At 40.9% G+C, this 144,179-nt stretch overlaps 1 protein-coding gene across 2 annotated transcripts; it reads right to left on the bottom strand.

The window, feature by feature from the left end:
• Positions 1 to 46,617: 46,617 nt before the first annotated feature.
• Positions 46,618 to 118,895, bottom strand: GALNT1 (polypeptide N-acetylgalactosaminyltransferase 1). 2 transcript variants are annotated; one of them, XM_015854314.2, is made up of 13 exons: positions 118,769 to 118,895; positions 98,825 to 98,996; positions 83,457 to 83,686; positions 80,684 to 80,858; positions 68,888 to 69,054; positions 63,898 to 64,105; positions 61,874 to 62,044; positions 59,517 to 59,634; positions 58,463 to 58,643; positions 51,612 to 51,751; positions 50,422 to 50,520; positions 49,532 to 49,666; positions 46,618 to 48,292 (listed from the first exon to the last, which is right to left on the bottom strand). In XM_015854314.2, exons 3-13 carry the CDS (start codon positions 83,593 to 83,595, stop codon positions 48,146 to 48,148), a joined length of 1,680 nt encoding a protein of 559 aa, XP_015709800.1. In that variant the 5' UTR covers positions 83,596 to 83,686; positions 98,825 to 98,996; positions 118,769 to 118,895; the 3' UTR covers positions 46,618 to 48,145. The 2 variants fall into 2 exon arrangements, with proteins under 2 accessions (XP_015709800.1, XP_015709801.1); XM_015854315.2 differs by having other exon boundaries at positions 98,825 to 98,991.
• Between the last annotated feature and the right edge of the window lie 25,284 nt (positions 118,896 to 144,179).

Here is a 144,179-nt window from a genome sequence, read left to right as displayed (position 1 = left end):
GGCTCTAGACTCCCTGAACACAGCAAAAGCTCCCTCTGAATGTGCAGCCAGTTTTCCCAGTGACCTTCTTTGCTCCTACGTTAACACTTGTTTCTCGTCTTCTTTCTTTTTGTCTGTAATGCTGCTCCAAAAGCCATCAAGTCAGAAAGAAGAGGATGCTAGGAAGCTGTACCTCCTGATTTCTTTAAATCCCAGTGAAATGAAGTCTTTTAAAGTGCCAGAATTTTTAGGGAAAAAAAAAAAAAAAAAAAAAGTCCAAATTAATGCAGCACTTTCCATTCAAGCTCAGGTCAAGGGTCATCTCAGTGAAGGCAAGACTGGAGCTCTTACTGCCACCACTGACTGTGTCACCCCACAGCTCACGTGAGCAACATGGCCACGTAGGTCAGGCAACAGAGTGCACTGGCTGAGCAGGCACTGGTCCAGCTGGTGCTCCCACAGAATTCAGCACATGCAGACAACAACTGAACTCAAAACACCTGTCCAGCATCACCTCTGGGCACATAGGCCAAATGCCAGCCATGAGTGGCCAGGGCCTGCTTGCCAGTGCATGACCAGCTTGGGGCCTGCCCCAGCCCTCCCTGCCCTGTCTTTTGCACCCTACAACAAGGGCAGCTGGGAGGCCTCATTACAAGGCTTTTCTCTGTCTCTGACTTCAGCTCCACTCCCTTCCCTCCCTGCTCCTTGAAAATAATGAGCTACACACCTCCTAGGGCCAGCAGAATTCACTTAACCCCTTAACAGCAGGACCAATGCCTGCTAACAGCAAGGAGTGCTTCTCACAGCTACAGCCAGCCAGCTCCTTGCTGCTTTAAATGAAACACTTCCATTAATGCTGTCAATGGGCTCCAGCTACAACATCAGCCTCTGGATCTGACTGTGATTGCAGTTCAGGAGCAGCTTCTCACAAAGATGGGTGCAAGCTAATGTGCCTTTCACTTAACTGAACATAACTCCCTACTTTCTATTTTAAGGCGTGGAAAGGCATTTGGACCAAGGAAGTAAAGTTCAGGTTCACCACAGCATAATAACACTGCACTCAGACCCAGAAACCAAGCAAGTTTCGTATTGCTAAAGCCCTTAATATTCATTAATGGTCCCTGACAAATGCAGGCAGACCCTCCCTTTGGTGTAACCGAAGCAGCAGCTAGCCTCAGGCAGCACCCAGAAGAAGACTACAAAACCACTGCCTTAAGCACAGTCAGTGCCAGATCTTTGCTTTCCCAGATTCTTGAGGACAGTAAAAATTCAGTTCTGCTAGAGTGGATGATCTGCGTGGGCTCCACCTTGTTGCTCAGCCCCAGCAATCATGTGTCATGGTGCTTAGCAGGTGTCTGCCGACCTGCAGCACAACTGGTCAGGCACAGCAGAGGCCAGCTGCAGAACACAGCACCATTTTGCATGATTCTGGTACAAAGAGTGCAAAGAGGAAATCATGACAAAAATAAGGAAGCAAACAAAAAAGCTTCTTAGTCAGGAGCTTAAACAAGTAACTTTGCATAATGCTTCAATTTTACCTCATGCGGGTGTTAATTTGACTACCCATTCACTTCTAAAGTCAGAGATAGATGACTGTCATCTCACCACTGATTCTGTCCAAATAACTAACTGAATTTATCCAGTGGGCTTCCTGTGAAAGGTTTGGAGATATAAACTCCCTGAGGTAAGGAACACATCTAAGTTTGCAAAGAGGCATGTAAATCCACAGAGCTCTATAAGCTTTTATTAATGCAGACAAATCATTTGCCCCTCTGCTCCCAGATCTCGTATTACATGTTCTAAAAAATGGCATCAGACAAGGCAAGTCACCTCCTTGGAGCTTTATCAGTGTGCGCCAAGCACTGCCAACTGGTAACTTCAGCTGTAGCTCCTGGTGCTAGTCATTAACCATGAGATTTGTTACAGCAAGCAGCTCTCCCTTGGTGCACTCACCATGGCTGCGTGTCCCCAAGCTGCAGCTCTGTTCTGTGCTTTCTTTTTCATGATGTGAAATGAGATCTGCTGGGATCTTAAATCAGCATCTCCCTGTTTCCCTCCCTGACACCAAATCCTGCGCTACAGACCTCTGCATCATGTTACTTAATGTGACTGCAGAGGTTGACTCATCTGAGTATTAGCCAGTGCAAAAACAGGGAAAGAGACAAAGACCAGGGGACAGCACTGAGAGTTTCAGTCAGTCTGCCTCCAAGGGTAGGAGAAACTGCTGGGGATTGCATGTAGAGCAAACATTTGCTAGTATTACAAATACATTTTAAATCTGCTGCTTCTTCCTTGAACGCACTGGGGACCCCTTTGCCATCCTTCTCTCTATTCCTCTGCGAGCACAAAAAAGATATCAAAGATGCCTGGATGACATTAAACCTGGTGTCAGGCCTGGCAAACTAGAGGAGAGTACTGTAACCAGGACTTTTTGGGCAGTGATATTACCAGCTCAGTTCTGGGCACTCAGAGGTAAATTTTCCTCATTTTCTCCTGCTGGAATTGATATAATTTCCACAAAGACTAAAACATTTGATAAGCCAGTTCAGTTGTCATCTGGTGAGGGTACTGGGCTCAGAGGAGAAACCCTTATGTTGCAGCCTTTGTTCCAATAAACACTGGAGTGCTTTATAGCTACTGGAAACCATCAATGTGAGAGATGGCATTTTTCCATCCCAGGATACTGCCCAATTCATGGCATTAGGAAAGTCTCCAGGGGCACGTGGATGTAAATGCTGCCCAATGAAATTCAAGGTTAAACTGGGTTCTCCAAGGGCTCCCAGCAGTGAGTGCTGCAGGTACCAAAGAAGGTGTCTTAATGTTCATCTATATGCGCTAAATAGCTACCACAATTCACAGAAACCTGTGAGATGTGCCTAAACCAGGCAGTTGCAGCAATAGTCTCACTTTGGCCAAGAGATACTCAGAACAGAAATAAAATTAAATGATTTGGGTAGAGCAATTTTTTTTTTTTTTTTTTTTTTTTTTTTTTTTTTGCTTCCAATTTATAACATTTTTCATTTCAACAGGTGGACAACAGGATGTTGGATCAAAGCAGTTTTTTCCTCCCAACCCCACTATTGAGCAAAAGCCCTACTGTTCATTTGGGGATTGTCTCCTGTAGAGGCAGTATCCTCATCAGCTTTTGGAAAAATATGATGTAGAACATGATGTGTAACAGATGCAAAAGTAAAAACAGACAAAATCTCTGATGGATTATTATTATATTTTTTTTTAAGCTTTTTTGGTCAAAATGAAAATATGTTCGTAGGAACATGTTAGCTCCAAATAAGTTTGACAGAGAGGAAACTGGGCAGGGATCCAGGGACACTGTGGATGCCCCATCCCTGGAGGTGTTCAAGGCCAGGTTGGATGGGGCCCTGGGCAACCTGACCTAGTAAACATGGAAGTGTGGTGGCCCTGCCAGGCAGGGGGGTTGGAGCTTCACGATCTTTGAGTTCCCTTCCAACCCAGGTCATTCTGTGATTCTGTGATTCAGGGAGGTTCTAACTACTTCACTTCATTTGGATAGTATTTAAATGCATCATTTTATCTTTATCATACTATTGGCCTGAATTTCTGCTTGCTGCCATGTTTTAAAATTTTATATAACTATTTTATAAAGCTTCATGATATTTAATATTCTGATGTGCCAGGAAAGACAAAGATAAATAAAGGGGAGAGAAAAAAAAAAAAAGAAAAAAGAAAAAAAAAAAAAAAAAAAAAGAAAAAAAGATGAATTTGAACCACGAGAAATGTCAAGCTGATTTCTCAGGGGACAGTGTAGTCACACTCCTGAGTGCTCTCACAGTAACGTGGCACTGATGATCTTTGTCTCATGGGTTACAATGCCCAGTGACAGGGCATGCTCTTGGGAGCAGCCAATGGCCAGGGACACTGCCTGTGGCCAAGACAGAGTGCTGTACCAATACAAACCTCTGCCCTCTGACAAGAATGTGCCTCCAGGATGACTGGAAACAACTTCTGCAAGATCCCATGCTAGCTGCCAACCTTTCACAAAGCAGAGCTCATGCATCATGGGATCTCCAAACAGTTCTTGCAAGTGGTGACTCTTCTGAAAGCTTGTGCCACTCGTGGTTAAACGGAAGTCTCATTAGATGGCTTATTTTTAAAGAGAGCCATACACTGGATTTGTTACTTTTACCTTCCTCAATAATATCAAAACCCAACAGGTTTCAATGGATTCATCTGCAGCTCCAGACACTTCTACCAAGTTTGCTGTGCAATAATACTTTCCCCTCCCCAAAACACTAGGACCTCACACTGTCAGAATCACTGAATGTAGCCTTAAAAGTCACTCAAAGACTTAAAACACATTAACCCCTTACCAACCTTACAGGAGAGGTTCCTCATGGAGATGAGCCTGAGATCTTTTGGGTCTATCTAAAGTCACCAGGAGATCCCTTCTCCCATATGTAGGAAAAAAACCCACAAAGTAAATCCACTGCTGTGTACATACCATTTGTGGTAGGAGCACCCCTAATTTGACATGATGTTAACATAATGGTCAAGAACAGGTGCTCAGCAGCTTCCTCATCCCAGAAAAGCAATAGGTAGAGTATTCATGCAGATGAGGAAAACCCATCCCCCAGCATCACCTCTGGAGGGGACCCACAACTTGCAGGGAGAGAACCCATGCTCCATCTTCTCCTTGATGCACCCAGTACCCAGCTGCTCCTTGTTTGCAAGGCAGATGCTGTTTTGATATGAAATCTAACATCATCAACACTATGCAGGACTGGCAGCTGAGCAGTAGGGTGGATTGTTCTGCTTCTCTTTTTGTTTTTTCCTCTCAAGAACAGAATGAGTCTCTAAAATTATCTGCAGATGGCAATGATAATGAAGATGTACATAGAGAATAGTAATACACACCATCTTGTATGATAAGTGATGAGACCCAGACTGAGAATACAACAGTAGTTTCCATGAATTTCTAATATTTTCAGCATCCCTCCTGACAGCTACTCTGACGCTGCTTCTGAAAACTCATAACCGAGCACAAGAGGTGATGCCCAAAGGCTGCAATAGGATCTGAGGAAGGCGTCAGTGTTCAGCTGAGAGATCCTGCAGTATACAAAACAGTCTGAACAGGAGAGAAGAAAAAGAAAAATAGTTAGACATGGAAAATGGGAATGGATGATAACAAGAATTCTTCATCATTTTAAGAAGTAAGCAAGCACAACACTGAAAAGAATACAAAAGGAAGGAAGGAAGGGAGGGAGGAAGAGAGGAAGGGAGAGTAGAACGGGATCAGGTAAGCACATGAGAGTTTTTAGATATTCACCAAGAAGAAAATCTCTCAACTTTTATAAGGTGAAACAGGAAGGACTCTCCACCAAAACTTGAGAAGTGGCACATGAAGTGCCTCCAGCTTCTAAAAATGAATTTTATGCCCCATTTACATTTTCATTGTTTATGGAGTTGTGCTGATAATCCCTCCTGCTGGGAAGGAGATGACCACAGTCCCGCATCTGCTTACCTTTGTTTACAGCTGGGAACACAGCCATGGATTTGTTCTGCTTCAGCAAAAGGCCAGAGTGATTTTATTATTGCCTTCTAACACACAAAGAGGTTGTTGCTAAGAGTTTTGCCTAAGAAAGAAATTACGAAAAGCTGCTTTTAGCTGTGTTTTCAAGTTGCAACAACAGTGGATTTGAAGGAAGCTAAAAGCCAGATATCATCTGCTGGTCCTCAGGGTGACCCCACTGAGTTCAGTCAGTGAGGTGGGCCTCAGAGCTGGCCCAGGGATTCCAAGACAGTCTCTGGATCTCAACAGGAAACATTTGCAGTGAATTTGGCAAAGATGGGATCTGCACACATTACTTGGCAAGGAGCTGCAAGTGGGGATGCTCTGGTGTGTGCCAGAAGTACAGAGGATGGTAAGGCTTTTGCTGGATGTAGTTGAAAAGCTGACCAAGGGCAAGATGCCCTGGTGCAGAGTCCCTTTTGGGGCTGGCATGGGCAAGTGCAGACAACCTCTGATGGGAGGCTTTTCAGTTCATCTTTGTCCTTAAATTTATGCCCCTACATTATTTAGCCAATTTTGTATTGTCTTTGTTTGCTCTGGCCTGTTTCTGCCATTGCAATTAATGTAGGGTGGTTTCTGTGAGGAAAGCCACTGGTGCACCAGGGAGTGATCCCCACTGGAGCCAAGAAATTACACTGGAATTTCTTTAGCTTTAACAAAAGCATACGGTCCTTCCTACGACACTTGGACGTGAAGGCTGTCTTGAATAGTCAGGAGGCAGAGGTGAGAAATTATCTTGAGCTCCTAAACCCTAAGATGTCCAGGACAAGCAGAAGGTCAAAGACCATTAAGAGGACACTTGACAAACTTACAGGAAGTTTAGTAAAATCTGTTTGCACTGAGAAGTGGAGATGATGATCCTCATCCCACTGCTGGGGGGGACTGATTCTCCTTTGCTCACCTTCTCCTTTCCCTACCCATCTCCCAGCCAGTGGTATTTACCCTGCAGACCCCACATAATAGAAAAAAAGTGAAAGAAATACTGAACCAGGAATGGGCAAGTGCCATTAGATTAGAGCAACTCAGAAGCATCATCAACACAAGTGAGGAAGCCCATGCAAGCACTGGAAATCAGTTTTGCCAATGCTAGGAACAAGCCACGAGCTTTGTACCAAGCTTGCAAGGCCTCAGCAAAGGCTCTCCAGGCTGGCTCTGCCTGATGACTCACCTGCAGCTTAATTTACTTGATTCATCTGTAATAGCAGTTTTTCAGATGACAAGGTGGCTACAGAGAGCTTACTATACTTTTATTTATCTTTACAGGATGCAACCATGATTTTATATAGATTGCAGTAACAATCAGCGATTGTATAAAGAATGGGATATTTATTAATCTTACTTAATGATACATTGTAAGGTATTGTAAATACCTTGTGAGGCAGAGCCACAGGACATGGTGAAGAGAAGCACAGGTCTAGTATGGTAACAGAAGATCCCATGGCTATAAACAACCCACCAGTGTTCATTTCAAAAAATGCAATGCTGGACAAAACCAGTTTTATAGATAAAGAAGAGAACAGAGACATAGTAGCTAGCACAAACAAAAGGCAATATTGACAGTACATTTTAATGTTACATGGGCCCACTGGAAGTATAAGTATTGCACAAGAAAAAGGTGTTGAAACCAGGATGTTAAACACATAACAACTTGAACCACGTTATTACCAAGACTTTTCTTTAAAGTATTTCTCCTCTTTCTGTAACCAGATCTGCACCAATAATAATTATTGGATTAGACTTCAAATTTCTATTATGTTACTAAAAAATTATTGACTTTATGTACAAGGTGTGTTTCCTATTCACCTGCAACAACACATAGAAAAAAGCAAGAGGGAGCAGGAGTCGCATCCTAGACTTGTTTCTTTCAGATAGTAAAAGGTAGCTGTGAAAGACAGTCTCACCCAGACAACATTTCAAAGCCATCCTGTGCAGCACATCATCAGCAACTTGAGCTTTATAAAACTACAATGCATGAAGAGGAAGAGAAACAAGCAAGGAAAAGTATTCAGTTCAGAATAACAGCTGCAGCAATTACAGTACAAGCATACCTGCGGGCATGCCTCAGCACCACGTTACTAGAGCTGAGCAAACAAACGTTTTACTTCTCTTTCTGTGCTGTAGTTTATGTTTTACCAGCAGAAAAACATGGTTTCCAAATGCTGCTCTGAGCTAAAAGCAGTGAAACATTTTCTGGAAGAAAATATATAAGAAACAGCTTTAGACTTTTGAATAATCCTCATTTTTTTCCAAATTTGACCCAAATTCACAGAGCTTTGCATGAATGAAGTCTCATTTTTCAGCTAATGAATCGACTGAAGGAAAATGACATGAAAGTTGCATGGACTGAGTTGTCTAACTGCAAATAGAACATAACGTATCTAATGTAAGCTTAAAGATTGTACTAGAAGAAGTCATATTAATTATGACTCTTTTTCTCTTGATTTTCTATTAGTGATTTAAACTATGAGTGTGACAAAGCAATGTAAAAGGAATCCTGGCATTTTTCTGACTGATAGTAATACTAAAGAGCAAATACTATAGCACAACGAAACTAGTTTGTGTTCCGGGAAGTCCCGGTGGGGTACTATGAGTCTTCTCAGTTCCATGAACAGAAAAAAAGTCGGTTCATTTTCTCCAAGCAACAGCTCCCAAGACATGTGTTTTGTGCCACTCAGTGGGTTTCAATACAGGTAATCTTTTTCTATATCCCAAGTTGCACTTACCCAAGTCAGAAAGCTGTTGCCACCACAATGGAGTCATCCCAGAGGCAGAGGAATAATAAAGTTTAATGGGAGCTTTCTTGACAACTAATAACTACTTGAAAGTAAAACTGGCTGATGTACTAATAATGATTAATAAGCATTACAGGTAAGACAATATTAGGCAATAGGAAGTACAAAGAGTAAAAGAAAAAGATAGAAAATGGGGTAAGAGAGAGAGACAGACAGATATACAAACACAGCAAAGCAAAGAGGTTCACCACTCCTAGATCCAGCAATGTCTTGGTGTCAGGTGCTGATCTTCGGTAATGATAGATCATCAGAGGTTGTGTTCAGTTGACAACAGCTAGTGACAACAGTACAAACTGCTTCTTAGTGGCTGAGACAGCTCTTCTGGTGCAACAGCTGCTGGCTTTGGAATCTCAGTAAGAATTCTGTTGTTCCTATCCTCCAGGTGTTGCAAATTTAAGTCAGCAGATAAGAGGAAGCAGGGAGGTGCCAGCTTCTTGGTATCTTGCTTTCACAGGATACAATTCACAGGATACATCTCCCAATCTCCTGTATCAAGCTGGTTTCATTTGCTCCCAGGCCAAGTCTTCAGCCAATAAACACTCCTGGGCCCTCCCTTTTGAAGGCAAACAACTCCAAAGAGATGCTTTCAAATGTAAAATTGTCCACACGGTGATGTTGATTGCCTCATATCGATTTGAGATACTCAGACACCATGCCATGCAGGTTGAGAATACGCATGGCCAGAGACCCTGTCTCCATGCAATCACAGCAGATAGGTGCCATTCTAACACACAGCAGCTTCTTGTCATAGCAAGGCTGAGGACCATCTACAAGACTCACAGCGTTGTTTTCCTTGTGACTGACATCATGCAGTCACCCAGGCAGTTTGGTGCAAGTACCCTTCATACCTCATGTAGATATTCCCAGCAGAGTAGTACTTCAGTATATTTATTGGCAGTTGCTACAGACACGGCTCTCGATTCTTTCAAGAGCTGCATAACATCCACTTTCTATGCTCCCCCAGGACTCAAATTCATTCCCTCACTCAGATGAAATAGAATCATGGCTATTTCATAGGTATCATAGCACCTGGCTCATCCTGCCACAGAATTTGCTCCACATTATAAGCCAGTCCTCATGGCTGCTGCACATCATGTTTCTGCAGACTTGAGGGAATCACTGCCAGCTTTCTATGCTTGTTCAGACACTTTCAGGAACTCACACTAAATCTTGTGCTGACAATCAGGAACAAGACTACCTTTTAGCTGGAGCCAGCTCCACCTCAGGATGGACTGAATCCACTTCTTAGAGTGCAGTGCTTGTGTCATATCCTCATGTCTTTAATGCAGACTTTGTTGCCTATCATGGTGTCATGACACAATGAGGGGGAAAGATCTGCTCCAGATGGGAGGTGTGAGCTTCAGAGGAACAACAACACATCAAATAATTGTTATTCCTTCTGAGAAAGAGTCTCCTTAAAGTCTTTCTCTTTCAGCAAGAGAGAGCAAGGGAGATGGGGAACACCGAATATTCCAGTTGTGTTCTGAAATGATGGCAATAGGTCCTTTTCTCTATTAGTAGGATGTATGAAGTCATTACTTAATTTGAAAATATGAGGTGTTTGCTGAAAAAGCCTCAGATTTTAGTCAAAGCCAAGGATAAAACAATTGGAGGGACATTAGCCCAGATTTTGAATGTTTATAGGTTTTCATTTGGGGATTTGGGATTGGGAGGAGTGTGGTTGTTAGAACCTTTTGTTATTGTTTAGGGAAACAAACATCCCTTTCTTTTAATTGGAGAAATAAAAGAGTTAACCAGGTGAAAAGCTCATAGGTTCCTCTAGAATACTTACTGTCCTACACAGTCTATTCCAAATGCTTAAATTCACGGCAAGAAAAAAAACTGTTTTTAAATATACAGAATTAAATACATAGTGCTAAAGTATGCTATTATGTTATTAATGACAAAGAAAATGCACCTGGCCCTACAACAAAAAATGTCTGGAGAGTACCTGGGGGAGCTGTCACATGCTTGCCTTTTACTGATCCTTAGTTGCCCACCTGAGCCCATTCCCAGATGTCCCTGCAGACTACAGTGCCACTAACACTTTTATCCTGAGACAGGATGTCCCTCTAAGTACTATATGAATAACTTCAGGAGAAACTGAGGTTCCCAGTGTGAGTGAGCTAAGCATCACTCTTGGAGCAATCCCACAGCAGTCTGTTGTCTCAAAGGTGTTTACCACCAACCCCATGTCTTTGCACACCACTTGGTGCTGCTCCTCCATTCAGTAAGCCACTTCTCTACCCTCCAAACACTACTTCTCACTGATTTGTTCTCAACACAATACAATTAAGGGGAGTCAGAGAAGCAGCCACATTCATCACAAGGCAGTAAAGAATTTCTTTTGTGGTACAGTTTGCCATGTGTTCTTTCCTCCTGTATGTAACAGAAATAATAGGATGCAGTAAACTGCATCAGGCAATAAACATCTGTTATAATTATTTAAATGTCTTTGATCGGCTTCCTTGTTTAATTGCCTGCAAAGAAAGTCATTTAATACCCTTATATATTCTTTCCCTGCCAGAAACACTATCCCTTAAACGGAAGATAAAGCATTTCAAAGTGCAAACATTTCTTACGATCCTGTGTTACAGCTGTCATGCTGTGAAATATACCCTGTCATCAGGTTTCTTCCATTCAGCATCACTGCCTCCTGCAACCACACACCAGTGTTGCCACAGACAGTATGGCAGTGGGGCTGAGTGGGGTGGCTGGCACAGCTTCCTCATCACACTGTACTTCCCGCAAGGTATTTATGTCACAGCCCACTCCAGGAGCTATGAGATACAGAGATGAGGCAGGGAGCCTCCAATGCCTGGTCACAGGTGTCAGAAGGACCTGTGGCCAACCAAAGCTGCTGGCCTCTTCGTGGTGTCCCATGGAGGTGGCAACAGGAGAATCATAGAACCATGGAATGGCCTGAGTTTCAAAGGACCCCAGTGATGATGTAGTTTCAACCCCCCTGCTATGTGCAGGGTTGCCAACATGGAGTGAATAGAATACAGAAACGCTGAGCTGAAGGAGAAGATTTTGTCCAGTGAAATGCACCTGTTTCAAAACAAGATGTTTGCTTTCAGTGCACTGTTAAGATTGTGTTGTGAAAGTCATTACCATGCCGTTACATAGCCAACAACATCTGAAAAGCTACTTGTTAAAGCAGAAATTTGGTGACAAAGACATCAGAGCCAAAGCCACCCACACAGCTCCTTCAACTTCTTCAAGTTACAAGGCAGGCTTTAATTACATGATTGTAGACTATATTTTTATACAATGTCCTTGTCTTCCTCGGTGAATGGCTAAATATTTCTGTTTATTTTTAGCCTGCTGCTATAATACACATTGCTTACTGTTTATTAACCTCATGCCTTCCAAATCCTGCCTCCTCAAGCATAAAATTCATGTTTTCCTTACAGATATTTCCACTGCATCATCTTATACCCCCAAAATATTTAGGATTCCTCTACAGTTTGGCTAAGACACTTAGGAATTACTGCCCTCATGCTGCACACAAAGAACCACCACAGCGGAAATTTCAGTATAGACCTATGAAAAATATCTAATAATTTTTAATACCCAGGCTTAGATCCTGGTTCATTTCCATTTCTCACTGCATAGGCAAAGCTGTGGTCACTTCATCTACAGACAACACCTCTGTAAAAAATAATAGTCCCATCTGCCTTACCTTGGACATACAAGAAATGAGAAGCTGAGAAGCATGCACGTTGTGGTCAGCTTTTCCATTCAAGGGATAGGAACCAAGTCTGTGGCTGAGCAAGATGCAGAATCTAGCTCTCCACAGAGGCGTCAAACATGCCCCCTGAGACTATTTTATGGCTTTCTGGAGTATCCTGTCTTATTCATTATGTATTTCTAGCCCTCTCCAGCAAGTGAAGCCAGAGTCCTCCAGACAACAAACACTTTCACTATACAGCCCTGCTCCATTTTGTTAGTTTATCCTGCCTTTCTCCTGGGCATCCACAGAAGCAGCCATCTGCAGAAAAAAAAATAACAGAACGTGAAATCTTTAATTAAATTCTACATTGCTATGCACGCAAAAGACAAAGCTTCTGTTATACTGTATTGCTCTGCTCTAACTCTGGGAGATGGGGCTTGAGGCCAAAGCAGACTTCTCATCCTAAGGTAAAGGATTTTCAGGTTTCTAAAAAGACAGAAAGTGAGGAGTTAGGTTGTACAGGAGCGTATTAGAACGTGCATGGCCCTTCAGCCTGCGAGAAGCTGATCTATACAGAGAGGATTTTGTACTCTGGAGCTGTGAAGTAGCTCTGCCCTTGCACCAGATGTAGTTTACATGGTGTCCTTCTAGAAGGAAATCACCCATGTGCAGAAGCTGGAAGTGGATTCCAGATGCATTTGCTGTCAATAACATGATACCAAGCAACAACCTTCCTGTTCATGAAGCAAGGCATAAACCTATGTATATGTGTAAATATATGCAAATACATGCAATGATCATTTTCAAGAATACTAAAAAACTGCAATGGTGGAAAGCAAGGTAGCGATTTAAATTACTAAATTCAGCAACTACATAGTCCAGGGTCTGCTGTGATCTTCTATGCCAGTTCTTCACTGTTCTAACTGTCATCACCTTCACATGGCCCCATAACCTGCAGAAAACCTATTCCTCAGCCATCAGTGTGTTGGCTTACTTTCTCTATCATTAACACTTTACAGCAGAGGGGAGCTAGTTGAAATATGCAGGGGGAAGAAATGGTGGAATAAAGAAGCGATACAGTTCAAACTTTTTCTGAGGGGGAAAAAAAACAACCAAACAAACAAATGAAAACCAGACCAGCTAAGTATCCGAGCAGTTTCCTGGGCAGCAAAAATGAACTCCTACTGCCTACTCTCATTTGTCTTCGACGACACCAGAAAGGAGAAATATGTGTGGTGGCCAGTCTGGAAATATTTGTAAGCAGGTTGGCAAGCCAACATACACCCCAAGGCTCTGCCAGTTGCTGACAAGGAGATTCAGTGAGACCTGATGCCTTGTTCTCTTTTTCTCATTGGTTCCCTCTAGGGTTTCGGTGGGGAATTTTCTTTTCCAGGACTTATGTCCCTTTCAGTTGAGGTGGAAACTAGCCAGCAGAAAGGGCAGTTGATCAGAGACTGATGTCATATAACCTTGGGAAGGCAGACTGAAAAACTGGGCAGCTCTCAATTCCCAGATGGCATTCCTTCAGTTCAACACTGTGTGTGGTACCCGCATGGCTAAATTAAGGAAATGCTGATGCTGCAACTATTAATGTCTACATAAAATTAATAAACCAAGGTTAATTCCCTTGTCTTCTTGACAATAAGCTTAGCTCAGCACAACACACTTGAAAACAAAAAACTCCTAATGCTGGATTTGTGCTATAATTGGAACTTACATTTAGGATCTCAGACTTTTTCAGGGAGACAGTCTCCAAACATTTTGGGTCAATGTGGCATCTGCCACATGCAAATATGCACAAAGGACTTTGCACCACTCTTTAGTCCGACTGCCTTTGGAATCCCTCCTAGACATCAGGATTGGCTTCTTTGCTTAATGGGTCTCATGCTTTTCATCCTAGCCCTAAGAAGCGTTAGGCTTTCAGGAAGAAGAAACTCAAAGAGACTTCTGCACACTGCAGGACCTTGGCAGCCATGCAACAGCCATAATCAGAGCCTGTCTGCTGGTGCAATCAATATCCCAAAAACACACATTAGAGGCAGACTCAAATCAGAAGGAAAATAACTTGTCAACCAAAGCAAACTCTGTGAAAGACACTGCTTGTGGAAACACAGAGGAACCACTGCTGTGATCCCCATCTGGTAGAAACGATAAATCAATAGATATTCAATTTGCCCTGAAAAAGGAAAGAGAAAGGTTTCCAGCATAAGCATGTCTATTATTTCATCAGCTATTTTGTTTGCACATTTCAGACGGAAACTTGGCGGGAGCAGTCTGGAGCTCTGAGTACTGTCAGTTTTGCTAGAGTGCATTTATCCACACACAAAAAAGGAACACTGATGAAGCAGGATCCTAGTCAGCTAATTAAATCAGGTTGCCATGCTTAGAATAGCTGCAGCCCCCCAAATGAGCAAAACCTCATTCAGACAGACAGAGGCTCTAGACCAAATGTTGTTTTTCTTTCCCATCTGTTAAAAATAAAACCTACAAAATGACATGCCAGTTCATAAAAGTCCATCCTGCTGGAATATTAATCAGTGCATTACACTTGATATTTATCTGCCTATAAACATTGCCTGCCTTTGTGCATTTTCTGCTGCTGGAAGAACTCTAACTTTGCAGGTTCATCACCTTCGTACAAAAATAATCTTTGTTCTTTCTAAATAAACACAAAAATGTATAGGTTTGCAATGGTTTCAGGCAATATGGTCTCTGCTCCTAAATGGAATGCAGTGGAGGTTTCACATCTGTGGTTAAACTGACTGTGAAGAGAGGGAAAGAAGCATAAAAGAAGAATAAAGCAAGCCACATCTGACTGTGCAGAGAGGAAAACAGCTCTGCCTAGATATTCACTAGGGTTTGAACTAAAGGGATCAAAAACAGGACAGATTGCACCCCATTGGAAGATAAAAGGAATGGGAAATAAGGAGGGATGCAGAGAAACATGGAGCATTTAAGGAAAGGGTTTTGATTACTCATTAAGGAGCAGCAGAATAAAACTAAGGAAGTGCAGTGGCAGCACACAGAGGCAAGAGTTTGAATTTTTGGTAGCAGCACGGGTCTTTGATGCCCCTCAAGTGGCCAAAGCACCAAGCAGAGACAAGGACCATGGGCAGGAAAAATCAGCAGAGCAAAAAGCACAGAGGTTGTCTCAGTCCAAGTTGGAATATGTGGTGATGTGAGCAGCAGAGGGGAGAGAAAGAGACACTGCAGAAACTGAGTATAAAAAATCAGAATGTCTCAGTGAGGTTCAGTGGTGGATATAAAATGGGGAGCTGTTTATTAAGTTAATCATAATGAAACCTCAGCAGTAGGGAGAACAATAGGTTTGTCAGAGATGTTAGAGAAATGGGGGGCCAGCACATTATCTATCTCATTGCTCAGCCTACCCTACAAAGCCTTGCTGCAGATAAAAGGAAATGCTGGCAGAGGGCAGAGTGGGGAGAGGTGCCAGTGCCTCAGTGGTACAGCAGACATGATGCAGGAACCCACCAGATGAGTGCTTACCTACTTAAAGCTGCTTTGCCCAGAACTCAGCACCCTCCACCTGTTTTCCTACACCATGATCGTGTTTCCTAGAGTAATTTTAATTAACATGCTAATAGTTTAATCAAGAGAGACAGCTACAGTGACGTTAAGGCCCCAATTGCCCATTTGTCTGTTTTGCACATCCTCAGAAAACGCATACTAGAATTCTACATTTATGCTATTATACCACATTGGGCAATATGTCACCCAGGGAAAATTCACAAAGTAAGAGCAAACTAATGACCTTCGCTAAATTTTAATGAGAGTAGGTCATCTTACCTGAGTGCTTATTTCCTCGGTCAGGCATGGGCTGCCAAACACTTAGAGCTGGCTTGAAGCCTGTATTATGCCTGTAAATATTCAATCACAAGCCTAAGATTATCCATACTTCCTCATCACAGTCCTAAAACATTCATCATATAAATTAGTTTAAAGAGAAGGCTCGGTCAGAATTTTGATTAGAAGGAACAGAAATACATAAAAAGCCAATTTTAAAAATGAAAAAAGAATAAGCACCTTGGTACCTAAACAGTGTGAAAGGAAAAGGAAAGATGGGGAATAAGACTTCCAGAAGTGCCTGTGATTTTTGAGTATTTGACACACATAAGACACTTTCATTCTAAATCCATGGGACCTGGTCCCACCAGACCAGAGACTTCTTCAGTGACACCATTCACCTCATTCAGTGGTACCCACACATTGAAATGCTCAGTGGATGGGGAAGGTTTTCTTCCTCACCCATAGAAGGAAGAATGGGGAAAGGAGGTCCAACCCCCTCTGGCAATCCCTTGGCACTCAGCTGGGGCAGTGCTGACCCCCAGCTGCCAGTGGGGCTCACAGCCTGCCCTGCCAGGCTGTGAGATGCTCAGCCCTGGCAGGGCAGGCTGTGAGTCACTGGTGTTTTAACAGTTTATACATCCTGAGCAGACATCACCAGGTTAGAGACAAGATAGCATTTTTCCAGCCCTATGTGAGACTCAGAGCACCAGCAGTTTTAATAAAGAAGCACTAGATGGGAGTAAAACATCAAGCTAAGTCTGCCTGAAGAGCAGCAGGAAGGCTTTCCCAGCCAGGGGAAGCGAGCAGAAGATGCTGCTGGGAAGGAGCATCTTATTCTGATGCAGCTCCAGAATCGTCGCAGTTAACTTAAAATAACTGTGTCTGGAAGAGCTGTAATTAAAGCTGGGTGCACAGAAAACTAAGCAGAACTCCCCTGACGTGATGCTGGGGGCTGGCCAACACACAATTGCTGCAATTACAGGCAAATGCAGGGGTTACTTTGTGCACTGAACATATTCCTTCCTTAGGTAAGTCTAGGTGATGGTTGATGGTGCTGGTCCCCAGCTGCAGGTGGTACCTGTCATTTAGCCAGCATAAGAAATCACTAAGCAGAAGTCATGCAGGGAAGGCCAGGAGGCTGGAATGTCAGCTGTGTGGGAATTTTGCAGGTTCTGTCTTAAATGAAGCATTTTCAAAGCAGGAAGCACTTAAGGAAGGATTTACATAGAAACCTGCACCTCCTGGGCAGCATGTTGGGGGCTGCAAACAGCCCCTGACTAGCAGCGCTGCTGCCTCCTCCACCAAGCCCATTACCAAGAGAGAGCAGTGCTTTTCCACCTTCCTGAAATGACTAAACAGTTTTTTTAATGAACCCTCCCAGCTCCCAGGTGCACAGGAGAGGATGATCTCATCCCCAAGCTATGTTAATGCTGTTTGTAACACTCCCCCTCTCTTTTTCCCCTTCTTTCTTGCTGTGTTCAGAAGGAAACTGCATTTCTCCAGTGAACACAGCTGTCCTAAGGATATGAGAATGTGTCACATACCATTACACATCACTACTATTCAAAATAATTCACCAAGGCCAAATGCAGCAGGGGACATTGTATCTGCTTTAATTTGTTGGGATTTTTCCCCTAACAAACCCAATCCTAGCAACTTTAGCACTATTGATGTGACCCTGGAGTTGATGAGAAGTACCCAGGACAGACTTTTGGCCCCAACACCCAGCAGCTTAACCTTTATCTGTGTGGAGGTGCTCTCCTCCAAGGACTGATGTTAATCGAGTACAAAACCCCAAAGTTTGCCCAAACTCTGAACAGTTCATTACCCATGAGATAAAGCAGAAGGTCCTGTGGGTATTTCAGCACCCTCACCTTTTCAGCACAGCAGGTCTCTTCCCTTGGATGCATGGCAACACAAACCATCCCATTAACTCTCCAGGTGGACTCATAGGAGAGTATGAAAGACCTCCCCTATCTGTGACCTTCCCTTCTGGATATCTCTCTCTCCCTCAGCACATTTCTAACTCTTCTTCCACTCCTCTTCGCTGTCAACTCCCTCTTGCACCAAGTCTCCTTCCCCACAGGTTATTCTCCACATTAGCCTGGGGGGTGCCTGGTTGTGCCGTGACAAGGGAGAGCCACCCAGCTGCAGCAAATGACTGGGTCAGTGCTTGCCCACAGCTGGCAATGATACAAGTCCCTTCCCCTCCCCTGAAGAAAATATAAAAAATAAGCCCTTCTTTGCATGAAAGTCAGCTGCTGCTTAACCACCAGCTCCTGTAGTATTTGATAACTGGGACCCCCCTCAACACCAGCTGATGAAGAGCACTGAGAGGTAGTATTGGATGAAGGGTGGGGAGGGGACAGAAAGCAGTAACCCATCAAAAGCAGCATCCCACACGATACAGAACCCAACATGCTAATTAAACAAGCTTCCAACACCAGAAACAATCATTGTGTCTTTATGAACCCTGGGCCAGTAAGTATTTTGTTCTGTTTACTTGAAGTTCAGTTGTCTTCCACCAGTGATAAATACCTATTTAGTTTCTCAGGGCATAAATGATGGTGCATACTGGCACAAAGCAGTGACACTAAAAGCTAGATCCATTAACTGATGCTTTGTGGGGAGGCAGAGGATGCTACCATGTATCTCACATTATCTTATAATGTAGGAAGTAGAAAGGAAATGGCCTCTTCAGTTCTCCAAAGCATGCAATTTGACAATTCTCAGCAGTCTTATCTTGCACAGAGATTAGAGCCAGGCAAATAAATCAAAGCAGTGAAATCAATGAATGCATTCCGTTTTCCTGTTTGCAGAGAGGGGAGGGAGGCTGGGGTAGCACCAGGAGGCCAGGTTAATGCATGCATTCACAGACCAGAATAACTAAATGAGTATTTGTGCACGCACATGCACCAAGCTATTGATTATTGATTATACATAAGCCTATTTGCAAAGATGGTTCCTTGGAATAGTTGGTGCTTCTGATCAGACACTGGACCTGTGAAGCTAACTGTATGAGCCTGGATTAAAAATATTTGCAGCGGCCTTTCCCACTGAGTTTATTGGTTTGACTGCATGAAAATTCCTCCACTACAGAATACTGAATGTGCTTCACAGGTCACCTTACTACTCCAGGGCAGCTGAACGCAGGCAGCACTGTTCTGCCATCTCCAGCTCCATGAGCATGTGAGATCCTACCTGAAATCCTGACAGATTGCTCTCAGCAACAAGGATCAAGCACTGTAATTAAAAGAAAAAAGTCATAAAAACACAGGAAAAATCTAATGGGTGGGAAAATGGGCACTACCCAGGCAAAGATTCTGGCTGAAGTTCTGCTTGGTGTGTATGTTAGTGAGTCATACCATGAAGATATAGCACCACTGCTATTCATCCCTTGATAAACAAGGCATGACGTAAGCAAAGGAAGAAACCATCAGTCTTGCTGCTCCTTACTGGTTGCAGATTCCTCAAGTTGCCTCCTTGTCTGAAGTAATGGTTCTGCTCATGCCTTGGGTAAGTACATCTTCAGCAGGAGTATATGGCAACTGAGTCCTTTTTGGGGGGATAGTGAGGAACAAACAAATAAAAACTCCAGACTTGCGCAGTGGGCTCAGGAGAATCTCATGAGGTTCAACAGATCCAAGTGCAAGGTCTTTCACATGGATCGTGGCTCAAAAGGATTGAGTGCAGCCCTGCCAAAAAAAGCCTTGGGAGTACTGATGGATGGCAAGCTGGACATGAGCCAGCAATGAGCCCTTGCAGCCCAGAAAGCCAACCATATCCTGGGCTGCATCAAAAGCAGCATGGACAGCAGGGTGAGGGAAGTGATCCTGCCCCTCTGCTCTGCACTGGTGAGACCTCACCTGGAGTACTGCATCCAGATGTGGAGTACAGGAGAGACATAGACATGATGGAGTGTGTCCAGAGGATGGCCACAAAATGATCCATGGAATGCAGCACCTCCCCTATAAGGATAGGCTAAGAAAGCTGGGGCTGTTCAGCCTGGAGAAGAGAAAGCTCTGGGGAGACCTGAGAGAGGCTGTTCAGTATCTGAAAGGGGGCTGTAAGAAGGAACAGACTCTTTAGCATAGTCCATTGTGGTTGGACAAGGGGAATTGGTTTCAAACTAAAAGGGGAGGTTTAGATTGGACATAAGGAGGAAGTTTTTCACAATAAGGGTAGTGCAGCACTGGAACGGGTTGCCCGGAGAGTTGGTGGATGCTCTGTCTCTGAAGACACTCAAGGTCAGGCTGGATGGAGCTCTGAGCAACCTGATCTGCTGTAGGCATCTCTGTTCATCACAGGGGAGTTGGACTAGATGGCCTTTAATGATCCCTTCCAACTCAAATGATTCTATGATTCTCTGAACATAAAAAGGAAATCAAAAGCATACCTCAATGCAATCACACCATGGCATCAAGAACAGCTCATATTTGTCAGTTGTAAAATAAAGTCTGTCAAACCCTTTGCAAGGAAATCATTTCAGGGAAAGCTGACAAACACCAAACTGTTCAACTTGAACTCAGCGTAGATGTTTTGCCCATTGCATCTCAGATCAGCCAACAAGCAGCCATCCCTGCCATGGCTGCACACTGGAGCATGCAGGGATAACCTCAGTTGGCTGTTCACAGACACAGCTCTTGAGGAAGAAGAGTTTCACAGTGCCTTTGGACCCTTACTGGAGCAGGCAGCCTCTGATTAATAAGTCCTCATCCAAAAGAATGTTAACTACTGAAAGCATTAATAATTTAACCTAGTGATAAAAGCTCTAACGAACACAAGGTCTGCATCTGCAAGCTCCTGAAGCCATGGGTGAAACACAGTAAGGCTGTGTGACAAGGAGGATGCCTGAGACAAAGTGGCACTCATTCACTGCTGAGCAATTAGAGTGGGACCAAAGGTTACCTTCCTCGTTTCCTTCTGAATAGAAGAGAGGTCTGGGAGAAACACATAGATGCCAAAATGTGCTGAGGAGATGCATGAGGCTGTCTGCTAGTGCTAACAAGCAACACATACCCCATTTATTTACTTCCCATAGCTACTCCATCTCCTTCTGACCACCTCCCCTCTGACACCGCAGCTGGGAATTGCAGCCTGGGCTTAACCATGCAGAATGCTCCTCCACACTTGCTTTGAGGTTGTACATGTACCCTTGTTGCTACAATTAACCACCAGCAGCAGCTAAGTACAGATCCAGGTCCACCTGTGGTCCTGTGCTTGTGCACATGTTTTGTGGTAACTGTGTCCCTGTTCAGAAACAACACTTCTCTGACAAGAAATAGCAACAAAATATTAAATATAGATACAAAACAAACAGAAAAACACATTCAAAGACAGCTGAGGAGATAGCAGTCAGAAATCTTAAAATCTTATTATGGGACATCGGGCTCTACAAGTGCAAAATAGTGGTTTTCTTTACTTTTTCCTTCTTTTAAAACTAGCAAGTGTCTCCCAGGCTGACATGGGAAGACATGCAAGTGAGGCAAAAATGCAAGAGGGCTTTGAGTGATTTGTTCTTTAACTGTGATGATCCAAAGTGGGATTTTCCTTATATTTACTGCATATGAAGCATTATCTTAAGAAATAGATTGGTAAATATTCAAAGTCATTGTGGTTTATAGAAGTAGACAGGAATGTCTATTCCAACTCTTAAAAACATTTGCCAGAAGAGTTTTCTATAAAATTACCTAAACATGATGGATGTGTAACAATGTTTGGATTGTCACTATGATTTTATATATATCTGATAACTCACTTTTCTACATCACTGTCTTGAGATACCTTTTCCCCGAGAGAGCCCCAGCAACAAAGCCAAGGGAAAGCCATATTACCTTCTAAGATCCTGGTGATTGCAGATATGAGAGAGAGACCACTGAGAAAGCCTAACTAAAATCAGAGCCTTTTTCATGACTTCTCAGTCGCAGACCTCGTGACTTCCTCCACAGAGCTCTCACCTTCTCCCTTCTCCCCCACCTTTTCACCCTCTTCTCTTTTCACTTGGGTAAAGCTCAGAGCAAATCTGGCCAGTGCCTTCCCTCTTTCCAAACTCAGAATGCTCAATGACTGCTCTGGTCCCCATGTGACAGGACAAGAGGTGATGGCCTTAAATTGCACAATGGGTGGTTCAAATCAGATATTTGGAAAATTTTCTTCTCAGAAAGAGTGATGAGGCACTGGAACAGGCTGCCCAGGGAGGTGGTAGAGTCACCATCCCCAGGTGTTCAAGAAATTCTAGATGTGGTGCATAGGGACATGGTTTAGTGGGCAATAATGGTGCTAGGAAGGTGGTTGGTCCTTCCCAGCCTTAATGATTCCATTTCTATGTATAGTGGGATGTTTCTCAGCATTTCTGCACAAAGGCTTGCACTAAATCAAAGAGACCAAGAACCCACAGGTCATCCAAATGGAAACACTCCTGTAAATGCCAAGGAGAAGGCCATGGGGACCTCATGGTACAATCCAGCCATGATAGTGTTTCCAGAAGGACATGTTTCTAAAGGACAGGCAGGGAATTTGGAGAAAAAGCAGAAATCAATAAACAAAATCAGGAAATACTGGTGGCAAATTTTCCCTGTATTTAGAAATGCACTTCAAGTGTTAAGAAATTAAAACAGAAAATCAGCATTTGGACTGGAAGATCATTATGGACAGCCAGAGAGGTCTGTGATGTGGACATCAAGTCTGCAGCAAACAGCAGAAACTCGGTTCTGTCATGAGCCCTGCCAGTGCTTCCCCATACTGGCACAATTGTTACTTTCCAGGTGAGGGGACAGAGTTTCTGCAATCATTTTTTTCAGCCACTATTTTCCTGGAACTCAGCAGAATATTTCTTTCTATTTTTCTCCCCAACAGAAAAGCATGTGATGTTATTTAATGTGACAAGCCAGCTTTCCCGTCATTTTAATTTCTTCTGCTGAGAACCACCCCACTCAGAAGTACACAAAGCCACACAATAGCATGTCAAAGGGTCTAAGTGGGGAGCAGGGAACTCTTTCAGAGCGTGCCTGAGAGGGTGACATGTAATGCAGCATTTTCATCATTTTATTTCCCCCTCGTTCTGAGGCTTCCAGCAAGTGACATTTTGTTTGATATTCACATCATTTCCCAATTACAGTTCTTCTAAAATTCTTGTGAACAGCTGAATAATTTCTGGCATGGCTTTGTTACAGCTCATTTCACTGCATTAGCTTCCACTACCCCTCCTCTTTAGATACTGAAACTGGAGATTTTGTTCAAATCTTCTCTCTTGCAACCGTTCCTCTACCCTTTTCCTTTTACTGAATAAGCTTCCATTTTGCAGTGTTTCTATCACTATCCAGTTCACTGTAATTCTTACAGCACACAATAGCTAAAAGAAAGGTTAAAACACAGCCTCATAATTTAATTCGCACAACTTTTCAGCATTGCTTACCTGAGGCGCACCTGAATAGGCAGAGTCCTTGTGAATGAGAAGGATTGAGAGGAGTAAAATGATTCTAAACTCGAGCATACATCCAAAGCTGAAGAGCAGTACCCTTGCAGTAGGATATTCAAAAGCAATAAAAAAGGAGAAATGCACTTTGTATGCCTTCAAAAAGACAGATACTTGCTAAAAATTGCTTCTGAAAACATTGATACTCATCAGTGACTTCATACATGCACTGTATCTGATTGAACTCCACAGAACCACTCTTGCAGGTAAGGTTTTCACACAGGGAATTCTTGTCCTCAGGCAGAGAAACATAGAGTTGTTTCTCTAAGCCTAAGCTGGAGTCCTGGCTCTACAGACAAAGCGCTTATCAACAGGACTTCTCTCCCCTACCTCCCTACAAATTAAGAAAGCACAAGGTGGGCAAAAGAAAAGGGAAAAATAACAAGCTCATGAATAAATCTGTTGTCAGAAATGAATTCATTATCATTATATCCACCAAACACAAGATTTTGCACAATCATGAGAACTGTGCTGCCATTCAGCGAGACCTGGACAGGCTGGAGAGCTGGGCAGTAAGAAACCGGATGAGGTTTAACAAAAGCAAGTGTAGAGTCTTGCACCTGGGTAGAAATAATTGCATGCACCAGTACAGGCTAGGGGAAGATCTGCTGGAGAGGAGCTCTGCAGAGAGGGACCTGGGTGTCCTGGTGGACGACAGATTGACCGTGAGCCAGCAGTGTGCCCTTGTAGCCAAAAAAGCCAATGGCATACTGGGGTGTATTAAAAAGAGCGTGTCCAGCAGGTCGAAGGAGGTGATCCTCCCCCTCTACTCTGCCCTGGTGAGGCCTCATCTGGAATATTGTGTCCAGTTCTGAGCTCTCCAGTACAAAAAAGATAGGGATCTCTTGGAAAGAGTCCAGCGGAGGGCCACTAAGATGGTGAAGGGCCTGGAGCATCTCCCCTATGAGGAGAGACTTAGGGAACTGGGTCTGTTTAGCCTTGAGAAGAGAAGGCTGAGAGGGGACTTGATCCAGGTTTATAAATACCTGAGGTGTGGGAGCCATAGTGGTGAGGCTGGTCTCTTTTCAGTAGTGTGTGGGGATAGGACTAGGGGTAATGGGATGAAAGTACAGCATAGGAAGTTCCACACAAATGTGTGGAAGAACTTCTTTACAGTGAGGGTGACGGAGCACTGGAACAGGCTGCCCAGGGAGGTGGTGGAGTCTCCTTCTCTGGAGATATTCAAGACCCACCTGGACACCTACCTGTGTGATGTGGTGTAGGGAACCTGCTTTGGCAGGGGGGTTGGACTCGATGATCTCTAGAGGTCCCTTCCAACCACTACAATTCTGTGATTCTGTGAACTGCAAGCGAAGACCAGCTTTGCATGCCAGGATATCGTTGTTGCTCAGTGGAGCTTGAGTAGAGCTTCTTGGATCACCTGCAGTTTATTTAACATAGCTTATGGCACTAAAGCAAACCAAGGAAGCTGAGATGGGTGCTACCTCCACACATAGTCCCTCTATCTCATCTCACCAGAAAGGGATGCCAGGCAGGAGATCTCAGGGTGTAGTACCTGGAGATCTCACCTCCCTATAGAACTCTGAAGACAAGTTGCAGTTATGCCTCTCTGGCACCTGCTAATATCTAAAAAGCAATAATGCATGCAACAAAGAATAGAAATGAGTCTATATGCAGAGTTTATGTGTTTTTACCTGGACCCAAGTGGAAACAGCACCAGGTTTATGAGTCAGGGGCCCTCAGCTGCTCCCTTGGCTATGCCATTGCTGCTCTGCAGTGATGAGCAAACAGAATCCTGTATCTGCAAGCTGGACTCAGTTCTAAAGCTCCAGTGCCAGTACTACCAGCTCTTTCACTCTTCTCTCCCTCACTACCCTCACAAAATCCTTCTAGAGGCCACAGCTCAGCTGCCACCTGAGCTAAGAAGTGGGGAGCTCCTTCCTTCCCCTGACCAAAAGCTAAGCAAAGTTTATCCTGAGGTCACCTTTGCAGTAGGAGGCACATTTCTGAGAATGCTCTTGACCACAGAGTCCCCACCGTGCTTTGCTTCTGCTAAGCTGAGCCAAGAGCCTATAGATTTCCTGCTCTTAAAATACATTAACGTAATAAAAGTCAGAATTACGCAGGCTGGTGTTTGTGATTTACAACCCCAGGCTAAACACAGAAAGAAATAAGAACATCCTGTGGCAACTCAAACAATCTAAGTCTATTATGCAGGGGTTGAACTTTTTACCTTCAGTGGAAGAGAAGAGCTATTGAGTCTATTAGAACCTAAACAAAGTTGACAGGGAAACATCTGCAATACTTTTTTTCTTTTTTAGAGCAAATAGATCAACATTACTAATGGCTGGTCTCAGCAGTTGTCCTGTCTAATTACCAGCTGCTCTTGGGCATTATTATCTAATATTAATGCCAATGAAATCCTTATTGCCTTCAATGTATCATGATGTCATGTCTGGCTTCTAGTCTGCCCTCTTTAGGTCTGCACAGTTAACCTAGAGCAATATCAGACCCTGCTTCCAGATTGAGCTGAGGATGTTTTTAAGAAAAGTGCCCTAGGGCAAGCAAAGCACTGTAGTTTTTGCTCTATGATAAACTTTATTCTGTCCAGATCCTCTATTTTATTATTCCCCCCCATACACACACACAACAGTATTTAATATTTATACCCAAGCAGTTCCCCTGTGACCAGCTAATGAAGCTGAATTTTAATTTTAATGGGTTTTGGCCTGCAGATTGCTGTCATTCACACTTACTGAAAGATTTAGGTGAACAGCCAGTTCTAGAACCCAGGCACTGTACCCTGGCGAACACCATGAGAACTCAAAGAGAATTGCAACCACTGTCATCAAACCAGATACTGACACATTTGTTTCATAAAAACAAGGTCAAATATCCCACTAGTTTCATGATTTTGTTGCTCTGTTTTTATGTTTTAATAAAAAAATACATTAAAAAATGTTTTGTTACTTATATACATTAATTATATTATGCGTTTTATATGCTGCCCAAGACACTTCCTGTTCACTCAGTGTGGCCTAGGCAAGCCAAAAGGTTTGTACACCCACAAGTAACAGGAAGATCTTTTGCTAACTGTTCTCCTGCTGTACCTTTTGCTCTTTTCACTAGCACAGAATCATAGAATTAATCATAAAGTCATAGAACAAGAGAGAAGATGAAAGGGACCTCAAAGATCATCTAGTTATAACTCCTCTGCGGTTGGCAGGGTTGCAAACCACTAGATCAGACTGTCCAGGATCCCCTCCTTTCGCAGGAGGGAAAGGAAGAAAGAATTTACTTTTTCAGTTAAAGCAAGTGTATTTGTTTTTCCCTTTCCTCTTCGGTGCAAGTGGCAAGAAGTAGGGTAGTTACAGTTTCTAACACAATTATATTATTTGTATTTTTAAGTAGATGAAGGAGGAATAAGCAACAAATTCTGACTAGGACTGATCAAAGAGTATATATGCATCTGGTTTTCCTTCCTGTAGCTGTGTTTTGTGCTTACACAAAAAGCACTAAATTCCCATCTACAACATAAATAACAGGCATTATGGAAACAAAAAATGAGGAAGAGAAATAGGAGAACATTTGGTATCAATTCTCATATTTTATCTTCCTTTGTAAACATAATCCCTTAGAAAACAGAAGATAAGGATTTTCATAGTATTCAGATCTATTTTCTGAAGTATGGTATCCAGACAAAAACCACTAAACAATAACGAAAGAAAATGAAAACTTGAAGCTGGACGCAGCTGTAAAGTTCAACAAACCAGGCTAGGTTTTGAGTTGGGTAAAATTCAAATGGATCTAAATCATAAAAATCTGGAGGCTGCTGCGTCTTCAGCCAGTAAACAGCAACAGCATGGATCTCCACATTCTCCCTGGTCCTGCATTTCTGATGCCAAAACTGTGGCACCCTGCCTTGCTTCACTCATGTTCTCTCATCGGCTTGTAGTTTTCCACACTTCTCTGAGAGAATGTGGTTGTTTTTTTTAAATGTTTACAGCCATGGAAATAACTTCAGGAGTAATAAATGAATATTTATCTTGCTTTTGCCAGTGAGATAGGATTTTATCTCAATTTCCGAGTTCAGGAGAGCAGTTGTGGTGAAAATTATTTTTGTTCTTGAAGAGCAGAGTATCAAACATCTCTGCAATTACTTCAGATCCCACCACTTAAATTTTGCACTGATTCCAGTACATCAGTGTTCTTCAGGTGGATGATCTTGCTGTTTTCTTATGACCTGCACACTCACGCCCTTGTAAGAAGGCTCACAACACTGCAGCACTCCTCAGCTGGCCAACTTGTTTTCTTGGGATACAAACATCAGCAGACCTATTCTCAGTCAACCTGTGAGGAAGAACTTATTTTCTCATTGGAATGCTGAAGCAACATCATATAAGATACCAAAATAAGCCAGACGGGGAGGTCAAGAGGTCCTCAATTAGAGAACTCCAGACCACATCAGTTTTGTTGTCTCCTTTCAGCATGAGCCCCAGCTGTGCCTCATTTGTTGGTGACAGAGTATGCCAGCAGTGAGGAGCCAGATGGCAAGGTGGGATCTGTCCCTTCATCCCCTCAAGTCCAGCCAACTCTGACCAAGGCCTTACGGCCAGCAGATCTCAGATGGTGAAGCCTGAAGAGCAATGCTGCTTTTCTTCCCCAGGACCAGCAATCCCCCCCCCTACAAACTTCTGCATTTTCTCCTGATACCCATGAGGGAAATCTGTGCAGGTGGGGCTAGTTATGGCAGGCAGTGGAGCTAGGGCATCATCAGTTTTCTGTCTTTGTGGATCAGGAAACCTCCCAAGGTCAACCCAGCAAATAGGCCATGAACACAGCTTATCTCAGCCATGTGGTAACAGACCACATGGTAGTTGAGTTTGCTGTCTTCATCACAGCTACCAGATCTGGAAAGTCATCCATCTGGACCAGAAGCATACGGCTTAAGTCCCATCAGCCTGGGGAAGGAGAGCAGACCCTTCTCTCCTTGATCTAAGTTTCTAGCTGATATTCCTTCTACCTCAAAAAACCCACCACTATGGCATGAAAGAAGCATCCTTTCCCCCACACAGTACTGCAGGTGTCTCTTCTGCTGTTATTCTCAGTATTAGTTCCCCATATTAAGCCGCCACATGAAAGACCAAATGAGATCATAAAAAGCAGCCATGTGTGTGCAGCACAGTTAAAGGTCACTACCGCATGCGAATTTAGTTTTAAAAATAATTAATTGAACAACAGCCTGACATTTACCCTGGAAGGGGATTTTTGAGAGTTTGCTTGCTGAAGCCTGATGTTCACAGTCTGCAATGTTTACTGCTGGGGGAGTGGAATATCATTGTTATTCTAGAACAAATAAAATGAAAATTGATCAAATTCAACTCTGAGTAAAGGAAAAATACCCTATAGGCAAACCTTTCATCGGATTCATTCAGCTTTGCCCTTTCTCCCCTCTGTTCCATAGGACTGGTGATTACCATTAAGGCTGAGCAAACATTTCCAACGCAAAAAGTAATTTCCATTTGCATATAACATCTTTCCCCAGGGCTGAAGTTTCACACACCATTTCTTACCTTAAAATATTTTCATTAATGTCATTTGCAGGAATATGAGCCTAGATAACGGTCAGGTGGTTTTTTCAAGGGTAGAGAGAAAGGAGGAATAGAAGAAAGGAAATTGCATTCTCCTTCTTACTTCTTTTTAATTGGTATCTCAGTTTTAAGTGCTTAATTCCCCTGTTTCACAGATGGGCTGAACAGAGTGACCTGACACTGACAACTTAAATTTATTCCTTTTACACACGTGGCTGCTGTACACACATGGGCCTCCAACCTCCTGCTGACTATGTGCGCCATTTCAGACCATGTGAGGAAAGTACACACTATTGATGACAGAACATAGCAACCGCTCAGTCAAGACTGTACTCAAGACTACGTTCATTAAGTATTTTGTCACAAAGGGAACTAAAAACATGAATTTTCATTCTGGACTTGAACCAGCCTCCACTCCATTTTCAAAGCATCTGAAATTTGAAAGGCAAGTGTATATCAGAGTATTTCATCCTGTGGCCAGCTTTCTGTACATCAGAAAAAATAAAATAAAATTTTCTCCACAGTAATTTAGTTTCTTTAGTAACCTCTGGTGTGGAACCTTGAACAATGCTGTTTGGAAACCCCCACATCCTCTCTACCAGCCCCTCCTTATCCACATACTTACTGGAACCTCATGAGATTTCAGAAGTCAGCCAAGCTGACTGTTTCCCACAAGCTGTGTTTTTATCTACATGCCCAATGCTCTCATTATTTACTGTCAGACCTACCATCTTACCACTGCTGGGAATTAGATGTGCTGCTCTGTAGTTCACACAATGCCCTCTAGAACCTCTTTCATAAAGGGAGTTTACAATAGGGATTTCAACATGCCTTTAAAGAAACAAGTTCTTCATGTGCAGTTACACTGGGCCACTGGGTGGACCCTGCAATCATGTAAGACTGACTGGGAAATTGACCTCACGAGTTCTTAGCAAGTTCTGAAATTAATGGTGCAGTTCTTACTACAGCCTTACAGGATGTCCTTAAGAAGCAGATGGATTGAAGAAAAAAAATAAAAATCATTCTTGTTTCCAAAAGATGTACAATGAAGCCAGTTCAACTAATGACTAGGAGGCCAGATGTTGGCCTGGGATCACCAGCACATCCTGATTTTGGATCCTCTGTCTGCTTGCTGGCCACGGCCATTTGTTAGCCTCTGCGCAGGTGACAGTCTGGATATGGAACCCAGCCATCAGGACTGAGGTCCTTCACCAACTTTTCAAGTGTGGCTGATGCAGAGACATAGTTTCTCAGCTTCCAGAACTAAGATTTTGCAGATTTACATATTTCATTGACAGAGCTCCTCCTGTTTACAGACTATGATCAATCAAGTCAAGACAAGTTTAATTCTGCACATTTCTTACCCTTGGTTGTTCTGATGGTGCTGTTTTGAACACCATCTGGCTGCTTTGACTGTGCTCAGCAGAACAAAATGCAGCATTGACATTCTGGTACTGGAAAGTGCTGCACAGACCTCATGTACAAGGTAGCCTCCAGACTCCTTACAGAAGAGCAGTGCTGACCATGGTGGTCCATAACAGCATGGGAAGTGGCACATCCCTGTCTCTCTCAGCAAGGCATTGGAGAACATAATCAGCGTGGATTTCCAAACGCAATGATGCATATCAAAGCTTTTTAAAGAAAGACTGTTCACCTGCAACTGGAAAGAAGTCTCTCATCTTTAAAATAGAGGAAGACAACAGGTGGGAAGAAAAATGTGGGCTTTAGCAGACACTCTTAAAGACAGAGCAGAATCAACATAGAGGTCTCCAATAAATTAGTGCTGAAAATGATCATAGCTAACATCTTTCTCAAAACTGGGAGTGAATAGTTAAATAGTCACATTTTTGCACTATATCGAGCTCTTCTTTTTTTTGCCTGTCTATGGCAAAAATTTCAGAAGGATCTAAATGGAACCAGGCAGGCAGAAAGGTCCCAGACAAGCTATATTATCAAGCTAAGGAAAGAAATACACCTTGGGAAAAATTAGCCTACCTATGCCTACATATGTGATGCTTGAATGGAACAGTTATAACTTAGGAAAGAGATCTTTGAAGTCATCACTGACAACTCTCAGAAATTACCAGCTTAGCATACAGGAGCAGTCCTCCTTAGGTCAGAAAACCCTATCATGAGTTGGGCATTGTCATGAAGGGTAGTGAAAGCAAGACAAAAATGTCCATTTTGCCATCATGTAAGAAGTTGACTGCCTGCATCCAGAAAATGGCATGTAACTTGCATCTCTACTCTTCAAGAAGGACATATTGAAATTAAAGAAAGCTACAGAGAACAGCTAAAGTGATCAAGAGGATGGTGCAGTTGATCCTTGGGAAGAGATGGAAAGAGAGAGGAACTTGGGCTTTCAGAGGACAATGTTGAAGAGTATACAGTGCAGTACTGCTACCACAACATAAGATCATTAAGGGGGTGGCTAAGCTGAATGCCAAATTCTTGTTTACCAGACCCCACACAGTAGGAACTAGGAAATTCTCAAGCAAATTGGCTGGAAATTAGCTTAAAAACAATGTAAATGAAGGAAATTCCCTACATAAATAGGTAGTGAACTTCTGGAGACTATGGTCATGGCAGATTGTGGATGTTGGAAGTATCTGTAGATTCAAAAAGGAATTAAGCTCAAAGATAATCCACAAATGAATTCTAAAAGGACTAGGTGAGTATATATTTCGTATAGTTTTTATGAATGTGACTGTGGATGCTAGAGAATTACAAAGGGTATGGACCAAAACGGATAGTAGGGCTTGCTTAATCTTGAACAGCACCTGCACTGATGGACACAGACTGACACATCATTGGCTCTGATCATTTAGGACATTTCTTTTGTTCCTTACTCATATCCCAGCTACAATCTATGAGAGTTTTGTAGTCATCTTCAGTGAGTCTACTGTACCACAGAACAAATGTGAGGTCCTGTATGGTGAACCGGACTTGTTAGCAATCCAGTATCTAAAGATTGCGATAGATTAAGCTCTACTTGCTAAGAAAGGCCACCTTCAGGCTCAGAAACTTCAGGGTGCTTCTACAGTTCTGACTGGATAGCTCAGCTTCATCACACACAGCACAGAGGGGATCATATCGGGTCACCTTCAGCAAAATTTGAATGCGAACTATAATACATACTGTTTACCAAAAATGCAAGACACTCCACAGTGTATATCCCTGTAATAGAATACTGCACAGCAGCACATTTTTCTGTCAGCATGTTGAGGATACAGTGTCTTGACCTTCACATTTTAAGTCTGAGACAGAGACAACTCATCATTTGGGAAGGAGCCATGAACAAATTGGGATTCCTTCAGCTGCATCAAGGTTTATCTGAGCTTTTCATTTTCTTGATTTAGAGTACCACTTGAGCATGTACCATAAGGACACTGTCAAGATCAATGTTCTCATTCATAAGAATCTGTAATATAAGCCCTAACCTCCCCACCTTTAATATAACACATTTTTAAAGAGGGAGAAATGTAGACTGAAACAAAAAGGCTTGAATTCTCAGTTCATCCACCAAAATCCAAGATCATGTTATAGCTTATTCATCTGCTTCAAGTTCAGTCTGTCACAAAGAATAACAAAACTGAAGGATGGGGCCATTCATGATGGTTTACTAAATCTTTCCTAGGCCAACTTTTATTTGGAAGGGGTTGTGGTTTTATGCAGTACCACTCATAGCGAACAGCCTAAATTGTACACTGTGTGTCAGCTGGTGATTTCAGAGATAACACAGAAGGGAAACACTGATGCTTGCAGCAACTGGTGTATCCGAAGTTACTGATCAGAAAAAGAGATGTCTGGTAGTAAAATGCCACCAGTAAAACCTCACAGAGCATTGTGGTAACCCAAAATGACAGTAGCATGGTAAATTATACTCATATCACTAAGATGTCTCACTCTCTACGACCTGGTAAGCCACTGAGTCTTCTATAATTTGGACTGGCTAACTGAAAACTACTGGCTTCAGTTTTATCATTGCAAAGCCTGTAACGGTTGCAGGAATTCTGCAGGTACAACTTATATGTGTCAGCCTATAATTTGCCATCAACATATGTTGATGAGGAGGTCTTGAAGGAATGCACATGAGAATCGTACCTCAAGAATCAGAGCTAAAATTATATACTTCCTCCACTTAAAAAGCCTGTTTCTCCTTGCAACACACACAAGCACTCCCATAACCCTGCTATATTGACTGGTGCCCCAGTTAACATCTTGCACCACCAAATCTATTTAGATCCCTACCTATTATTTTAGACTGGAAGAGATAGCAATAGTCACTTCTCAGTTATCTGACGCAGTAATCACAGGTACTGAATACACACAAAAGGGTACTGATGTTTAGTTCCAGAAGCAGTAACCTTTTACCAGGTCACACAGACACCTTTAACTCCACATGAACTTATGATTTAAACTGTTTGCTTCATTCCAACAATTTTCTTTGCATAAGTTCATTAGTGTTAATGATTGGCTAACAAAATACCTCACCTCCATATAATAATGATGCATTTGTGTGGGAGCATTATGGTGATTCCTCCCTAAGGCTCACATTACTCAGACTCCCCCTTTACTCAGCAGCCAAGACACTTTCTGTGGAACTCTTGGGAGGCAAATGAAGGAGCAGATCAAAACAGGCTGCTGTCTAATGCCATCCTAGATAAACCCTTTTGCACATATTTACCTAGAAACCTAGACAGAACAAATCTGTTCATATCATCATGGCTTTTTGATGTGGTCATGCGCTACAGCAACCTGAATATTCTCTTTCTATTTCAAAGACTCAAAGCAGTGAGGTTGAGCTTCAATTTTCTACTCCTTTGATGGAAACCCTATGGGTTTCAGTGGGAGCAAGAGACTGTGAAATGTTAAATTAAAAAAATAAATACAAATTAAAATTACACCTACGTCACCATTTTCCATCCACAAGCCAAGAGACTTTTCATCACTTTGCTTTCTAGAAGAGATGAACTCTGATTAACAAACCCTTTTTAGCAGTCTGCATTAGAATACCAGCCTCTCTCACCTTTTTGATTATCCTTCTCCAGTTCATTTACAAAAACATGAGCATTTGCTGGGTGCTAGCTTCTAACCTCTGCTCCCTTCATGTTCGGATGAGAGATCCCATGCCTTCATGACCTTGGAGGTGGCTAGCTGAAGGTAAGTTCAGATTTCCCCCATGAAGTTGAGCAAACAGCAACCTGTGAAGTGTCTCTCCATCACACTGTACCAGAACAATTAAGGGTTAGATACTCCCTCACTGCAATTTTGTCCACACCTCTCCTTCTGATGACTGTATTTCCACAGACAGAATCTGCTCCTTCAGGCACTGGATACCAGACCAGGAGAGAGAATGGAGAAATGTAGCAGAACAGCCCCTAAGGTCTAAAGGCAGGAGGAAGGGAAGCTGCAGAAGCCAATAATGCTCTCAACTTTATCTGCTCCCCAAAACATCTGTCCTTTTTACTATTTTCTCAGTTTGTTAAGCTTCCTTTCCCCTTTTATGCCCCTTTCCCTCTGAAGAATTTGCCCAAGCATCTCAACAGCTACATCAGTATGTCCTTGTTGTCAACCAAAGGGGCCCCAAGGCAAGATGAAGAACTTGCAAATGGCAGGAAAAGGCCTTAAGTTAAAAAACAGCAACGTAGTCATCAACAACAATGAGGACCAGACAAAAAAAAAAGGAGTGCTTTTTCCCCTATAACTTACTGTTGCCAGCAACATCCAAAGAACAAAACTGAGATTTATGGAGGCTGCCCATGGAAGAAGGAAGGAAAAATGTGGGGTTGGACATTAACTAAACAAATGCACACTGTCAGTCACAGACATTCATAAACAGTCTGCACAAAGCAGTTGATGTGTATTTGAGACAACCACATGCTTTGCCTTCTGGCATGCATTGGCATGCACATACCCAGGGATCTTGCCTCTGTGGAGGTAATGTAATCTGAACTGCATTTTAATAATACAATTCCACTTTCAAAAAGCTATTGATAACTTTCTGGAGATGCTCATTTAATGGGAAACCAGAGCTGATTTTCAACTGACCACATTCTCTTCATGTCATGCCAAGATGCCTTATCTAGTTAAAAGATGATATACCTCTGAAATTAGCCATCTGATTTCATTAAGATTTCTGAAAGCATTTAATTAAGGATTCTTCCAATTCTTCCTCTTTCCATGTGCCTGTGATCACACAATGTTGATGACACCAGGTAATGTTCTCATTTTAATTCTGCCCTCAGTTGCTCCTATAGCTGGAAAACTTTCCTCTGGGTCCTACCAACAATACCCTAACAACTGTAATGTTAAATATGGCATGTGTTCTTGTCTCTAGTATTTAATCAGAAGAAGCAACCAACATCAAATTGCAGCTCCAGGGCTTTGAGACAACACTGAAAACTAATATGTAGATGATGTCTAATTTAATCTAGTATTTCACTTTTCCAGTTCGTATTATTTACTATTTAGATAAAGCTAACATCATTCCTGACTTGGCATGAGTTCCACAGAAACATAGAAAATAAAGTACTACAGGGTCCAGGACAAACATAAGATTAAGCTTTCAGGCCATCTCTCTGCCTTCAATCCAGGATGCTCTTGCCTCCTAATTCCTTGTATTCTACCAATAAATTCACAGAATCATTGAATTTGGAAAAGATCACAAAGATCACCTAGTCCAACTGCTAAGCCATCCCCACTATGCCCACTGACCATGTCCCTCAGTGACACATCCATACCCTACAGGGATGGTGATTCCACCACCTCCCTGGACAGCCTGTGCCATTGTCTCATCAATCTTGTGGAGAAGTTTTTCATAATATACAACCTGAACCTCTCCTGGTCCAACTTGAGACTATTACATCTTGTATTGCTGTTACATGAGAAAAGAAGCTGAACCTCACCTCTCTACAAGCTCCTTTCAGGCAGTTGCAGAGAGCGATAATGTCTCCCCTGAGTCTCCTGTTCTCTAGACTGAACAGTCCCAATTGCCTTGACCACTCCCCATAAGATTTGTGCTCCAGATCACTCACAGCTTTACTGACCTTCTTTCTTGTAGTGAGGGGCCCAAAACAGAACCCAGCAGTCAAGCTGTGGCCTCACCAATGCTAGGTACAGAGGGATCATCACCTCCCTGCTCCTGCTGACCTAAACTCTGAGAAATGAAGTTCCTATTCCTCAAGGTACAACAGACCAAAACGTATCAATCCGACATCTTCTTGAGAAAGTTGTAATGTATCCAAACAAACAAAAAAAAAGTGCATGCAACTTGGGAGATAAATACCATTCTGGAGATGAGTGAGTCTCAGATGCCTGGAGGTCCATGCTGATTAGCAAAGCAGCATGGCCACAGAGGGCTGGCTGCCTGCTTCGCAGTTGGCTCTACAGTACCTAGCCCCTGGCTATGGCAGGCAGTTGGCATTGCAAAACAGCACACCTCACTTTGCCAGACTAATAAAAAGTCACTACTAAAACCAACAGCTGAACCAACTAGACGCACAGCATTGATTATCATGGGAAATTAGCAAAGTAAACAGCAAAAAGATTATGCTCAATCTGTTTGCATGCATGTTCACTTGCATGTGTGTGAACAGTAACCAAAAAAAGTGCCCATTCAATCAGAGCGACATATACAAGTGGATTTAAAAGGTTTAGAACAAACACGCCAAATGCATTCAGTGAATACAGCTGTTTGCCTGTTTGGTTATACTTCATTTTACAGACCATTTGTTTACACCTTTAAAGTAGCCATATGCACAGAGAAAAAGCTGATAGTAAAAAATGTTCTCCAGCTATTTGCCACCACAATTATCCTTTTAAGGCTTTACTACACACAAAATAACTGTTTTGAAGGTTGCTCAAGAACACAAGGCAGTTTTCTAAGAACCTTCCACTCCATGCAGCTCTCAAACATCACCTATGTGATATGCACCTACGGCGTAGAGTCCCCCTGGAATGGAAATATTTAAGCAGGATTTCTCTTCAGATGAGATGAAAAGCAGCACTAAGTGAGGACTTCATCTGAAAAAGTGTTACACACTGGTGTATGTGGTACATTTTGGCCCTGCCTGGCAGGGGGGTTGGAACTACATGATCCTTGAGGTCCCTTCCAACCCGGGTCATTCTGTGTGTGATTCTGTGATTCTGTGTACATTTGATTCCTATCAGATGACACAGAAGAAGGCAGAAGAATCATAGAAGCACAGACTGGTTTGGTTTGGAAGGGTCCTCAAAGACCACCCAGTTTCAATCCCCTGACATGGGCAGGGCAACCCCCCACCAGCTTAGACTGGCCAGGGCCCCATCCAGCCTGGCCTTGAGTGCTTCAATGGATGGGGCACCACAGCTTCCCTGGGCAAAGAGATGATAGGAAGAGAAGAAGATGAAAGCAGGTCTCCATGGTGAGCAAAACAATGTTTGGAAACATGTGTTAGGCTAAACTGTGTGAGTGTGGCTGACTTCAGGTTGGATCTACAAAACAGTGTTGCCTTCTGATGAACAAAGTGTTTCAGAAGAAGAACTGGAACAGCTGTGACAGGTCATCAGAGGGAATGAGATTTTATGGATAGGTAAAAGATGAAGAGCACTTCCTAAAAAGCTCTGATTTTGGGCTCTAGGTCCTGCCATCACTTTCCATAATATAGGCCTGCTTCTGCTAGAGACATCGGTGGTTTCAGATGTCAGTCATTACATGAGCAATGCATTTGGGCAATAAGCAGCAGCACCATCCCAGTGTCAGGGCAGGAAGAAGGTGAGAGAAGATGCAGCTCCCAGTCTCCAGAGGGCCTCAGGCAACAAGCAGTACAGGTTCAACAAGTAAGTGCACCAGGGTAAGCAGATAAAGGCATTACAGTTGCAAGCACAGACAGTCATGCAAAGCAGCTCAGAGCTTATCTGATGTCCAGCGCTAAATTTAGGTTCAAGCTTGGGAACTTGTACCATAACACAGCAGCCTATGAGGTCAGGTTTAGCTGAGAAGAGATGGGTGTTCTATGGGGACCACTATCTTTTGAAGCTTTTCTTTCAGAGCCCTGAGATAACAGTTCTGCTCGTACTTTACCTTTGCATTGTAGGGCAAATTCTTCCCTATAAGAAAACACAGGAAATAGGGCAAAGAAGGAGAAAGGGTGAACAAGTGCATCTTGCCTATTAGGAAAAGACAGTTCTGAAAGATTCCATTATTCCTTCACCAAATCCCACATGCAAAACCATCCATAGACTGAAAACACTGCCTGACAGAGCTCAGAAGGTGCACAGGGAGCAAACTGCTGATCAGCATAAAGCAAACAGATGAGGGAGAAGTGAAGCAAAAGCACTGCCTGTAAACAGAGGAACAAGGATATAAGCTCAGATTTCAGCTGTGAAGTTAGCTACTAGCAGTAGCTCAGGACCAAAATACCCTCAGATAATCCCATGATCCCACTGTGGTTCTGGTTGGTTTGTTGCTGTTTTGTATAACATTAACAAAGAAACAAACAAAAACCCAAACCAGCAACAATTAATCCTGTTTAAAAAACAACACATCCAATAAGAACACAGCCATTGCACTCTCAATTTTTTCCATATATAAAGTCTTAATTTCAAACAGATGATAGTGGCTATGTGAAGCAAACACGAGTAAAAACCCAGAGTAATGGACTCTGAAATCTAATTAATTTAAATGGCCCACTTAAGTTACAGCTAGCATGCTAAATCCACACACGGACACTTAAGAAAGGGAAGGATGGTAGCTGAACACTTCCCAGTGTGATAGTTGTACTGCCCCACCCGATGTGATGGAGTGTGTGTCCATGGCACGGACACAAGTTCTGCTCCTTCCTCACCTCTCCTGTTTGGTCTCAGATCATCCAAGCACGGTACAGGATCTTCCTGCAACAAAACAGCAACCAAAGCCAGATGACACATAGCAAGACAAAGTCATGGCTTACAATAGTTTCCCATCTCAGCACCTCTGCACAAGCACTGCCAAAGGAAGGCATTAATAGTGATTTAGTTTTAGCTTACAGGTTCACAGTAGTATTACGATTTCCAGGTTAGAAGTGGACCATGCTATTTCATTCACATCCTTCTACCTCTTTCACAGCATATATACAGCATTCTTATTTTACTGGAAATAACTGGAAGCTTACTTGCCTTCTTCAGCTCTGATATCAAAGTTCAAGACAATAGGCTGGTTTTGCATGGCTACCTGCAAGTGGCTGCACTGTCACCTGCACAGTTGTTTGATAGAGCTCTATAGGTTTACTTCTTCACTCTTTGTATTCCTCTGCTCTTTGGTCAGAGAATGCAGGAGTGCTCTGGAGGTCAGCGCCTCTGACAGGACCAATGGTAATTGCTTTTAACCTGACAAGATCCTATCATTTCAGAGCACAGAACTTACAGCATTACTAGGAACAGAAAATAGCTTAGAATTTCTTGTGTGTGTTTTTACAGCTGCACTTCGCCTTGGACAGTTGTACTCACAGTAACTTACACACCCGGATGGAACGATGGAAAAAGGGGAAGACCAAAAGTCTGTCCAAAACAAACACTTCCAACCTGCTGTAAACTATAGTAAAATAGTTTTCTGTAAGATTAGATCACTTGCTGCTGTGCAGGTTTTAAACAGGATTAAACACAGTCTTTGGCTCTCTCCTTCCGTGCCTCTGCACCCTCCCTTCATTTTCCTTTGACTGTTAAGCAAAGTTACTAACCTGCTCTATGTGTGAGAGGAAAGGGGATTTTACATTAGTAAATTCCATCAACCAGTGACAGAAGGAAGAGCACTGGCCTTTCAAACAAAAGAGAAAGATGGCTTTGGGGGGCTTTTTCCCTTCAGTCAATGAGAATTGACAGGGAGAGAGACACAACGATGGCCATTTTGGATCAAATGCCTTTAGGAATCAAAGGAAATATCTCTACCTAGTTCCTGGGGATCATGATGCTTTGGCCTTACCAGTAGCACCCATCAGCCTTGGAGCCCCCACCTCCATGAGGACGTTGCATGGACAGAAGTGATGCTACAGGAGTGAAAAGGAGTTGCAAGAAACAGTGGGATGCCTCTTCAGTTGAGTGTTTCCCACTCATTTCTAGTTGTCACCGTGCCCTAAAAGTCTGTTGCTCTGTTCTCACAACACCCTGCCTTGGTGTCTGTAAGAGCACCCCAGGGCCCAGACACCTGGGCAATGCTCAGCAGCAGCCAATGCAGTGTGACTATGGCAATGACAACAGAGAGCTGGTCTTTCTCACTGAGCTGATCCCTCCTCACAGGAGTGAGGGTTTCCATCTGCCTGGAGGCAGCGTGTGAGCTCAGTACCTTGTTTCATAGGAAGGATTTGAAAATAATAGGCTTGAGTTCAGATGAAATCTGTAAAGATGCATCTTTTTCTAGTATACGTTCAGGTACCTTTTTTGGCTCTCCTCCCTTAAAGAGAAATAATTTGTCTTTCCTGGGACTCGGCTATATGTAAAATTGTGTTGATTTGAATCAACAGAATGAATCCTAGGACAGCGTTGCCCCTGTGCTGACCCTTAATATAGCTGAACTAGAGCAGTAGCACATAGAGCAAGAACTGGGCAAGAAGATAAGCTGACTCATATTTTAACAGGATTCTGTTTTCAGTAAGTACTAACTGATTAGTCTTTGAGAAATTCAATGCAGCAACATAACTGGTTGTTTAGTGAGTATTTTACCATCCTCCTAACTGCGAGAAGTTACTCTAATACGGTCACTAGCAAGGCTGACTTTTTTTGGAAGGTCTTTTTTGATGCGGTTCTGAGTTCCCAACTCTTCTATTACCAAAAGAGAGATATGGAATTGTCCAATGGTTGTGTTAACAGACAAAACTATCTGTGGTGATACCATGAAGCACAGCTTTCAAGATAAGAAGTTTAATGAGAAGGCCAGGTACCTTTATCTCAATTAAATTAATCAGATTGTTACAGGCAGAAGTTTAAGTTGTGATTTTATCTTCTCTACCTTCCTGGCAGAATTTGTCATCCTGACAAGCACCTTCACAGACAAATCAGGTAAGGTTCATGTAAATTCCCTATGAAGTTCTGACACCATTGAATGAAACACAGCAAAGGATAGCAAACAAAAAACAAACAACCACCCTTAAACAGCGTCCACAAAACTGAAGTGTCCCCAAGCACAGGGGAAGTGCTCTGCATAGTGCTCCAGTATTCCACCAGAGGGTGTGAAAGAAGGGATATCACCAATAGCTTCAAGAGAGAGATAATGACCATCAGTACAGGCTCTACCAAACCATACTGATTATCACCACTATTACTATGAGTCCAGTTCTGTCACCTCTTTGACAGATGAAGAAAAGCTGTGTGTCACTGTCTGGTGTAACCAAAATCACATCTAATAGACATCTTGTCCCACATGACACTGACATGATGAAAACTAACACATTCTGTTGATGTCCAAATCAAACACAATTAACAGATGGACTCAAATGACCCTGTTTCTTGAAGAGTTAATTCCTCTGGTATTTCTTATGCACTATGTAAGAACTTGAAGGAAGTCAGCCCATATACTAGGATGCTCAGAGCATGAAGTAAATGAGCCACAAGGAAATCTGAGGCTTAGTGCACCAGTATCATTGGTCAACTACTTCTGTGGTTTACTTTGCTGCAGATATTACATCAGCCTGTAGGACTGCGTTGTCAGCTGCAGGTAACAGTGCCAGCAGCACTTTGCAGGAGGCATTACTTGTTCAGAATATGTGGCCTCCTCTCCTTCATCAACCAGCAAACTCCTCTAAGCAAATGCTTCACATGGAAGCCCGTCTAACCATATACCAGACAAAAATTGGAACAGAAACTCCCACTTTACTATTAAACCTGTTCAATCAAAGGAAACATTTTGGACAGCAGTTTGTGATCTTCCAAATGAGACCAGCCATCCAAGCCATTGCAGTCCAGGTGTCTGCCTTGGGATGAAGCAAATTTCAGCACTGTCATGTGCCCATGGTTTGCTGCATGGTGGTGGAAGGAGGGGCACTTGTGGGCAGGTCATTTCCAACACAGCACAGAGAAGATGAGGGTGCTGAATTGGAGTGAACTGTCACAACTGTACAGACCTCTCTAGCTACAGCTCCTGACAGAGTAAAAAATAGTCTATATATATATCCTTCTCTATGTACAAAAGGGTCAAGTGGGGCCTTCCAGGAACCTGAGGAAAACAATGGATTAAGTGATGTCAGTGTTTAAGATCATCACTGACATTTATCACAAATCTGACTGGACTGCACTCAAACAGCCTCTTCAGTTTCCACAGGAATGGAGTTCAGAGATCCAGTTGGAATGTAGCTTCAGAGAACTGCCACATACCTTAAGGGACTGGTCTTGATGCATTTATCTTATATTCTACGAAGACAGGCTGAGGGAGCTGGGTTTGTTCAGCCTGGAGAAAAGAAGGCTGAAGGGTGACCTCATTGCAGCCTTTCAGTACCTGAAGGGAGCCTATAAACAGGAGGGGAGTAAACTCTGTGAAAGGGTTAATAGCAGGACAGGTGAAATGGTTTTAAGTTGAAGGAAGATTTAGGTTGGATATTAGGGGGAAGTTCTTCAATATGAGAGTGGTGAGGTGCTGGCACAGGCTGCCCAGAGAGGTTGTGGATGCCCCATCCCTGGAGGTGTTCAAGGCCAGGTTGGATGGGGCCCTGGGCAGCCTGGTCTAGTAAATGGGGAGGTTGGTGGCCCTGCCTGGCATGGAAGTCAGAGATTCATGATCCTTGAGGTCCCTTCCAACCTGGCCCATTCTGTGACTCAAGACATTCAGTAGGCAAGTCATGAGCTGGAAACAAATGAGGCTTTGGGGCTCTGGCGTTTTGCAAAAGCCCTGAATCACTCAAAGATGTTACAACTTCCTTCAAGAGGTGTTTCAGCACTGCGGCACAGGGCTGAAATGAACTTGTGCAAGGCAAGGAAACCACACAGAAAAGTAGAAATGGTATACAATGCCTTCTAGCAGCTCACAACCATGAAAAGGTGCCAGAACAATGAAGCATTTCATCCCACCAGGGTCTTGGCACTGAGTGCATCCTATGTGCAGAGGTAGACAGGCAGGGCTAAGCATGCCTGCAAGAGGTAACACAGAGGTAAACTTGCTTTGAGCAACAGAGAGCCTGCACTCCTGCTGTGGGATGAACCCCAGTATTAAGTGGCTGAGCTGGTTTAGTGTTTTTGTCCAATCTGTTTCACAGAAATACATACGCATGCACAATCCACAATTAAATAATTCTTTGCTTTTTCTTTTAGGGATTCACATTTAAGATCACACACACACAAATACCTAGGCCAGATCAGAAGAATGACTGGCTTTGACTACAAAGGGCAATTTTGAGAACCAATACATTCAAAGCAGGCCATAAATATAACTGGTACAGAATCGGCTCCTGTGGTTTTCAGCATCTGGAAAAGAGAAAATCTTTGGTTTTTAGATCCGTCTCTGGTTCGTTCACCATATTAGTACAGCCACATCTGAATAGAATTACATGTGCAACTTGATCTCACTGTCTCAAGGATACATTTTTTTAATACCTAATTTTATTCCACGTGGGGGGAGATTCTCTACCCTGGTAATGGAAATGACACTTTTCATTCCCATCATCTCCCTGACTGAGAAGACTACAGGAGACGCTGCAAGGAGTTCATCAGCATTCAACAGGCCATTAGTTACCACGTCACAGCAATTACCTGCAGTGACAGCTGCTACATCTGAGATCCTGGCATATTTGCCATCAGAAGTGCTCATTTGCACCGTGTCCGTTCAATGGGCACAGGTCTGATTACCACTTTGCTAATCTATTACGTGGTTAGCTACTTGAAAACATTTTCAGACCAGAAAGATCCATTAGAGTCTCACATGCTCCCATTAATCAATTCATGAACATCGAAACCATGACAGAAAACAGCAGCCAGAAAATTCCTCCTGTTTTCACAGAATCTGAAATGAGATCTCAGCTGTGAAACAACCCAGATCTCCTCATTATGAAGCCAAGGCAACTACAAAACTTGTTCTCAAATTATTTGGTCTGAACACTCCCAGTTCTGAAGTCGCCACACCAATGAAGGCTGGGCTTCTTTCCCACTTCCTATGGGCTGGACACAAACCCAACAGTTTTCCTTGGACCACTTCACAGTGTAGGTGCTTTCCTTTGCCAAAACTGAGACTGTAGGAAAGGCTTATTTCTAGATTTAGAGGAAGTAGTGGTGAAGTCTCTTAAAAGAAAAACAGCGGTTAGTCTTCTTTCTATCAGCAGTTCACCTCCGGTAATGCAAGCTATCCACAGCCAAATGGTTCCAATCCCAGCAACAGCACAGTGACATAGCAGAGAATATCCGAACAGTAAAGATTCATAAATTACTGAAGCAAGAATTCAGGCTAGATTTGAAATTAAAGCTGGATTCTTACAATCAAAGAGACAAGGATACCAGTAAAAAAGCTTTCAAAGGCAGGTTACTGTCTATACCCTGAACAGATGATATGGCAATTACTTGGTTTATTGTCAGAAATAGCAGCTTGCTTTCATCTCAGAGGCTGGTTTTGATATGGACTAGCATCACCCGGCTGAATGGCTCGGCATGAGCTCAGCATGGTAGGGATCAGTTGACATGGCATGAAATGGAAGCAGAATGCTACAACTGTGTTCTCCAAGATAAAAAAAAATAAGCGAGTTGTGCAGTGAGTTTGTTTTCATCTCAACATCTTCAGTCTCAAGGTAATTTTATAACTGTTTACGCTGCTTCAATTTCCTACATTTAAACTCTTTTTTTAAAACAAAGGAAACACGATTTTGCTATTCAAAGCACTGTACGCCATGCGTTATCACCTTCACTGAACGTCACAGCCGAGTCTGGTCAAACAGTTCTCAATTATCAGTGTTTAAAGGTTCAGACACACAACTGGCAACAATTTGCTTGAAGATGCTTGTATAGAATTCTAATACAGACCTGAAAGTAAACAGCATTCTGACGCTGACCATTTTAACATGACCCTAAATCTCTATAATTACAATAGAGCTCAAACAAGATGTAAAGTGCTAAAGCTATTAAAATCCATTCTATGACCAATGACCATTTACTGCATTTTTTTCACTACATTAACAATTCTTCCATGCTCTCAAATTATGGAAATTTTAATAAAGATTTCCCAGTCTTTTGATGGATTTTCTCTCCTTAATTAGAATGGGACATAAGAAATCTGCCCTGCCAAGGGTTTGCTCATCTCTCTGAATGCGTTACATTACTTGAACAAACAGAGCACTGCAGAGAGGGAATTAGAACCATCACCTTACCTTAGCAGCTAACTTGGAACATAGAGATTCTCCCTTCCGTTAGCAGTACCGTCTCCAATTATATCCAATGCAGTCACGATACGGAAAGTTAAGCTCTTTTGTACGTTACCACCATAAAAATAAAGCCACTAAAATACAACTTAATTTCATATCGAAAAAAAGCCAGAAGAGTAGTTATCCAAAGGTCATACCGTAATGTGTAATACACTTCAATTCAGTTAAAAGGCACTGGTGTTTCTCAATAAATGTCTTCATACAGCCAAACAAGGAAAAGATGAAGAACAGAACACTATATTTAGAGCAGGCATAGGAAATCTATGCTAAACACACTGAAGGTGGTACAAAAGAATTTACCGATTTTCTCCAAAATACGGCTACTGATTTTTTCACTTACTCTACACACTTTTATTGCCAATGTCAAACAGGACATCCGTGTTCTGTTCTACCTCCTACATCCGATCTGAACAAAGCAGCTCTAAGTGCAGATCTGCCGAATACAGGTAAAAATCCATCAGAGTTATGGATTAAAAAATTACAAACCATGGCAATTACATTTTTTTTTAACAGGGTATCACAGAAGTGACCATAAGAACTAGAACTGTAAACTGAAAGCGTGTTGGTTTTTATGTGTTCAGTGATGAGTTGTATAAGGTCTGAAGCACTAAATTAAGAACTTTTAAAACTGTACAGAACTTATACACGGCTCTTCTGATTTTTCTATTTCTCACTCCATGAAAGCTTAAGACAGTATGAATTAAAACCTCTTTTTCTCACAACGTTTTCAAAGGGTTGTAATTCTGAGCTTGGGAAAATGTTTCTGAATTACCACCTAATCTCATTCTTAATCCCTTGCACGGTCCCCGGCCCTGCTCTGCTCAGCGCTTCTTTGCTAAGATAAATGGCAACTAAAATCCCAAACATGATCCAAAACATTACACGCTGATACAGGCTGCAAACAGTCAGTATGATGGTGGGCTAATATCCAGTCTCAGGTGAGCATTCACTGTACTTCACAAACAGTATAAAGACATGAGGGACCGCAGACAATGTAAGGAGCATTAAAGTGTGCCAACTGTAACTGATGACACTGTCAGCATCCCATCCTCTTCACCAACAATACCAAAGGGAAAGAAGTTTCCATATGACCACAAAGACATATTTTGTTTTAGTCCTGCGGGCACACATCAATAACTTCTTAATAACTGACTGTGCAATTACTTTCATTAATCCACTTCTACCTCATGAGATTTGTAGAGCTTTTCAAAAAAGAGGGCTATGAAAGATACCTGTATCCAGATAAATATAACTCCACATCATCTCAACCTATGGATTTTAAAGAGCAGTATAACATAGCAGTTTTTTTCTTTAAAATTTCCCCGTTGTGCAGATGAGAACTCTTGTGTACTACAGCAGAAATAATGGAGATAACACTGCCTAAAGCAATTGGGAGCAGCAAATACGGAATGGCGGTAACAGTCAAATATAATTCCACACAACTTTTGCAGGAGTCTAGATTTAATTCGCTTTACAGGACAGTTGGCCAAACAATGACATTTATCATAAAAATATCCTCTCCATTAAGTAAATCTCATTTTTCTTTCCAAAAGAAAATTCAACATACAGCCTGAGCATTCAGTAGCTCATTTTCATCATCGGCCCACACAGATTTTTTTTAACAGGAAAAACAATTCAGTTTAAAAAAACAAAATGCAGACCCATGTAATGACAGTCATATTGCTTTTGGCTATGTTAACTTAAAACCATACCAATTTAGCTATCTTTCTTTAGGTTTTATTAGAAAAAAGCAGCAGATCAACATTACAAATCAGAATCTAATCTAAGTATGCACTTGACAATGAAGCACATCTGAATACGGAGTGAAAAAGGATTCCAGAAAACCTTCAGTTTTGCCAATCTCCCGCTACCCACATTATGCATCTTCTCTTCTGGCTTTCTGATGACCGAAATCAAAACAGGGAACAAAAGATTTACGGTTATGAAAACAAAACCATAGTACAGCAGTATGAGTTCTGGGTGCTAAGCGTATTCCATCAAGTTAACTTAAGGACTTCAAATCGTACTTAAATCTTCTGTTTGGCCATGAAAGTCCATGAAAGCTGACTGACCCAAATACAAACTGAAATGGCAGGTCTGGACAAAAAAAAAAAAAGTTAAGACAGCATGTTAACCTCCAGTTTTCAGACAGTAATAAAAAGATACAATTCCAACAGCCAAGAAATGAAAATTAAAACGTTGATCTGACATTCAAGAGCTAAGTTTATTCTTATCTTCCTTTTGTTTGCGCCCAAAATTATTTTAGACCCACCAGGGAAAAAAACCAAACAAACAAAAAAAGAAGTATTTATGGACTATCACACAATTGAAAAAAAAGAGAATTGTGTTTTGACTTGGTTATCATCCCCCCACTGAGGTATAAAATCTACATATAAATTTGATACTTCACTATAACAAATTGTACTTTCCATAGTTCTGATTTAGTTTCCATTCAACCCTGTTTACTTATTATTTTTTTTTTCCTTAAACCACAGAATTCTTATTTCATGTTATTGAGTCCATATCCCAGCTCTCTGCTCATTTGTAGATCTCTATTTAGTAGTCTGGTTACCACCGCTAACCAGAAAGAAAAAGTCTCTGAACTTTCTTCATTACAACAGCACTTTCAGCAGAGGTTACTGATGTGCAAGCAAACTACGACGATATGCAGCTCCTCAGAAAGAATATTTCGTTGATTATGTTTCCACTGTCCAAATGTTCTCTACGTGATTTGCTGGAAGAAACTCTTTCAATCTTGTAAACATCAGTGGGCGCAGTCTCACTAGTATGTGTGGTAGTTTCACATCCTTTTACAGGAAGGCTGGTTCACAGCTACAGAAAGGCTGCAGGAGTTCTAACAGGTGGCAAACTGTGGATTCTGCAGAGAAGTTTCCTTCTGTTGCTACTTAACAGTGTAGCCAAAATATTAGCCGAGGTAGCCCAGTCAATCTTCTATTTTCTTTAGAACCTCTCAGAATATTTCTGGAAGGGTGACGTTGCGAAGTAGCCACTGCTGAGAGCGGCTGCCGTTGCAGTCTCTGATGCTGGGTACCTGGCTGTCTTCTTCGGTGGCTTTGTCCAGGCACTGATTACTGTTCACATGCAGCAGGGTTAATTTCTGGAAGACAAAAAGAAATGAGTTGTACAAAATCATCAGGCAGAATAAAGAAGTTTTAACATCTGTTACAATCCTTCTTTACAAGTAAGGTGGAGCTAGACAAGACCTACCTTGCTTACTAACTCCAGAACTCACTTCCCTTCTGGTGTGATTCTATAAAACCCAACTCTTTAAAAAACACCTAAGTATTTCATTCTATGTTGTAGGTAAAAGGGATTGACCTTATATTATGCCCTTCTCAAAAACATTCACATGTACAAATGTATATATATGTACAAAATACATATATGTCCTGAAAAATGCTAGTGATTGCTTATCTGGATACAATCTTCTACTTCAAAACTTGGTTACTTCAAAATAAATTAACAGATAATCATCTTTAAGCTATTTGATACTCTCTGTAAGTAGGCATTTAAAAATCCAACAGCAACAACAAAAAAAGCAAGAAAAGAAAAACAAGCAGCACTTACTCTTTCATGAATCACTGATTATCACATAAACATATTACTGCATAATATTATTCAATGTATTTACTTCAGTCAGGTAAACTAACTAACTTAAAAAAAAAAAGAACAAATGACTTCCAAACTCTGAATTTAGGCATTTAAACCAACATTTATATTCAATCACGGTATTGTTTTCAGAGCTTGCGCATCATATAAATGACCAATGGACAAATGCACAATGATTTCTAGATCTGTCAGTTTAACTTATGAATTTTAAAATGCGTTTGCACAGTACAGAAGAGATGATTAAAATAAAGCTGTCTGAAGCATCTCTTAAACACGCAAAATGTAAATGTAAAATCTCTCTTATAATTTTGGATGCTGATTTTTTAATTACAACAGCATTTCCTTTTAACCTTGTGAGACCCAAGACACCAGAAGCCGGAATTGATGACAGGAAACAATTTCCACTATCTACGTGATCAGCAATAGATAATATTAAGGCAACCTCACCTTCACAGAATATTGCACTAACAGTTTTTCTTCAGAGGGACTGGAAGCACACTGAAAATATTCTTTTTTTTTTTTTTTTTAAGATGTCCTTAAAAACTCATTAGGTAATTAATCAATGCAGATATCACTTGATGAATTAACAGCAAGGGAAACGTAATCCTCCTAACTTTGTTTCCTGTTTTGACTGTCAAATAGCAGTCCCACAAAGGAGTCTGTTGATGTGTAGGCTCACATAAAAACAGAAGTTATCTAATTCTAACATCACAAATTGAAGACTTACCACTGGATCATATTCCCAAAGCTGATTTCCTTTTAGATGGTGGCACTTGAGCATTGTTACTGGACCATTAAGTTTGGAGACATCTAAACACAAATCATCTGTTCGAATTTCTTTGTTGGCTGTATATGAAAAAACCTAGACAGAAAAATAATGAGAAAAACTGAAAAAAAACAACCCAACACAACTAAAGAATTCATGGGTACAGGACAGAAAAGGGGTGGTAGAAAGGAGCAAAAGAGGCAGGTGTGAGTGAAGTGGAACATTTGTGCTCTACTAATACCCGCTGAACTTTACTTTTCTTCATCACGTACAGAAATAATTTTACTTTTTTTAGGGGACAAATACAAACACTATGTGAATAAGTTCTTCAAAATGACATTTTCAAGTTGCAGGCTGTTCTCCACATAGGAACAGCACAGTCCCCAAGTCAGGCAATCTTTATATACTGGAAAAGACTTGATCAAAAATTACTCATGAAATAAATGAAAAAATAAGAAAGAACTTAAGAAAGTTTCCAAAATGGCACTCAAGCACACTGAAAATTACAGTTCAGGTGGAAGATTGTTTTGTTTTTGTTTAACTAACAATGCCAATCAACAAGTCTAACCAGGAGATGGTTTCTGAGAAGCTACAGGAGGGGAAGTGTGGCTTACAGCAGTCTCCTCCCCTTGTCTCATTTTTTACTTTGAAGTTTATCTAAATCATGCTGCAATCAGTCCTCAAAAAAATAACAAGTGAGGAATCATAAATGTATCTTCTCATGCTTTCCCTCTTAAGGGCAGCATCTTCAAGGTTTCACACAATGCACAGCTTAAACTAATGACTGCTACTGAAAAGTTATCCTGCTGAGTAGAGTGTAAAATAATTTATTTCTGTCATTAAAAAGTTACCTGATTTCCACCCATTCCGTGACAGTTAAAGATTCCAACTTTCTCATTTTCTTTTCTTGCCATGTTATCCAGACACTGATTTGTTTCCACGTTTCTTATCTGGGAGTAAGAAAGAGCACATCACAAAAGGCTGTTACTTTCAAGAAACAGCTAGGCCTGTACGAAACCACACTGACATCAGCTCTCTCCGCTATACACCTACGGGTTATCTCTGCAGGAACTGTAAAATATATGAACGGTACTACAGTGAGAAAACACTAACCATGACTCAAACTCCCAAGCAAATGATCAAGCTGCTTTGTTACAGAGTCAGGTTTCTTTGCTTTCTCTTGGGGATCTTCCCACCCTGCAGACCCTTTTTTCTCAAAGGCTCAGCTACAATGGAATGGACTCAGTTCCACCTCCAGACCAAAACTACCAAAAGTTTCAAAGCACTCTCCTACGCACAGTGAGTTTAATTCCATTTGAAGTCACAGGAGACATGGTTCAATTTCTTCAGTTCTTGAGATACAGGGATTAAGACTGTATTACTGTATAATAAACACAACGGATAGCAGTCTGCCGATATCCAGATAATAGCATGAACATCTGTTCTTTTTCATTAAATATGCTTTTTCTTGCACAAATGCAGTACAAATTACAAGAGGTACAACGTTTGACTCAAAATGGCTTGTAGGTGAAAGTGCATGCCTGCTTATTTAGGACATCATCTGTGTTACCTCTACTGTCCTTTAAATTAAAGAGAAACAGAGAAATGCCCTGCAAAGAGTTATTAGGATTTGCCGGTCACTGAAGAGGATTCCAATGGCAACGTTCAGAGTATTTATTTATTTATGTCTACGGCAAAGTTTTTGTTTGACTTACTCTAGTTCTTTAAGCAAAACCCAGCTCTACATGAAGAACTTTATACATAAAGTTAACCTTAAGTATGTATTTCTGAATTAATATTTCTAAAGGCCTTTTTGGTGAAATTTAGTGTGGTAATAAGAAAGTGAAAACATTCCAATTAACAGAGCACATGAAGTCTGGTTTTTTGCTTCACTGAGGTGACAGCTGCATCATTTTTCAGGTGATGGGGACACACATGCAAGTTAATTGAACTTTGCTGGAGGTTAATATGCCATTTCAGAATACTTACTGTGCAACTTACTTTATAAATGGTAGACAAGTACGCCAGATAAAAATCTTACCTCCCCCAAAGAAAAATAATGGCGTGGAATTTGGGAATCAGGATAAACATTCTCCAGGTACCAGGAGAAAGGCTTACACTGAAGCTTGCGTCTCAATCCAAGTCGTGATGATATGTCCCCATAGTCAACTTTAGTAACTCCTGGAGGTTTAAAAAACAAAAAAGTTGCATTTATTGGTTAGTAGTGAATTGTATATAACTTCATCTAATACAAAAGTGATTGGTGTAATACACTGTTTGTGTGAAAGACTTTCTAAGAAATCATCTCCACATAAAAAAAACCCTTTCAAAAATATACCATTATGTTGCTTATACTTATTGCAGAAGACAAGTAAATCACTACCTGTGACTCCCTTCTCCCTGTAATTATACAGAAGGTGGAATCACTACCTCTGTACAATGCATGACAATTTTTTACTTGTGGCTTGTGGAAGAATTAGAATGCTACAGCTTACTAAGTTATCAGAGGAAAGAGGCTGAAACGTATAGTTACTAATGCCATTCTATCCTCATTATCAGCTGGGGTGCATATCTACATAGTATAAAATAGCAATTTTCTTCGGCAAAGCAAGGAAAATTGCATTTTAATTTAATTCTATAAGCCAGGTACCACCTACTGGATTTGTCATCGTTGATCTAACTGCATAAAGAAATAGAAGGCAGCCTTCATACAGAGAACTAAGCCCTTAACAATTCAGTATTTGTTCAATAAAAAAGCAGCAGCAGCAGGAACTGTGTTCACCATTAGGCTGGCTATTAATTTCTGTAGCATTTTGCCTGTCTTTATTCTCTTTTGTCCCTCATTTGTTAAAGTGCTCCATTCTTCTTGTATCTACCCATCCCTTTATAGTAGTTTTAATTCCTTCTGAAAATTAAGTCGTTCAAATCCCATCTGAAAATGGGATGAGAAAGGTATGCACAGTCAGTAAGTACTTCTTTACTACGCCAGAATTAAGGACAGTCGTTATTAACATTTTAATAGTATTAATTAAAGTTAGAATAATTTCCACCTATTTCACATTCTATTTGTATTCTCCACACTACACTCCAACCACACAGGCTGAAAAGATATATGACCAAATATATTACGAAGAAGTACCCTCCACAGACCACAAATACAGCTCCATTGACCACTGTGCCAAAAGACCTCCTCCATATATTTGCACTTAGGGGACTGTAAGTTACCACAAGAACTGCTGACCTTTCGAAACTAAGTTTGCAATATTTTGCAGTTGATACATCATGTTATTGAACCGACCTGCCAGCAGATGGTGTATTTCTACTCAATTAAGACAGATGCCTGCATAATTTCAGCTCCTTGTAAACATCAGTAAAAACATTTCTGATTTCAGTGTTCTAGAAATAGGTAAATGCTAAGTCAGGATCACTGAATTGAAAACTTCAGAGAAAACCTTTTGACTTTTGAGAAAGCATTTTGGAGAACTACACTAGTAAAGGGAAAAATGAGTGAAATCTTATTTTTTAATGTGAATAATGCGGATGAAAACAAAATATACATTAAAAAATAAGCAGAAAACCCCACAACCTAAATAACCCTAGAATGCTACCCTCTCTAAACCAAAGTGAGAGTGATATCTTGTACATGGAAACGAGTACTATCTCAAGACACTGAAGCTGCAGTTCCTCGTCCTTCAGACATGAAAAGTGAAGTGCATGGCTGAAACATCCATCACGCCACCCTTGGAAGAGCATTACAAAACTCAAATCTTATTCATCAATAGAATTTGCTCCAACGACCCGCAGAAAAAATAGTTAGGGCTCTGTTGCTTTAAAAATGGCACAAGGACTGAAGTCACAGCCACAAAGAATTAAGAAGTGACACCCAATAGTTTATGAATGCGTTATTTCTTAAAGTAATTTTAAATGTCACTACATGAAAGAGATGTGCCAGCTGATTTTTGCTCCGTTACACTGAAAGAAAAGTTGTTGGTTATATCCATTATAACCATTTTTATTGTGACAGAACTAGAAAACAAACCAACCAGCAAAGTACTCTGAACTCATGTCTACACAAAGTCACCTCCTGGCACATTGACCCGAGCACTGGATAGCTGAAGAAGTACAGTTTGCCTTAGGGCTGGTCTTTAACAAGGCCAAATTGCTTTGGGTTCCAGGTGAGGTATCAATCTTTTAGCTGCTTCCAGTTCCCTATCTGCATTATTATTATTAAAGGCATTTCTGAACCACTGTTTTCTGCACACGCAGGTAAGAATTTAAATATGCAGTTGAGTCTTACATATACCTTCCAGTGTTTTTATTCTTGTTTTTAAAGGCTCAGCTAAAAATATATATATACATTAAAACCACAAAACCAGAATGAGGTCGTATCTTCCTCCTAGCACTCTATTATGCCAGACTTTACAGGTAGGTATATAATGAGGAAAACAATCGTGTTCATCCCTTGTTTTTCCAAATACCTAGGCTTTGTTCATGAAAACAGTGTCAGCAGTACTTACTACTGTACACACTTGACCGCAGTTTTTTGTTTTCAGTGGCCACATTGCAATAGCTCTGCCATCCTCAAAACTTCAAGAGAACTGAAGATTTGCTTGCCAAGTTCAATGTGGCAATATATTCATGCTAAACTGCTTTGAAAGATGAGAAGCATGATGTTTTCATCATGATTATAAACCACTCCATCATTTTCAAAAGCACAGTAAGAAAGCTGTTTCTTTCAAAACCAGGCTTCTGTTTGAAAAAATAGAATAAAAAACAAAAAAAACCCCAAAAATCTCACAGAACTTGTTTTTCTTCAGTATTATAAACTCAATAAGCAGTAATCATTTTAAGCCAATTCACAGAGTCACATATTTGCATCTCCAGTTAATGCTCATAGGAAATACCAGCTGAAAACTGAAACATACAGAACCACTCTGTTCGTACTTTAAATATAAGTTTAGTACATCACAAAGACCTATTTTCGTTGACTCATTCTCCCCATCAGCCAAAACCAGAAAACTTATCCCAGACTTATCATGTTTGGTTAAAGATAAGCATACATAATGATGACAGACCAGGCCTACTGATCCAGCTCTCAGGACAACAGCCATGTCTTGTCAGTTCCTGTTTATGTAATTCTACAGCACTGCCGATTGCTCTGGTACAATCAAAGCCACCTTCTGGGTAAAACTTTTGGTAAGCAAGAAGGTTAATTTCCATTCACACTAGGAGGGCTCTCCCCAAACTCATTAGAGCTGCTTGTTGGGATACTTTCAGCTTACAAGCGCAGGTACAAGAGGTTGCTGAATGACAGCCATGTATGCTGAGACCAAGGGGCCCCAGGTCAAAGATGGAACCCTAACTCATGCAGTTTTAGGCTATGTGACTTTCTTGTGTAATCTGTGTTTCACCTTCAGAAAGAGGATATCAACAAAAACCATAACTGCCAGTTTACAATTAGTTAGCAGCTACAAGAAGGTAGCTGTGGTAAGCCAATCTAATGCTTTGGAGCTGCTGCTGCAAAAAGGGCATTTTCCTTTCTCAGCTTCAGACTGCTGCTGTGCTTCCTGTGCTGACACAGGTGCTAATTTAACCAGCAGAAAGACAGCCTACGGAGTAAAAGGTCCCAAGGAGTTCAGTAAGTAAAACCAGCTGACGAACAATCAAGAAGCAAAGGGAATAAGGCACCATCCTAGCAGCAAGCTATTAGACTGACACTGCCATCTCAGGAAGCCTCACTCTTGGCCAATCCTGATACAGTATTCTGGACTAGAGAGAATGAAGAAAGAGCAAGCCTAGAAATCAGAGAGAAGTGGCAAAATCTGCAGCAGAGCCTGACAGGAGCCAGGCTATTCACCTGCATGTGCAGGATTCCAACAGGAAATGGTCTGTGAAACAGCACCCTGCCGCAGCACACAGCTGTAAGAAAGCTGTAGGGTAATGCAGAGCAACTGCAACAGTTAGTGCCATTAATACTGCAGAGAATAGCTGCTGTGTGCAAAGAGACAGGTTGGATTGTGGCTGAGCAGCACCCGCTGCAACACTGTCCTGCCCAGCTTCCTTCTGTACGTGTCTACTTCTAAACAGAAAGATGGCTTCTAAAATGCATGAAAGCTTAAAACATAAGTCGTTCCTATTAGGCAGTATTTATTACAGGGGGAAAAAAGATTAAAGGCTTACTTTTCAAGAGTACAGCTTTCCACTTAACTACATCAACAGTAAAAAGTCTCTGTGGAGTTCAATCAAATAGTAAGACATTACCTTCCAGACAGTTCAGAATGTGTGAAATGGGAAAGCAACCTAAGAATCTTAGGTTTGCATCCCTCTGTGGTTCCCTCTCCCAGGGAAGCAGAAAAGAAAGAATATAAAGGACGAGAAAAAAAGCTTGTTAATTTGACTTAACCATGTCTGCCAGTATATTACGTCCTTCAAAATCCAGTTTCCTCATCCATAACAAGAAAAACACAGACACACAGAGGTTTGCTTGTTTTCTTCTCATATGCACCCAGGCTTGCAAGCTAGCATCAGCTTAAAAATTCTCATCTAGCTCCTTCCAAAAAGCTGTGACACTGTCACAGTAATACTGAAAGTACACACTGCACTAACAGAGTTTCACAGGCTGTACAGTCTGCCAGAGAGTCACTACATCATCGTTCTGCAGGAACTAAGCATTTTGTTCTTATATAAGAAGGATGCTTGAAAACAGAGAGCTTGGCAAAATAAGTTAATGTAGAAGAAATTCACTGAGTTGGCTTAGAAATATGTACTGATAATTCAAGGTAAAATGAGCAGTCTGCCTAACTCAGGTAAGACAGATAACAAAATAATAAAGGTAAGGGGCTTGTGAACTTCCCAAATAATAATCCATTCTAATTAGTAACTTCTGGTTCTGACAACATGCGGGGATTTGGAGGAAAGAAGATATGAGCATCACTGAGTAAAATCTATTGGTTCATTCTCTAAACAATAAACATTGCATCATAGATAGCAGCGAGCCACAGTACAAACCATTCTTTTTCACAGCCTTGGGCAACAAACCAATTATAGAATAACACAGCAGATTCAGGTAATGTGGCCCTATGATTCTTGAAACACTTGACAATTCCAGTGTCAAACTCTAACGTGGTGTCAAAGGGATATGCGTACATAAATGAGACTGTGTGCCAGTTGGCTGGTGCAGATGCTCTCAGAGCAGCTTAGGGCTCTTGGCAAGAACACATCCACCAGACACACAGGTTATTAGCATAAGACAAACTGTGCAGGCATGCATCTTCCAAAAGAAGAGAATATACAGTGCAGTATTACTACTGCTTAAATTACTTTCACTTTTATTCACGTTCTATTTTAAATGACTTTTTTTGCAACTCTTCTCCAACAGGAGAACGTGTGCGTAGACACAGTGCCATAAACCCATGAAAGGAAGCTGTATCAAAACAACAGTTCTAAACAAAAACATCCACTCCTTTTGTAGCTTATAGTTATCCCATGAAAAGAGGGACTACGAAGATCATATATAAAATAACACGGCATTACCATTATGTTGACTAATTCAGCTTTGTTTTCAAGAACTTATTTTTACAACCAGGTGTTCCCACTCAGTCAAAAAAATCTAGCTTGGCATGGATGCAAAAAAAACAACCTTAGCTAAAATTAATTGTCATTATTTATATACAACTTATCTGAAAGACATTTATACATGTGACATTCAAATTCATAATTCTTAATTAATAACACAGGAGAGTAGCCACAAGCTGTAAGATCCTTATTTCACCTAAAAGGCTTTGACTAGTACCAAATTACAAAATTAATTACAAAAACTGAACTAAACAAAAAAATCGTAGTCCTAATCAAGCAATGCATTCTATTAAGAAACAAAAGCATAAAGCAACGTGATCACCTGTTCTCACAAGTATTCTCAAAGCCTGTAATCTAAATTTGAATTGTTCAGACTCATGCTACATTTTATTACAGTTTGTACATTTCAATACTAATGCAAGTTTAATAAGCAAGTCACAAGGGACTTGCTTATTAGTCACAAAGCTTTAAAGACAGCTATTTGGAAAAGAAGGTTTAGCATACAAAACTACCGCTCAGTATTTTGCGTTGAATGTCTCTAACGCCTCAAATGAGTTGTCAGTGTCTGTTGCTCTCTAAAGTTTGTCTCTTGTTTAAAAAGACATACAAAAAATGATCCGTAGCAGAAGGTAGTAATTCAGTATTTCCCAGGCTTCACTTCTTTCCCTGAAAATTTCTCTTCGTAAAACATACAAGTCCATGGAAAATTTGCTCTCACATCATACATTCTCTTGTTTTATTATCTTCCACTTTAAGAAAGATTACTTGTATCATCACAGTCAAATACACGGGCCACTTTGTCCCCACACTCTGGATTGCCACGTGCAAACTCCACCAAGCCAGACGACATTAAATTTTGCCCCTCCTGCTGCAAGAATTTACTTATGTCCATTCTGATTGATTCAGCCTGGAATGCCCACAACACAGAAGCCAGAGGCCAAACTCCATCACATCATGAGATGCATTTGGACAGCGAGCTTTAAGCACTACAGTTAAACTCTGATGTTCTACTAAGCTTTAACTCCATTGCACAGGAAGCTCATTCATAAATCATGTTCACATTTCAAGAAAAAATAAAGAATTCACGACTTCTCAGGGTACGTTTCTGGATAGGCTAATAACATACTGTTTTAATTAAAGCTATCATTCTTGCACATCTTTTATGAGTTTTGTTTCATGAAATTATAAGAACTAACATTTTTAGTTAGATACTTATAATACTCATTATGTTGGTTGTTTTTGTTTTTCTTTCCCCCAGCAGTAACCCATTTTAATTCATAACAGACATTTCTTCTCATAACCAAAGACTTGGCTCACCTGGGGAAATGATATAAAAGAAGTTTTTGAATTCATCCATCCAGACTTCTGCAAGCCGTCTGTTATTTTTGTTGATTATCTGCCCTGTGCCTCCTGGAAAAGTATATGGTGTTGCTTTTCTGAACACGTGCCCAACATGTGAACAAGTTACAATTTCCAAAGTGCCACCACACTGCCAAATCTGAAAGCAAAAGCACAGTTACTGCATGGTTTAAATGGTTAAAAAAGAACGTTTTAAAATGTTAATTATTTACTGTTAGTCAATTTGGAGAAAAGATAGTTGATATTTAAAACATAAAAATACAACATGAAAAGTTTATTTCCTGTTCAACAGGTAAGGATGCTCAAAAGCCTAAGGAGGACTATATCAGGCCCTGTAGCATGAGATTACTTTAGAGAACCAGGGCAGCTGGACAGCAAAGGAACAAAAAGGTTCGCATGAATCACAGGAATGTAACAGGTAGTTATCTGTTCACGAAGTCCATTATAAAATAGGTCTCCCACATAAAAACAGCACACATTTCCCAAGTAACATTTTGGAATATATTTTCAGCCTCTTTTTGGAACTACTGATCTGTTCAGAGCTGATAAATAAAACAAAAGGTAATGGTGCTATTTGGTAGGAATGAAAGTGAGAACAATGCTGGTTAGGTCCACAATCAAATGAAAACAGACAATCTTTAAGGTAGGTCACAAGGAGAAATCAACAGAGCCACTCACGTCTGACTGACTGACATGCTCAACCATACACTGACAGTATGCTCCCCAAAAAGATTTTCTAACTGAATTCCTTGTAAAATAAAATAAAATATGTATTTATTCACAATAAACACTGCAGTTCCATTTTTGTCACAAGACTGTCAACTATTCATCATACACTTTTCTTCACTGACAGGTACAGTTGTTGCATGTCCCCGCCAGAGGAGCTGGACAGGAAGTACACTGCTAGATGCAAAAGGAGAGGACCCTGTCACTGTCAGCTGGTCTGTATTTTACAGAATGTGAGATACACTGTGAGTAATAACACATCAAGCAGAGATGAGCTTTTACCCACCCTGAAAGAAATTTCTAAGTTTTCTCCACCCCAAATATCCATTCCAGCATCGTACGTTCCGATTTCCTGAAAGTAATCTCTGTCTATTGAAAAAAGACCTCCTGCCATTGTAGGCGTCCTGAAAAAAAAAAAACAAAAGAAAAAATAAGCACCACTCACTATAAAGACATACGTAAATACACTTCACATTTACATTGACAAAATGGCTTTTTATTTCTGCAGCTCAGAACATTCTCCTTCTCACCAGGCTTCTGTCCCAATCCAGTTACCATTTGCTAGCTCAACATTTTCTGGAGAAGGAAGTGGCTACTGACAGTTCTCATTGTTTTCTCACTTCAAGTTTGACTTTGAATAGAAAAATGGCTGCTAATAAGCTGCTGCCATTCTTGCAGGAGCCTTCTGCTTCCAGTGATGGTAATTCTTAGAGAAAAGGAAAAACAATTTCCTTACAAGAAATATACACATCTATCAACTACTCCTGAAGAATTTCAAGAGGCCAAGTAGTGGTCTGTGTGCATTCATTATTATTACTTTATACAAGGAAGTTGTACAATCAGGGTTACAACCTGATTTTTACTAGTTCCTTACTAGTGGGAAGTAAAGAAAGAACGCTCATTTCTCATACTTTAACAAAACTTCCCAAATTTGCATTTTTTTTTAGTCAACAAGCATACAATACATAAGCTACACGTTTGCCTGCTGATATAATTTTATCGTTTGAGTCTACAAATGACATATTTTTCTAGCATAAACGATTTTCTACCGCTAATAATTTTTCTTCATGCTTTTTCTGAGAGACACATTAAATATAAGTTAGGTGGTCAAAATCTAACTATAATTTGCGTGCCTTTTTCCACTAAAATGGATACTGGAGAAAAAAATAATCCATTAACCATGTCCTGAGAACACCCTTCGATTCCTTCATAATAGAGCATGAACAAAAAATACCAGAGATCACATCTTCAACCTTATATTAAGTTAATATTGCCCACTTTTCTGAGTGTTAAGGCCAGGAAATGTAAATCTGAAGTTGTGTTAAGGTATATATTACACTCAAGTTGTATGTGTTCCGTATTATCTTTGCAAATAAGACATACCAGAATAAATCTGCCTCCCTTTCATGTGTTTGTAATATGTTTATGTACATGCACACAAGCACATGTACATAAACTGCTCTAGAAGTAATGCCTCCTATTTATTTCTATAGAAACTATCACAGATAGAAAGAGCACATAACACTATTTGTCAGAGCAAAGTCTCATCTACAACAGAGTTTTTCAACATAATCATCACCACTAGCTAGCTATTTATACCAGCAATGGACAAGAGCCTGCATGTCACTCTTTAACATCTGCATGAGTGGATAATGACTGTGTCATTACTAGGAAAATGCTGGTCACACAGTCCACCTTTCATCAGCCCAAACATGCGGAAGTTAGAAGGCACCAAATCTGAACTATATGGTGAGCAGGGTACAACAGTCCATTCAAGACTGGCAATGTGTTCTGTGGTCTTCAAACTGGTATGAAGACTGGCATTGCCATGACATTACTATGTACACAGCTCCCTAATCGTAAACTGCTGATCTGTGTGGACGAGCTGATTGAGACGCTCTTCATGGTGCAACAGCTGTGCATGGCCATTGTGAACATCGTTTGTCTTTCATGCTACTGTTGCTACCGCTGAAATGCACCCCTCACAGCCTCACTGAACTTAAATCCACTGTTTGGTGTCCACAAATGTTCATCAAGTGGACATGAATGCCAACGGGTGCAATTTTTTACTGGATGAAGGAATTCAATTCTGTACCTTTGCTTCACACACACTTCTGTGTCAAACACCAGTTTGTAAGACTGCTTCCTTTGCTGCCACTTGTCTTAAGGCATCAAAATTTAATGAAATATTGGCAGGAAGGTTCAAGCTCTACCGCCATAGAACCAACATCCACTTCTGACATTGTGGCCCGACATAATAAACAACAGGATGCATTACTTTCAGAGCAACCCTCACAGACACCAGCGAGAAATAAAAATTAGTACGTATTCAAAACATTGTTTATTCTCTTAGAGAAAAAAGATAAGGTAATGCTTCAACAAAAATATATGCATCACAAAAACCAGCAAAAAGCTGGCAGTTAGCTGGTAATCAGCAAAAACATGGAAATAGTTCTACAATGACATACTGATAGCTTTCTTCATTCCTTTCAAAAGTTAGAAACAGCCAATTCATGTAAAACAACCTTTATGCTGTTCCTTCAAACAGATCTAAATACTGCAACAGAAATTAACTGCCTACCCGTATAGAAGATTAATCCAGGAAGAACATCAGATGAACATTTCAGCAAATGTAATGATTACCTAACAGGAAGAGTTCGATCTCCTTTCCGTCGATCCATCTCTCTTTGAGGAACTGGATACCAACGAAAATTCAACTTCCAGTTGAAACCACCATAGGTCATATCAGAACCTGCCATGTATTCAAAGGTGTCATCGCTAATTACATCAATGATGGGACACACAACTGTTCTCCTAGAAAGAAGAAAGAACCAAAATCTATTAGTACAAGTTTCAGAAAATGGTTTGTAGTGTCTTTTTTTTTTTTTTAAACTCCATTTTTAACATGTCCTAAGTTCAAAAGTTCAAATGCCATTTCTCAGCAGTACAAAATAGATTACTACCACAATGATCTAATTTGAAATAACTCATCCAAATGAAAACTCTGACCCAATTTCGGCAATACTAGCTTTAAAAGCAATAGCAAATGCATTATTATCAGTAATAATTAATAACCTTCCGCAGATGGAAAAAACTGATCATAGGTTTTCTCAATGTCAAACAGTGACTGCATATAAAAGAAGCTTTGGTTTCTAGTTAAGTGGTCAAAATAACTGGCATGTTTTTAAATTAAGACTCAAGTCATTAGCCCTGGGGAAGTATTCTAATATGCCGTCAAGACTAAGAAATGAGCTACCACATCAAAATAGACAGAGAGGCTTCATTGTCTACTGTTCTGACATCATTAAGGCATGCATATACTCAGAGATAATAATCCTAATCATCTTAAAGATAATGAAAAAACTGTCCTCAAGTCAGCTTCCACTCACGGAAAGCTCTGCAACTAAGTTCAAAGGACTCACTTACTTGAGCTATCTGCACAAAGTGCAGCAACAATTTACATACATCTCACAAAAACAATAACCTAAAGGTTGATATTGTGTCTCTGTACAGCTCTGTACAAAGGCTCTTCAAAAGCTGCAGCTTTTTCATCACACAACCTTGAATTTTGTAACATGAAAACTTAGATGGTTTTCACCTTTAACCATATGAACAAAACTAAGATTTGCAACACTATGCACAGTAGCTAGCCTATTTAAAATGCTGTTTACTAGTAACTAGTCTGCAACTCTGGAATCACTGCTCAGATGTATGTTGTAAAGCATACCAATTTCTCTACAAAATAAAACAATGCTCAAGTTTCCACCATGTTTACATGGATATAAGCATTGAGAATAGTGATTTTAAATAAGCACAACGTTATGCTACTGTAGTGTAGATTAGCAATTCCAGTAACTATTCCAACTTAAGAAAATACACCCTAGAAGACCAAGTCATACCGTAGAATTTCATTCATCCACAGATTATTCACAACCCATATTATGAAACAAAGAAGTCATAAGAACCTGAATACAGTAAACTTGAGAGATACTCCCAGTTGTAGAATCATAGAATCGAATCACAGAATGATTTGGGTTGGAAGGAGCCTTTAAGATCATCCAGTTCCAACCCCCCTGTGATAGGCAGAGACACCTCCTTCTTAGACCAGGTTTTGCTCAAAGCTCCATCCAGCCTGGCCTTCAATACTTCCAAGGAGGGGGCATCCACAATTTTGCGGGGCGACCCATTCCAATGTCTCACCACTCTCACAGTAAATAAGTTCTTCCAGATATCTAGTCTAAATCTACCCTCTTCCAGTTCAATGCCATTTCCCCTCGTCCTGTTGCTACCTGCCTTTATTAAAAAAATCTTAACTTGCTGTGACCAGGGCCTCCATTTTCTGGAGGGAATATCTTCCCAAATTTATGAAGGAGTAAGCCAGGTGAAAGAGGTCAAATTCCACTACTCTCCACTCTATTCACACTCAGATCATCCAGTTTGTAAACACACTAGCTCATGTGTTCCAACATAAGCTTCATCTTAAACTATGTCTCACCTTTCAGAAGCATTTTGGAATTAGCCTTTTAGCCTTACACCAACGTGAAATACAGGACTTACTTGTCCTTTCAGAAAGTAGATATTTGCTTTTAGGTTACCTCATAGTACTTAGAAACTTCTTAAAAACCTTAAAAGAAATAATAATTATGGTCCATCAGATGGATAATTACCTGTCAGCTTTGATTCTTGCCAGCAAAGGTTCGAGCCAGCCTACTGTACATTCACAATGAGCATCTAAGAAGGTGATGACCTGGCCTTTGGAAGCAGCAGCCCCCTTTAATCTAGCTCTGATCAAACCAGAGCGCTGTTCCATTCGAATCACATGGACAGGTACTTTTAATTTTTTTACGTAGCTCTCCAGTGGTCTTTTCAAGAAGTCTGCGAGGAAAAAAAAAAAATAAAAAATCAAACAGTCAGTTACAAAGTACAGCTTTTATTCTCCCTTTGTTTTTGATGAAGAGAGTTGAAAGAAGGTATTTCCTTGCTTTTCTATCTTCCTCTTTTCTCAGCTAGTTTACTCTGCTGCTTATTCTAACTTTGTACTAAACCCTTCTGCCCCCTCCCCCATGCATTCCACTTGCTAGAGCAGGAAGTTTCTTCTTTTCATTCTATCATCACAGGAAACAAAAATGGAGAGCGTAGAATGCTTACATAAAAGTATGATGGGATAGACAAGATTTGATTATGGAATAAATGTATGCATACATATTCTTAGGCATGAAATTATCCATCATGAAAGTTACAAAAAAGAGCCAACTAGCTGAACTCTTTATCTCCTACCATAATGTAACTTACAGATCATTTCTTTGCATAGTTTGAAATACAACCAAGTGCATTTTTCAATTCTGCTTTCTCTAGATTTGTCTGGCTAGTATCTCTAAGTTATAATGATAACTTCTAAAAACATAAATGAAGACAATCAGCGATATGTAAATGAGCATCTACGTCACAAACCTGCTTATCTGAGGATCAAGTTAATTAAAACACAACAGCCATAACTAATGACTAATAAATGCTGGTAAACTCAAAATTTACTACAGTATAAACAGCTGTCAGATTTCCCACTGCTTGGCATAGTCTTTGACCATTATGAACAATTAGACTACAAAAAATAATAAGGAAGAACAAAGAACTTATGGAAAAAAAGCAATTCATAGCCGTATAAACTCATGTAATAGCGTTGAACAGATTTGAAATCTGTAAGACAAACAAAATAAGTACTCTTATAAAACACAACAACTGAATGTATTACGTGATACATTCAAAGCATGTGAGAGCTGTAATACAACAGTGCACAGCCTAGAGTAGGATTTAATGTAAGATATTAAGTACTTCATGAAAGAATGTGAGAATGTGAGCGACGATGGAGGGAGAAAAAGCATGGCATGAACTCCTGGGCTGTCTTGTAAATCTCAAGAGGTAGGGCTGCCCCAAGCATGATCACCATTCCTCACTATTGCTCTGGTGAGCTAATTCCCTTCTCATTTCCCCCTTCGCGCTGTTGGACTGTCACTAAAACCCACAGAAATAAGTTTTGACGCACCTTGGACGCCGAGCTGTGCTAAAAGAGTTGGAAAGATCTTAAATATTTGTCTCCAGAGAAACTCACTACAACTTAATTTTTTATCGTGCGTATTAACAGAGATTCAAAAGAATATTTAGTAATGAAAACTGAGAAGTACAAACCCATTTTCACATCAGAAAATTTTGCAGGCCTGTTGGGGCTAAGCACACATTACTTGACTGACGTGGCCTGTATCAAATTGACTGCACTTCTTACTGCATTGTTTTCCAGAGCCAGCAATGTAAGAGACTGGCATTGTGGAACTACTTATAGTTTAATGTATATACATACATATGTGTAAATGCCTGATTTCACAGATAATCTCTTAACGCATCTAATAGATTTTGGCCTACTAGAAATGTTAAGCTTTAGAGATAACTTCAGACTCAAGCCAAGTGGCTATACTTACACTAAATCCTATGTTAAACACCCAAATGAAAATATTTACGCACTACAGCATTAGACGTTCAGGAGTGACATGGGATGACAGCTGAGTAAGTTTTTAGCATTGCCTCATGCACTTTAGGCAGAGGTTGAGGTTTTGATAATACTTGTAAAAAAAACCTTCCATGTCAGAGACAGAACTTTCTGCTGGATATTCCTTTCATAAACTTTTTCTGTATCAAACTACGAATATTTTTACTTATTGCTATGGACTGCTTAAAGAGCATCTTCTATGGCAGTAGTGGAACTAAGAAAGCCAAGATTATAAAAAAGAAAAAAAAAACAACAACAAATCTATTCAGTTAGAGCCAGTAAGTGTGCAAATTGAAAAATAATTGGACAACTGCATTACTGAGTCACACCTTCATGAACATAAACTAAACACTAAGTTTCAAACTAAATATTTTTATTTAGCTACAATACAGACTTACAGATTCTTAATCATGCAGTCACAGATAGAAAAGACATCATTTTCAGACATTTAGTTTTAAATCCATTGCTTCAATATGCATCTGTATCACTACCTTCTGTGGGTGTTTTCTGTCCTGATCTAATCTTTCTGGCACACGGGGCCATTCAGCACTTGACCTAGTTTTAAAGTACTGACTACTTCTGATTTCTTCTGTTAACGCTGTTTAGCAAAGTAGTTAACAAAGATTAATACTTGAAAACAAAATAGGCAATTCTGATCAGCAACTGGAGAAGCAATGTTACAGCCATGCCTTGTTTCTCCAAAGGTTTTTTTTGTTTTGTGTTTTTTTTTTTGCAGTGTAAATAACTGTGTGATATTATGCAAATTCATTCTTCTAAGAGCTTGACACTGGCAGGTACAAAGTGTGCTTCAGGCAGACTGAATGCTTACTTCATTCCAATTAAATCGACTCTGATGTTAGAATTCAAAATACATTACTCAGGCTGAACAGTTTTCTTTTTCTGGAAAAAAGTCTGCCGTTCTAATTCAACACAAACAGAATATGTAAGTAGCATATGCTAAACCCTTCATATTTTCAGGCATCACATCCCTTCAGTTTTATTTAAAGAACATTTGCTGGAAACATAGGAAGTTGTTGGAAAATAAAGCATTACACAGTACTTTCAGAAACTGTTGAAAATAACTGTAAACACAAGGTGCCAGAGTGATCACCGATTTCAAAACTAAGGATGCTCAATAACATCATGTGAAATGTTATGTCTTTCAGCCTAGAATTATCTCAATTTTGTTACCTACCTCAAACAAATCAGGAACACAAAGGATATCTTTAAAAAGCCATTTTTGAAGTGAATTATTATACTTCATAATGAGGACACGGATAGTGCTAAATAAAATTTTTGGTTGCTGTTACCGTTGTTGTTTATTAAACAGGAATTAAAAAGACAAAACATAAGAAGTATCTGCCTACACTATTTTAATATTAGCTTACTCTATTTCTAGGTCACATTGAAAGCTGACCTGTCACTATTAATCATTAGCAAAGGTATGAATTATTGAAAGGGACTGTGTAGATAAATGAAACAGAGCAGATTTGCACTAAACTTTGTTTTTCTAGCATGAGTCTGAGCGTAAGAGCCAACCAACCAAAACAGTTCTCCCTATATTTCATTAAGGAAACCTGCACCTGCACAATAAACTAATTACACACGCTCAAAACCCAAATATCAGCATCTGTGCTCCCCAGGAATAATCCTCATAGTGGTGAGCAATTTGGAAAGGTGTAAGAAGAGCTTTAACAACTGCAAGAAATTGAGGGTGCCATTAACCAATCCCCTCCAAAATACTGAAAATTTGACCCTTCTAAGAGCTAAAAAATTCATCACAACTCCCATCCCATCCGGAGCACATTCCTGTGATAGCTTTTGCCCTGTGCATAGGCATTCTTTCTCTTCTCCCAGAGTGCGATTGCCTTTCAAGCCTTTTCCTTTTTCCAAATTGTACTAGAATTTGTTGAAGAGGCTAACTCCAGCATCAGGTGAAAGAGTGAGTGTGCACAAGAAGTTAAGGAACACATACTGATACACGTGCAAACACAACCTGAGTGCACGAGCAATGCATCCCTAGGTGAACAACCCAGTCACAACTCATCAAACTGGTATTATCTCTCTTTCCCTTGTTCATCTTCACAGTCAGATGTTCTCTAGACTTACATGGCCTGGAATTGTCAGGCAATATGTCGCATCACCATACATGCATACAACCTGAAGAAGAAACTCATACTTTTTACTGCAGAAGGTACAAAGTGTAAAAAGACGCTCTATAAATTCTTCATAACCTTCATACCCTGTAAATTCTTCAGCTGGGAATCCACAAAGGTTCCTGTCAGTTATTGTAATCCACACACCCTAATGCTACTCAGACCATAAGGTCTGCAATCCAGCATCTCTTCTTGTACATAGATTTTGTTTGTTCAGATGTTTGGACCCTTCTTACTGTGAAGTTGGAATTAACCTAATAAGCAGAATAAGTATTTTGCAATATTGGAATCAGATGTCTCAAACTGAGATATCAGCATGCTGGCTGCACAACCCCTCAATTCTCCAACTAAAGCAGGGAAATTACTGCTGATACAGATAAATACAGATGACCGCCAACAAATGGTGGCTGCCAAGAATTTATTTATTTACTTTAAATAGTGGCCTCCCAGCTATTAATCTACTGGAAAGCATCCAAAACAGAAATATATTTTTAAAGGATTATTTCATCATACAAGTGTAGAAATATTTTAGAAAACATAATACTCTCTCATTCTCATATACATACAAGAAAAAATATCCCTCAAGTTACATTTCATAACCAACAACACTGACAAAAATCAACCAAGAAACAAAATAACCAATCCAAAATGAGTAACCAAGTACTGTCCAAATTATCTTTATTCCTACTATATTGTAATTTTCAAAAATCATTGGCAAGCAACATCTAAAGTCATTTTAAGAAAACCAGCTTCAAGTTTTGTCTATTAATTTCATTATATAGTGTAATGAAACACAATGCAAGCCTTATTCTGTATCACAGAATTTTCCCTTTGTCCACTGACCATTAAAAAGTGGAATCTCATAAAGCAGGGAAACTGAACTGCAATTTCCCATAAGCTGAAAAGTCAATACTGATCCCTTTGAGCGCTAAGTTAGACATCGGTATGAATGTTTATCATTACCTCTTTCACTGGCATCATCAACAAGCACAATTTCTTCCAGCATGTGTCGTGGTGACCGGTTTATCACACTATGAACAGTTCGTAGAAGTGTGCTCCAAGCCTCATTGTGAAAAACAATGACAACACTTGTTGTGGGAAGGTTGTCTGCATACACCTTTGTTTTACAACTGTAAATCAAGAAGAAAAAAAAAAAGAGCATTTGTAATGATCAAGTTAGAACTGCAAATTTGAAGACTATTATTATGTCAAACAATAATTTATATCAATGCCACATGAAGCGAGACAAAAGTGCATGAATTAGTATTTCCTTACATTTATGTATACATCTAATATTCCACTCCACAATTCAGAAAGGGAACCTTCATGGAGTAACTAGTACTTGAAATGACAGACATCCACACTGCCATCACATACAGCTAACAGTATTTATTCCCTCTACTTGGATATGCAGTGCTTCACATAACAAGTATACTAACTCAAGGTGCTCTTTTAGGCCTGCATTCCCACAGAGGGTAAGGGGTAACCGTAGTACTATTACATGGACATGGGGGAAAAGGATGAGAAACACACAAGACAAGAAATGGTGAACTTGAAAGAAACCACATAAATAAAGAATATATAATGAACACTGAAAAAGTAATTCATAACTGTATGAGAAAAAACACTGGGCACATTTGAGATTTGTAGCTTCAGTCCAATAGAAAAGCTTTCAGTAGATAACAACTCATTACACACAGTCATTCAAGTGCAATCTGTTTTAAATATTATTCAAATATGTTTAGAAGTATTTATGACTATCACCTGTGGCCCTAAATGAGAGTTTGAGAAGTAAACAGTGCATATCTTTAACACTAAGTATAAAAATGATACAGAAGGAACAACCTGTCAATACAGGACTGTGGTGTCAGCATCTATTCCCACCCTTCGGAAGAACTGGTGACACCATGAACACAAGCCAAAAGCGAGCTCACAGCATGAATTTTTTATTTGCTAACTAACTCAGTTAGCCTGAGAGCTTGAAGCAAGAGCAGCTCTCCTAACACACAGGCATTTTGGCTCTGTGGTAGTGACAAAAACCCTCACTGAGCCTAGATCCCAGATAAAATGAGGTATAATTTAAGTCCAGGTATAATTTAGGAAGCATCTCAAAGAGCTTCTGTGCAATCATGCTTCCCCTTCTGAGAATTGAAAGAGCAATATCTTTGAAACAGGCACTATCTGTCCTCAATATTAGAGTTGTCTACAATCACAGCTGACTTTAATTATTCATTACACCAAAGCGAGTGTCAAAATCTTTAGAGAAAACACTCATACCCCTGTTCTTTTTTATTTGATTCATGCATAAAGAAAATTTGTGAAGTACATCAACTGACAAAGTATTATTTCTGTGGGATCACTTGAAAAATAAAACAGCTTTTGGCAAAGATGCTTTGTATTTCAGATGGCAAATTCTATACACGGGCCAAATATTCTTTTATTTTTCACTTGTTCAGCCCTTTTTGTTGCTTTAAAACCAAACCACCAATATTTTATTCCTTCTACAGCACTTCACTCTAGACCAGAAAATGAAGTATCAAAGTGTTGGTGTTCAGCCTCAGTAGAAATGCAAATCTTCCAGTTGATCTTATAGGTTTTAACAGAATATTTGTAGAAAAGCTGAGAGAAATCTGTTTGCTGTACTCCATAAGAAGCTGTAACATCTCACCCAACAGAACAAACTTCCTGGGGTGGCCATAGGATTTGTCATTGCAATACTACATTTTGGATCTTCAGCCTTGCCTATCTCGGTTTCATGGAAGATTTTATTTTACTGAGTTCCAAACGAATGAACTGGTATAAAAAAAAGCTAGCCACAGACTAGCACATTTATAAAACATTACATTGTCTTGAGTATAAAGACATCCGAATCTTTAAGACCCATCTTTGAAGGGAGATCTTTTAGCCCTAACATGCCTGAAAGGCATACAGAAGGTTGATGAGAACCTCTCTCAGGCATTTCTACTATCTGTGACCTCTAGAAGCTGTACATCACCGCATCCATAACAAGACCTGCCTATTGGAATCACAGCCATCAGCCCTTTCAGGACTAACAGTTCAAGAGTGACCTATGCTGCCCTGTCTACTAACATTTAAGAGACTCTCACAAGTGGCAACGCAAGTTGATTTCACAACAGCATTCCTTTCACCTAGGAAACTTCTATAGGGCACTTCTATACATACTTAGTTAATATATCTGTACAAATATTTGTGACTAGATAACAAAAAGTAAGTTCTTAATTTTGAAACTCTTGCCATACGCTACTTTCCCCCAGGAACACACTGCTGCAGAACAGCAAAACAGAAAGAGAACAGTTAACTCAGAGCATCAGCCCTCTATGTAAAACTCACGTTTTATCTGGAGTACCAAACATTTAAATTAAGAATCCTTTTTGTCTTTCATTTGAAAACAAATTACCCCAGAATGGGATTACTACTGAATTTAAAATGCAGCATTTGTTTCAACCAACAGTTAAGCAACATTAGTAGCAGAACATAACCATCAAGGGTATGACACACAGGGCATGAATTAAGGGAAATTTGAATTTCAATTCGCTACTAATATATTATGTTCCTTTAGTTGGATCATGCCTCAAATAGTTTTAAAATTGAGTGCATAATATCAGGAAGGCATAACATCTCCAGTAATTTAATGAAGACTCCAAACAGCAGCTGAGAATATCTACTTCACCTGAAATGCATCATCCTTTCCTTAATCTACAGCATGCATCAGGCAAATTCTTGGCTAATGCAACTCCATATATTATTTAGATTGTGGAAACTCCCCAGAAATACTAGATATTTTAAATGAAAGCAGTGACTTATTACTTAAATGTACAGAAAAAAGGACAGACTATTTCAGTACAATCAAGAAAAAAGCCTGCTTAACCTACATGTGTTGACATACACTTTCCAATGAACAAAAACAGTGAAGATTTTCTTTATTCCATATCAAATCTCCTTTTCGGAACTGGAATCACCAACTTCAGCCTTATTAAGGTGTATTCCTTCCTAATGTGTCATTTGTTGCTCTCAGGTAACGAGGAAATGAAAGTGGATAGATCTCGTTTCCTAATAAGATTTTCCAATATCTTTCATGTCCCATCAAAATCAGTTTTGGGGGGGGGGAGGGGGGAAGAAGTTTACAAGTGTTGTGTAAAACATTTTGAGATATGTTTTTACAGAAGAGCCACAGGACAGTTAACAGGTAAGACTCAGGCCTGACCTCTGCCAGCTGATAACTCCTAGGCCTGCATATCCTCAAGAGCACAGGAGGGCAACGCACTAGGTCCAAATCCTTCTCTCAACCACATTTATGTCTAACGTACTAAAAGCAAAAGAAGGATGACAGATCACAGCGTATCTGTGGATAACATTGCTAATAAGCAACAACAGCAAAAATAAAAATAATTATTAGCCCTGCAGCCTAATTTCAAAATTTTAAACTCATTACAGAAGTGTCTGAAGTGGAAGGTCAAAAGCAATTATCATTTATGTTTTTCTTCTCTACCATCACCCTTTTTTTATGAAGGTGGTACTTAAACCATATGGAGAAGCTCTCTACGTTTTAGACAGGGAGGTGCATATAAAAGAAGATACTGTGTAGCGTATTGTGTATAGCCACTTGGTAAGAACCTGAACAACCTGAACGCATCTGAAAACTTCCGAATAAACTGTTTATTATCTTCTCTTTCAGTTCAGGCTAGAAACAGTCTGTAGGAAACATTACAAAAAAAAAAAAACAACAAAAAAAAAACCTCGAAAAGTCAAGTATTATTTGAATAGAATCACCATATTTTAGTCATTAAACCTCAGATTTTATACGCTCTTTAACCATAAACTTGAAAGGAAAGCACTTCCAACTCCTATTAATCAGAACATGAAAATTCCCATTCCATCTGACAAGAAAACTGGTCAAGAAAAGTCATCATTGAAATGCTTTGAGACATTGCATATCCTAAGACTACAGTTGAAGCCTTCTAGTTGTTGGTTAAAAATGACAGCCAACACAAAGGACGTTTCTGATATAACAAGTAAAGTAACTGCATGAAGTTTTGGAAGGTGGTCTTTTTAAATTTTCAATCTATATAAAGAAATATCTGATACACAAAAATGTACAGTATGCTGATATTTAATTCACCCAGCCAACAACAACAACAAAAAAAACCCAAATCCTCTTAACTCAAAATGTGGAATAAAAGATTTTAAAAAGAAAAACAACAACAAAAAAAAAACCAACATAATTTTATCTTCAAGTCAATGTAAAATGGTTCATTTCAAGCACTTCAAGACCTTATGAAATGCAAGTTTCCCAAGGCATCTAAACAGCATTCACGACACTATTCATGATTACAGATGAGCACCTCACTGTTACCAGGTCTGCCAAAGCTGGTACCAAAGTACTTAGTGCCACCAGCAATAACATCCCAGACATCTCAGCTTACAGCTAATTCTTTTCTATACCTTTTCAGTATTGACAATGTCTAGGCCTTCAAGATGCTAACAACTAGGGTGAGCCCATTCATTTTGCAGTACCTACATACCACAACCTTTACTCTCCACTCTAATTTACAACTAGCAGAACTGGAACTCTTATCTCTTATGTTAGTGAAGGAATGAGAGAAACATACTTAACCATTGCTGAAACAGAAGTAATCTACTAGAGGATCTTAAACTGTCCTTCATTTGAATTCCTCAGAAGTGAAATTCTTCTGATAACCATCCTGCTCTTCTTAGTGCCCAAGACCAACAAGGCCTACCTTTCATTGCCCTAACATCACCTCTTTCAACTTACTGTTGAGATTTTGAGAGAAACTTAGATATTATCTTAGAAACGCAACACTGCAACCAACCCATGATAATATTTGGCATTTTATCAATACTATAATGCAGCATTCATAGAACATAATTTTGAGAAAGTATCCTTACAACTCAATCATGAGTGCTATGTGCAATACTGTTGTATCGTTAAAGTCATATTAGAAGTAATCCATTTGCAGACCCTTTGAAATCATGTTAAATCTCTTTTGGTAGTTATGTAATAAAATAGGATTTGATATGAGATAAATAAGATCTATAAGTGCATCTGATGAGCTGAAGAACTGCTGTCACAAAAATCTGCAAATATCTTGTAGAGATCTTGATGAGATCTTGTAGGAAATCAATTATATATTACCATGGTGTCTATGCAGAAAGAGGCTATGAGAACAGAAATTCAGTAGACTCAAGCAGTACCAAAGCCACAGTGTCAGCTGAAACAATGGTGCAACTCTTGTTTTCCAAACCCAGCACACTCAAGAGAAAGCATATCAATGAAGAACAGAGATGGAATGCAAGTGCAGGTATCCGCTGTGCACTTCACAGCTCAGATGAGAAATCACACTAAAGCTCAGACCACACCTCGTATGAGCAGTATGCCAATGCAATACGGATGCATATTTGAAAGGAACAACAGTGGGGAGTGAAGGGAAATGCATTTAGTCATCTTCCAAATGTAGTCCAGGCCTGTATCTTGCACAGTACCAACAATGGTTAAAAATAAAAGTTGCAGTAACAAATAAAGTGCATCTCAGAACATAATATGAGAAAGGAAAATAGCATTAGAGCTGATGCTTTGAGGAAACACTGTATAACACAATGCCTAGAATAAACCTGTTTAATATTAGTGGTACAGTATAAAAAGTATAATCTTTAGTATTAAAAGGTACTCTGGGAAGTATGCATAAGTATCTGCAGGCTTGAAAATAAACTTAATTTCTATTGACAATACTAAAGTTAATGCTAGATCACTAGAGAAGAAAATAGAAGCTCCTGTCATGAGACCTCAGGCTTTAATTAATAACTGCCCCATCTCGCTGCAGTGCTATGAATCTATCAGCCCTCAGTTGTTTACATGCCCATCTGCCTGAAGTTATAGTTTGCAACAAGTTAAGGCAACAAAGCTGAGGCATAGCCCTGCCCAATGCAAACACCACTCCCTCATTTAATCACAGGCGAAAACATGCTGAAAATAAGACTGAGTCACCCTGAAGCTGCTGATACTCACACATACCTGGCAGAGAATAACATCCCTGCAAGCAAAGGTGGCAGAAAATGCCAAAACACTGCATCTACAACCACCAGCATTCAAATCAAGAGATGCTTTTCTGGTCAACAGTGACTCATTCTTCTCTGGACAGCCTTACAACCTCATCACAAAGAAGAGCATTATCTGCTTCCAAAAGAAATTTTTAGTATAACCCATTGTGACTGAAGACAAATAAGATGGACAAAGCTAATATTAACAGGAAACAACATACTGAAAAGGGTTAAAAGCAGTATTTATGAGAAAGATGGAATTGCTGACCAACAGAATACACCACAGCTCTTACAGCTCTTTTTAGCACACCGAGGCATACAACCACAGTTTTAACTTGTGGCTGCATAAAGACAAAGTGCTGCACATAAGTCTGCAACAAAACCCCACACAACAGAAGGAAGCTGCTTCTTCCAATCAGATCGGAACAATTTGTTTTAAAAAGAGGTCTTCACTTCTATAATACGTATTACAACCCCAATTAATCTGTCTAAACTGATGACCTGAATGCCGGTAATTCTTATTTAAGCACTTCCATCCAGCCTGCTTAAGTGCCTTGCCTTCAATAGCATTGTGTAATTTACCTGCCATCCTTTCTTCTGCTTTCAAAGTTTTGTATATAAGAAAGGCCGTATTATCTCATGATTCAAGCAGAATCTCTTCTTTAGATCCTGGAAACAAAATCCAAAACGGTCCTTAAAACCACTGTGCTTTCAGAATTCAAGCAGAAGTTCACAAAAGTAATTACCTACTATTGAGCGCTGTTCTAATCAGAACGACCATAGGAAAGTATTTTTTGAAGTAAGGGGAAAAAGAAGAGTTCTGTCCTCAAAGACTGAAATTAAACTAAGTTCTCTAGCCATGTTATTTTGCATATTCAACCCATCAACTAGAATAAAGTTTGTGACATGGCTGCTCATCCAAAAATGGACAGCTCATAACTAAGAATGAGATGGTCAGATCTTTGTGAATGATTGCACATGTCTGCATAATTGCATGCGTATATATGCCTATAGACAAAGACAGCAATTTGCAGGGAGCACGCTCATTTCTGAAGAGACAACTTATAAAAACTTTCTAAAGTTTCTCAAAGAAAAAGATTTATAGCTCATTTCTTCCAACATGAGCATTTCAAACTGCTGATTCTGTACCAGGCCAGTAACAACCTAATGAAAACAAAAGCCAGATGAAAAACACAAAGAAATGTATCTGCTTTGAAAGACAACTGTTAAATCTTCAGTGCCTCGCAAGCTTTCAGGCTTACAGTGTGACATTGCTGAAATTTACATTGCTTTTCAACGGATCAGCAGATCTCCTTTGCAGATACCGGACTAATTAATAGCCTGGATTTCTAGCTTGTAACATGAACATAATATTGAATAAACTTCTGAAGTCTTCCACCATCACCCTGATAACTCTTTTTGATTACCCTTTTCTATCACCATGACCCAAGCTAAATGACTAACAAACTTCACAAAGAATTTATGAATCTATTTAAATCCCCATGATTTTATGGGGACTTTTGCAAGCACGTCCCCTAGCAAACTTTCTTCCCTATATTCTACCCAGATACCTGCAGCCCACAACTGCACCCTAAGCAATAATCTCCCCTTTCAACACCACAGTTCTAGCTCATCCCACTCTTTGCAGCAGATCAGGCAATCACGCAGCTGCTGGGTGCCATTTGCTGACCAACGAAACACACAAACCCAGCCCCGGGGAATGCAAACCTCCACTCAGCCAGTGAGCTGCAAGGCCACACAGCTGTTGGATCACATCACAATGCTGAGACTTGGCTGCACCCAATTATATACAATACACAATTTACACCCGATGATATACAATGTGAAGCTACTCCCTTGGTTCCTCTGCTGAATTAAAATCATTAGAGCACTTCTTCACACAGCTCATAACAGTCAAGACTTCAAGGGTTACCATTAAAAAGCAAACTATAAAGCTGAATATATTTGAGTTCCAATGGCTTACTGTTGCATGTTTGCCTTTGCTAGTTTTACCTTTAATAGGTACAAATAAATTATTTTCCTCACACAACTGTTGTGTATATTCTAGGAATCTGCATCACCTTATCGATTCAACTGCAGTAGCAAAGCATAAAGGCCAACCCTTGCAGTCAGGTTCTTAATTTCTCCAAACAAGAATCCTGGTTGCTCTCACTCAAATATTTCAGTACTTACGTATGAGAAGCAAGTTGCAGTCTCAGAACTGAAAGCACTATATTGCATCATATAATTAGCATACTTGATGCATCCACAAACCTGGATCTGTAAGAACTGTATACAGTTCTTTCTAAGCTGAGAGATGAAAGACGAGAATTAGTTGTACAAATGACTTGCTCAGAAATAAGCCAAGCATCATGAGCCAACCATAAGCTCTGCAACATTCATACAAGTAAGACCTAGAATTGTTTTTAATCATGGGAGAGAGAAGGAGGAAAGTCAACTTGATCCAGATTGTAAAATAAAGCTTCTGAGTAGGAACTGAACAGAAGCAAAAAAAAAAAGAAGCAAAAAAAGCCTTCAGTAACTTATAACTTAATATCTACTTCTTAATTTTCCTAAGTTGTTAAAGCCAAAGTTTGTATGAATTGAGTTCACACAAATAAATAGGTCCATCTGGCTAAGAACTAAGAACTGATTACACACTAACACTATCTGCACCACTGCTCCCACAGTACAGACAGCTTGAGAAAAGGACAGGTAATACGCAGGTCTTAACAGAAGTATAGTAAGGTGTCCCATACACTTAATTCTGGTTATGTTTCATCAAATCTGTAATAAATGAAAAGGAAGGTATTTTATGCCAAATTGTACAGAAGTTGAAGCCTTGATGAAAGGGCACAAAGCTACCCAAAGCTCTCCATGTCCCTCTTTGCTGCTAGGGGAAGCCCATCATCTTTCCAAGAGATCTCAGCCTGCACAATACAATATCCCAGTGGAAGCTCCAGTGGAGAACAGAGCTTAACACTGCACAACATTGTGTTGCCCATCTATGCCTCCATTGCTTCCAGCCTTGATCATCTGTGCCTGAAAAAGTAGGGAGTTTTGCACACTCCTTTCCAGAGTATAAAGGTCAGCACAAGGATAAAAATCTCATGCCAGGGACCCAAATGACTCCTATATATTCTGTATGTTCCACAAATCTTGAAGATCTGCGAGACTACAGGCCTGAAAACCTCTGCCTTTGTACTCATTCTTTGGTTTCCAAAACAGCTGCTAAATCACCTCAAATAGAGCTGAGATCAAACATAAGCCATGTAACACCATACAAAGTTCATGCATTTAACCACCACTTTCCAGCCTGAACATTGAACTAAAATAGATAGGCACAGCTGAAAGCATGTTTTAGTCACTGTCAACTATTTCAGTCATTGCCTTCTCATCTTCATCAAAATCAAGGCAAGACTCTGCTGCTCCTCTTCATCCAACTTTTCACTCTTTGCTGTCACGTCAAACATACACCTGCACACTTTCCTGGCAAAAGACACACTTAGAAGAAATAATCTATTAAGAACTTAAAACCAGTCTGGTGTCCCTAGCTGCTTGCTCCCCAACATCCCTCCAGAGGTTGTGGCCCTGGCAGTTGTTTCAATTAAAGTAACATGCTCCAATGTAGATTCATGGAAATATCCAAGTTTAAAAATATTACTTTTTTGTTGATTATTTTGTTTTTGTCATTGTTTTTCAATGAACAAACCAGAAGCATAAGTAGAATATTTACTCTTGCAGACCCAAAAGGCTACCAGTTCAGTTGTATCTCAGTTTTTTGTCCATCCAAATGTAAGAGGCAAGCAAGTGTAATGCAAGTAAATTCATAACTCATATCTTAGTGCACAACACAGTAACTACAGCATGTGGCCATGCATACAAGGAAAGTAATTAGAGCTGAACCTAATTTTAAGATCGTAGTTTGACTTCTCTGCAAAACGTTGAACAATGCTTAGTTAATAAAATCATAATCATCAATGACTATTTCTCCTTCCATTTTTTGTTAATTCAGGGTCTAGATTTTAAAGATTACAATCAAGTCAATGTTTTAGATCCATATGTAAGGAATTTGTTTCCTTAACATTGTACAGACACTACAGAAATAGCAGAACCCATACAAGCGCGTTTTCCAATACGAATGCTGATAAACAGATGTTATTTAATTTCCTCCTTATTTCCAAGATAATCATGAATGATTACCCGTGTTTACCTTCCAAATTAACCAACTGCTGTAACTATCATTTCCCCAAAGTTCTGATAATTCATTCCTTTCACTTCTTCCAAAAAACAAAAAAAAAAAAACAACTCCCAACACTAAACCATACTGAAATCATCACAAATTAGCATTCCAGCTGTGACAAAAGTCTCCAAAGGACCTGATGATATTCCTTGCTGCTAAAACAAGATTAGAATGTTAACGAGTTCTCACCCCCTGGAAGCCACCATTTTACAAAGAGAATTTCTTATCATATAGCAAGCGTCATACAAGGGGCATATGCCATATACAAAACTGCACAAACACCAAGAGATCCACTGCCAAATTCTAACTATGATCAGAGCTATAATGTGAAACAAGAAAAAACACCAAATAAAAACCACACACACAGATCTCCCAGCAGTTTCAAAAGGAAACCCTACAAGTTTATGCTTTACATTCTTTCACTACACTGAGAAACAGGCAAGTAATGACCAATAACTTTGACTTACATTATAACTAAAGATCGACAGAAAGTTACACTGGTGCTAACTCAGGAGATGTTTTTTGGTGTTTTTTTTTAAGAAATCCTGCTCAATTAGAACAAACACCAGCACACAATGGAACTTGAACACTACACAGAACCACTTGAATCACCGCTCCAGGCAAAGTTACATATAAAGAGGCTATTTATCATCCATTAAAAATGAAAAGTGGTCAGAGCTTCATCTCAATCCTAATATCATCCTGAAAGGTAGGAAATGAAAAACATATTAATCCAGCATCTAAGCCTTGTGTATACAGAAGAAATAGCTGACCTTCAAAAGAAATAGATTTCCCATAGCACATAATTCTTGAAGAAGAATGCAGATAATTGATGGGCAAAATCTTATTTCACAAGGTCTGTTACTTGAGAATCCCTTTCCTATATAAAAAGGGCTCGAGGTGGGGAAGCCATCAGCTACCTGTCCAGATTAGCCCTAAGAGAGTAAAGTAATCTTAGTTTTATTTAAAAGGCTATGATTTCCTTTTTCATTATGACTCTAATAGCTTTGAAAGAATCAATATTTCAGAGGTGAGATCAAAAATAAACTAGATGGATATTAGCAGACATTATAATGCAAGCCAAATGAGGCTTTGAACATTTCATTAGGCAAGAAATGTTTAAAGTATTTATTTCCCATCATCATATCTTTTCTATTTCATACAATATAGAACGTTAGTCTGCCTCATTAAAAGTAAAGCATGAAGTTCGTAAAGAACGTATTTCTTTTTGAAACACCAGTTCTTAAGCGAACTTTGTTTTCACTCAGCCAGATTAATTTTGATTTCCTGAACAGCATTAATACTTGTAATCAGATTCACTGTTAAGTAACACTGAAGGAAACTGGTCTTTGCTCTTAAAGCTAATTTTACCTAAGTATTACACGTAGAGAAAACCTCACTCTCCATTTACATTTTTTAATACAACACCTATTACTTACCCTTCTAACCGGACATCAGGTAAAGATCTGTTGAGTGCAATCATCTCACTTGCCATTAAGTTAAACTGGTTTATTTTAAACATTTCTTTCATTTTTTCTTGCTCCTCTTTTGGAATGACCACAGGCTTCCCCATCTCTCCAGGTCCTTCATGTGGTTTTTGTATAGGTTCTGGAACTAAAAACAACAAGAAAAAAAAGGTCAGCAACTACTTCTATGTTTATTTATATTTTATTTTACACATTAAACTGTTCTTGCATTAAAATGGAGTTCTAATACTTAAAATACATACATACATATATGCATATATGCGCACACACACCAATAAGTGAAACGAGTTGCTGGTTTGCATTTAACATTAAGCAGTTACAGCCATAATATGTTCCATATGAGGTATTTTCTTTTTCCAATATCTGAAGCAACTGCACTAAAGCAGTAGCTTTTAGCAGATAAAATTCTCTTAACCACAGCGGTGTTTTCTTTATGCCACATTCCCTACGACGGTAAGCTGAGCTATATAATACTAGAAGCTGCCAGCTAACCAACTGTACTCTGAAAACTGAAAGCATCAGTATGTCCAAGTGTATCCTAAGCAGGCTGGATTTATGCATATGCTTTAACCATGCTCTAAATCAAGTCAGCTGTTTTGCCTCCATACTTCAGAAATTACAACTTGAACTTCATTGGAACAAAAGCATCTAAACTTACTGATTTGCGACTGTGTAAACTCTTGAACTAGAATTTGCGCATTCTTAGATGGTAATTAAGATAAAATAATAGCATAAAATTAGGCAATTATTTAGGCTTAATAAAAACAATGCAAGTTACGTTATCATCACTGAGCTTTTATTAAATTTACAGCACTCAGTTATTTCCTGTTCAGATGAATCTATATGACTGTTTAATCTCTTTTTAAATTAATAGTTTAAACTCAAAATCTATTAGAATATTCTTACATAAGAATGTTTTAGAGTATTAACCAAGTTTTTCAACATACCCAAGAGTTACTTCCTTATCCTAGAATATTTCTGATTTAGAATAACAAATTCTGCTTAATTTACACATTCACTTTTCTCATCATTTGGCTAAACCAGCCCACCTGAACAGGTAGATTAACTAAAACTTGAGATGCTACTTTAACACATCTATGACCTGAATCTAGGCATACAAAGTCCACAGATTCATTAGAACAATACTTTGGTTTCATTAGCAAATACATAATACTGGATTTCAAGCTTTACCTAAATGAGGTATTCTCTCCTATCTCCTGTAGAGAAAGCCAGCAGCCACTAAAGAAACCCACAGGCATTTTACAGAGCATAGTAAATACAAAGACGGGACAAGCTGGTGTGCAAGCATGGAGATAACTTTCCAAGAAGATTTAGTCACTGGCTCTAAGGCTTCTGCATTTAGAGTCACCTGTTTTCTCACAAACGAACACAGTTCTCATAAATGTAAACAAAAAAAAAAACATTCTTGCACAGTGCCTAATACACTTATTGTTAAAAATAAAGCCCAACTGCAGCTCTCATTTGTGCACCAGCTACGGAGAAGTAAATCTTTCATTCGAAGAAATGTTGACACATAGTGATGACATAATGAACAGGCTGTTAGGTTATACCAACAAGTTTCAGCGGAGATGAGGAGTGAAAGCTTAACCCTATGACTAAATCACTAATCCGTGTAATCACCTCTCTTCCTCACTTTAGTTCCCAAGATCTGTATGCCCCAAAGACCATTACTGATCCCCTGTCCACCAGCACCTCCATCTAGTCCCCTTATGGCCTGGCATGAACCCTTCACACTTCACCCTTTTTCTCCCCCCTCATCCCCACTCAGGCACCATTTCAGTTAGTAGCCTTCCACACTTCCACCAGTCACTATCAAGCACAAAACTCACTATTATGCCCATCTTATAGTTCCCGATAGCCATCTCCTCTGCCCTTACCCAGGCTTGCCAGTGACCATCATGGAGCCCAAGACTATTCAACAGACCTACAATCACATTCTCAATTACCCTCTGACTTCGTCAGACCAAAAAGGTTACTCAAGTGTTCAAGCACTGGAATGGCTGCCCAGGAAGGTGGTAGAGCCGCCATCCCCAGCAGTGTTCCAAGAGGCGTCTGGATGAGGAGCTACGAGATATGGGGTTTAGATACGGGAGGATGGTTGAACTAGATTATCTTGTAGATCCTTTCCAACCTTGTGATTCTATGAAAAGCAAAGCAGGCAAGGCCTTCTCACTAATAAGCCTCAGTTCAGCTGTTCTTCTAACCACCAAGACCTGCAGTTAGTGAAGAAAATATTCACCTTCATTTACTGTTTCATATTTAGTGAAGTTTGCAAAATATAACAGGGGTACAAATACAATCCAATATTAGACGCAGCAGGTGAAGCTCCTAATTTAAGATGTTAGAGTCTTATGCCATCAGTACCAAGAAGGAAGACTTTTCCTCCAAGGCAACACAGAGCATGTATTTAACTCCCATTCAGGAAAATCATCTCCTTCCATTTTCTGCATTAGAAAGCTGACCTCGTACTAGACCAGGCTGTCCAAGGCCTTGAACACCTCCAGGGATGGAGCATCCACAGCCTCTCTGGGCAGCCTGTTCCAGAACCTCACCACTCTCTCTGTGAAGAGCTTCCCCTTACATCTGATTTAAACCTTCCCTCCTTGAGCTTAAAACCATTCTCCCCATTGAAACACACACTGAATATTTAAAACTAACATTATTTTAAACCGTATTTTAAAAATTCCTTCTTCAGATAACTTACCATCTCCAGCAGGCAGCCCTCGTTCTTTCTTCTCATCACACTTGTTGCATTCACTGAAGTAGAGCAACAGAAACATATCCAGAAGGACCCAAACCAAAGAGGTGGCAAGGACCACCTTGCAATATGCAAATTTTTTCATGGCACTTTAAGTCAAATACAAAAATAAAAAAAAGTATAAATAAAAATACAACAGGTTGCTTTAATCCAGTTTGAGAGACGACGTTCTGTATCTGTAAAAGAAAAAAGAAAGAAGCCACAAAAATTACCTCAGGACAGGAGCTAAAAGCACAAGATTTTACTACGTTTTAAAGGTAATCTAAGTTAATTCTTGAATATTGTACGTATCAAAATGAACGTTCTGGGACAATTTAAGCAATAACACTGCAGTCTTTTACTACAGCAACACTCATCAACACTCATCGCACAAACATTGAAGTGAGTAACCAAAGCAGAGTTCTCTGCACAGTCACTGGAAAAAGAGCTTAAGCACCTTAAAAACAAAACATTAAAGGAACCCTCTGCATCCTCGGGAAATCAGAAGCAGCTACATTAATGAAAAACAGGAACATCTTAAGAAGCAATGTAACAATCAGGGCTGACCAAAGCCACAGGCCAACACTGCTCATGCTTCTCCTTTCATACCTTAATTGTAAAGGCAAATACTTCTATCAAAACAAAATAACCACCTCTCTGGTAAAATAAACTAAAATAAAGCAAAGTCAATGAAGTAGACACAAATGACTTATTAGGCATTCAAAGCTAAACACTTCAGCTGACTTCAAAGTTCAACTATTGACCAAACTCCTACACATTTTTCAACATGTATATATTAAAACTTTATTTTGTCCTACTCCAATTACAAGCAAAGTTTGTTACAAAAACTGCTGTTTTCACGACTGACAATTCTGACCTTTTTTTCTTTTTGAAGGAGACTGGGGAGACATTAATACTTTACACAAAGAACTGCAAAAGTATCTATGAGTAACAACTTGGTGATAAAATAGGAGATGGAATAACCACTTGAAAACGCTGAATTATATATGTTAAGAAGATATCCTAAGGTGCTGTTTTTTGTGTGTTTTTCCCCCCTATCGATACAAAGACAGCCCTGAATTCTGGATCACAGAGTTGCACTAGAAAGTTTTACGTCACTACCAGTGAGGTGATCAGCAGCAGTGAAAGAAAACATTGTTATGTATTAGTAAGATGAGAACAGAAACAGCAACAAAAAAAAAGATAAATCATTACTTTGCCATTACACAGTACCTGCTTTCTCACCTTGAGTAGGCAATGGATGTATGAACATCCTATCTTGCCACATCAAAAAGAATAAAGAAGGACTAGAAAAGACAAATGATAAGAGCAAAAAGATGAAGGAACAGCAGCACTACAAGATGTAAGTGATGAGACTAGTGTTCTTCCAAGCTGGAAAAGAGGTAACCTAAACAAGGTAGCAGGTCTATAATAATCAAGCATGGGGATAGTAAACAGCAACTCTTGTCTTTTTCTTTCAATACTAGGAGGAAGAATAGACAAATGACTTTAGCAGCAAGGGTCCAAAAACCAAAAAGAAGGTACACAGTGGAACTCCCTGCCACAGCTCAGTGCCAGCTCTGCAAGTCTATTCATCTGCTACTAAATACAAAGTCTTCACCCCTAGGTCAGGCGCTCCCTGTCTTCAAATCAATGCATGTGTTAGGAGAGAACAGTGAGGAAATGTCATCATAAGTTCCCTCATTCTCTTCCCTATACAAACACTATCAACCATTTTCAGAAACCAAATAACATACAGACATATCTGTCAGACTGTATGAATGACTACTTAAACTCTATAGAATAGTTGTCTTTTGCTTTGGTCTGGGACACAACAGAAATAGTCTGGAAGGAAAATAAAGTTTCATTGTTACCTTAAATTACACCTACAGAAGACAAACGCTAGTTGAAACAAACATGCTTTGAAAGAAAAGAAAGTAAACTACAGTCTCAGACTATAAGATTTTCAGCTACAAAAGAAAGCATGAAACACATGGGAGCACAGGGCTTATGCATTCTCAAATTAGCAAGACATCAGGAACAGGACTCTTATCTAGGCATTCTGTCCAGTCTGTCCATTCAGATCTAGTATTTTACAGTGCTTAAAATGGCATTATATCTGCGTTTACTGCAAGAAAAAAAATAACAACTTAGTTCACTGAAATGTCAAAAGGGCACTCTGAGTTCTCTGAATCCTTCAAGGAAGGTATTAGAAGAGACATCAGCACAAAGTTCAACACACACACTGGGTAGCGTAGCTATGTGCCTTACTCTTTAACAGGAGTTCTCATCACTCCATGAGTTAAAGTGTGCAGGCAAACTGCAATGTTAGAAAGCACTTCCATTCTGTTGACCAAAATAATTCAAGTCAGAAAGACCTGGCATTCAGTCCAGTCTCTACTCAGAGCATGGTAAACGCTGAATTTAGGCAGAATCACAGTGACACAGAGCAGCCCAGGAACTCTGCTGAAGCAGCTGCCCTTATCAGACCTGAGCTATGAATCTGACAAAGTATTTTTAAGAACATCAGCAAAAGAAAGCCTGAAAATAACACACTTTATTCAGTGCGATGGCAGCCCTAGTGACAATGAAAAGGTTGAAATACTCTGTACTGTTTTTGCCTGGTCTCCTTTGTTGTTGGTGAGGTCTACTACTGGGTGCCTCAGATCTCAGTACAGTGACAGCCTATGGGAGTTAAATTTCATATACAGTACAGACATTGAGTCAGAAATCCTTTATGCCACTTAAGACAGGTGCAGCTCCAATGGCACCGAACGGGAGGCATGTGATGGCACTGAAGGAGAGGAGAGCCAAACTGCCATTTCAAACGTCCAGGTGATCCAAAGAGTTACATCAGTATCAGGAAGAAAGCTACTATCAAAAAAGACAAGGAGAATCTAGACAGATACTCCTGGAAACCTACATCCATACAAAGAACAAAAGAGCCATTCACCAACAGCATTATATTTAACCAGCTTGGCAGCTTGCTTTAATGACAAGATGACAGACTTCAGAGGCAAGGGAAGACCTGTGAACGTTTGTTATCTCAACTTAAACAAGAACCATGACAGCCTTTCAGAAACTTTGTCATTAGATGGAACACAGAAAATATAGATTAAATACAAATAAAACCTTCTTCTTCAATAGAGGGAAAACACCTGAACCCTTTGGACCTGTTTTGAGCAGAGTTGGACAAGATAACTTCCAGCCATTGGCTCCAAACTCAATTATTCTATGATTCTAACAAGCTTAATCAGGGCTTTGTGCCATAATGGCAAGAAAATCTCCAGAGATGCTGAGTCCGCAGCCTCTCTGAATAATGGTTCAGTGTCTGACTGACCTTGTGGTGAAATATGTTTCCTTTAGGACAATGTGGATCCTCCATTGTTTTAGTTTATAATCACTACCTCATCCCCCCTGCCATGCACCTCAGGAAAGAGCTGAGCTCTGCCTTCTCAGTAGCCTTCCAATAAGCAAAAGAAGATCATTTAGCCTTCCTGAAACAACTTCTTATCCAGCTCAAAAAAATCACTGTTCCCTCACGTTTTCTTCAGCACTCTTGCCAGATCCAGCCACCCCAGCAGCCTTTGGCTGAGCCTACCTAGGAACAGGTGGGAGAAGAGTGTTCAGAACTGGACATAGTGCCTAAGATGTGGCTAGTGAAAAAATCTGTGCAGTCACATGGCAAACTAGATTGAGAAAAAGAAGTGTAGTAGATACAGAGCTGACAACTGTTAGATCCAGTGCCATCACCAGGTAGCACAGGGCCTCATCCAACCTGGCCTTGAATGCCTCTAGGGATGGAGCATCCATAACCTCTCTGGGCAGCCTGTGCCAGCACTTCACCACTCTCAGTGAAAAACTTCCGCTGACACATAATTTAAATCTCCCTTCCTTCAGTTTAAAACCATTCCCCCTGGATAATGGATAGCAAATTTTATGCCATAGAAGTAACCTAACAGGAGTACTAAAAACACCTTAGAAGGAGTAGAAAATTCTTGACGAGCTACAGCTTATAAGTGAAAGGAGGAATACGAGGTACATACAAGTCTTGTTACTTCTGAATGTCAAGCGTGTTTCCATCCCACAAAATCCACAATACGCTTGACAGCATGGGAAAAGGTCAACTTTAAAACTACTGCTCATGTAGTGCATTGTTTCACTTTACCACCTGTTTTCCCAACACCTTTGGCCTGAGAAAAAAACGCTTAGCTTTTCCAGTATGATGCATGACTATTCAGTCATTTTTAGCTTTGGACTGACTGAATTGTTCTTTATATCTGCAAAGTTTCCAACAGAACTGTTTGTAACAGAGACTAAGCAGACGACTTCATTGACTTTACTGAACTAAACTGGGATTCTGCACTAGATGCAGCATCTAAGCCAATAAAAAGCTGATCTAAAGTTGGACTTGAAAACTTTTCAGATATGAATAAACATCAGCCGGCACAAAGTAAGGGTTCATCAAAATTATAACAATATAACATATTTCTAAAGGTATTAACATCAATTTAAACCATATGGAAAGCGATTAACTGAACAGCTTATGAGGAAAGATTGACGGCTACACTGAATCTAATTTTCAGCTTCTCAGTCTATTTAATTATGAAGGAGAAAAGACCAGAATACTCCAGGCAACACATTAGGCATGAGGCTTATGCATGCATTTTTGTGGAAAAACTATATAAAAAAAGAACCAAATGCAAATTGCCAGCACAACCATTGTATAAAACTCTATGTATACAAACTATTAATGAGGTCTATGCAGAGGAGTGCTCCTGTTTTTAAAAACAAAAGTGATGCTACAATAATTAAGGTTTCTGGATTATTTTTTCTGTGCTGATACATTTTTCTTTTACTTTTTTTTTACTGGTTCATGACCTATAAATGGGTCAGTGTGAGGACAAAGTTTTACCCAGTGTCAATGTTATAAAAAACAGAAGGTAAAAACATTCAGATCGAAGAGTCAGCCCATCACCCGTTGAAAACAGTCATCTTCAGAAAAGGATAAAAGCATCTTGTAAATTTCATAAGGAAAAGAAAAATATGAGACTGGCAATGCTAGAGGAGGGCCACTAAGATGATCAGAGGGCAGGAGCACCTCTCCTGTGAAGAAAGGTTGAGGGAACTGGGCTTGTTAACTTGGTAAACAGAAGGCTCTGGGGAGACCTCACTGTGGCCTTACAGCACTTGAAGGGAAGATATGAACAGGAGGAAGAATGGCTGTTTACAAGGATGGATAGTGACAGGACAAGGGTCAGTGGTTTTAAACTGAGACAGGGGAGGTTTAGGTTAGATATTAGGAAGAAGTTTTTCCGCACAGAAGGTGGTGACACACTGGAACAGGTTGCCCAAGGAGGCTGTGGATGCCCCATCCCTGGAGGCATTCAAGGCCAGGCTGGATGTGGCTCTGAGCAGCCTGGTCTGGTGGTTGGCAACCCTGTACATAGCAGGGGGTTGAAACTGGGTGATCATTGTGGTCTTTTTCAACCCAAGCCATTCTGTGGTTCTATGATCTCCCTGCAACTCACACAAAGATCTCATCAGTGGGCTTAACTCGTTTGATGGATTTTGGAAAGTCTGAGCATTCAAAAGTCAATTCTTCAGTACAATTCAACAGCAGCAAGTTTTAAAACAAGTGATGAGAGAAAACAGATTGTACTTATTTGAGCAGTAATGGAAAGTTCCTTTTAAAATAAAAAAAAAAAAAAACATCTACTGCTCAAAAATCTGAGAAATGTAGCTCAGCATAAAATCAGTTCTTATTCGTGCTCGGCATAGAAACACTACACGTTTAGTTCCTCAGAAGAAAATTTTCAATTTTATTAATTTTTTTTTTTTCCTTAAATTAACCATTTGAAATAAAAACACCACTTGTGTTTCTAAAACAGGTAAGGCTTGGACTGAAGGAACAATAAGAGAGAAATACAGGAGTAGCTGACTGTGTTTGAAAAGTTAGTATCAATAAATATGCTTATAAAAGGAGACTCTCGTATGAGATGAAGATCAGGATCATATAGAACTAACAATGTTCAAAATGCAGCAACAGATATGCACTCGACTAAATTATTATGCACATGAACTAAACTCCTGATTCACTCTTCTTTCAAACACTTTGACAAAAGTAATTTGAAAGACGTTCTTGAGAAGGACAAATAGCACAATAGCTGTGTCTTAACTACAATTAATTAACTTGTGAAAATAGTTTGTGGTTTTGCAAATTAGAATACCTCTCATTTATTCAGATAAGTTTGTTAGCTGTATGTGTTATCTTGATTAAAGCTTCTCATTATTTGTTTGAGAAATGAAGCGTGTTATTTGGTCAAAACCTCCACGCAGTTCACTCTACTATACAGTCCTTCCCGATTCTCCTCCTAATTAGTACTATTAAAATATTAATGATTATCATTTGCAGCTTAGGAATAACATGGTATAGCTCAAGTATTAATTATATAAGAAATGTAGTTTACTTCTGTTTAAGATAGATGAAGTACGTGAAAATTAATTGGCAACAAGGGCAGGAAAATGCAAAGGATCATGCCCAAGACGGACTATCAACAATTGAGATTATCCAATTAAATAAAACTTGGATGGCATCTGTAATCCCTTCTGTAGGATCCTGAAATAACTGTCATGTCAAATTTTGAAGTACGATAACAGAAAAGTCAGGTAGTATGTGAATATCACATGTAATAACCTAATGATCTGGAACGGGCAGAAACACAAGAATATTCAGAAGGACAGGAAATTGTCCAGATTTGTAATCTCCCTACAGATAGGTTGAGGATAAAATAAAAGATTATTTATGGAAGTCCTCAAACTAAAGTCTTTGAAAGGCTTTCTTAACTTACTTCTTTTCTCCCTGCCAATAGGTGTTTGTTATCCTGTCTTTAAGCCTCACCTTACTTAGAGTAAGAAATTGCAAAAGACAAGGTTTCAAAGGACCAGGTGAACAATATTTTAATCAGATCAAAGTCCAAAGCCAGTTTCATCAGCTTTTGGAGTTGCATTCTTTTCTACTACAACCTTTGGTACAGAAGAAAAAGAATACATCCAGTTCAGAGACAAAATATTCCCTCTCAGAACATCACTGCAAATACTACTAGAGCTCAAGAGGGCTGCTAAAACTTGAAAGTCAGGAATGCAATGTAAGTACTGAGACCGCTGTTGTCATATGAACAACAGAGATGCACTAGACTCCTGCTTCCATGGTTTTAATGTAGCTTTCAAACGACTGAGGCAACAATTGCAATTCTTCTGCCTGCTCTCCACGTTGAAGGAAAATTAACTAAAAATAGACAGATTTATTCAGAAACCCTTCACACCATTACCATTCTCTCTTCAACTGCTTTGCAATTTAAAATGTATTTCTAAGATACCCAGTGAACAGCCAGTGTGTGTTTCTTAATATGCCAATCCTATACAAACATATATATATATCTTTTTTACATTAGGGCTTCAAACATTAGGAGTACATCACTAATTCAATTTAATTACAACATAACAGCATGAATACACAGACTTATTACACCTGGAAGGTCATAACAGTAACTTTTTGCACAGGCATTCAGCTATTAGGTGAATAGGTGCTATCGCACCTGCAGGTTAAGCTCAAAACACAGTCACTGAATCTTTTCTCTCTTACATTAAACAGCAGATACAGCCTGTCCTGACAGCCTCAGAAGAGGCAGCCCTTTTAGAAAGGCAGATTTATAAGCCAACACAGTTGTTTCTTTTCCTGAAACAACCACAGTCTTAAATTGGGCTTCTGACAGCTTAGATGCTGACAAAGGGAAAACATCCCTCTTCAGAGCCATAGCTTCTTCACATGCACTCTCTGGGAGGGCTACTGAGTGTGCTTAAGAGTAACAGCCAGAGGATACAGGCAGTATTTTCATCAGTGAGTACTGTGGGCAGCGTGAAGACAGTAATTCATTCACAAGTGAAAAGCTTTTGTTATCAACAGCAGCAATTGAAGTTTTTCATGCCAGCACTAGCAATGCACAAAGCTCATAAATCCCTAACAGACAACAATTAATGTCTGACATGCATCAGTAAGACCATCAGTAAAGCTTTCATTCCCCGTACAGAGGCCTAAAAGGCTGAGGTGGAACTTTTTCCTTTATTATTGGAAGATTCACAGTTGGTGACCTGATTATAAACTGAGCTATAAACTGACCCCGGTTACTGATAAATCTCCAAAAGCCACAGTAGCTGGTCTTCCAATCCCAAAACTATGGGACTTGTAGAGAAAAACAGTGTTCACATCAGCATAGGTGCTCCAGAGTGACCAATTCCACTTCCTCCAGAAAAACAATTTTGTCATGTGGGCGATATACCCCATAATTCTGAGTAATGGTGAACTTATTAAAAACTAAGTGATTTTACCTTGACTCTCAGAGCCAAATGCAGAATCCAAGGTTATTTCCAAAATTGAAAAGCTTAAGTATTCAACATTTATACAACACAGCCATCGTTTCACAGACAGAGAAGGCTGTTAGTACACTAGTCATTTGCAGTCTGTTACAAAGACATGGAAACACCTCCATATATTTTAGCTCCTCAGGCTCGCAACATGATTGTGGCCCCTCACTGCAAGAAAGACATTGAGGCCCTGGAACATGTTCAGAGGAGGGCTACAAAGCTGGTGAGGGGTCTGGAGCACAGGCCTTACGAGGAGCGGCTGAGGGAGCTGGGAATGTTCAGCCTGGAGAAGAGGAGGCTCAGGGGAGACATTATTGCTCTCTATAACTTCCTGAAGGGGGGTTGTAGTGAGCTGGGGGTTGGCCTCTTCTCTCGTGTAATCGATGACAGAACTAGAGGGAATGGTTTTAAGCTGCGCCAGGGGAGATTCAGGCTGAACATTAGGAAGTATTACTTCTCGGAAAGGGTAGTCAGGCATTGGAATGCACTGCCCAGGGAGGTGGTGGAGTCACCGACCATGGGAGTGTTCAAGAAACGTTTGGATGTTGTGTTGATGGGTATGATTTAGCTGGGAAGTATTGGTAATGGTTGGACTAGACGATCTTCTAGGTCTTTTCCAACCTTGATAATTCTGTGATTCTGTGATTCTATGATGTAAGACAGTACGAAGTCCTCAAGCCAAAAGCAGCATCATTTGGCCTTCAGTAACACCAAACGCACACAAAGCACTGAAGAATTTCTAATAATCAAGAAGTCACACATTCCAAAGGGACTTTTTAAATCATCTGCAAGTGTGAGATGAGATATAAGCAGAACTAGCGAGCTGACAGGACACTTCAAAAAGTTAAAATTCCTGCTTAAAAAATTATATATATTATTTTATATATATATGTGTGTGTGTGTGTGTGAGTGTGTGTATGTGTGTATATGTATATAATATTTTATATTATATATATATATATATATATATGTATATTTTATATGTATAATAAAATTACTATTAAGAACAATCTTCTTTTAGAAGAGAAATCACATGCAAAAGATTAAACGGCAGTAAAACCAACTGGAAGTTGTTCTGCCTTCTCAATACTCACATCTTCCATTTTCACTTACGGTGTTTCTGCAGTCTGAAAAAAAATCAAACTTGTTACCAGAATTTGTTTAAAAGTTGTGCATTAAAGTGCCAAGCTAAACTCAGTTTTTACCAGCTGAGACTGAGCTAAAGTGAATACTATCACTCTTCATACAGATGTGTCAAATACTCAAGAAAATTTTCTGGAAATGATTTTCTTCAGTCTGCAAATGTGAGTTATAAATACCAGGTAATGTTTCCTTCTGAAGTATTCTGTTAAAATGTGCAGAGATTCTTCTTGACACCAACAAACAATGCAGAGTGGAATTTACGTTATATCCTGCTACTAATGCAGGAGCTGCAAAGGAAGTAAAATAGAGGACCTACTCAGATGTCAGTACAGAAGAATCAGAAATTGCAAGGGGAAATCTTTGACTAACAAGTCAGAACTCTGTTACACATTTCTAAAAGATGGTCAAAGACCTGAGTTGCCTATCAATCAAATGAACAAATCTTTCACAAGACATTTTACAGAATCACAGAATTGTAGGGGTTGGAAGGGACCTCTAGAGATCATCGAGTCCAACCCCCCTGCCAAAGCAGGCTCCCTACACCACGTCACACAGGAAGGCGTCCAGGCGGGTCTTAAATATCTCCAGAGAAGGAGACTCCACCACCTCCCTGGGCAGCCTGTTCCAGTGCTCCGTCACACTCACATAAAGTAAAGAAGTTCTTGCGCACATTCGTGTGGAACTTCCTATGCTGTACTTTCATCCCATTACCCCTAGTCCTATCCCCATGTACTACTAAAAAGAGACCAGCCTCAAAACTATGGTTCCCACACCTCAGGACATTATCCTCATACGTGAGAAGTTAAACCTTGCAAGACAGGTCTCAAACGTTCTAAAACATCCAGCCCTCATATGGCTTCTGATTGTTTAGATATGTATCAAAAACGAAGCTAGAGTGGAATAAAATTGTTCATTAATTCTTCAAAAGCTTTTAAAGATTGCATAAAATCGCATAAGCAAATAGTCATCATTAAGGATGAATCACTAACAGCCAAGAACTTGGATGAGAGATAAGCAGAGTCAGCTGATCAGAAGGAAAGATTATAGATCTCTGGAAACACAGGATAAAATGCAAAGAACAGAATTAACTGTCTTTATGGGATTAACTCCAGAAACCTCTAACCTTGAAAGCTTTCTGCTATAGATTAATAATCCATAAGGAGAATCTGAATAAATACAAAATACAATTCAGGAACATTTTCCCTCTGCATTATCTGTGGAAAATACAAACTTGCAAGCCTTCTATAATAAAAGAAGATTTGAAAACTATATAAAGAAAAATCGGTGTTAAATGCCGAGGTAACCAGCATTTAAGATGCTAGAGAAGCCATCTGAGTACTCCCTAGAATAACTGCAGAACTTGCTGACAAATCAAATGCATGCAGATACAAAGATAAGAAGCACTGCAGCATTAGAGAGAATGATTCTCCACTCAAATAAATAAATAAATTTAAAAAATAAAATAAGAAAAAAAAAATCCAAAATCCTCTGAAGAAAATGTTTTGAAGATTAAAAAAAAGAAAAAAATTGTTTCCCTTTCTCTAGACAGGAAACCTGACCAGACGTAACAAAAAGAGAAGCTAGAATTGCCCAATTTTATGATACATTCATGAAATCATTGCAGTGTTTCTCAAGAAGCTTGTCATCCCATTGATACAGACACATGAGAATATAGATTCTACACAGAAACCAAATGGCTGCATTTTTGCAGACAGGTCCACGCAGCTGCCAAGCATATATTAGCACACACAAAGTCATTTCCACACCATACAGCTGTTCCCTCAGCAGGTAACGTCTGCTGCCAATAACTGTTTTGTACTTAAATAACAGGCACAGTATTGCGCTGAAGTTAAGACGCTTCTCATTCCCCCTTCCCTTTTCCTCTTGCTTTTTTCTTTTTTAAATAATTCTGTCTTCCCAGAAATTTCTTGCAACACGCAGCATGTTATTTCCGAGGATTAAGTTCTTCATTTCCCCTGTCAACCCAAGCAGATGTACACAGTATAAAATAGGTAACTGTGAGACTTCCTTCAAGAAAAGAAGCATCCAGGTTAAATGTTTCTGAAGTAGACAATCTTTGTATTTTGGGTTCCTACTTTGTATAGTTCAAGAAGAAGAAAAGAACTGTCAGATAAAAAGCAAAATAGGCAGACTGACAAAGCAGAGTTCCAGAAAACATGGAAATTTAGAGTTGCTTTAGAGGGAAAGAAGAAACTGAAAAGAAGTGGCCAGAGCATTTTGCAGTACACCCTGATATAGCAACAGACCCTGTCCAGGACTAGAGTTCCAGATACTTCCTTTGTCCCCACAACATCTTGGTCTACAGCCCACAGAGTGATATTTCTACAAGATCAAAACATAACCCCCATAATTCAGACTTCAGGTATGCCAGAGAGCTTTATTTCCTGAAGCACTTGTGAACCCTAAAAGTACAAAGGAATTTACAGAAGTATCAGTGCTGTTCATTTTCAACTGTTGTACAAGCTCGTATGAAGTTAGGGGATGTTTACATAACAGAATTCTACTCTCTTTCTTTCCTTTCCACTGCATTTTCCCTTTTGGCATTCAAGCAAGCAAACTGCCTTTATCCCTCAAGCAGGCAGCAGCTCTGACCAATACTGTTTCCTGCGGCAGACGCTCTCTTTCCCTCACTGCTTTACCAACTATGTCTCCTAGGCTGCTACCATACAAAAAAGGATGAAACAGAGTCAGGACAAAAAAGCAGTCTTCTGTTGCTGCCACAGTTTAGATTGTTTAAAAAGAAGAAAGAGGGTGAAAGAAGAGAAAGAATGGAGTTAAGCCTATAATAAATAAACAGCTGTCCATATGATTCAAAAAACCCTAACCATACAGTACTCACCTATCAAATGAATGTGGCTTTTCCTAAGTGTAAGTAATTATAAATCACACCATCATAGAATTGCTCACATTGGAAAAGACCTTCAAGGTCATCAAGTCCAACTGCAACCTAGCCATACAGCTCTAACACTAACAGCCCTCTGCTAAATCATGTCCCTGAGCACCACATCCAAACAGTTTTTAAACACAACCAGGGATGGTATCATAGTATCATAGTCTCGTGCGGGTTGGAAGGGACCTTGGAGATCATCGAGTCCAACCCCCGGTGACTCAACCACCTCTCTGGGGATCCTCAACGATAGTTCTAGCAAACAATACTGCAACTGGCCATTGGTATGTGCCTAGCTCATCGTAAGTTATCAGCAAGCATAACTTCTGCATCCTCATTAAGTACAAAAAAGAGAATCCTGACTGAGCCAGGTCATATGCCAGTCCTAACAAACAAGAAAATATTTAGACATCAAAACTTCAATTGCCATTATTTCCAGACAAACTAAATGCTGGCCACAATGACATTTCCAATATCAATATTTTAAGTCTCTTTACATTCATTAAAGTAGTATTTCCAAGAAAATACACAAAACAAATAAGTAAAATATCCACTAGATTAAATCAATTTGCTTAAACTTAAAACCATAAGATATTAACAATTAGACCAAGAGAATGATGCACTTAAATCCAGTCAAGTGTGACAAAATGTGGGTTTTTTGTTTTCAGAACAAACATCCAACGCTCTGAGCACCTCTTCATAAAAAGATAACATTATCAATAAAGGAAAACATAACACGAAAGAGGCCTACATCAAACATGGATATTATACATAAAGAAGCTCTTGGGTATCACTATTAAGACTCTGTAACCACAACATTTGTAGAGGAAATTTCAGTTTGGTAATCCAAAGGTTAAATAGGGCCACTGAGGAATACAGTACAATACTGTGAGGAATCCACTGAGGAATAACAGTGGAACTGTTTTGCACATTCAACTATAATTGGGGACTACAGTATTTGAGTAACACGGTTATTTCATACTTTAATTTGTAACTTAAATCAAATCACAACTATGCAGCTCCTTTAAAATTTTGTGTTCCAATTTATTTGAAATTACTTTACAGTAACTTTTCTGAGGAATTTCTTCTTCCCTAAATAAACTAGAATCTTTTCAAACAAGAAGGACTAGAGGTGCTTGAGAAGGCTGTATTGAGCACTTACTGCAGTTAAAGATCCACCAACAAGCCAGCCCCCTGCTTTGAGAAAAATTGATGCTACAATGCAACAAAGGTAAAAGAAGGAACTGATACAAAAGAACAACAAGCGAGAACAGCTGTGTTTTGTTAACCACATCAATTCACCAATACTCTCCCAGACCAAAGAATGCAGAACAATCCTTTTTATTGCCCAACAGCAGCTATTTCCACACAGATTTGTTACCTGACTAAACTCGCCATGAGAACCAACAACCACTGAGCAGCTGACTAGGCCACAGGGAAAGCAGCAGAAGTGATGCTTCTGCTAAAAACACCATAATAAATCCAGAAATAAAAGCTGTAATCCACCTTTTTGTTGTTGGTGATGGTGATCTCCTATTCTGAGTAGCTAACACTATTTTAGCAGTGTTAGGTATACATTTTGAACTGATTTCACTCCCTCTCCTAAACGGATGCCTGTTTATAAGACATACTTATCACAGAATCACCAAGGTTGGAAAAGACCTAAAAGATCATCCAGTCCAACCGTTCACCTATTACCAATAGCTCCCACTAAACCGTGTCTCTCAGCACAACATCCAGTCATTCCTTGAATGTCCCCAGGGTTGGTTGACTCCACCATCTCCCTGGGCAGTCCATTCCAGTGTCTGACCACCCTTTTTGAGAAGTAATATTTCCTAATGTCCAGCCCGAATCTCCCCTGCCGCAGCTTGAAACCCTTCCCTCTGGTCCTATCACTAACGACACAAGAGAAGAGGCCGACCCCCAGCTCACCACAACCTCCCTTCAGGAAGTTATAGAGAGCAGTGAGGTCTCCCCTGAGCCTCCTCTTCTCCAGGCTGAACGTTCCCAGCTCCTTCATCCACTCCTCATACGGCCTGTGCTCCAGTCCCCTCACCAGCTTCGTAGCCCTCCTTTGAATACGTTCCAGGGCTTTGATGTCTTTCTTGCAGTGAGGGGCCCAAAACTGAACATAGTACTCGAAGTGTGAAGATTATGAAGAAATGAATGTATGATATTTGAGAATTTAAGATTTTTTTGATCTATACAATAATACAATGTTACGAAGCTGTCTGGAGATTCCCTTAATCCTGAAACAAGCCTTTCCCTTTTTACCCCACCAGACCACAACTGCAAACCTGGCCCAAATGAGTTCTTCCAACTAAGTCTGTGAGAACCAACCTTATCAAAGTTGCCAGATGATTTGCAGAAAGAAAAAAAATGATGCTTTAAGGAAACTGTGACTGTAGGAAAAAAGAAATAATAATAACAAAACCAAACAGGTTTAGTTGCTGTTCACAGGTAAGTCTGTTTCTGACAGAAGCTATAGCCCAGAAGTTCTGTGTTTGAAAACCAATCTGAATTCTGACTCATCGGCCTAGATCCCTTCTCAAGATTTCACACTGATGTGGTAGAATTTAGGAGAACTAGTGCTTTATTCAAATGTATAATTTTCCTCTGCTAGCAAAGAACAACAGTAACTGATAAACTAGCCTTGTACAAACAGTTAAAGAAATTAATCGGTTTCAGACAACTGAACTGGTCCCCAAGAGACCTAAATGAGTAGAAAAATAAGAAATACATAATGGGAATATAACAGCATACGTGCAAACGCCAAGTATCCCCTTCACTCTGTGATGCATCCCAAATGGACAAACATTACTGAAGTGTTTAAAATTCCTGTATCCCATTTCATACTAACCTCGTCTGCAGGTTTACAGCCATCTGGATGGTCCACAAGCACTGGTGGTGAAATCCCACTGCACTGCAGTCACGCGCTTGTGGTAGGAACCATAGAGTGGCAAAGCGATCTAGGTCATTCTGACACGAACACAGAACCAAAGATCTTCCATCCAAAAGGTCTTAAGGCTGTCCTAGGGAAGAACAGAAATTCAGATAAGTTCCAAATTCAGTTCTGGCAGATCTTGAGCTAAAAGGGGAAGGTCATAGAAGCTTTCCAACCACTTCAGACTTCAAAATCCTAAATTTTGTACAAGGAAGGAAGAGCCAAAAGACTGCTGCTAAAAAGAGCCTGTGAGGAAAACAACATATGCAGGGTAGAGTGGAGAGGTGGAACAAGTCATCAACATTTTGTAGCCTTTCAGATGATATGATTTGAGTAGGAGGACTGCCTGTCCTCCTAAATAAGCAGTTCTCTATTTTTGAGTTCTATATATGTCGCCCTCTATCCAATCACGAACACTTAACACAGCAAACTGGGAATTGTTCTCAAAAAGGCCAGGAAACAGCCTCTCCATGGCACACATTCACAAGAGCACCCTAGCAGATCGTTCATTTGGGCTACATTTTTCCAGATATATTCTTAACTTAGAGCTGTAGTTTTTCTTACACACTTTCATCTCTCGCCCACAATTTAAACATTAGCATTCATAATGACAGCTTGGGAATTGAGGGGGAGCGTTATTAATCTTACACAGCCCCAATCCTTACAAACTAATCTATTTTCAAATAAATCTTAGAACGTGACACCTGAAAAATGATGTCTGAGGCTTTCCAAGCATCAGAATTTTAGCACGACTGAAGGAAGCAATTCCCTCAAATCTCCTCCTTTACTCAGTTAATACAGCAATGTCTGAAGAAAATTCTAAGAAGCTGAAAAGTAAACAAAGCATCTTAAAGATGCAAGAAAGCAAACTTTCCAATCTTTAATGCAAGTGTAACTCGTTTACGCTTAGGTAATAATTGCCATGTATTATGAGCTTATTTGTTGTAATATATATGAATCTGCTACGCTATTCAAGTTCATTGTTCCATCTGCTTAAACTGATAGCTCTCTGTATTGCCTATTCCAGTGCAAAAAGCATATACAACAGAGAAGAAAATTAAGATGCTAGCACTACGTTAACATGACAGTACGGATGAAATACTTGATAAGATTGGCAATAAAAGATGTTTGTCAACTGTTTATTCTAAAACATTACTACTTTACCTGCTTCAATATAGAATCACAGAATCACCGAGGTTGGAAAAGACCTAAACGATCATCCAGTCCAACCACTCACCTATTACCAATAGCTCCCACTAAACCATGTCCCTCAACACAACATCCAAGCGGTCCTTGAACAACCACAGGGACAGGGACTCCACCACCTCCTTGGGCTGTCCATTCCAGTGCCTGACCACCCTTTCTGAGAAGTAATATTTCCTAATGTATAAGTAATATTTCCTAATCCCTAATAGGGATAATACTTAATCATTCCCCTTTTTTTTCTTGCATATCAAAGCAGAAAAGACAAATGCTTCAACTCACAGATTTTCCTCTGAATTTGAGAATAATTTACCACAATATTGGTACTCTTCCTATTCTATCAGTGTGTATTTAAGCAAGTCTACATTTACATAAGGTGCATGCAGTTTAAGTTCTAAAAGAAATGGCTCAGGATCTTCCATAACTTTTTTTTTTTTTTTTTTTTTTTAATAAATCTGAAAAACAGAAAAACTGGGGAAGTTTCAAAGGCCAGAACAATAAGAGCTCACAAGACCAAAGGCACACCCAGCACGACACCCAAAACCTTTCTGGAAGTATTAAGATACCATGACACGAGCCTAAACTCATTATTTCCCTTGATCTTTTCTTTGAGTTACAAAAATACTAATTCAATCAATCATTCTTTCTGCACATATTATCTTTCCTAAATCTCCAGTGCCCATAACTTTCTTGAAGTTCAGTGGCCAAAACTGATCCAGCACCGCCCAATAAGCAAAACAGCAGGAAGTACAACTCAACATGCCCTATAGATGATACCACTGCTTATTCAGGCCAACACACACACTCCCCTTTCGCTTTGTGAGCAACATTGCATCATGAATTCATAACTCATGGCTTGTCCTAGATTGGGGTGGATGACAGGCTGGAAGGAACTGCTTCAACAGTTGTTCTCACTCTTCTATGTTACTTTTTCCTAAGCATTAAATATTTCATTTATTCTACTAAATCACAGCCTATCCTTTCAAGCTATCTTTTCACTCAGGATTCTTTGGTATTGCCATTTCAACTTCAGATGCACCCGCATTTATTCTCAGATGCCAGTTGCTCATGAACCGGATAATGAAATTTCAGGACATGAACAATCACTGAGACAACTACTAAAAAGAAAACCCATAGAATATCCTCTCCCTTCTGAAAGTGAACCAGTGAAAAACAACAGCAGCTTCTGCTAACCTAATGATTTCACATAATTCTTAAAATAGCTTTTCTTTTCTTTTTTTTTTAAAAACATCTAGGCTACATTTCCTCAGCTTGCTCTGTCAGAGTATTACATGTGGCTTTCTCTAGTCCACAAGCTTCCTGTTGCAGATGAAGTTAGGTCGGTTTGATTCTGCCTCTGAGCTTCAGAACAAGGCTTTGAAATTTGCTTCCCTAAATTGCACTAAGAAAAGACTGTCTTACCTTCAATGTAAAGAGAAATCAAGCTGAAGCTGAGCTGTGCCTTTTAATTTCCTTGATGTAAAATCGAAGTAATCAGGAAGTAGTGACCATTTCTACACATTATTGATGTAGACAGGCAAGTGGGTTAGGAACTGTGGATACCAGAACATGCAGATAACGCATCCAGCACCACAGTGGTTAGGAGTACTTACATTAGGGTACCAGTTACGTAGCAGTATAGCATGGTATGGAACACTGATAACTCAAACTAAAGCTTTGCTTCAACCCCTGCATATGAGTAGTCTACAGACTTAAAATGAAGTTCTTTGAATATTTTTAGTATTTGGGGAAAAAAAAAACAGCAACCAAGCAGCTTCTGCTTGAATGAAATTCTCACATTGTATTCAAGTATTTAACCGAAGCAACCCTATGACACATGCAATAACAGAGCATATAACACATGTAATATGGCTTTATTCTATAATTCTTCATGGCTATACTTAATGCAGCACGAGGAACCATCATTCCCACTAAAAAAAAGGTTCATTCAACAGATTTAAGCATTTTTCTTGCATATAATTTTTCAAGAAACAATTCACTGGCATCATTTAAGTAATAATCAGCCAATTACAAATAAATGTATGTTTTCAAGAGGTGTAAAGTACGTGCTGCTATCATACTATCTCCCCAGGACTTACAAGGAATTGTCAAGGAAGCAGTCACTTCAATCAGGCTGATACCTGAAGCGATGCCTTCGCTTTCCTTGGTTGTCGTCAGTAGGCTGTTCACCAACAAAGCAGTCATTCTGGCAAGCACAGCCTTGCAAATAGCACAGCAACGCCTTCCTCTCACAGGCCCTCTGTCTTCTGTTGTTTGAGGACACTGCCTCAAAGCAACTCGAGCCAGCCCACGTTTTTTTTTTTTCTCTAAGTAAATATTATTTTTTTATAAGTCAACTGGAAAATACACTCCCATCCTCAATCAAAACCACAGAAACACTGGTTTTCACTTTGCTAAGAGTACTACGCTCTTGGAAAGCACAAGTGAAAAAAGCAAGACAATCTACTGTCCTCAGCAGCAAACTGTCTGCTATCACATTCACTGTCATTACTAGCAAATCTCTCCGGACTTTCATAGCTGTAACAGCACTGACTCACAATTGCATAACTTTAAAAAGCTATCACAGCTGCTCTCCTAAATGCCCAAGAAAAAAAACAAACTATGTGCACGACAGGAGCAGCACTACAGCTTTTTTGTGTTGGTGGAAGATTTTCTTAACTTTCAGGACACAAAAGATTAGCAAACCGACGAGCACAGCCGGTTTATTTTGACAGAGCCGATGTATACGAGCCTTAAGCACAGTGCATCGGTGGCCCTGCAACACTCTTAGTCTCAGCAGGATCACGAACAAAGAGCCGTGTGTTGGCTGTGGGGAGCTGGCAGCCCCTCTGCACCTTCCCTTGCTCACCGGGAACACTGCCTGTGTTGTTCCACACACTGCAAATCCACCAGTAAATCCCGAGTCATATGGGGGACGCGGCACACAGCACACAACACAAAGGGCACCTCTACTCCCTCAGCTGACAAAGCATTCACTGGGGATGATCAGAGGAGCGAGGAAATAAGATTTACAGCGGCCCTGCTCTCCCTGCACTCAGGTGGGACTAGCAGCAGATGGCTGGCTGACATTACAGACAACACACTTCCTGCAGACTGACTTTGGACCTCACTGGCAACTGCTTCGCCACAGGAGCCACAAGAATCTCAAGAGACACAGGGTTTGAATACCATGTGGTGCTGTGTGGAGCCAGGAGCTGGACTCGATGACCCTTACAGGTCCGTTCCAACCTAGGATATTCTACAGTGCCACAACACAACCAGATGCCATATTTACACAGGGCTTCTCAACATTTACAAAGGATCTCAATACCATATTTTCCCATGAAGAGTACTAAGCAGTACAGTCCCCAGTGTAAAACCACCGCTTCACACATCTAATTGTCTGCTTGGATGCTGAGAAACCATTCCTCCCAGCACTGTGGTGTAAAAGACAGCCTACTTTCTATTCAGCTCCGTACCTTAATTGCAAGAGAAATATTAATATTAAAGAGTACTCATTCTAAACCACATTATTTATGACTATACACATAGCTAAGAAAGGCTGCTTACATATTTACTAACTTAGGAACCAAATCTAACTATAGAAGGACTCATAAGAGAATACTTCCTATTTCATTTACAAGATGTAATTAGAAGTTGTGAAAGGGAAACCAGCATTCTTGTCTGCAGGGTTTTATGAAGCCCTGTATTTTCACACGTTGGAATGTTACTCCCTGAGGATGGCATGGAAACATTAGTCATCTGTTTAAGAGGTGAACAAGCAGATTGTTACTCCAAAGTCCAAAATAACACAACCGCTAATTAGAAGGACTTTAACTCAAGGAACAGTAAGTTTACAGAATATAAAAGTAAACCTGGAGGAGCACAGAAATAGTGCAGACTCTTCCCTACAATAAGGTCCAGACCGTGGATCCTCTTCTTTGAGAAGTTCAGTGTTTCAGTGAAAGAAGACGTGGGGAAGGAAATGTATGGGAGTAGAGCGGGAATGGTTTTCTGCTTTCCACCAGACTTTAAAAATTCCACTAAGACCGTCTGTCGGTGTCAACAGCAGCAGTCTACAAGCCCTAAAACAACAAGCTGCTTAAGTGAGCATATGTCTTCATACACACAAACACTAACCCTCCCACAGAATCTCCAGTTTCGAATATCTTGATCCGTCTCCCAGCAAAGTTCTCCCACATGCAATAGTACCAGAAACCTGGCTGAGCCAACAAACGAGTATCCCTTCCCATTTGCAAAGTAGGGAGAGCACTTTAAAAAGGAATAAATTTCTTCCATTCTTCCACGCAAAGGGAGGCAGACAAACATTTACTGGCTTCAGGTGAGACAATGCTCCCTTTTTCGGGAAGTTCTGTTTACCACAAAGGAATGCAGGAAACATTACGTTATCATGCTTCAAAAACAATGGATGCACTCAGTAACACTGATCTGAGCTTCTTTTCTGTCCCTCTTTGTGCAGCCAGTAACAGGTAGCTGCAGCCGAATGCCGGGAGCTGTTAACACTGTCATCACAAGGACAAGGAAACAGCGACAACAAACCCATGAAGTAGCTCTTCTATAAAAAGCACTGCTGTTTCAATGCAGCCTTTGGCAGTGCTGCATTCCAGCACGCAAAATCATGCTGAAAATCTTTAAGTTCCTTCCTAGAAATACCCCATTTCCCTTTGTTTACTAATTGCTGAGCTAGCCAGCTGTTTGCAGTGCCTCTCTCATTTTTATTATTATTATTGTTTTTTTTTAACATGAGCACAAACCCAACAGATACTTCAGTATCCAGGAAGAAAAGTGCGCAGTTTACATACACATCACGCCGAAAAATCAAGAAACAGGAACACTAATAATCAGCAGTGCAGCTCAAGGAAAGCAACAGTACATCCCACTGTCCCTACAGTTCCCTGGTTCCCTCTGGTTTCCACTGGTTCCCTCTCAGACACCAACACATCTAGACACAGGTTAAAGCCAATTAAACATGGAGATGAAGTGTAATCCAGAAACATTTGTAATCTATGTCACAACCAAAGGAGGGGAAAGAATAGCCAGCTAAAGGAAGAGGAAAGACTGCTCATTTCAGCAGCAGCTTCTTCAGTTTTGCAATCTTCCATTGCTACTGCATTACATTTACACAAGGTTACTGCTTGGTAATTCTCTCCTATTTTCTCCAATTCTTTGTTTTCTATCTTGATTTAAATGCCCTTTAGCAGCGCTGTGGGCCAGAACACTGTGAATTACATCACAACAGCAAGAGGGAAGGATTAGTAACCTGCTACCTGGTAGGCTGCTTCAGATTCTGAGAAACTTCCACTGCTGGCAATCTTCACCAGCTGTTCTGACAAACCCAACCACTTTGCATTTCCCATAACTGGAAAGACATCACTTGTATAAACACTTGCTTCACTAACACACGGGGCTTGTTCAAGGCTAAGGAATAATTTTGGTTTCAGCGTTCTGTGAATGGATGCAACAGGAACAATCCGTATAGAAGCTTGTCCTGGAATACAGCAAAAGCTAGGTTGCAATGTGAAAACATGCAGGATGTCTAAGTTTCAAATCAGCCCCTAAAACTGAAGGTACTCAAGATAACCCAAGTCTTGGCTGGGTTAAATACATGCTAGTTTGTACAGAAAGATGAGACAGAATGAATGCTGACTTGCACAAAAAATACACCTAAATGTTTTATTTCATAGCAGGTATATTATACCATAGAACACCTCAACAAGCACTCAAATTAAAGAAGGCACTTCTAAGAAATATATCTACAAAAGCAACAATGAAAACATGAATTCTCTGTGCCTGTTCACTGTAGTGTCCTTAACTTCTTCAGAAAGATGGAGAAATCTTCGGATGAACTGCCTTAAACATATTAGCCCAAAATTCTTAGCAGGACGTCAGTAAAAACAAGCAGGAAATATCCAAAGATGTTGAGTGCCTCATGGTACACTGAAACAAAGCCTTCTAACTCAATGGCATTTCAACTCAGCCATGTAACAAAAAAAGATATATGAGCCACTTCTTAGTACTGGCTCACATGGAAACTATCAACTAACCTTTTAGACACACCAGGAAATGTACTCTGTTTTTTAAAAAGACTCAAATCCAAATCATCATTAGTAACCAGAGAAGCAAAGCCAGCTGAAAAAGCACCTTTAAAGACCCTCATCTGCAACTGAAAATTTGGGGCTTGCAATTACCTCTTAGTAAGGCTCCCAACAAAACAGAAGTCCACTCACCAAAATACCTAGGCTGGATTTCCATGGTACAATGCATGACTATTTAGCCTTGAATTACTTGGATATAAAATTACTAAGAACCAACTTCAGTAGCAGCTCAAGTGCTCTACCAGCTTCCAAAAAAAATAGCAAATGCTGAGGACAGTTATTTACTTTGCAAGCTGAAGTGTTCTACAAACCAAGTATACTCAAAACACTGATTTGTCAGCATTGTTCTCAGATGTGCACCAAGAAGTGTTCCACACTTCAAGAAAGTAAGTTCTGAACGAACTCTAAATAAAAAGATGATTAAATATAACACTTTTAGCAATAGCCTTATCAACCTTCTGTATCCCTAGAAAAAAAGAACACAGAAGGGAAAATTCAGTTGTATTTTTATACCGTTTCAACATTCTACTTAGCAAGAATGAACACAGCAAATAAATTTGCAGAAGACTAAAATTCGGTGGTATGTTCAACACATGCAACAGAAAATTACAAATATTTACAGAATGGGCAAGTTTAATTCCTTACATAATTACCTTGTCTATCTGGTCTAGACTCACAAGTAATGTTTAGCTAAATGGATGCCCTATCTTCTCCAGATACATCAACAATCTCATCCACCTCCAGCTCACCCCAGTGCTGTAACAACGCACCCCATGCTGTAAGCCAAAGTGCAGGATATGCCAGTAGAACGTTTTATTGGAGTATGAAAGTCCCCCTATCTCATATAATGATTCCACTGATATTTTCCTGAAAATTATAGCTAGCTTTAGCATGAATTATATCCAGTTCTCCAGTGTTTAGAGCAATTACTTCAATTCTCTGTTGCATTTCCAGCAAGCAAGCAAGCACTAAAAGGTGAAGAACATTTAGTCCTTTGTCAGTGAGTCATGAGGGGCAAGAAAGGAGGTCAAACTGATTTTTTCCTACCTGAAACTGGCTAGACAGGTTAATCATATCAGTCAAAACATTATCTACCAACAGGGACATCCTCCCCACAGTCATTCCTTTTATAACCTATTAATAGTTCTGGGATTTGCCAATTCTTTTACTAGTTTGCTGCACAACCATAGCTGTCACTATTAGTCAAAACAGCTAGTGAGATGCTATTTGGCCATTTAAGCATTCATTATTATTTTTAATACTCAAGAGCAAGGAATCTACGCTTTATCCTTTTCCAACTCTTCTGCTTCCCCCTCCTGCTGGTCTTTTGTTGCCCAGCTTCCATTCACTTATACTTGGAGCTGTTCCTTGCCCTCCTCAGGCAACTCATTAAAACAGAGTCCCTCCAACACTGTTAAGCAGTTGCAGTAAACTAAAAAGTTGAGCAGGGAGATGTCACTGTCTCTTTCACAATGCCCAGTGCAGAGATTGGAGATTGCAGCTTTAGGCTCATCAGTGGGATCTTCTCACAGAGGTCTCACTTTGAAGCTGTACTGATGCTACCAAAGTCTGTAATTGTGATTGCCCGCATTCCCGTTCACTTTTAGTCATTAAAAAATGCTACCATCACTTTGGACACCCAGTCCAAATTTTCCTCACTTCAATCATTTACTTGAGGTAATCTACTTTCTTGAAATAGCCTTCAACAAAGCAGTGCATAGAAGTAGCTGCCACAGGTAAGAAGTAAACCTTCTACTGCAGTAAGGCGTGGTTTTACTGTACTAGAGGAAATGCCAGCACGGTGAATTGAACTTTGATCACTTTTCCTTGTGGTATTCAAAAAAATTCAGATGATTACATTCCCTTAATTGCATCATCTTACGCACTTTACATGTATGAACAGTACATTAATCTTATCTTCACCTTGCCTACAGTACGCTTCCCTGCTGCTCTTTGTTTTTTCAAGAGAACAACAGGAGATACCTACCAAACAGATACTCTATAAGCCAAATCTCTTTTCAAAGAGCAAAATCCAAACTAACTCCATTTTAGCACACACTCTTTCAGTAAATTCATATTTATAAGTTCATAAGAAAGCTATGAAAGCTCTGTGCTGGACAGAAGAAACACGACCAACTATTCATTAACATAAGCAAAGTGACTTAAGTTGTAGAACTATATTCTTCTAGAAAAACTAGTCTGTAGCAGCAGCTGGCTGGCTTTGTGGGTTTTGTTGTAAATTTAAAAGGACCAGCTGCAGTAAAAGCAGCAGCACACTGAAAAGTATCTTACGGAATGTTGATGCTTAGAAATAAATTAGTCCATCTGTAAGCAGTCGTCGCTAAAACAAGCTATCCTGCCTTCTGAAAAGCAGAACTAGTGATCAACTCTCCCACAGCCAGCAGCAATAACCTCACCACCTTGATGCCGGCCCTTAAGAGCTCTCCTTTATTCCACAGCTCTCAAAACTTCCGTTCCCCACATGATGTTATCATCTCTCTCACATCTCTTAATTAACAGCTTAACAAGAGATACCACATGCCATGGTTTGTTCTAAGGTTTACATATCCCATCTGGTCAGTCTAAACGTAAAAGCATTCACTGGTCAACTGGCAAGCCAGGAAGAGGGGGAAAAAAAAAAACAACAGGCAACCCTTGTTCTTACCCCATGGCCTCTTTAAAGAGAACTAGCGCTATTATTTCCTTCTGTTTCAGCACCAGTTTTCTCCAAACCCCATTCAACTGGCTGTTTGTGGGACTTCTGCCCTCTAACTGTGACTAAAAGCAGCCTAACAAACTGAGGGTGAGAGCCCATGTGGGGAAAAAAAGCAGTGGAGGACCGAAGGTAAGATCAAAGCTCATCAAATGGCAACTCTTCTCCTTCCACAGAGATTCTGATGCCTTGATGGGGCAAGCATTCACCAAGAACCACCGCTTGGTTTTACAAGCATACCACAGAGTATGAAGTTACCTTATTTGACATGTGATAAGAAAATAGACAAGTTACAGGCAAACGGCTTAAGTCCAGCCAACGCTGGTATAGAGCCAGGGAAACACTTGATTAATTACTTGAGGGCTATATATTTAATATATACAGATGCTGCCAAAACAAGTGTCTCCACATTTTTAAAAATATTCTTCCTGTATTCAAGTTTGTTTTTCAAGAGGGGAGAATTAAAGAAAAAAACATCAGAAAACCTGCCTTTGTGAAGGCAACTGCTCAGCACACAAGTTCTGTGATGCTGAAGTCATAGCAGCAGTTCTAGCCACCAAAGAGCCAAATTAATCCCTTCTTCTCCAAAAAGGGAAAAGCGAGACTTGGAATTACTTAAACCAAAGAGTTGAACGCAGCAGTCCAAGTGACATTTCCTCTTCCGTGTGGCCGGCCATAAATTGATTTCAACTTACCTCAAGTGATGCTGGTCATCACTTTTCTCTTACGTGAGTACTGGCTGCCTCTCCAGACATATCTTTGCTTTTTATGTAATGGCTTAATGTGTTTTTAAAACACGAAAGAACTCATTAGGTCATTTGGAATACATGGAAAATATCCAGAAAGCTATGTCAAGAACTTGTACGAAGAAGCAAATCTAAGACCTCATGCATTTTCTGAACATGCTCAGTACGATAAAATGCATTCTCTATAACTTGGCTTTAAGATAATATTCTCTTTCTTTTTTTCCCCCCCTCTCCTATCTTTTCACCTCCCTGAGAACATCAAATTACACTTAAAAAGCAATAGTTTCCCCCCAAAAAATGCTAAGCTCATTTGCAGATAGCCAGGTCTAAGATGGATCAAACCAGATATCAAAAGACAAATAAGAAACCTTTTATTTGAACTTCCTTCAGATACACTTCTCCACACTCAGTATTAAATCTATATCCTTCTGAATAAAAATTAACAACACGTTCAACCACACATTACAGACCCCTGTGAACAAGCAAGGAGAAATCACAAGTTATTGACAATCGTTGAGCTGATATGCTCCAGCAGTAGCTGATAAGAGTTGTTTCCAACTAACAATTAGCCAGCACAAGTTACAAGTGATCAATACAGCAACAGTCTCTTAGAATAACAAGAAATTGTTCTTGTTTCTGCTCTATAGAAATAGACTATACAGCTCACCTCTGTGGGTGGAAGTGGTAGTGAATCACAAATTCATTAGCCTCCACAACAAAAGATGGTCCGATTTTAAGAAAGTTGGCATCAAACATATATACAGTCTCAATGTTTCAAGTTTGGCTATGAAGACACCAGGGTCAAAGATTTGATTTAGAAACTAAAACCTGGCCTGCATGCTATTGAAGCCTGGGCTCTTCCGTGTAGAAGTGACAATAATGAAAGGCTGTTCACTTAATAGAAGAAAACATCCCATTGTGGTTTCTTTGTTTAAAAACACCAGCGGATTAGGGCAGAAGAGTGACTGCAACTCAGTGCTATTCATTAACTCTACTGAAAATAACACGAGGTACGTTCCAAAGAAATAAAAGTCATTGTTTTCCTAGCAGAACTTGAGAAGTTTTATGACATTTTCAACAAAGAGAAAAATGTAGTTTAAAAAAAAAATTCTTTAGATATCTTTCAAATATACATAACGCTCATGAAATGCAGAGGGACCATTGTTTCAGCCTCGAGTCCCCAGTGTTTGGGAAAGCACAATTTGTGGGAAGAAAAGGAATAGTCAAGACGTCCAAAGCTGTGTAAGAAAGCTGTGATACAATCCAGAGCACGAAAATTATATATTATTGTATTTCTGTGAATCAGATCACAGCTGAAACTGGGACAATTGGTTTCTCATACGCAGCAGATTTCAAGCCCTAACTGGTTGCAGCAAAGTGATTCGTTTCCTGGATGTGGAAAGACAAACTAAAAGATGTGATTCAACAACTCTGCAAGATGCAGAAGCTCCTAAGAAGAAAGAAACGCTAGCAAAGAAAGAAAACAAATTACGTTTAGAAAACAAGGGCCTTGGTTTTCCGTGGGTTTTTCTGTTTGTTTGTTCTATTTTTAAGATTTAGCAGATTCAGAATATAATTAACACCCAGAAGCAACCAAGATACCATATATTATTTTTAAAATAAACTACTAGAAACATAGAGTTCTTATGATTTACAACAGCAGTGACAAACTAGGCATGATTAGCACATTCTGATAGAGAAACGTTTTGCGTTGGACCTTTGCACACAAGGTGAATCTTGCCTTAGCTGTTGATTTTAAAGTTCTGCTTACTCACCAGACTCACTGAATCATTCATAACGAGTTTTAATACCCTTTTTCTTTCTATTACATGACACCATTGCAAAATCATGAGAAATAGTGCTTGAATACTTAACATCAAAAAATAAAAGTAAAAATAAACAGCCTCCACCTTTCAACAGGGGAACCATATCACAGTCTCACAGTCTGGTGCGGGTTGGAAGGGACCTTAGAGATCATTGAGTCCAAACCCCAGGATTCGAGCCTCCTGTACTTTCACAAGACTTGATAGATTATTTAGTATCTTCTGCAATAGTCTGTTGGTGCTGCTGGACAGTCTCGGAACAAATTTTGCCTCATTCTTTTAATAGACATTTTGTACAACAAAGTATTTCAACATGAAACATATAAATGATCTTAAGAGGTGTTAAAATATTAATGCAGTTCCTAGCAATTAAACCAGTCTATTCACAGCTGATCATCAAATGCACGTAAAACCTACAACAAACACGTTTTTCTAATGTAATATGATCAATATTCCTTAAGCTCTCAGCCCATCGTAGCTATTTTGAAGGCTAAATTATCAACCACTTACTTCTGGAGCTACACACAGCCAAAGGAGTCCTCACGCAGATCTGTGCTCTCTGAAAATACTTTAGTCCAACATTCATAAAATCAGTGACCCATACATTAGAACTAACTTGAAGCCGAAAGAAAACCATTTTTGATGAATATGCCATCTAAGCTACCAGCAGCTGCTCCACTCTGTTGTGCTTTAGCAGGGAACTCCACCTTTTACAATGAATAAAGGATTCCTGTGCATCCTTTCTATCACATTATTCTCCATATTCACTTCAGTACCCAAATAAACCCCAGCAAAAGCTGAAGAAAAGAAAGCACTGAGCAGCTTGGAGTTGCCCTAATACAGCTATATTACAGCACTTTTCCGAAACGTTATCAGCCAGCAGCTTGTTCTTTGAAGAGGCCAGATACAGAGATCAAAACTAAGTCCAAAGCAAACAGAAGTCTAACCTAATGTACTTCTCCATCCTCTCTGTAACCACTTCTTTTTTTTCTTTTAAACACACGAAGCGATAACACAAAGTACTTGGCACTGGAGCATGGGGGTAAGTTGTGCTAAGAACCTAAAGGCCTACCAGAATTTGGAGGCAGATACAAAGCATACATCATTTTAGCCTACATTAAGACTCCTGGAAGTGGCCGTGTCTCCTCCTGCTCCCCAACATCACTGAACTGCACCACTCAGTACTCAGCGTGCTGTTCTCCAGACTTTCAGTTTAGGAAATTTTCCTCAAAAAAAATAAAAATCAAAGAGTCAGAAATGTCAGTTTGAAAAAGGACTTCAATTTTACAACTCCTCTCCGCAGGCAAAGAGCTTTCTGTGGCAGTTCCATTTTTTCTTGAGATATTTATTTCAAATAAATGTACTTCAGCTGTAGTATCTCTCTTCACTTTAAGTAGCAGAACTTCATGTTGTCTCCAGGACTTGAAAACTGAAAACAAGTTTACTGAACTTTGAAGAAATACACATGCTTAAACTTTGGATCTGTGAGCCCTACAGAAAAAAAACCTACTAGAAGGTATTGGAAAGGCATGAAAAAGACACAGTGTTTCCACTGGTGTTCTGGTTGAGTGTTCCCCTTATTCCAAACCTCACTCCAGTACAGGACTGTCTTCAATTGCTTTTCTGGGATAAAGACAACAGACATTCTCCTCACTCACATGACACTATAGACATTAGAGTTCAAAGCCACAAAATAGTCTTAAAAGGACACGTTTCTGAAGAAACAGCAATTCACAAACAGGACACTCCAAGCAGCGCCCCAGCCAGCACCAACTGAATCATCTCTTACACAAGTGCTGTCTGGAGATAACAGTCAAAGCTGAGTTCTGCCTTCGGAATTAGAATTCAGCCTCTTTGTTTGAGAAGTGTATCGATTCCAATTACTTTAAGTACATAATGAACTGAAAATTAAATAAATTCATTACTTTAATTTTAACTTAAATGAGTCCTTAAAGATGCTTTAAAAGTGCCTCTACACTGAACATTCACTCTTTTGATGCACTTAGTGTAGAAATGTCACAAACAGGATACAGACACAGGATCACAGGCTGTTCTCTATACTCTATTTATTCATAATGGTAATCAAACTGTTGAACAACAGAGTGAAAACACAACTTGGACCACTCATATTTAGCCTATGGCGAATCTGCACTTGAACCACCTCAAGATCCACAAGTCTGCTGCATAATACCAACCAGCACAGCTAAGAAGTGGACACATGAAGTTACATCAGAAAGTCATCCACTTGTGGTGGGGTGGGAGATGGTTTTATTTCTTGCTTTCAGTCAGTGCTCATCCAAGGTGCTATGGTTACACTCATTTCAGAGTCCTGTTGTGGAGACACCAGATGAAGACCAGTAATAGGTACCTTTCTCTTTATGGAGGTCCGGGGTCATTTGTTCAACTTCTTTCTGTTTTTTAGTCAGCTGCTTCCCTTGGCTGCAGGAGTACTTCCAAATCTCCTTCTACCTGTTGATGGTCTATTTCAACCTGTTACCAACGTTCTTCTCCTCAGGTCTGCTTCTCACAGAGCCTTCCAAACAACTAAAACCTGCTTCCTTCCCCCCGTAAGGATCCTGCTATCATCACTTTCCAATTCTCAGCTCAATCCTGGCTTGCCATTCTCAAGCTGCTCTGAAGCATTACTAACACATACAGAGCAGCCTCGGATGGCACAGAGAAAGATAATGATGAGCTGTGGCTGCAGAGAAGTAAACAGACTGAAATTCTGCAGGTTTTGCAGGCCTTAACTACACTGTGCCTGCAAAACGAGGCTAGCTCTCCTTTTTGAAGCATCACCTAACACGGGGTACTCTGTGCTGAGACAATGGCTGCGGCTGGTGTGACATACCAACAGAATCTGGGAGTCTCTTCCAATGCAAAATAAGAAGAGCAAGATCACAACATACCCTCTTACTTGCCTTCAATGAGTTTTCGGAGGCAGCTTGGGCACTGAGCATCACACCAGTTCAGCAGATCCACGTAACTTGGATGTCAAATATTATCACATGACTTCAGAGATTCTCTTATGTGAGGAACTATTGGAACTTAACATGAAATACTACGTGTCCCAAATATGCTCAAAGTTTTAACTACATTAAGTAGTTAAAATTCACCAGAGATTCTACTGCTTGTGTAGCTTAACCAAGGAATGCACAGCACTAATGAAAACAGAGGAGACCTTCCAATACATTGACTTGCAATTTACAGGACAAAGATTCCGAAAGCAAGACTAGAGCTGTGGGATAGCAGAGCCAAAGGAAGCCAACTCCCTTTCAGCTGGGAAGCAGCACATCAGCTGACTTAGCTTGTTGGGAAGCTTTCTAGCAGAGCAAAGCTTCTGAAAGTTGATGCCAATATGGCACAGAAGATGTATGAAAACACTTCCCTCCTCAGCTGAGGATGAGTTCAACAACAGCTGTACAACAGCACATGAGCTGCCACATACAGCCTGAGCTCCCACAACACCAAGCAGCTGATGCTTTCCTCTCTCTTTGCGAACCTAACTTCTTCCTGGGAAATAAACACAAACTCGAGCACCAGAGCATGCAGAATAGCAGTCCTCAACACAGAGTGATAGTACAACCACCTCTGTAGGTATGCTAACTGTTGGGTAAGATCTGATAACAAAGAAAGAGCACAAAAGCTGAAAGCATCAGTGAGAGTCGCAGAGGCTATTAAATACCCATTCAAGTTGTGGGAAAAAACACACCACTACAAAGCTCCATCCGGGTACTACCAAAACCAAATACCTCGGGGTACAGAAAAGTTTTGAAGTCTATCACTCCACAACCAGGTTCCATTGCATACTTATCTACCATTTAAAGGTAGCAGAGAAGAAGAGAAAAGGATTTTATTTAATGCTTGAAAATAAAGCTCTGGGTAACAGGAGTCCAGCAAGATCAGGAGATGACCTACAGAGATCTCCTTGCCAAGGGCACCTTTCCTGAACCAACCAGGTCTCCATGAACACTGGCTTTCAATGACAACTGAGGTCGTCACAACTTGAGTGCTCATCTCCACTGGCTCTTTAAACAGCAAGAAATCCAAAGTCATCTCCATGTGAGAAACCAAGATCTGCCACTCAGTAACTTGCAGAGCTCTAGAACTCAAGTTCATCCCAGAACAGATTGCGCCTCCAGGAGCTGGGGCTTAGCACAGCAGCACACGTGCAAGATATTTACACAGTGTTCAAAGTCACAAGCTTCTAATGTAATTGAAAGTAAATGCCCCTTACGAATATCCGTATTTCATAGTGCAAAACCATATTTAAACAATCAAAAAGTGAGTAATAGAGCAGTTAGCCAGCTCTTTAATACATTAGCTAAAAGTATATCAATTACATTGATTTTTATGATGGGCTGACTTCACATAATGGACTAAGCTCACTAGAAGGACTGTAAAAAAAAAATAAGGGAAAATGCTCTTCTGGAATTAGTGGGAGATGGTGTCAAAATGCTTTTAAGACAGGCACGCAGTTAAAACATTTTATTTGGGGATGTTAAATTTAGCACACCACTCTGAAGAATGGATATGCTGCTCAAGGGGCGTAAAAGCCACGATCACAACACTGCAGATGTATCTTGCAGATTCCTGTGATATTCGGCTTTATTAAAGGCTGTTTTATTCCTAGCTAAGAAGCAGGAAGGTTGGACTAGGAGTACGGAGGCAAAATTCAGCTCTGCAGAAGGTTAATAGCAGGATGCTCCAGGGATTCCCAGAGCAGGCTGCACTTAAGGGCACTGATTAAAAGATCTGAAAAGTAGAAAAGCTAACAGTCAGGGTGGTTTCATCAGTGACAGGAGACTGAAAACGCAACTAACAAGGGGCTAATCAGCCCCAGTGCACAAGTGACACAATGGTAGATATAACTCAGCATTCATCACTTCTGTGTTTCTGAAAATCAGACAGTCTCTACAATGGTGAGCAACTTCGTAGTGAAGCAGACTTAGTATAAACCAGAAGGGTTGTAAGCATCCCTGTGAAATTGCAGGAAGACTTCTGCTCAGTATGAGCACAGCTGCTGGAAATGAGAAATGCTTGGATGCAATAGGAGCAGCAGCCAGCACGAGCAGGACAGTAATACCTTCATAAAGCTACTTGTTCACTCTCAGCCAGTACCTGAGAACAGCTGCTCTCATTTTTACACCGCACATCTGAAGAATCTCGGTTGAAGAGGTCAGAAATTCTTACTGCTCATATAAAGAATAACAAAGCATGAGGTGAAAGTACACAGCGATTAGCAGACTGCACAACAGCCAGAACAGAAACAGCTTACACTTCAAAAATTAAGATGCTACTCAGTGCAAGTGGGAAGCAGACCCTTCAGAGCTATACTTTTTTGACATGGTGCATAACCACACTTCCATAGTCATTGCTGCGGTGTGTTATAACCAAGAGCACTGGTGTAAGGCCCTCAGCAGGACAGCAGCCTTCAGCATCCCTCTCATGACCTGCCACAGGCCTGCAGCCACCGGGATGCTGAGCAGCTCCACTGCACAGCCTCAGTGCTGTAAGCACCACTGGGGCCTGCTGGTGTTGGGGAAAGGAATGGTCCTCATCATACAGGCAAACTTCAGAAGTCAAGGTCATAAAGAGCAACCTGAACTACGATGGGAAACATACAGTATAATTCGGTCTAAAGCACGTCACCAGAGACTCCCAAATAAAAGAACTTCAGAACTCTTGTGCAGAGAGATCTGTTTAGAAGCACAATGAAGCCTCATGCTCAGAAATATCACTCCGACTCTCAGAAGGCACTTTAAGGTAACCTACATCCCAAAGGCTTTGTTCACAGGTCACGCAGAGCAACAGGCAGGAACACCAGCAGGTCCCCCACGGCCTTGTGAACCGAACCTCTGTCCCAAGCTGGTATCCTGGGGCTTACACAGGAGCACTGGTGAGAGAGCATCCAGACAGAAAAACACACAAGTCCACAGCCAACATGTCCACAGTGCAGGAAGGGCAGCACCAGCAGCAGGGAAGCTCTCACAGGGCAGGACTCCAGCAGGGCCGAAGCAGCAGCTCAGCCACACCGAACCACCCTCCCACCCCCCATTCCTGAGGCAGACCCAGCCCACGTCACCCAGGAGAGGGATGCGCTGCAGAGCACAAGTGGAGCAGCACCCCTCGGAGCCACCAGGCTCTGCAATGCCCCTCACATGTAACCACTACCACATGTCTGTGACTTTCAGTAATGTCACCGGGTGCTGCGCTCCACATTGAGGAATCAGGCGGCTCTGCTCATACAGCTCAGGGCTGTGGGAAGCCAGGCGGCACCCAGCAGCCACCCCGCTGCTGTCACTGTCACCTTGATCGCAAGGGTGGCTCGCTCCCAGTGTCCTTGCCAAGTGACGCCCACGCCACTGTCCAGGGACACCACACCACTTGGGAAACACCTCTCTGCACTGCATGCACGTGTTACAGACAAGGGGAGCTGACAGCACGCTCCATGCTGACAGTACCACTCACAGGAGAACACACTGAGATGGCAAAGCAAAGTGCTTTCTGCAGTGTAAGCAGCCCTTCGTGTTGACAAGGGAGATGACTGCTGCGGTGCTCCACGCACCTGGGGCACCCCAAGCTCGCTGCCCATGCGAGCTGGGAGCAGCAGCACACCAGGATTCGGGGTTCCCCGCATGCTGCCGCTCTGTACGGCCGCTGGCCGTGCCCTCGTACAGCTCACAGACACCATGTACACGTACGGGAGATGCCGCCTCACTCCGCTCGTTGCCATAAAAGTTCTTTCTCCCAGCAGCCGCCGCACAGCAATTGGGTTCCATTCCCGCACCTCACTCCGAGCACCCACAGACCGACAGCTCCTCCGGGCTGACACCGGTGGGACCCCAACCCTCGGCCGTGTTCAAAGACGGGGGGCAGAGGGCAGAGGAGAGCTGCTCGGAACGGAAGAGAGCCACGAGCACAGCTACACGGACACCCCACACGAAAACTAAGTTACTCAGGGCACCGCTCGGAGGAGCGCCTGGCTTTGCCTCGATCCTCTCCGGCTCCGAGGAAGGAGAGCGAGGCTGAGGGCCCCAAACGCTGCCCGGTTACGTAACGGCCCCTCACGGCCGGATCGGAGCAGGGCCGGGCCGCCGCCCGCCGCGGGGCAGGCACGCTGCCGGGGGCCGGCGTGAGGCCGGCAGGGAGGCAGGCACGGAAGGCGGGCGGCAGCCCAGCACGCGGCGCTCGCCCCGCGCTTCCCCCCCAGCGCGGGCCGGAAAGCGGAACCCGCGGCGCCCACCGCCCGCACTCACCTCGGTGACGCTTCGGGGCCGGCGGGAGACCGAGGGCGGCGGCGGGGCTGCCCCGGCCCCGCTGTCACCGGCCGCCCGGGGCAGAGTCCCGCGGGGCGAATCCTCGGGCGACGCCGGCGGCGGCGGGAGGGACGAGCCGCCCGGCGCCCGCTCGCCGCCGCCGCCTCGCAGCGAGTCGATTCGCGGCCGGCCTCGCCGCCGTCGCGCGGCCGGGAGCTCGCCGGGCGGCGGCCGCTACGGCCGGGGCACCGCCGGGCACGGAGCGCCGCCGGCCGCCGCCGCCTCGGCCCCCTCTTCCTGCGGCCGCCGGCGGCCGCGCTCGGGGTTCAGTCACGCGGAGCACCGCGGAGCAGCCGCCGCTTCGCTCGGCGCCTCGGAGCCCGCCGCCGCCGCGCTCCCGCTCCGCATCCCCCGTCCTCCGCGATACCGGCGGCGGCGCCTCCGGCCGCGCCTCTACCGGCCGCTCTCCCGCTCAGCGCCGCTACCGCCCGAGCCCCGCTCAGCGCCGCGTCTCCATCGCCAGCGCGGGGGCGGGCGCAGGGGAAGGGGCGGGGGCGGCCCCGGCCTCCTGCACGCCCGCGCCCCCTAGGTGGAGCCCGAGCGCCCGCCCCGCCCCGCCGGAGCCCGGATGTGGCGCGGGGATGCCGGCGGGGTGCTCGGCTTTCCACGGGCATCCGCGTTGTGCCGAGGTGCGAGGGCGGAGGTGTCTCCCAAAGGCTTTGCCCACGCCGTTTGCTGAGCGCTGCGTGTCGGATCCCAGCTGTCACCTGAGATCCGTCAGCAAACCAAAGCATCCCATTGCATCCACGGTGAGCAGTGAGGAACCCCTGTGGGTACGGGGCCCGCTGTGCATCCTGTAATAATGCTTTATAGCATGAGTATTTCATAAAGCTGCTCCAGAAACCAACTGAGGAACATTCTTTAACGTTTGAGTTCTGGGGGCTGCTTTATCCTTCCCTGCTCTTAAATTCAGCTTTTTTAAGGTTAAAGATCAAAGTTTATAAGCTCTCTTTGGAAAGCGTGACTAGCAAATGAAGTTTTCGTGAAGGAAATTTCATGAAGGAAAAACAGTAATTGGGAAATAGTAATGGGAAATGGTTTTAAGTTAAAAGAGGGAAGATTTAGGTTGGATGTTAGGGGGAAGTTCTTCACTAGGAGAGTGGTTAGGCCCTGGAACAGGCTGCCCAGGGAGGTTGTGGATGCCCCGTCCTTGGAGGTGTTCAAGGCCAGGTTGGACGGGGCCCTGGNCCTTGGAGGTGTTCAAGGCCAGGTTGGACGGGGCCCTGGGCAACCTGATCTAGTAAATGTGTATGTTTGGTGGCCCTGCCAGGCAGGGGGGTTGGAGCTACATGATCCTTGAGGTCCTTTCCAACCCGGGTCATTCTGTGATTCTGTGATTCTGTGATTCTGTTTTACCTTGAAGAGTAAATCTCTTTGAAATAACATATAGCTTTAAAGAGTTTGTTTACAGAGGCCAAAAGCTTTGGTTTACAGAGCTCAAAAACTGTGTTGTGTTCATTATAAACCTATCTAATGAATTCCGTAGCAGAAACGCTGTATTTTAAGAACATTTTAATCATAGAATCATAAAAGTTGGAAAAGACCAAATCATAGAATCATAGAATTACTCAGGTTGGAAAAGACCTCGAAGATCATCAAGTCCATAGCACCTTAACTCTAACAACCCTCTGCTAAATCATATCCCTGAGCACCACATCCAAACGCCTCTTAAACACATCCAGGGATGGTGACTCAACTACCTTCCTGGGGAGCCTATTCCAGTACCTAACTACCCTTTCTGTAAAGAAGTGTTTCCTAACGTCCAACCTAAACTTACCTTGGTGCAACCCTCATCCTGTCACCAGTGAGAAGAGACTCACTCCACTCTCACTGTAAGCACCTTTCAGATACTGGAAGAGAGCGATAAGGTCTCCCCTCAGCCTCCTTTTGTCCAGACTAAACAGCCACAGCTCTCTCAGCCTCTTCTTATAGGGCTGATTTTCCAAGCCCTTCACAAGCCTTGTTGCCCTTCTCTGGACTTGCTCCTGTACCTCCATGTCCTTTTTATACTGAGGTGCCCAAAACTGAACACAGTACTCGAGGTGAGGCCCATCCCAACCATGTCCACTGACTATTCCAACCGTGCCCACAAACCAGTGCCACATCCACACAGTTCTTGAACATCTCCAGTGATGATGACTTCACCACCTGCCTGGGCAGCCTGTGCCATTGCCTCACTGCTCTTTCTGAGATTTCTCCAAATATCCAACCTGAACCTCTCCTGGAACAACTTATGGCTGTTACCTTTTATCCTATCACTGCTACCTGGGTGAAGAGGCTGACCTCCACCTCTTCACAACCTCCCTTCAGGTCACTGTAGAGAGCTATAAGGTCTCCTCTGAGCTTCCTCTTCTCCAGAATGAACATTCCCAGTTCCCTTAGCATACAACTTGTGCTCCAGATCCTTCACAGCTTCATTGCCCTTCTCTGAACACACTCTGAACATTAGCCACATGCCTAATCCCCAGCTACAGCCTCACCAGGTGAGGCTGCTGAGGAGAGGAAGCTGCCAGCCATGCAAGCTGCATGTGGCTGAAGTAGTCTGATCATTCATGCTCATGATCATTTATTCATCTATCTAGAGAGCATTCTGTAAAATGCTTGGAACTGCAGTCAGGTGACAGAGGAAACCTGCGTGTAGAAATACAAAGAGGCATTCTTCATGTAGGCCCCAGCCCCACATGGTGCTCATGCGTGTGCTTGCTTTCAGTGAGTGGAATCAGATTCCTTCTGCAGTCACGCAGTCAAAGCACTGGAGCCGTGCTCAGCTGACACATTCACTGGGGACTGTTGTTGTGACAGGTGACTTCCCTCAGAGAGGTAATGCACACCGGCACAGGAACTGCAGAGCTGCCCTCATTTAGCATTTATAGGCCAAGAAACAAGTCTGCGTGTGTTTATACACAGCCAGATAATAGAAGTAGTATCAGGCTTTCCTATGCCAAAACTGTGTGTTTCCAATTTACGCTCACAGTTTTAGCGAGAATGATTTATTGTATGCAAGCAGTTTACCATATGCAAGCAGCTTAACACTTGTTCCTTGATGGCTGCTGATGCCGTAGGACGTATCCCAAATCCCTCTGTGGAATGGCTTTATACCACCTCGATTATCTATGCTATTGCACTGCAACCGAGTCTTAGAAATTCACTTAGCAAAAATGTCATCAATTTCATGAGAAGCAAAAGTCAATGCGAAACCTCCAGATACAGGCAAAGACACGTTGAGAAGCGAAATAAATTCAATAAACCATGCAGATAAAAAGATGTAATTTTTGGAATAAGCGTACATTCAAAAAATGCAGTCTATAATTTAAGGACTAGGTTTATGGCTCTTGTATTAAGAGAAGTACATCACGAGTCAAGTTTATGGCTTATGGAACCCTAGTAAATCAACTTTGTAAAATCACTCTTGGAGGGATCTTTTCCAATATGTACATATTCAAGTCACGAGAATAAATAAACAGACCTCTAAAATTGTTGTGATGGTTTGTAATTGTAGCCAATGTTATCCTTCTGATTTCATGAGACTCAAATTCCATACTGCACAATGCCTGGGGGAGAATAATACGAGATTTTTCTGGCTTTAGTAGATATTTGTCAAGTCAGCTTAATGCCAAGCTGTGCCACTCCTCTCACGTGCCCAGAACACCACAAAAGACTGAATCTGGGACAGACAGACCATATATTGCAGAGAGAACCTCCCATGTAGTTTGCACCGCAGCCAGCACTAATGGGCAGAGGCACTTGAGCAGGTCTCCACCCCACCCACAGCTATAGAAAACAGGCTGATGGGAACAAAGGGGCCTGTGAGCTTTCCAGGAAAATCCTGGAGCTGCTAGGGTCAGGATAGATGAGCTCAAATTCAGGTTACCTACAAGGTGAACAGAAACAGAGCATGACCAAGTGTTATGGCGGCAACAGTGATGAGCAGCATCGCTGAAGAATCCTCACAGCGCTGGGATTAAGGTGTGCCATGGGTGAAGCAGGTCAGTGTCAGGGTTGGGCAATTGGCTGCAGCAAACTGAAGCAGCATTCCATTTGAGCTGAGTGCAAGCAGGTGGCCAAAGTGAATTCAAGGGAGGTCATCTTGCACTCCTTCGGTGTTTAAATGGTGTTTTTAAAAGAAAATCATAGGAATAAAAAGCTATTTATATGCCAGATACAATCATCTCTGGAAAAGGAAAGAAATACATAAGTACTGTCTTCGTGTCAACCGTGGGGAAGTGTTTGTCCCACTAGAGCTAATTGCCAATGAAGAAACTAGTGTTTATTGTTGAGGTTGTTACAAAGGGGGTCATAAAATAATTTTATTATAGCGAATGTCGATCTGTATTTGCATTATTTCCATCAGATTGTCTTTGTTTTACAAGCTGTCTGCAATAGCTGTTCTTGGAAGGTCTCCAACAAAGCATTCTCTTTGGGGCTACTAACTGCAAATAAGATTAAAGCTTAATATGTCTGGTAATCAGTTTTCTTTTAAAGAGCACAATTTGATTTCTCACGGTCAGCTGGGATCCCCCCATATCCTTTTTCTCTGTTTTTCAACATGCTGCTCTCAATAACCCCCCCCCCTCCCAGAAGCCAATCATCTGCCCACAGCTGTACAGTCACACTTCTGAACTAGAAGGCAGTCATACACGACTTCTACTTCAGAGTCCAAGAACTTCTATCAGTTTAATGCAACTTGCTTTTGTTTGTTTGTTTGTTTGTTTTGCCTCCAGCCCCGGCAAGAACAAAGTGTTTTATGTCCTCCATTTGTTCCAGTGTCAGGCAATGAATTTAGATAGCTAAAGCTCATTTACTCAAACCAAGCAAACAGGAGCAGGTAATCTCTCTACTCCTCACCTATACCACGAATTTGTTCCAACAGAGCTGCAGCTGTATTGGGTGAATTTGTCTTGACAGGAATGAAAATGGAAAAACTCTCTTCTGAGGACAGCTTGAGAGAGATGGGGGATTCCTCCCCACCCCTTAAGCTGGTCTTACCTCACTTGTAAGGATGGGAGGAGGAAATGTCTGGGATCTGTGCTGGCTCCCTGGAGCAGAGGGTAGAGCACCTCCTTATTTCTCAGGGTACAAGAATTGCAGCGTGTTCACTTTCCACAGATACTCCCTGTGCCCAAGAGTGAACAACTCTTTTGTGCTTTGCTCTTTTTCTGTGGTGATCAGGGGCAAGACATCTCTTTCACCCATTCCTTCTCCAGTGTTGGACTGGAAGTATGACACTGTCCTATACCTTGGGAAAAAGTTAAGCATGGAAAAACACCAGACTGCCAACATTGAATTGGGTAAGCCTAATCCTATGGATATCCCATCAGGTTGTCAACCCAAATTACTGCATCTGGTTCCATGTCCAAATAGAATAACAGCTACACTATGTTACTAACATCTGGACTACATACAGTGCCACAGAGGAAGGTCAGGAGTTGCAGGAGACAATGAACCATTAGGGAAAGCATTTGGTAAGCGAGGATGCTGTTAGTGAGTCTTGATCATTTTTTCAGTATTCTTACAATCTATCCTGACCGCATACTACAAGTGCCCTATTTGATGTACTGGAGCCCACCATTTCCAGTGTGTTAGTCCCTCATCAGGAGTTAGTTTATCAAAACACATCCTCAGTCTTTACCTCTGTTAATTCTATTGAAAACAAAGTTCAGGGCAACATCAGATCACGCTGCTGTATCTGTCAGTTTGCTTGTCAGAGGTCCAGGATGATTTAAACCAAGTCTGCTAAAGAGCAAATTTGCTTCCAGATATTCCATTTCAAAGAATATAAACAGCAGTATTCAAAACACTTTTGAAAGGTTTTGGCAGGTATAGAAGTACTTCCATTTTCATCTACATTAAACCTGGAGCATATTCATTACTCTTACATAGTATGTTGTTATTCCATATGTCATAATTTGTTTTGATAGTTATTTGGAAGTTTGCGTTACAGGGAAATAAGAGTGCTGTATTTCTAGGATATTCCTGGCACAACAATGAAATGTTTCAACATATTAGAAAACATTTAATCCAATGAGAGTATCCACAACTACGAAATGTGGATGTTTAAGCCACAAAAGAAAAAATAACTATCACATTTCACTCAAATATACACGTGACCTCAAGGGCTGAGGGTTTATCACAAACAGCTCTAGCCTTTACAAAGTGAAAGGGATTGATTTGTCCTATGCTGGGAGAAATATGAATGAGCTTTCTTCCAAGAAAAATAGAAGTGGCCTGAGGGCAACATAAAGGTATAGTAAACCTCTAAAAGATGAAGCCTCTATTTTATTTTTATCAGAGTAGCTTTATGCTATGGATAAACAAAGATGAGGTACAATTTTATGTAGCCGTTAGAAAGTTTATAAGCCTGGTTAATGCGACTTTTCTCAAGCAGTCTTAAAAACAACAATAAAACCAGCAAATAATACGTTTGCTTGATATACTGTTGAGTCTACATGATAGCAAGGCCTATCTAACAATGTTCATTCTTCCTGCAGATGAGATCCCAGTGTCCCTGTTTCAGCAGGATGTTTTGGTCATTGGCTTAAAAAACAGTAAGCGATTAAAGCAAGAGAAGATACTAAATGTTTTCACATAGGAGCCCTAACAGATTTCTCACGCAAATGGCTCCGTCTATCCTTCACAATGTGCCAGCGCTGTTAACATAGTGGGTCAGCAAAACCAGTTTTTGCCAAACACGAAACAAGGCTATTTGGGGGGTGCTGGAGGCCACTTTGAAAACAGTTCCTTGAGAGAGATAGGGATCTTCTGAAAAATGTCTGCAAAAGAGGCAGCTATGGGCTTTAACTTGGCACCTCCACGGTGCTGACAATAATTAGGCTCGTATGCAGAAGAGCAAAGGAGAGGAAGGGAGCTTTCCAAAGGCAGGTCTGCAAAACAGAGGTGCTGTCTTCTCAACACAACCATAGATTAACCAGAATAAAATGCTGAATACATTGCTGTAGAGATGCACTGCATCACTGTATTATGCTTTCAGTGACATCTGAATAGCCCATTTGCCTTCAGCAAGTTCCTGGTGGAGGCAAATATTGGAACTTAACAAACAGTTGTGTTAGGAAAGCACTATTTATTATATATACGGTTGTGACGCACAAACGGCAGAAGAAAGCGGGAACATTTCTTCTCAGTTACAAGCTTCCAAAGAAATTATTGGCAGATAAAGGAAGGAAATGGATTGATGTGGCAAAAGCATGCTATTTGCTCACTTTCCAGGAGAAAAAAGCCCTTAGTAAGTACCTGTAGGTTTTCCCATTAGTCTGGTGTTCATACAGTAAAGCGAGCATTGCTTAGCAATTCCACATATTATGTTCAGCCTAAAAACCGCACCCATAATGTAGATTCCAGTTTTATTGTCCAGTTAAAGTCTTTAAAGTGTCAACGCCCAGTGCAGTTCAATTATTTAATTACGTTTATTGCTTATCTAAATGATATTACAAATGAATTACACCTGCACAAATGGCTGGTTTGGGTCAGGCCACAGGTTCTTCTAGCTCAATATCTTTCCTTGACACCCTTAGAAGCTGTGTGCCCAGGGCTAGGACAAATGCAAGGTGGCACTTTGACTGCTTCCAGATGAACCTTGGATTAGTTTCTCTCTTCAGTACAAAGGTGATTTGCAGCTCACTTCTTTTCTCTTCCATGAGATCTGCAGAGGTCTGCAGAGACAATAACCTTGCAGATCATTCTTAGCTAGGTCTCTATGTGTGTATGTGTTTAATAGACATGTACTGTCCACACTTAATTGCTTCATATGAGCTTTGTAAGCACACAGGCTGCTGGCAAAAGCAAAAGACATGTATCATCTCTGTGTCTTAATTCAGCTTCTCCCCTGTGATCCCACCCAGACTACAGGAAGTTGTAGACTTTCCCTAGGGTTTTGATTTCCAGAACCATTGGATGACATATATGGAGTCAAATAATTCATGTGAAGTACAGAGGGGCTTTTCTGTAAAACCAAGGAATAATCGACTGGTCAGACTTCTTTGTTAACGATTTTCAAGTATTATGAAATTGTCTAACATTCTTACAGCTCTTATTCTTAAAAGTCCTTCCAATTCACAATGTCAAAGCAAAAAACCTTTTACCCAGCATACCTTTGTGTAATGGGATTCGTACAAATTTTTGTCATGCTGTGCAGTGAGGATCTTTGCTATTTGCACATTTACCACTTTCTTTCCAGGAACGCGCTCATTTTAGACAAAGTGGATAAAAAAAAAAAAATAAATCACTACATCTGGAACTGCTTTAATGCTCACCATCCGATTCCTAAACCCTGCACCAGTACTGAGCGCACCATAGCTGAGCACGAGGCCAGCATGGAGGGATTAGAGAAAAAAATGCAGCACCTCAAGGCAGTGCTTGGCAGCAGCTGTTTCAGCCCTCTAGCTACAGCAGCTGCCACAGCCAACACAGTGCTACTTGGAATGGGCAAAATAAGGAATTGCTGCTTGAACTGTCCATCTCCTTCTCCCTTGCCACCTTGTGACTTGCCTGCACATTTTAACCCTTCCTTTACGTGGTACAAATAGTTCTGCCTGGGTAGTAAAGCTGTGGATCCAAGAGTAAACCTGTTTTCATCTGTATTATACAACACAGCCGCAGAAACCTCCCCTCCCTTTTCACCACATCTTTTTGCTGCTAAATTAAAATAAGCCACATCATTTTTTGGATATATGCTCAGAGATTCTAGCACAGGTGGACAGCACAGAAAGATTATTTCATCAAATATAACAAGCAAAGAGACTGTGCAAGCAGTGAGCCATACCCTTAGGAGCAGATGAGAAAAAGCTAGAGCATATACTCTACAACCAGGACAGCAGCACTTAAAGTAAATGTATGTATTTAATTTGATAGGAATCTATTTTCATAACTTTATTTTCCTCAGCCAGTTCTAAAATAAGGCTTAACCCTCCAGAGTGCCATTTCTAAGACGGTTTCCCATCATGCAAAAGCCTATGAGCTTTCAAGTGCACATGAACAGCAGATGTGCGTGAGCAGAGAGCTCCATAAGTAGGTATTTCCAGAGAGCTCAGATAAAGGGCTTAATACAATGCCCACATACCACCATTCCCTGTGGGGCCCTGATGCCCGCTGGGGCAAAGAGCTGATGGAAGAAAGCCAATGGCAGCATTTCCCTTCTGAAATGATGCTTCCTTTCTGAGCCCTCCTGAAGGGCTGACAACCTGTGTGGAGCCTGTTGGTCTGAGAAAGTCAGCAGCATGACGCAGAGCCCATTGGTGGACATGGAAGACAGCAGTACCTGCTGGGTTTGTGATCTGCCTTCCAGCTGCCCTAGGCCACAGCATCTTGGCACGTGCTGCCAGTAAAGTCAGGGACTAAAGCACAGCACTGGCATTTCCCAAATACTGTTTGGAGGTTGCACCTTTGCATCTCAACGAAATCTTGCTCCTCCTCTGACTACCTCAGTGTGCACAAGATCTGAGCATTATGACACGCTGGGAGTACTTGCACTTTCTTACCCAAAGGACTCACAGATTTTGCTAACACAGCTCTGTCCCAGTCTTGCTAGACAAATGGCTACACTTATACCACAGCCAGTAGATGCCATGCTGAATCCTACCTAATTTCACATCACCCTGCAATGCAAGCAAGGTAACTCTTGCATATGGGGAGGCAAACTGGGGAGCTTGAGGCTGTGAGGTGTGGCAGTGACAAAGGGCCAGAAGGATCTAAGCTCTTACCTCTCATTCCCATTCCCTAAGCCATACTCTTGTTACGCATGCCTCTCGTTTTCAGTACTGCTTATCACTGTTAAACAGTAATACGTGTTTTATATTTGAAATATCTTTTTGCAAGTAAAGAGATGGCTTAGTGACAAGTGATTTCTTCTAGGACACACTCCTGCCTTGCAAAGTAAGCGTTAAATCTTTCTAGCTAAAAGATCATCTATGGTCTGCACAGTTACTGTTTCATTGTATGACATCATCCCCAGCACATGCACAGCCCAGAATTTTTCTCTCTGAAAATTGCTTTCATTACCCTCAGATTGTTAAACATCACCTAATGGCAGATCGGTAACCGATGTTTGTTGCCAAATTGATTTGCATGCTTATTTCTTCTGTCACACGCTGAGTTCTCTTACCTTTTGTGTCTGCAACAGAGCTGAAGGTGTATTTTAGGATACAGGCAGTAAATTCTCATAGCCTGTTTGCTTTGTCTCTGAAGCTGTGTTTGTTTACTTTTTAGAAAGCTGCTTCTTTCATATAGCAAACAATATTCATTTACACACTGCTACACATCCTCTGGTATTACCTCAGCTGAAAATACAATTTTCCACTCAACACCTTTGATGTGGGACTCCAGCCTTGTGTGCAGTCAACTTCTGCCGACAGCAACCCTCTCTGTCTCTGCAAAGGAGTGACCTTTTAAAGCTACATGGTTTTATCCATTCAGTATCACTGCTCCAACCGGCTGAACAGTATCAGCGTGATCTGAGGTCTTTCTGAAACCAGAACGTTTAATCAGAGCCCGTCATTCAGTCTTTGGGAGCACTTGTCAGAAAGACAATGCAGGCTTAAAACTGATTTCTTGCAGGACCCCTGAATGGCTGCTGTGAAGAATAAGGAGATGGCATTGATACAAGTCCCATAAGGAAACTCGCTTTAACCTGAAGGGCGATAGAATTCCCTAAAGCTGAATGCCATGCAAGCTATTTCTTGAAAATACGGGCAGTGTTTTGATGGTTTTGCTGTTACCTAGGCCTTGCAGTAGCTTTTCCCTTAGTTCCTACAGCAAAGCCAGCACCTGTAATTTGCTACTAGCTACTCAGCCAAACAAACACGCTTTGGCTATAGTGGGTCAGGCCCTTAATCTGAATAGCACTGTTTGTAATGAACTAGGTAACCTCCAGGGCATTTCACTTTCTTAATGCACAGTTATTTACTTCTATATAAAGCATGTTTTTGAAGGCACAAAGCACAGCACTTCTAACATGCAAAGGGCAACGAACACCTCTTTACACATTCAAACAGAAGAGGAAATGCCTCTCTTTCTTAACTTCTTCTAGCTATGATGTCGGTCAACCACAGTCTGCAGTTGTACTAAATTAGTAAATGCACTAAATTTTCCTTCTCTAACACGTCCACTATACTTCTGTTGGGGCTCTCGCTTCTCACATTTGCTCACCTTGCTACATCCCAAACAACAGCTCCTGATGTTCTCAACAGTGCCTTTATTAGCGGTGGCGTTTCAGGGGCACTCCCCTGGAAATTTGATTATACTTTTAGATGAACACAGATACAGAGAAGAAGAAACGAAACGTACAAAACTGATTATTTTCCTGTTTGAAAACTAGTTTTCCTGCTGTTCAGGACAGATGGAGAAGAAAGAGATGATACTTAATGAGGTGGGACATATTGTACTTCTTGACAGCAGCGCTGAGCCAGAATACAATATTTTTAACATGAAAACCAAAGCATTAGATAACGGGCCTTTCAAATATTGTTTTGAAGTGAAAACCAATACACAAATGAACTCATCTCACCTGATTTTCTCATTGCAATAATAGACAAGTTTGGTTTTATTGGTTACATTTGTATTCATTACTGCTGTCTCTTCCTCCTATTTCCTACCCCCTCTCTTTTTCTGAGAAAATAATCAGAGGGCGAGATGCTTGCAGAGTAACCCTCAAGATAAAAATATCTTAAAGAGCATGCACAGCTTCACAGAATTCTTCCCAAGCCTGTTGCTAAAGCGATATGGTCATGCATTGTAGGCCTCACGCTGAGCTCTGGTCAGTGTGCATCATGGTTTTGCACCACCAGAATAGAAATACCATTCTGGCTAAATCATTGTACTTATGAAGTTTGTAAATGCTCTTCTGGGCAAGGTTGAGTTGTCCTCTGACCTAAACTAAAAAATTGAAACCATCTGGGAAGAAAAAAGGATGTCTCCATTATCTTGCAATGAGATCACGTATCAAGTATTGCTTATTAATAAATACAGATGTGATTTGGGAAGCTTGTAGAAAAGAAGGCTCATCCAAAGGTGGTAAAGCCAGCTGGAAGATTGCTGTTGACCTGAATAGACTTAGGATGAACCCAACAGGAAACGGCCACATACCTCTGGCCGTCAGTTCTGGAGCTGACAAAAGCTGCATTTCTCTACCTTTACTGTCCATTCATAGCAGCCGGATTTACTTTGACCATCATTGGTCATCAGCGGGTTGGGGAATTTACTATCTTTGGTCTACAGCCCTTACATTACGGCTGTATGATTTTTTTCCTGTTCAGGCCAAATCAGATGAGCTCTGCAGTGGTACTAAAAAACAATAAAAGAGCTTTTGAAATTTCACAAAGCCCACTCAGATTATTCAGACGTAATATTGCAATAATTCTAATGTAATTGTTGTCTTCTGACACATGGTTTTTGTGCTTATGTGTTCAAATTACCATTTTCAAGCCAAAACCTAAAAGCATTTTGCTATAAGTAACAGTAGATGATAATGTGAAAGCTAATGGAGATTGTGCTTACCACTGAATATGGCAAAAAGGAAAAGTCCCAAGAAATTTACCATCTCTGGGATCATAAAATTCAGTGGGACTGCTTCCAAAATTAAATTAACATTTCTGGGCTAAGTATTTGTGAGATCGGTTTCATTTTGCAGACATAAGACACAAAATTGCCCCTTGAGACTAGGAGAATAATTCTGCCTAACAGGAGGTGTGTACCCACCCTTATTATAGTCAACAGCAAAATTTCAGCTATAGCAAGAGAGCCCTTCAGATTGCTTTTCACATGCTCTCACTCACACCTACATAAATGTATATAAAGTTTCATCTTTCAATATGTATGTTTGTGTGTGCATATATGTGACTTCCAGTTAAATAAATACACGTTAAAATCTCTATATATGTACGAAAATCCAGTCTATCCGTGTTGCATAGCATATTTTGTCATATAAGCATAGGTAAGTCATCAAAGCAAGTGGGCAGTCAGAGGAGAGAAATACTTTTGCACAGCTTGCCACTTCATTCTCACCAGACATTCACAAGAGAAGTCTTGTAACTTCAATATTAGCATCACATCATCTATTTAAGTGGAGTTAACTCCTGTCTTTGGATGAATTCTCACTCCTGCAGTGGTCACTGAAGAGTGTTCCTGTTTTCCAGAGGAATCCGAAGAAACCCTGCCTCACCAGGACAGAAATCAGCCAGATAGGACCGTGGCAATCCTGGTAAGCTGGGTCTTGGTAGTTTCACAGTTTAAATGACTGGATCATTTATAACCATCAATGAGGGGAAAATCTGCTTCCTATATGGATTACTTCAGAGTACGACCCACACCTCACCATGCTTTCAAATTACTTCACGATACAAACATGGCGCTCCTACCAGGCTGAAGGTTTTTCTCCTCTTTGTTTTAACACTAAACTGAGATTCATCCAAACATTTCTCAAACAAAATGAAGCTATTTTATCTTTTAAGTAGGAGACTGAAAACTGCCTACATGCCTACCACACCGTAATTGCTTCACCAGCTAAAATTACATCCCAGATTGTTCTCATTTAATCAAAAGCCAGTTTTCTTAAGTTATTAAAAAGACCTGGCTTCTTGACATTAGCTATTATCTACATTAAACAAACAACCAAACCAGAAAAAATAAGGCAAGTGTGAAAAGCAAAAGTATTTTAATACAGTTGGAGCAGACATCTTAGTCAAAGAAATAATAAGTAAAAAGAAGCAATTTTCAACAAGTGTTGGTGAAGTGCATATTGAGAAAATCAAGAAAATTCAGATTTTGTTATGGTAAAAGTAAGATAAGCATCAACATTTTACATTTTGTAGCATCTGTTTACAGTGAAGATTATTTTATTTGAAGCGCTATAAATTAGCAATTGTTTATCCACAGTAATGGACTCAATTACTGCTTCCCCAGATTACGCAATGAGCATCTTCAGAAACTGAGATAATTAAGCAATAAACATATACTTGGAGCTACAGCAAAGCTTTGCCAGCATTAATTCCGACAAATCAGAAGACACGCACACATTGCAGTGTCATTTATTTGCACTCCGTTTTTCAGTACTTTGTCCTTCACTACAACACTTTTGTAATGCTAATGCACTACTGCTTTGGAAATAATTAAAATTACAGCCTGACCACATGCAGTTTGAAAAAATTAGTGCCTGACCTTCAGCGCTACATGGGAACACCTACATGTCAAACAAGGCTCTGCAGCACCAGGGGAACCTCTCCATGCAAACTCACACTTAGCCTAAGCAAAACTGTGACAGCCCTTTTTTGATTACACAAAGATATGTGCAGTAAAAGCTTACATCTTACAGAGATTTAATTAAAAACAAGTCTCCCCCAAAATCTCAGTGTAAATGCTATCATTTTACCCAGCCTTTACATCTGCCTGAAATATCCTTTATTCCTTTTATTTCTTCAGGATTTTTTTTTGGAAGTCCTGACACTTAAGTTCCTCGTGGTTGCTTTTGGAAACCTAAACCTCAGCTTTACTAGCGTCTGTGTCAGAACAAAACTGCTTCATGCAACCAAACTTGCAGTATCTACCATCTCTCAGAACCCACTAATTGAGAGAGACAGAATGTCAGTGAGGATTAATGCGCCTTCATTCGCTTTGAGCACCTGAGCTGAATCTAATCTGCCAAAAAGTGACTAAAAATCAATCTAATCTGACAGTGGTGAAATTATTAGGTATAATCATATGCATTCTTGGTTCCTTATGTGGAAAAGCCAGATTCCTCAGAAGCTTTCCAACAAGGAATTTCAATGATTACATTTGGTCAAAATAGTACAGAAAATGTTTACAATCATAAACGATTAAAAGTGATAAAGGCAGTATCTTCTGTGTGTAACTGTGTTTAATAGTTGCTACAGGAAACAGCACACCTCCACATCAGAAGCGTGTGCTGGAGGAAGGAAGGAACTGGGGGAAGGGGAAAAACCTTGAGAAGAACCCAGATGCATCATTTTTAATTATGCAATAACAAGCATTACATTTTTACTGACGGGCTCCTCTTCATTACAGGAGAAGAGATCTTAGCTTGCTCATGCTGTGAAATCACTTGCAAAATTCCCTATTTGCCATGGGCTGTATATATCCACCTAGGGCAAATAAGAATTCAGACCTTTCCTGATGTGACAAGCAGAGCGCAACTCTGACTGGAAACTCAATCTTGCTGAGCCACATTCAACTCCAAATTAAAAGATTAAAAAAAGAAGACATTATAACAGGCTGACATGGCCTTTTCTTTTTTATTATTATTCTTTTTTATAATAATCTCAGCAATAATATAACACCAAACAGGGCTGAAATAAAGAACATGGTTTGTTTAAATACTAATCAAGCCTATTGAAAAGCTTCAAATGAATCTGCAAATCTTTTATCTCTATAACATGACATAACAGCATACTGTTAACGAGGTTCTCCCTTGAAATCATTCTTCAGGTAGTAAAATGCATTCATTTCAGTATACCAAAACCAATGATTTCACCAACGATGAAATCACTGTATTCTGAACGCTGTAAAGCAGAGTAAAGCAATGGGTCAGAACTAGGAAAGTACTACTGGGATTCGATTTTAAACACTGTAATTGATTAAAAGAATAGAGTTTCTTGTGTAAAAGAGAATCACATTCACTATTACCGCCGTATTTTTTGGAGATATCCAAAAGCATATGGACAGTGGAGAACCAACTGATAGAGTACATCCTTGAATCATATTATCACTTAGGTTGGAAAAGACCTTAAAGAACATCATAGTATCATAGTCTTGTGCAGGTTGGAAGGGACCTTAGAGATCATCGAGTCCAACCCCCGGGATTCGAGCCCCTGTGTAGCAGAGCGGCACTTCTACCACTTGCGCCACAGGGGGGATTCGAATCCGGGCCCCGGTGTTGCAAGCGGCATTCCTACCACTGCACCACCGGGGCACACAATCATGTCCAACCACAACCTGACCATACTACCCTAACAACCTTCTGCTAAATCACGTCCTTGAGCACCGCATCCAAATGGTTTTTAAACACATTCAGGGATGGTGACTCAACCAATTCCCTGGGGAGCCTATTCCAGTGCTTAACAACCCTTTCTGTAAAGAAGCTTTTCCTGATATCCAACCTAAACTGACACGGACACAATTTGAGGCCATTTCCCCTCGTCCTGTCACCTGTCACCAGTGAGAAGAAACCAACCCCCCTCTCGCTGTAAGCACCTTTCAGATACTGGAAGAGAACAATAAAATCTCCCCTCAGCCTCCTTTTCCGCTGTTAAGCAGCCCCAGTTCCTTCAGTCACTCCTCAAAGTATTGAAGGTGAAGGCTCATAATGAAGAACTACATACAGACGTCATGTGACTTAGTAATTAGGCAATAAACCAGCAGAGGAAATTCACTATAAACATAAAAATATACACAGGAGAATAAAGCTATTTAAATTGGGAACGTACAATGAGTTGACCATTATTATTCAGGAAAAGAGACCTTGAGGTCATGACAGACAGATTACAGAAACATATGCTTAGTGCTCAAAAGCAGTCAAACAGAAAAAAATCAATTATTGGAAAGGAATAGAGAACACAACAGAGAATATTTGCAACTTGCAACCTATGGGCTGCCTGCACTTTATGTATCATGTACATTTTGTGCCCTCCCACTCAAAGAAGGCACTGAAGAGCTGAAAATGTTCCAAACAGCACAAAAAAAACCCCACAACACCAAAATACAAGTAATCAGATAAGAGCTATAAAGGAGTCAGACTGCAAACAAGGCTAATGAGTTGTGTCTTCACATGCATGATTCAGCTTGAAGAAGTTCTGGTTGGAGGATGCTGTGGCTTGTTCAAGGGTTACCAGAGTCAAACACACTGAACCTACCAATAGCCACTGACTGCACAAGAAATCATCTTTGGATCACCAAGTGCTGGCCTCACAGGTGGAGGTGGACAGGGAGAATACCAAGAAGCACCATCCCGTGTAGTTGCCCTATTCACTGCCTTCCCTCACATCTGCTTTCAGCTCCTACTGAGGATGGAGCATTGGGTTAAACAGCCTGACCCCGTATGGCCAGCCTTACATTCTTCCTCCTTTGTGGGAAAGCACATGATTTTTTGAGTAATGATGGAATTGACAGAATCACAGAAACCAGAACCAAAAAAATTCTTGAGAGGTCATCTAATCAGCTCTCCTGTCTCTTGGCAGAATCCCTTGTGCTTGATCTTCTGTGGCAGATGTCTCACCTTTTTTTTTCCTATAACATTCAAAAGCAAGCTATAAAAAAAAAGCAAAATTGGCCTTCTCTGAAAAAAAGAAAAAAAAACCAACAAAAAAACCCTTCTTGTAATACAGCCTGAATACTGCAAAATCAATCCCCTTATTTCTTCATTATGCAGATGTGGAAAGAGTTCTCCTTGGACCATCTTCTTACAGTGGTTTTCTACATCCTTGGACCTAAGCTTATCTAGGAGTATTTCTGAGTTCTTCTGGGCTAATTATCCAACTATGAGACAGATGCCCACTATTCTGGGTGGTGAACTGACCCAACAGCAGAGCTCAAAGGGCTGTAGTGAAAGAGGTTGCAGCTGACTGCTGGCCAAGTCACCAGCCGTGTTCCACAGGGCTCATTTTTAGGTCCAGTTCTGCTCCACATTTTTATCAACGTGTTAGCGCAGGCTTGGAATGCATCCTCCACAAGTTTGCTGATGATATTAAACTGAGAGGTGCTGTTGACTCTCTGGAGGGATGAGAGGCCTTGCAGAGTCATCTGGATAGATTGGAGCACCAGGCAATTAGTGCTGGCAGGAAGTACAGCAAAGGAAAACAGCTGAAACAACTCAAAAAGAAACTGGTGGGTGCTGGTGACAGCGAGCTAGCAGTGTGCCCTGGCAGCCAAGAGGGCAAACCGCATTTTGGGATGCATTAAACACAGCATAGCCAGCTGGTCAAATAGGCAATTTTCTCACTGTATTTAGAATTGCATAACCTACCTGGATTACTGCGTGCAGTACCGAGTTCCACAATTTTAAAGAGATATTAAGGTCCTTTAAAGCATACAGAAGAGGACAGTAACACTGGTAACAGAGATGGAAGGCGTGTCCTATGAGGAGAGGCTGAGGGCACTCAGGCTGCACAGTCTGGAGAGGAGGCTGAGAGACCTCATTACTCTCTGCAGCTCCCTGAAGGGAAGCAGGATGAGGTGCTGGGCTGTGACCTGGTCACTGATGGCAGGACAGGAATGGCATAAAGCTGCCAGGCAGGGTCAGGCTGGGCATTAGGAAACGTTCATTTACCACAACGGTGGTCAAACACTGAAGCAAGCTTCCTGGAGAGCTGGCTGGTGCCCTCATGCTCAAGAGAAATTTGAACAACACCCACATTAATACGCTTACACTTTTGGCTCGTCCTGGTCAGTCAGTGAACTAGATGATCTTTGAAGATCCTTTTCAATGGAACTAGTCTATTTGATTTTACCTACTAAAACCTAGAAGAAAAAAAACAACAAAATCCAAGCTCTCTTACAGTGCAGTCAATCACTCGTTGAAAGAAAATGAATAAATAACAGTGTTCCTCTACCAACTTGACTGCATCACAGTAAGTACCAGAACAGATTCTTCTAGTGTGGTCATTACCAGTAAAAATGATGCTTAGAGTGCAGCTAGTCTATAAAGAATAGCCTATACAGCTTTCTTCAAGAAAGATATGAAAGGTTTGGAGAGGATCCAGCTGTGTAACGCCCAAAGCTAGACACAACATTCAAATTGAGCCTAACCAAAGCTCTGACAAGTGAAAGGATTACAGCATGTGCCTTGCAGGCTTCCTGTTGGTGCCACGTGCCTGTCTCCAGGCACTGCAGTATTGGTGATTCGTATTCAGCTCAGGCTTAGTTCACTCAAGCTCTCTGATGCCTTCTATTGCAACTCTCATCTACTCATTTTAACCCCCAGCCCATGATTAATACAGTTCCAATATATTTTTTTTGTCTAGTGGAACATCATATTTTTTTTCCCCAAAAGGCATATCACAGAAATTAGGCTGATTCCAAGCAGTAAAAGCTTCTCTTGCTAACCTCCCACACAGACCCTACAGATTTCCCAGGATCAACAGATTAGATTCTTAAACCACAGGCAGTGAAAAATAAAGTACGAATTTATGTTTGTCAAAACCAACCGAACTAAATTGCTTATAAATTCTAACCCAATGCTGTAGCTATGGCCTTCTCTAGGCTTGGTATCATATGCAAATTAAAAGGTTTGAAGTTCTTTTGTTGTTATTTTTCTGTCCTATCGTCTGGGTTGCACAGCAGCACTCAGCAGACTCTCTCTCTCCCAGACCTTGGCTGAGACCTTGGGTACAATATCATCAGCTCTGCACATGCCAGAGAGTAGCTTATCTAGCACCTGAATTCTTAGTTTGCACTTGGAAAAACAACAAAACTAAAAGCGAGTCTTAGCAAATAAGCTCCAAAACAAGATGTTATCGAGCGTATGTCAGCTTTCAGTTGTTGGGTTTTTTTTTGTGGGTTTTTTCTTGTATACCAATTTGGTACACAAGCAAGCGCTACTCAATAAGTAGAAGTGGTAGAACACAAGAAGGCTCGCTCTAACAAGCAACTAATTCACAGAATCACAGAACTGTAGGTGCTGGAAGGGACCTCCAGAGATCATCGAGTCCAGCCCCCTGCCAAAGCAGGTTCCCTACACCACGTCACACAGGTAGGCGTCCAGGCGGGTCTTGAATATCTCCAGAGAAGGAGACTCCACCACCTCCATGGGCAGCCTGTTCCAGTGCTCCGTCACCCTCACCGTAAAGAAGTTCTAGCGCACATTCGTGCGGAACTTCCTATGCTAATTCCTGTGAGCAGTTTATGCAGCGACCTCAACTCCTGTTCTGTTAACAAATTCCAGAGGACATTTATATTGCTGTAAATTAATCCTTTATTTAGGAATATTAATGGATTAGTTATATGACTCTACTCAGTCTCCAGATTGCTTGCAAACTATTTGCCACCCCGTCCAGATCGTACGTTCACAAATCAGATTACTTAATTAGTCCACATTATTTTAGTTCACAAACCTGCAGCGTTTTCAAGCCCTGGCATTAAAGATTATGCAAACAAGCATCATTTTTATCTTTCTCGGCTGGCTATTTCAGAAATCAGGAACTTGTTCACGTGCAACAACTACAGACAACACTCACCATGTTTTCTGAATGCAAACTAAATGAGGAAACTCCTAACCAATTTTTACTCTCAGAAAGATGAGATTTAATCCAACGTGATAAGTCAATCTTTAAATTCTTTGAGGCAGATTGAAAATCTGCTAAATATCCCATAATAGATAATTACCTGGGATGTAAATTATACAGGGTTCCACAATGCCAGGTTTCCTTATTGCACAGTCTAAGCAAATAGAACTGTGCTTCAAACCAAACACTAGATCAGTTTTTCCCATTGACTTCTACCCCTGCCATTGTGAAACCTCCATTCAATGTAATCTTTTGCTTTAGAATTATCTTACCTACACAGTATTTCAGTTAAGCCTGCCAGATCTAGCACACATACAATTCATACAAATTGAAGGAGGGAAGATTTAGGTTGGATGTTAGGGGGAAGTGCTTCACTAGGAGAGTGGTTAGGCCCTGGAACAGGCTGCCCAGGGAGGTTGTGGATGCCCCGTCCTTGGAGGTGTTCAAGACCAGGTTGGACGGGGCCCTGGGCAACCTGATCTAGTAAATGTGTATGTTTGGTGGCCCTGCCAGGCAGGGGGGCTGGAACTACATGATCCTTGAGGTCCCTTCCAACCCGGGTCATTCTGTGATTCTGTGTAATTCTTGGCCAGAATTCCACACTTTGCGTATCTCCACTGGTAAATGGCAAAGGTGTAGCCAGAATAACTTTACTAAGTTAGCAGCAAAAAATAATAATAATAATTCAAATGAAGTACAACTAAAATCTATATAGAAGGGCATTTTGAATCTCCTATTGCTCATTTCTGATGCACCAAATTCATCTGATTTAAAGGTAATCTTGGGAAGGCCTTGGAAAAATGGCACAAAAGGCATTTCTAAAGAACATGTTTCTCTTTTTGCATTACTACAAATACAGAAATGGCTTTCTGAAAGCTTCTAACAGGAAGATTACACCGAATGTTAGATATTTGATGTGTGCTGAAAAAGCTCTTTAATATTACAAAAGTAGAGTCCTTAATCCAAGGTTCAAATGCCTATTTTAAAGGCATTTGGCATTATATTTAAACAAAGCTAGTGCAGTCCCTGCAGCTGCAAATTGCAGGGAACAAATGCAAATCACAAGAGTTCATGCTGCAAGCTCTGAAAAGTCATCAAAGCCTCCGAGTACTTTTAAAGAACAACGTATAAAATGCCACAAGACCTCACAAGGTACCCTACAGGAATCCAGCGCTTTTTACCTGATAGAGCGGTGAAGCTAAGAACGTCAATCCTTTCTTTTTCCAGAGCCTCTATGAAAATGCAAATAAGCACCCCAGTACACATATACGCCATTAAAAGGAAAGGAAAAAAAAAAAAAAAGCCATACATTTTCAGAAAATTTAACTGAAACTTAAGTTAAAAATTACATCCCAAACTGCATCTATGCCGTGCCAATGAAGATGGATAAATTAACAGAGAAGTTTTGTGATGCTGTTGCCAGGAGACATTGATGGTAAGAAAGAAAAAGAACTATAATCACCTGATATTTCTCAGCTGCCACAACTCGTACAGTGAATTCAACTTGAAATAATAGCTCCCATCTAGCGGAAAGTTATCGCTATTCTGTTGATACAAAATTACGTGCAGGAGGAGGTTGTATAAGATTTTTTAAAACCTTTCTTTTAATTCAGTAGCGTACAAAGGGATTATGTACACACGATCACCATTTTGGATACCTAGTAATTTTACAAATTGAAATGCAGGTTAGAAAATAAAAGAATGTAATGTAGAAGGCTCAACCAGTGAAGCTGCAGATGATTTCCTTTTAAACCTCTCATTTTTCTAGTAGTACAGAAGTAAGACTAGTAGGAATGTCACAAGCCAAACAATCAAGTGAGATATAAATTAATTACTGAAAGAGATCTAATTTTAAAGCTTGGAACGGAATAAATTAACACTTGCAGAAAGTGGCCACCTTCTTTTGGTTGAGCAGAAGAGTACTAAGGTGCTTAATTCAAAGGCATTTGCTCCTGTGCAACCTGAATGCGGCCATCTGAGGACGGTATTTAGAATCGTAGAATCACTCAGGTTGGAAAAGATCTTAAAGATCAAGTTTAACCACAACCTGACCATACTACCCTAACAACACTCTGCTAAATCACATCCCTGAGCACCACATCCAAATGGTATTTAACACAAATCCAAGGATGGTGACTCAACCACCTCCCTGAGGAGCCCATTCCAGTGAAGTTACACCACAACATCCATGCTCTCCATTCTACTTCTGGGCTGCCCCAACTCAGTTTTCTTAAAGCTTTTGCCCCTCATTGCTTTCTTCTTATTATTAAGAAGAAATTTTTCAGTTGTCCAATCCTGAGGCATCACCACCCTTCACGTGCCACAACACTACCACAGGTTATCCCCCAAGCCACAAGGAGAAAGCTGTCTGCAGTAACTTTTCATCAAGTCAAAGGGCAGGGAGGTGCGTGTGGGGGAATATACAGGATAAAAAATTCCAAAGGAAAAAAACCTGATTCCCAAAGCCTGAGAGTTTCTTCCCTAATTTCTAGGGCTCCAAAGTCCTTCTTTTTCCCTTCACATACTACTGCAAGAAGTAGAAGAAAACTTTATACTCCACTGAAGTTATTACTAAGAGGCAGGTGAGAGCTGCTCACATGCAGGGTTACTGCTGAGCTGGATTTGATTTTCTTATTAGCAAGGCAGCAAACAACAACACAGCCCTTGCAGTACGAGTGCAGGAGCTGGTGCTCACCTTGAGCCAGGCTCACAGCAAGCAGCAGGAAGAGCCACGTCACACTCAGCTAAACCAGCAACCACAATTTGCACTTCTGCAGGCGAGCCCTCACCTGCAGGACAAAACAACTACGCACTGAAGTGTGCAGAAGGAACACCAGCTACACATTGCATGTCATCACAGAACAGCGACTCTTCATTTTCCACAGGGCTGTGTGCAGGCAGGAACTCAGGGTCTAAGCAGAAGGGAGCCTCACCATGTCAGAGCCCTGCTGGCTCCCCCGTTCCACCACTCATCCCCTGTGGACATTCTCAACAATGACACTGCCATTATTGCTGTCTTCCAATGAGTTAAGGGCCTGCTGGGATTTTACAGCCTTCGGTACCTTGTAGAATTGCACTGCACTCAGTACTGCTGCGATTCCCATGGGCCTTCTAATTTCGTTGTTAGTAAATTGATTGATAAAAAGGGGCATAGATAAGGAAGTGCTTGACTGCACACTATTTAAAAACTTCCACTGATGCAGCACATTAGTTCTCTGCATGATTCATGTGCAACAACTCCTCTACAGAGCATTAAAGATGCTCCTCTCTGTAGGAGCATTCCTATGATGCTTTCTTTTAAGAAGTGCATGCCTGGGGGCTGAGTACACAGCACGTGCATGGGAAAAAGAAGGGACTCAGCCCTGGGAATCAAAAATAATGCTGACTAAGACAAGACCAACACTGTGCAGCTTTGGATTTGTCAGGGGATACAACTCCCTTGCGATTGCCAGTGCCCGGTCACCATCATGTGACAAGGTCTGGTATTTGAAGAAGGAAGAAATGCAAACCATGTAGCACACATCAGCCTAGAATAATCATTAACAGTAAAGACAAATGTAACGATGGCTGTCAGTCTGCTCTTCAATACTGCTCACAGCTTCAGACAGAAAGACAGAAACTACATATGAGAATAAGACGGGTTTTGGAGGTTGTATACAGCCTTGATTATGCTCCTGGAAAGCAAATCTTGTCCTGCTTTTCTGCTGCATACACAGGTGCCTGGAGAGCAGCCTGAAAGCCCAGGCTTTTGTTCTCGACTCTCTTAGGCCACCTCCATAGCTTTTGTTTTACACAGCGTGGCCCGCCACCCCTACTGTGACCAAGCTCTACACTCATTACAGCAGTCTATAAACATGACCTAATTTTTATGCTTGAGCATCAACATCTTGGACCTCCGCCTCTCCAGGGGGCATGCACTGGGTCTCACACAGCTGCCACTAAAGGTCAGGTGTTGCATAGAGATAGCTAAATAAATAAATAAAGCTTGTGAGTTGAACACTAACTTGAATGCAGGTGCACGAACGCAAAAATAAGCTAAAAATCAGTTTATTGGCTGTCGAGCAGCTAGAGAGCTGTTTGTAACCTACTGCCACTGACCAGTTCCCTGAGGTAGAGTACAAAGCAGCATAGGAAATAAGAGGGCTCCCAGTGCCCTTGGAAAAGCACTCCTAAGCAACATGCATCTGTTGTAATACACAGCTCCAGTGCAAAGTCACTCCAGATTCCAAAGGAGAGGAAAAGTTGCTGGACTGAGTCGCACTCCACATTACAACAGGATGTTGTGCTGCATGTCTGCCTGCTTGGGAGCAAGCACATTTCTAGCAGTATGAGTTACTCAGAGAGGCATTCACTATCTGTTATCTGTGGTTATAAAGTGGAAAACGCAACAAAAACCGTAGCTATCTGCAACTTGCATTTAAAGATTATACGGTGGACAATAACACAGTGTGCTTATCAGAAGGTTTCTTGCAGCTCATCGTTTGAGAATTGAAGGGAACTAGATGCAAACAGAAGAAAAACAACAAAGCATGACATTTTCAAGACTCAGCAACCTTTCTCCTGGTCTGAAAGTACTTTGTGTAACCTTGTTTGGTGCAGCCTTAAGACAGACAGTGCTGTACCCTACACATTAGGCACACAGTTCAAGTCACCCAACCTAAACATACTACCCTAACAAGCCTCCTCTACATCACGTCCCTGAACACCACAGCTTCATTCCTCCGGGCCTTACACGGCCTTTTATCGTTATGGCCCTTCCCAAACCACTGACTGCATCCTTCCTGACACACGGAGCCTCACAGTCAGTCCTGCCTGCAGGTAATAAGGCAGCTCTGCCACAGAATCACAGAATGACCCGGGCTGGAAGGGACCTCAAGGATCATGTAGGTCCAACCCCCCTGCCTGGCACATTTACTAGATCAGGTTGCCCAGGGCCCCGTCCAACCTGGTCTTGAACACCTCCAAGGACGGGGCATCCACAACCTCCCTGGGCAGCCTGTTCCAGGGCTGAACCACTCTTCTAGTGAAGAACTTCCCCCTAACATCCAACCTTAATCTTCCCTCTTTTAACTTAAAACCATTTCCTCGTGTCCTGCTATTGTCAGCCCTCTCGA

The sequence above is a fragment of the Coturnix japonica genome, chromosome 2, assembly GCF_001577835.2.
Source record: "Coturnix japonica isolate 7356 chromosome 2, Coturnix japonica 2.1, whole genome shotgun sequence".
In the NCBI taxonomy this organism is placed as follows: Eukaryota; Metazoa; Chordata; class Aves; order Galliformes; family Phasianidae; genus Coturnix; species Coturnix japonica.
This window is presented reverse-complemented; position numbering and strand designations above follow the sequence as displayed.

What these genes read in the sequence shown, in the direction of transcription:
- GALNT1 (XM_015854314.2), bottom strand. Translation starts at nt 83,595, where the DNA reads ATGAAAAAATTTGCATATTGCAAGGTGGTCCTTGCCACCTCTTTGGTT. An exon ending in ACTTAGAAATTTCTTTCAGG is followed by an intron (nt 58,644 to 59,516) that starts GTGGGTAAAAGC and finishes TTTTGCTTTCAG; the next exon opens with ATTTGGCAGTGTGGTGGCAC. An exon ending in TTTGGGAATATGATCCAGTG is followed by an intron (nt 48,293 to 49,531) that starts GTAAGTCTTCAA and finishes TTTGTCTTCCAG; the next exon opens with AAATTAACCCTGCTGCATGT.